Source organism: Cibotium barometz, chromosome 3, assembly GCF_041138505.1.
Source record: "Cibotium barometz isolate CiBa-2024 chromosome 3, ASM4113850v1, whole genome shotgun sequence".
Classification (NCBI taxonomy): Eukaryota; Viridiplantae; Streptophyta; class Polypodiopsida; order Cyatheales; family Cibotiaceae; genus Cibotium; species Cibotium barometz.
In genome coordinates, this window is record NC_141048.1 from 12438316 (window position 1) to 12582494 (window position 144179).

At 39.3% G+C, this 144179-nt stretch overlaps 1 protein-coding gene across 1 annotated transcript; it reads right to left on the minus strand.

Annotated features, from left to right (window-relative positions):
• Positions 1-23047: 23047 nt before the first annotated feature.
• On the minus strand, positions 23048-23711 carry LOC147639724 (uncharacterized). Its single transcript, XM_086822464.1, has 2 exons — positions 23558-23711; positions 23048-23475 (listed from the first exon to the last, which is right to left on the minus strand). The coding sequence occupies exons 1-2, from the start codon at positions 23616-23618 to the stop codon at positions 23108-23110; spliced, it is 429 nt and encodes a 142-aa protein (XP_086678590.1). The 5' UTR covers positions 23619-23711; the 3' UTR covers positions 23048-23107.
• Between the last annotated feature and the right edge of the window lie 120468 nt (positions 23712-144179).

The window sequence follows — 144179 nt, forward strand, 5'->3', positions numbered from 1 at the left end:
AATTCTTCTTCTTGTCGACTCTTTGGTCTTTGCTTGTGCACACCTACGCTTGCATACTCATTTGATTGCAACATTTTTACAAAGGATTTACTCTTCATTTTCACATACACTAGCGTGCTCATTTGGTCGTTTTTACATCTTGTTTTTGACTCATAGTCGAACATGAAAGATTTAGTGAATTATTTTTTGTTTGATGGAAGAATTTTGTCGATGATGATCTAATCATTATATTGATGCCCATTGGTGTGGATTTGAAAGCACATGTTGATGTAAAGCTCATTTTCTTGCGTGAACAACCTCTTATAGATAGATAGATATATATATATATAAAATAACTCAACGTTATTTTCTTAGTTGGAGCTGATGGGGATGGCATTCGGCACAACCGATTCCTGGCAATGGGGCGCTGCGTGGAGCTTGGTGAGACGATTTTACCTTCTACGCTGGCTTCCTTAGACTGCTGCTTTTGATCTTTGCTAATTTGTTTTAGAGCTGGTGTCCCCTTCTTGCATGTTCATGTCCCGACCCAACGAGCTATGATCAACCTCTCTTACTACACTTGTATCACCTGCTATGATCTCTTCCCTTCACAGCACTGCCTATGGATCTTTCTAATTTCTGATGCTGCCTCTGTTTTGCATGGCTACTATGGCCTGGTTGTTATATGATTCTTACTATTGTTGCATATAAGCTCTAGTATGTTCTATAGAGCTATGCGCTTGTTTATTATGCAGGTTGTTGTTATTTTGTTACTGCTTGTTATTAGTGATGGCGGTTGCCTAACAGTGACGAAAGGGGCTTCAATAGCGGCGTTGTTTGTCGCTGGCCTCTATGCCACATTTTTGCTCCTCACTAGCTATTGAGGGCCTTCCTTTATGAGACGAGTCCATGACTACTAATACTCCTTGCACTAAACCTTGCACACTTTGCTGCAAATGGTTAACTTGTTGTATAGCAGTGGATGACGGCGAAGGCAAACTCTCATTGTCCTTCAATCCCAAAAGCGGGTAAGAGTAGAGTGTGTAGTGAAGCAAAACACAGTAGATTTGCACCACAAAGCGAGGGAAAATAAGCTATAAGCGATTCACTAATGATAGACTAATAGGCACTTAATGCATCCTTATGAAAAATGCTACAAAACCACAAGAGATTAAGGGTTGCTAATTCACTAATGATAGACTAATAGGCACTTAATGCATCCTTATGAAAAATGCTAAAAAACTAGGAGCTAGACCTAGGCTCTGATACCATGTTGAAACTATGGATCAAGCTCTCTTAATGATATGACATTGACCTAATCGTTAACTAATCTTACACTAATGACATGGCTAATCTAAGGTGGATAAAAATGAAGGAGACTCATTGTGATGAGTGTGTGCTAATTAAGTTTAGACTCAAGTTCAGTTAGGTTATAAGATGGAAACTTGTACTCATAAAAAGACTTGAGATATTGTGCTTGTATTCCATTGCTTGAAATTTCATCCTTTTATATGAGAAGGAGAGTACAACTTACCTTTTCTCTTGCATGTGGGATGATTCTCACTTGGTAATGTGTCTTCTCACACTCACTCCATACTTTTCTTATGCTCTATGGCACCATATGTCTCAACACAAGCTCATGTCTAGCTTCCCCAACCAAAAACAAGCTAGAAAGAAGAGGGAAACTCTGCACATACCTGAAAAAACCAGAGAATTAGTGAAGAAGAGAGCAAATAGTGAGCTTAAATCATCCTTTTGAGTCAACTTTGATTGAATGGAGTGTGTGGTTGATGTAGATGATGCATTTGGAGCTAATGTACTAAAGAATTAATGAATTAAGAGCTGAATCAAAGTTAATTAAGTAGAATTTGCATAGAAATAGGGCATTCATAAGTGGTTTTTGGATTGCATTGGTAAAAAAGGCTATTTTGGATAAGGTTGACTTTGAGTCAACCCTATTAACTTCACTAGTGACTTTGTCAAAGGCTTGTGTGAGCCAAGGGTTCTCGCAGTTAATGCAACCCCAACACAACTAATAGCACATAGGAATTGGATAGAAAGAACATTCATGGTGTTGCATTATTTCTCGATTTGTGTGACAGATGAAATGTTATGCCATATCTAGGATGTAGACAACCCTAAGGTTGCATGGGATACATTGGTGAAGTTGTATGACACAAATACTCAACCAAAGAAGATGCAATTGAAACAAAAGATACATACTGTAACATGGAACAACAGGAATATAAATGATTATATGCAGTAGATTAAAGGATGTGTGGATACACTTGCATCTATTAGTACACCTATGGAAGATGATGATTTGGTTACTATTACGTTGAATGGTTTGGGAAAATATTACAAGGCATTTGAAACCTCTATTAGGGTTAGAGGTGGTGACCCCCTAGATTTTGATGAGTTGGTCACCTTTCCTATTGTGGAGGAAATGAAGCTTAGATAAGGTACATCATCTAGTACTAGTGGACATGCAAGGGACCAGGAATTTTACACTCTGAGAGGTGTTAGAGGTAGGGGGAGATCTAGTTTGAGAGGATGTACAAGTGGATGTGGTTTTCATGATAGGCCATCACAATAAAAATAAGATTCATAGCCATTATTTAGTGCACGTGGAAGTAGAGGCTTTTACCTTCATGCTTGAGGGAGATCTAGATCTCAAGGTATGATAGGCCATTGCAACAAAAATAAGATTCATGGCCATTATTTGGTGCACATAATAGTGGAGGATTTTACCTTCATGCTTGAGGGAGATCTAGATCTCAAGGTAGAGGTCATTAGCAACCACAACATCAGAATATGCATGGCATTGAGTGTTACTATTGTGGTAAACTTGGATATATAGCTAGAGATTGTTATACCAAGTAGAATGATCTTCGTGGTGGTAGAGTGCAACATGGTATGTATGCATCATCTAACAATGAGGGACATATAGATCATTTGTTTTCTATGAAGCATGTGATGGGCACTATGATGTCACACAAAGAGAGTGATGAAACATGGTAAATGGATTCAGGAGCATCAAACCACATGACATGTCATGGAGAGTGGTTTGATAACATGATGCCTACACAAACTCTAGGATATGTTACTACTAGTGATGATACACAACATCCTATTACTCATGTTGGTAGTGTACCATTGAAGACGCATGATGGTAGAGTTAAAACCATGTCTGAAGTGTTATGTGTGCCATCTATTACAAAGAGTTTGGCATCAGTTGGACAAATGGTAGAACAAAGGACTACAATTGAGATTAACTGAGTAAGTACAGATGCTTTGTTGAGGACTTTAAGCATGGTTACAAATTGATTTGCCAAAGGTTAAAAAGAAGGGATATTGTTTAAGCTAGATGCAAGCATCCTTGAGTTGAAGTCAGTCACGTTTTCTCACAGTCATGGGATTGTGCGGCCAGATATTGATATTTGGCACAAGAGGATTGGACATATGTGACTTTACGAAAGCTAAAATTTATGTAGGGATAAAGGGCATTGTTGGTGGTTTAGGATTCAAATATAATGGGAATACACATGTATGTAATGCATGTTATTTTGGGACACAAGTAGGCAAGGTTGCCATTTCCCAAAGATGGTCAAATGAGTAGGAGACCACTGGAGATTGTGCGCAGTGATATTTGGGTCCTACTGAAACACAATTAATAAATGGGAGCAGGTACTACATTACATTTATTGAGGATTTCAGCATGATGACATTGATTTACTTCTTGAAAGAGAAGAGTAAATCATTCATCAAGTTTTAAGAGTTCAAAGCACTTGTGGAAAACATGCATTTGATGAGTTCGTAAGAGAACATGGTATTAGATGACAACTCACATGTAGGTATATCCGTCAACAAAATGGGGTTGTTGAGAGAAAGAATAGAGTCATAGGTGAAGTGGCAAGAGCATCGATGAATGAAAGAATATACCATTGTACTATTGGGCAAAGGCATGTGTTACAGCGGTGTACATCTTGAAAGAGTATACCATTGTACTATTGGAAAAAGGCATGTGTTACAACGCTATACATCCTGAATAAGACACCTACAGTTGCCTTGTATGAGAGTACTCCTAAGATGAGGATGATAGGTTTTAGGCCCAACATTGGAGATCTGAAAGTTTTTAGATGTATTGTTTATGTGCATGTACCATATGAGAAGAGAAGGAAGTTGGATCCAAAAGCTGAAAAATGTGTGTTCATTGGGGTATGCACAAGATATGAAAGCATACAAATATTACAGCCCATTGACAAAGCAGGTTCTTATTAGTAGAGATGTCATATTTGATGAGATGACTAGTTGGTATATGCAAAATGAGATGACTAGTTGGTATATGCAAAATGAGATAGTATAAGCAAAATGAGAGTGTCATGATTGATGACATTGATGCCGATGTGGATGTGCACTTACCCCATTGGTGGAGGGGTCTACTAATATGTATGGGCCACATGGGATATCTAGTAGTGATAATGTGAGTCCATAGTTAGGGAGATTAAGACGACATAAGGTGAGAATTGAGAGTAGTGCATTGAATAAAGGCAAGAAGAAAGTTAAAGGCATTGGCATTGAGAATTGAGAGTAGTGCATTGGATAAAGGCAAGAAGAAAGTTAAAGGCATTGGCATTGAGAATGCAAGTTATGACTCATCTAGTTTAGAGAGTCTTGATGTCGAGTTGGGAATCCTAGTGGTAAGAACTCCAAGTGTAAGGAATAATAGGTATGTACTGCTACATGCTAGAGCTTAGGGAGCTCATAGTGAACGAGTTAGGAATCCTAGGTGTAAGGAATGATAGGTATATATCGCCACATGTTAGAGCTCAAGGAGCTCTTAATTGTAGTGACCCACAGCCATTGAAGAGGTCACAAAGGGTGAGATATTAAGTATAGAGATTCACATATAGTGGGCATGCTATGCATTATGCATAAATGACATCTATGGTTAAGCATGCTATGCATTATGCATAAATGACATCTATGGTTAGCATGTGGAGCCTTCTTGTTTTGATGAGGCTACTGGCAAAGAAGCATGGGATAAAGCCATGGATGAAGAGATGGATACTTTGGTACATAATGATACATGAGATTCATATACAATGGGCATGCATTATGCATATATGACATCTATGGTTAAGCATGTGAAGCCTTCTTGTTTTGACGAGGCTATTGGCAAAGAAGCATGGAACAAAGCTATGGATGAAGAGATGGATGCTTTGGTATAGAATGATATATGAGATTTGGTTGAGTTACCAAAAGAAAAAATGTGATTGGATGTAAATGGGTTTACAAAGTCAAATGCAAGTCATATGGATCCGTGGAAAGGTATAAGGTAAGGTTGGTTGCCAAAGGTTATGCACAAACACATGGACTTGATTATAATGAGACATATAGCCCAATAGCTAAAATGGCTCCAGTAAGATTAGTAATTTCATTGGCTACATTAAAAGATTGGTAATTGCATCAAATGGATGTCAAGAATGCATTCTTGAATGGAGAGTTAGAAGAAGAAGTGTTTATGGAATAGCCAAAGGGTTATATTCACCCAAACTTTCCCACATATATATGCAGATTGAAGAAAGCATTATATGGGTTGAAGTAAGCACCATGGGCATGAAGTGATAGGATTAGCAGGTATCTCATTAGCATTGGATTTCATGCGGGAAATTTAGATTCTTCTTTATATGTGAAAAAGACACAGAATGGTTTGGTGGCGATTTTCATTTATGTGGATGACTTGATAGTCACAAGTGATCACCATGGGAATGACATTGCCAATGTGAAGGTATCATTAAGTAGCCAGTTTCACATAAAAGATTTGAGAGAGCTGAGATTTTTTCTTGGCATTGAGGTTATTAGGACATCACATGGTATTTGATTGCTGAAAAGGCAATATGCCTCGGATATGTTGGTAGAGTATGGCATGACTGTGGATGCAAATCTATGGTGACACCATTTGAATAGAACATAAAGCTATAAGGGATGAACTTGGTGATGAGTTGGATGATGTTACTATATGTAGTATCATTCAACTCATGTTACTATGTTACTATGTACATGAAGATGATCGGCAGCTTGCTTTACTTCACACCATTACTAGACTGTATTTATGATGTGCAGTAGTGGGACTAGTTAGTCAGTTTTTGTAGAGTCCCACGAAGCCACATTTAGATGTTGTCCAGAGAATCATGAGATATGTGAAGATCACTACCTATTATGATTTATTTTGTGAGCATGGAAAGGATGTGATGGTGTATAGCTACATAAATGTAGATTGGGTAGGTAGTGCTTATAATAGGAGATCTACTAGTGGATATGCATTTAGCATGGGAAGTGTTGCAATGAGTTGGAGCAACAAGAAGCAACCCACAATTGCTTTATCTAGCATAGAGGTAGAGTATAGAGGAGCATCTATGGCTGCCTGTGAGAGAGGTGGTGTGGCTGAAAAAGTTACTTGGTAATTTGAAACAACGTTATGATATATCATGTGAGGACAAAACACATAGAGATTCATTATCATTTCATCAAGTAGAAAGTGTTGGTGGGATAGATAGATTTGACATATGTGAAGACTAAAGAACAGGTTGTTCACATCTTTACAAAATCTCTTGGGAAAGAAAAGTATGAGTACTTCAGAGGCAGACTTGGAGTATATGAGATGAACATGGTGCTTGAGGGGGAGTGTTAAGACTGAAAGCTCAATTGGAGGGACAACAGTAGTGTGTGGACACTAGACTAGTAGCACGTGTGTAGATAATAATAGCCGTGCCCAATTGGTTAAGTGTGTGGACATTAGCATTAGGTTTATTTTCAATGTGAACTTATCATTATGTAGGTGTGCTATTTTGTGGACGAGAATGGAGGAAAGCTATGGTGCTTCTCTACTTAGTGTAAGATGATGAAATGAGACCTATTAGGGTTTGGTGTGTCTACTATCTCCTCTATCTTTTTTTAAGCAGATGGTAAAAAGCAATGGAAAAGTGGGATCATATCGTTTCGTCAACAATGACTGTGAGCAAAATGATCCAGCTATGAGAAAATGAATCGATTTGTTGTTGGTGAATTGCTAGGTGAGAATGAGTTGAATCCCTTGTGCAAATTAGTGGTATTGGAGCTGTTGCTTGAAGTAGAGAGTCGATTCAAGATGAGGAGGCCTCCTTCACTATTCATAGAGAAAGAACGCTTCAATGAAAAGCTTCAAGCTGAGCTACAAACACTTAATGAAAACCAAGTAGATCAAGTTGTGGAAAAAAGCTTGAACACAAGCTATGGAAAGCTTGAACACAATGTATAGAAAAAAACACCAGAATGCAAGCTATGGAAAAGCTTTACTCTGATACCACTGTTGGCTCACACAGAATGGAGAGCCAGACTCACACACACAATGCTTAAAGACATGGGATTCCCAACTCATCATGAAGAATGTCTGAACTAGATGAGTCATAACCTCTTCTTACCTTTGTCCATTACTCTCATTGCTCACCTCATGTCTCAATCTCCTTGACCATGGAATCAGATTTCACTACTAGATGTCTCATGTGGTCCAGACATACTAAGAATCCTCCAATGGTAAGTGTACATCTACATTGGCGTCAATGTCATCAATCATGACACTCTCACTTTGTTTATACCTACTAGACATCTCATTAAATATCACATCTCTACTAATGAGAACCTGTTTTGTCATTGGATTGTAACATTTGTGTGCTTTCCTATCTTGTTCATACCAAATGAACGCATATTTTTAAGCTTTTGGATCCAACTTCCTCCTCTTCTTGTTTGGCACATGCACATAAGTAATACATCCAAAAACTTTTAGAATGTCAAGCCTAAAATCTATCATCCTCATATTAGGAGTACTCTCATGTATGGTAGCTATAGGTGTCTTAGTTAAGATATACATTGTTGCCTAATAGTATATTGGCATACTCTTCTCATTCATCAATGTTCTTGCCACTACATTTATCACTCTAATTCTTTCTCTCAGCAACCCCATTTTGCTGAGGGGTATACCTGCATGTGAGCTGTCATTTAATGCCATGTTCTCTTAAGAACCCATTAAATGCATGTGAGGTATACTCACCACCACCATCTGTCCTCAAAACATTTAATCTAGTGACCATATTGTTTTTCCATAAGTGCTTTGAACTCTTTAAACTTTCCCAATGCTTCACTCTTCTGTTTTAAGAAGTAAATCCATGTCATCCTACTATAGTCATCAATAAATGCAATGTAGTACCTGCTCCCATTTATTGATTGTAATTGAGTAGGACCCCAAATATTGCTATGCACAATCTCAAGTGGGATTCTACTCATTTGACCATCTCTGGAAAATGGCAGCCTTGCTTTTTTCCCAAACTGACATGCATCACATACATGTGTGTTCCCATCATACTTGAATCTTGGCAAATCACCAATAATGCCCCTTATCTGCATAGATTCTAGCTTTTATATATTCACATGTCCAATCCTCTTGTGCCAAATATCAATGCCTGGCACTATTCCATGACTGTGAGAAAACATGGCTAACTTAAACTCAAGTATGCTTGCATCTAGCTTAAGGAATCTCCCCTATTTTTGACCTTTGGAAATTAATTTATAGGCATGCTTAAAGTCTGCAACAAACAAACAAAGCATCCATACTCATTGAATCACTTTTAGTCCTTGTTCTACCATTTTTCCAAACAACGCCAAACTATAATAGATGACACATACAACACCTCAGACATGGCACATACAACACCTCAGACATGGGCTTCAGTCTACCATCATGCATCCTTAATGGTACACTACCAACATGAGTAATATGATGTTGAGTATCATCCTCACTAGTAGCAACATATCCCTAAGTTTGTGTAGGCATCATGTTATCAAACCACTCTCCATGGCATGTCATGTGGTTTTGATGCATCTGAATCCATATACCATGCTTCATCACTCTCTTTATGTGACATCATAGTGTCCATCACATGTTTCATACCAAACAAATGATTTGTATGTCCCCCATGATGCATAATTACCATGTTGCACTCTACCACCACCACGAAGATCATTCTACTTCTTGTAAATAACAATCTCTAGCCATATGTCCAAGTTTACCATAATAGTGACACTCAATGCCGTACATATTCTACTGTTGTGGTTGCCAATGTCCTCTACCTCAAGATCTAGATCTCCCTCTAGCATGAGGATAAAAACCTCTACCACCACGTGCACCAAATGATGGCTATGAATCTTGTTGTTATTATGGTGGCCTATCATGCCAACCATGTCCACCTGTACATTCTCTCAAACTAGATCTCCCCACTGCCTCCAGGACTAAACAATCTTATCTAGACCATCACTCATCTTGCTATGCACAAAGTTCATTGAGTACACCAACCAATCAACTCAAACAATCATTTTATGGGCGGTAAAATTTGAGACTCAAAACCACTCTTTGTTCAAGCTAAAACACACTTGGTGCCACTCAATTTTTTTGAAAAATACATCTAAAACAATCCTCAACTTTCCAAAACACCTTAAAAATGCATACATATACAACACTTGTATTAATCTATAAGTCAACAGCTTAATGAGATTGTTTGTGCTTCACAAATCTTGCTTTACACATCATTTACAGACATAATTAGGGCTCACTCTGGCTGTAGAGCAAATCCCAAATGCACCAATGCATCTCCAAAAATATCCAAGTTTGACCAATGAAGTCTAAACATGCTATTTTTGATGACTATTTGGCTAGTCTCAACTAGTTAGCTTTAACCTTGCTCTGCCATAAAATCAAAGATTGGTCCAAATTAGGTTGTTTTTGATTCCTGTGAGAGTAGATTAGATCTCCAACACGTAGTTTGTGTAGCCCATGATGATTAACAACCATGATACAAGCATATTATCAAGCTAAAAACCGTGCTTCCATGCTATTTGTGCTAATTTTTTAGTATCCGCCTACTGCTGTGTATACCTTTGAACAGCTGTTGTGTGAGCTCCATTGGTTCATATGCTACCTTGGCTAGCTTCTAATAACAAGTGTATTAAGCCTTAACCTAGTTTTTTATCACCTTACATAAGATCACTTGCTTGTATTTATTTGCTTCATACAATCCCTACATATAGTTAGCGTTGAATTGAAGGCTGCTCTGCTGTTGTGTTTTTGTTGATGTAGCTCTACCAATGCTCACTAGCTTCAATAGGGAATAATTAATGCATCCAAAATATTCTTACAATGACACCAATTTGCTACAGATACTCCACTTCCTTGCATATAAGGCTACGGTGTTTTACCGTCTTAATAAGCTTCTATTCCATTTGTTGCTTCAAGCTCAAATATGAGTGTCAAAACAATTGCTAAGTTGACATACATCAATACGTCAAGCCCCACAATGCTCCACAGTACCATACATTTACATATGCCTCTTCATAACTTTCATGGAGAGCTTCAAAACCAAAATTTTCTATTGCTTGGGGCAGCCACACTTTGCCTCAAATTTGTTCCAAATCACCTACAATCCACATAGAATAGATAGTATCTCACCAATAAGGCCAAGCTCTCAGATTTATTGAGTTTGGTGTGCTCCACAGCTCCAAAAGGCTCTTCACAACTTTAATTGATTTCTTCATAGCTTTTTCCCTCTTTCTCAGAAATCCTAGAATGAGAGCAACCTATGCTCTAATGCCATGAAAAGAGATAGAAAGAGGAGACATTGGACACATCAAACCCTCCTTAAAAAGATACACATGAAGCTCAATGCTATCCAAATATCATATGGAAAAAATAGGATCTGTGCACCAAAGTGATATACATATACATGTGCATATGCACCATCATGTGGAGAGGGTAGGTAGTGCTAAGCTATGGAGTGTACAAAAAGGTCCCCCCCCACCTCTAATACACATCCAGTTCCACGGATGTGGTTGGTGTGTACGAAATGGAGGGGGGAAGGACAAAAAAGGGATAGAATCCCAAAAGAAGGAAGGAGGGGCAAGGACAAAAAAGGGATAGGGTCGATGCCGAGATGAAGCCCAAAATAAGGAAGGATCAAGCCAAAGACGTGTTAATGTAAAGCATAATCTTAGACCAAGGATCTGTAAGATGTGTAGATGATGAAGACTATTCTCCAATGCATAAAAAATGAAGTGAAGGAAACTCCCCTACCTTAAGAGTGTAGACCATGGTTGAAAAAGTGAGGCCCCCACCTCAAAAGTTGATCCCATCTGCTAGGATCCCAAATAAAAATAGGAAACTTGAGGTGTATGACGTGACACTCTTATGTATGATACTAGAGTAGGTACTCTAGAGAATGCTAAGAAAAGGTATGTCGATGGGAGACGGTGGTGGCAATGAGGCCCATGGAAAGTTAATGTAGACTAATTAAGGATCCCACACAAAGTGGCTCAAGGTAGGTGCCCTAGCAAAAGCCATGATGAAAAGGAATTGTACAAAGTGGAGCCTATGGAATAAGGTGCAGCTAAGGTCTCCGAATGTGACATTGAATGGAAGGGATAAAGAGGCTTCCCCTTAAAAGATATAACAAGGGTGGAGTTGGGGACCTCCTCGCAAAGTTGATGGGGCGAGGTAAGAGTATCTCCACATGAGGATCCTTGATCCCAAGTGTAAGTGCTAAGAGCGGGTGCTCTCGCAAATGCAAGTGATGAGTGAGAACCATGTAGGATGAGGGCGGTGGATGATGATGGAAGTGGTGCATGCACCTTGAATGTGCACCTTGAATGGTGCAGGTAATCACATGGGTGAATGGGTGTCTCCAGATATATAAGTGGTAGGGGAAAGATCCTCTTTAATAAGCGAAAGAGGGCACTTGGATACAATGCTAAGATGGCAAGGATATATGAGGTACATTGGCTCCTCCAAAGGTGCAAGATGTGGTGATGTAAAACTTGATGGCAAGGCCATAGGGGACATGTGGAGCTCCTTGTGATGCGCCATGATGTGGTCCAAGTGATGACATTGATAAAACTCATGTGATCTCGAGTGAGGGGGCAATGCAAGGGTTAAAACAAAGTAAATCGAGGTGACAATGTGTGTGGACAAAATCCACATGACCCTCGAGCAATAGAGAAATATGGGGAAGCTATGGAATGCCATAAAATGCAAGGAATGTCGGTATACAATCTCGTAATGAGATGACCATGGCTCACCCGCCGTCACAACATGAGCAAAATCCTCCCTAGAGTCTTTGAGAATAGAAAAACACCCCACCAATCCACGTATCACCCAAGAATGTGCATGAAGCTCATGGCATGAGAATGCTCACATGGTGGTGGGATGGTGTTGAGAATATGTGCTAACTGATGCACCATGATTTGAAAAGAAGTGTGTGGAGTAAATCAAGACACAAATACACGTAAAAATGGGATGTGTGTGCGTGAAAAATAAAACTCCCCTTATTCTTCTTTTTGGAGTTTATTCTTTTTTATTCTTTTTTATTTTTTTATTTTCCTTTTTTTTGGGGTGAAAAATAAAACAAAAAAATGTGAGGGGGGTTAGCAATAAAAGGGAGGAGAATAAACACTAAAAAAATGTTTAGAGAAAAAGGAAAAAGTGAGAGGGGAAAGGAGCAAGGGAGGTTAGTTGAAAATAAATAAAAAATGGTCTTTTTTTGGATATAGTTTTTTTTAAAAGAAAAATAAATACATGAGGGTTAGGTAGAAGAATAAAAAATTATATATATATATATATGATATTTTAAAAAAAAAGAGAGGGAGGTTAGTTTAATTAAGAACTTACACACACACACACACACACACACACACACACACACACACACACACACACACACACACACACACACATATATATATAATAATAAAAAGGGGGATCAATTTAAAAAATAGAAAAGGAGTAGGCAATTTCGTAAAAAAGAAAAAGAAAAGGAATGTTTTTTTAAATTTGAAAAAAAAGGGATACGGACGGTTTGATAGAAAGATGGGATAGATTTTTTGCTGCAAAAAAGGAGAGAGAGAAAAATCTTCCTCTTTTCCACGTGACCCCTTCTCTGTAGAGTATGGTGTTGTGCCACTTCTGCCAGGCTAGTGATCCCCCTCCTCATGATCTAGCTAAGCCAACGTCACTTTCTCCCTTGTCGCCTCTTTGCTGCTGAGCCAACACAACCAACTACTCTTGCTAAGATGGTCACTGTTTTGTTCTGTGCTATCACACTCCTCCATGATGCTTGCTTGCTTGCTACCGACACACCGACATGCCTTTCCTCCTCTTTGCTCTACTCAAGGGGTTCACTATAAGTAAACCCTATGTATCACATGCGTTCAAGGCCTATTTTAAAAATCCCTTATCTATGAATTTTTCATGAATAAAACATACACTTTTTCTATTCAACCTATGAATACCCCCGTTAAATGGTACCCTTCTATATGTAAAAAATGTTTAAAAAAGGGATTTTAAAAATCCCTTCTGTTGAACCAACGGTCTACACTTACATATTTATGAGTGAGTCCCCCCCTGAGTTGCTCTAATAAGCCATGAAAAAAAGAGCCGTGTCATCTCCTTGCTCTATAGAACCTATTGCTTTTCTTACGCTATGTGCGATAGAGGACTTTCTCTTGGTTGCTACAATGTTATACAACTGTGCTAGTGCTACCTCATGACACAACCCAATCTTCACTTCCCAGTTACTTCCTAGATGCTTTGCTACGATGGTAGCTGCCTATTGAAGATCTATGCTACAACACAATCGTCACTTGTTTTTTCCACTTGTTTTTTCTTTGCCCTCCACTTGTTGCTGTGCACCATGTATTTTGGTTTGTGCATGTTTTTTTTATCTCGTAGCCCAATTGACTAGATACCCATATGGCTTGACGGTTGTTGAGTTACAGTGTTTTGGCCAAGGCCACTAGATGAGCCAAGATCATTTTGGCATCTAAGTGAATGTCCACTTGAGTCCCATCTTTTACGATGATCTTGCCTACCATAGTGGAGGGGTTTTATGTAGAGACATTCCACACACCTGATTTGTTCCCTTTGTCATAAACCGAGTTCAATCCAAGTCAAAGATCTTGGAAACCAAGAGTTGCCACACCACCCATGATGTGTCATGGTTCTCATCACACCAAGTTTGGTTAGTGGTGGTTAGCCAACCTTTGTGTCCAACATGCTTTTTAGAGCCGCTAGCACCATGATGTGTCATGGTTCTCATCACACCAAGTTTGGTTAGTGGTGGTTAGCCAACCTTTGTGTCCAACATGCTTTTTAGAGTCGCTAGCACCCCTAGAGGCACACACATTTGCATGGGCTAGCATGCTAAGGCAAGTCCCCACCTTACCTAACTAGCCCTCCTTTCTTCCACAATAGACAAGCTTGGGGGAGTTAAAGATAGGTGGGGTCCCTTTGGACTTATCTACCCCTTCATCTTCCACAACACCTTTGCATGTGGGATTACTTGGCCTCCCTATTTCCATCTTGCAATCCCCACTACCCATGCAAGATTTGCACCTCTCCAGCAGCCCCCTCTAATCTAGCAGGGAGGGAAGTGGTCTGGGACTATGAACCAAGGATTTGATACCATCTTGGAAACCAAGAGTTGCTCCACCATCCATGATGTGTCATAGTTCATCCAGCTAACATTTGTACTGCATGTTCTAGGACCATGAACTAGGGATTTGATACCATCTTAGAAACCAAGAGTTGCTGCTAGCACCCATGGTGGAGGCACAAACATCTACATGGGCTTGTGAGACGACAGCTCTGGCATGCTAAGGTAAGTCCCCACCCAGCCTAACCAACCCTCTAGTCTTCTACAAAAGACAAGCTTGTGGGAGTTGAAGATAGGAGGGTTCTCTTTGGACTTATATACCCTTTCATCTTCCACACACCCTTGCATGTGGGATTACTTGGTCTTTCTTTTTCCATCTTGCAATCCCCACTATCCATGTGAGATTTGCACCTCCAACAAAAGAGGCTTTGACTTGCAGTCTTTTGAAGATATGTAGGAACTTTGGTGTGTGGTGGGCCATATGAGCCGTGTCGGCCCACGACTTTAGTGTCTCTTTTGAAAGTTTCTTCTTCCTTGCACCTCTTCAAGAAGACAAGAAATTAACCACAATGGAAATGCAAAGAAAAATCCAAAACTTACAAATAAACTTGGCCTCAAATGGTCTTTCCATTGTTCATGTAGCCAAGTTGCTTATTGATGATGATTTCATCTTTGATGAAGATGCCTCCTTGCAAACTTACCCAGTAATGGAACCATTGTTAATCCATTGGCTAGTTTGAACATTTATGTCACATTATTGGCCCTCTATGGTCTATTGGGGATGCCCATCCGATCAGTGTGCCATGCTTGTAATTAGTATCGTGAGTGATGAGTGATGTCATATTAAATACTACATTGTAAGTGTGATTGGCATATGCTTTACGGGTCTATGCTATGTATGCTGTGATTGGGTGATGCCATGTGTACGCATGCTAGTGTTGTTAATATTGTTGTTTGATTGCCTCACCTAACATGTTGATTTGTTGAGTATAGGTGATGAGTACGAGGATGCCGAATGAGGCGTACTACTTGTGCGAGGGTCACCGAATGAGGTGTCGCATAGGCATGAGTGTGCAAGGGTCACCGAACGAGGTGTGGCGCAGATTTTGTCATGTGCATGGCGTTTACATCACCTCGACATTTATGAGTTATACTTCATTATTGTTGGTTGGCCGTGTGCCATTTATTTGTACTCGTATATTTATGCACCCCGATGTGCACGGGTGTAGTGCATGTGAACTAGAGGTTCATTATTGTTTTTGGTACACACTAGATGTGTGTGAACATCCTCTAGAAGGATTGATTATTTTTGTAAAAAGAGCCCTATTTTTGGCAAAAGCTTCACAATTGGCTCAAGGGCTATTTTGAGGAATACATGAAAAAATACTCATGTCGTGCAAGGAGATTTAACCCAATCCTTGTTGATTGATGGTGGTGATGTTTATTTTGCGCAGAGTTTTCAAGTCTATGGTTTATCCTCCATGTTTATTTCCATGTCTATGTTTAATATGTCTGAATCTATTATTTGTTTGGAGTTGAATATTTATTCGTCATTATTGTGTGCAATTTTGGTACTTTGATTCTCTTTTGTGTGGTAAGTTCCTGACAGTGGTATCAAAGCCAACCACACTCAAAGAGAAGGTATCTCGTGGAGAAATTGGGCAAAAGCATTACGTGAAGGTCAAAGGCTTTGTATATGGCAAAACCACTTGCAGGGAGCCTAAAAACCACACCTCTTTGATAAAAAGCGGTTTTCTTTAGCAGTGCATCTCACACCGATCCAACCGTATAGATCTGATCAGCACCAAGCAAAACCCAAGCTCCTGTTCTCAAAAATTGAAGAGCTCCAGCATCAGATAAACGCATAATCAAGGGCCGACTGTTTTTCTCCATCCTCACGGCTACGCTGCGCTATTTTCGTGAAGGAAAAATTAGCTAAAATCTAATCACACTTAAGGTTTAATCACCTCAAGTCTTTTCACACCATTCAAATCTCAAGGTTTTCAAATATTTCCAATTTCAACCCTTTCAAAGCTTTCCAAGCCAAACCAAGGGAGCACATGCACATGGAGGCTCCAGGCTAATTTTTGAAGGTTTGTAGAAAATTACAGATTTGCTGAAAATTATTATTTTTTTCTTGCCAAGGCTCTGCGCAATGCCTTGAGGAAAAAATAATAATTTAATTGTCAAAGCTTTCAAAAATTCATTTGGCAATTTTGGATGAATCAAAGGCTTCAACAAATTCTGGGCCAAGCAAGTGTGTGTCGTTTCTGATATCTCTCGACGGTATTGTCTGGGAGAATACGAGTATCAGTGCGCTTGAATCTCGAATCGACTCGACTCTTTGCAAATTTCGGGTTCAACGATAAGTATTATCATCATTTATCATCTTTGTTGATAAATGATGATAAGTATTATCATCTTTGCTGAATTATTTCTATCATAAATTAATCAATTTCTCTATCTCTCGACTTCATTACCCTTGTTACAATGAATCCGCAACCCCCAACTGTGGAGGAACAGTTGCTAGCTCTTCAAGCTCAGATTTTAGAGGAGAGGGAAAAGAGGAAGAAGTTGGAGAGGAAGTTGAGAAAGAGGAGTAGAGGGGAGGAGTCTGATTCAGTTGATGAAATCCGGCGTATGGTGGAGGCTACCCTTAGAGCCCAAGATTCTAGAAAGGAGAAGAAGATTAGTCGGAAGGCCTTTTCCTTCCACAATTATGATGAGAAGAAGGACACCAAGTTAGTTCTCTCTTGGCTTAGTCAATTAGATGACTACTTTTTCGGGGAAGACTTCTCTGAAAAAGATAAAGTCAAATGTGCTGCTAATCATCTTATAGAAGGAGCTGCATTGTTGTGGAATGCTACCAAGACAGGCCATCATAAGCCTCGTACTTGGAAAGAATTTCAGAAGGCAATTAAGAAAAACTTTTTGCCACCACAATACAAGGCCAGGAGTAGACAGCAGTGGGATGGCTTACATCAGTTGGAGAAAGAGACCGTGCAAATGTATGTAGACAAGTTTTGGCAGGTTCTCCTACAACTTAAAGCCATTGAGAAACTGCATGAGAAGGACCAGAAGAGGAAGTTTATAGTAGGATTGAAACCTCACATTAGGGCCGAAGTGAACATGTTCCATCCGCATTCTCTCAGTTCCACAATCTTTTTAGCCATTAATTGTGAGAGAAAGAATAATGTTCCGAAGGAGAATCATGTTACCTAGGAGTCCTGTCCTTTTAAATATCAAAAGCAAGTTTCTTCATCTAAATCTTTTGACAGGACTCAAGGATGGCGTTGCAACTTTGGTCGATTCAAGAACAAAGAAAGCAACGAATCGGAAAGTAAGAAGACCGATAATCTTCCAAAGACAAATAAAGAGGAGCCCAAGCGTCGAATCTGGTGTTTCAAATGCAACAAGGAAGGCCATGTGGCATTTGATCGACGAGGAGAGGACAACGACTATCTCCTCGAGCAAGAGGGTAACTCTGAAGACGAAGAGCTCTCAGATCCAAGAGGTAAGCCTAAATCTTTACGGGTTAAGTCTAAATCTTCACGACCTAAGTCCACACCACATATGTTGTTGAAAATGAAAGGAAAGATTAAGAATGAATCTATTACAGTCTTGCATGATGATGGGAGCACACATGATTTCATTTCTGAAAAGATGGTAAAGGCACTAAATCTTGAAATCACTCCATCTCGTTATAAGGTTAAGTTTGCTTTTCACAATAAAAAATATAATTGCACCAAAGAAGTAAGGAATTTAACAAGCCAAGTTAGTGGCCGAATGCATTACTTGCCCCAGAAGATTAAAAGCTATAAGGGGAAAACTCAAAGATTACTTGTCACTCCTAATTCCCAATGAACCATGGGAGCAGATTTCAACGGACTTTATAACTAGTTTTTCGCTTACTGCTAATCATGATTTGGACAGTAGTTGATAGATTTAGCAAACATGCTCATTTCATTACATCAAAAAAGAAACTGACTGCTCATCAAGCATATATTTGTGCATCATGGTTTGCCTAAAGTCATTGTGTTAGATAGAGATTCTAAATTTTGTAGCGATTTTTGGAGAACATTGTTTGATAATTTAGGCACAAAATTAGATTTCTCTATTGCTGTTCACCCTAAATCCAATGGCTAGACTGAAGTGACCAATATCATTATCCTAGACCTTCTTAGAACCTATGTTTCATCACAGCCTAGGCAATGGGATAAATATTTACATATTCTCCAATTTGCCTACAATAACACTCCTCACTTTGCTACTAAAAAGGCACCGTTTTGAGATAGTGTATGGAAATACCCTGCCCACTCCAATGACTCGTCTTTCCCGCACTATAGAAGCTGCCGATGAATTTATTAGAGACTTTAGCTCTATTCATGACCAAGTTAAAGAGGCTATTAGGAAGGCTCAGGAAAAGTATGTAAAACAGGCGAATAAGAAAAGGAAACCCATGATTTTTGAAAAAGGAGACCATGTACTTTTGAGGATAGAAAAGAGGAGACTTAAAAGTGTAGAAAAGAATCCTATTGTCAAACTAGCACCTTGATTCTATGGTCCTTTCAAGATAGTAGACAAAATCAATGACCTGGCTTAAAGACTAGATCTTCCATCCCATTGGAGGATTCATAACTCTTTTCATATTAGTCTATTGAGAACCTTTAAAGGACCAATCCCTACTCATCCTGTTTATGAAGAACCTCCAGAGCTAGTTGATGATGAAGAGAAATTAATACCTAATGAAATTATTGACCCCCATGAGCAGACTACTACTAGAACTGGCAATGTTTATAACAGATATCTTTTGACCTTCAAGAACCATCCGAGAGAAGATGCTCGTTGGATGCCCGAGCGATTTTTTCGCACATGCCCTAACTTAATACACTCCTATCAAATACGCAACTGAGGTCAGTTGCTAACTCGAGCAAGAGGGAGGTTACATTATTGGCCCTCTGTGGTCTATTGGGGACGCCCATCCGACCATTGTGCCATGCTTGCAATTAGTATTGTGAGTGATGTCATATTAAATACTACATTGCAAGTGTGATTGGCATATGCTTTGCGGGTCTATGCTATGTATGCTATGATTGGGTGATGCCATGTGTACGCATGCTAATGTTGTTGATATTGGTATTTGATTGTCTTATCTAACATGTTGACTTGTTGAGTATAGGTGATGAGTACGAGGATACCGAATGAGGTGTTGTACTTGTGCGAGGGTCACCGAACGAGGTGTCGCACAGGCATGAGTGTGCAAGGGTCACTGAACGAGGTGTCGCGTGGATTTTGTCATGTGCATGAGTGTTTACATCGCCTCGACATTTATGAGTTATACTTCATTATTGTTGGTTGGCCGTGTGCCATTTGTTTATACTTGTATATTTATGCACCCCGATGTGCACGGGTGTGGTGCGTGTGAACTAGAGGTTCACTATTGTTTTTGGTACACACTAGATGTGTGTAAACATCCTCTAGAAGGATTGATTATTTTTGTAAAAAGAGCTCTATTTTTGGCAAAAGCTTCACGACTGGCTCAAGGGCTATTTTGAGGAATACATGAAAAAAATACTCATGTCCTTGTTGATTGATGGTGATGTTTATTTTGCGCACAGTTTTCAAGTCTATGGTTTATCCTCCATGTTTATTTCCATGTTTATGTTTAATATGTCTGAATCTGTTATTTGTTTGGAGTTGAATATTTATTCGTGATTATTGTGTGCAATTTTGGTACTTTGATTCTCTTTTGTGTGACAAGTTCCTGACAATTTGCGGGTCGATGGAATACCCATGGTGGCAGGCACTCAAGAGCTTGTCTCTCACCCAAGCTCTTGAGCAAACAATAAAGAATGAAAGAATGTGCTAATCTCCAATTATAGTCTAGTTGAAAATAAGCTAATCTAAGGGGAATAAGAAGAAGATGGAAAGAGGGTAACAAGAGAAATGAACCTCACTAAAAGGAAAAGGAAAGCAACTCAACATATCATTCACACCACACACTCACTCCATATTGACCTTATACTCACAAGCCTAAGCTTAAACAAATGATAAGCATGCCGCAATGAGAAGATGGCAAAGCTCTCAACCACAAGCCTCTCATACATGGGAGTGCTCAAGAGTGAGCAAGCCATGCCCAAATAAACCACACCCTAAGCTTAACTCCTACGAGAACAAGGAGGAGATAAACTCAACTCACTAATCTAAGAAGGAATCCACAACTTTGGCTAGAGGGGAATGAGATATCCCTCACCTATGATCTCTATATATAGTAAAATATAGGTCCATTCCACATACATAAGTGCCATATGGAGAGCATAGGTGAGTTCTCAAAAAGATGCACATGAAGCTCAATGTTACCCAAATATCCTATGGTAAATATAGGATATGTGCACCAAAGTGATATGCATATAGATGTGCATGTGCACCATAATGTGGAGAGGGTAGGTAGTGCTAAGCTATGGTGTATGAAAATGGGTTAACATATTTGTTTGGACACGGAATGCATGAAAATTTAAAGAACCAGTTACACAGACTACTTCTAACTCAAGTGTTCCATAAGGGCAATCACCTAATGTGTCCTCAACCAGTCATGTGCATACCCCAAACCTTAGAGGCATGCATATGACCACCAATTCCATTGAAAACTACACATCCCAAGTCCATGGGGACTACTTCCTAGGTGTTCCATAATAAGGGTAATCACCTTATGCGTCCTCAAACCACGTCCACAACCTTAGAGCCAATTAGGCATACCATTGGAAACCGCACAACCCAACCCCATGGGGCATGGAACCACAACATCAGAGCTAAGCACACACAGGACCACCAGAGCCATTGAAAATTACACATCCCAATGCCATGGGGATTACTTCCTAGGTGTTCCTTAAGGGTAATCACCTAATGTGTCCTCAACCATGACCACAACCTTAGAGCCAATCACACATAGGACCAATACCATTGGAAACCACACAACCCAATCCCATGGGGCATGGAACTCCAAACCAAGAGACATAGGGTTTTGTTCAACCATCCGCTTAAATTCCACCACCTCGTGAATATGCAGGAAGACATCCTAAGGATGCTGTTTGAAATGGGAAGGAGAGTTGCCATGATTGTAGCACCTAGAGGCCCAGATTTGGGCAAGACCAAGCGAATCCACATTTCAAGGTTGATGACCAAATTTGATGGAATCTGAGCTCCTATTCAGTTTGATTAGGTTTATGAAGCCATGGGAAGAATTGATGATCCCAGCAAGATCTTCTTATTCAGTTCCAGATGGAGTCCCATAGCTCAACCTTGTTTATTTCCTTGAAGGGATATGGTCTGGTATGCAATTTGCCACCGCTGCTGGAATCATATAAGCATGGAGCGTCTGATGCTAAGACCTAGACACAACAATAGTTTTGTGCTCACTACCACCAGTGTCAAACCATGACAGAACCCTTTTTTAATACTAAGAAAACCCATCAGGGTGGACTCTAGCACCATGATAGGTGCTCCCAACGCTGAGGCAACCATTACCAACCCCAACCTGCCACTCTTTAATCACACAAGCTCTAGTCCCCCCACCACCTACTATAACCTATTACAATGAGAGGTATGTATAAACCACCACAACTGCCATACCCACCTCCAATATTTCCACCCCAACTAGCTCATCCAAAAATCACACCAATACAATAGTACTCGGTGACTCTACTTGCAAATGTAGAGAACCCTGAAGTCTTATGAGCAACATAAGAGCTATGAGTACTATGAGCAATAAGATGCATATGAGCAATATATGATCCCTATGGGTATTCAAAATAGGCTTTAGCCATTGATTACGCCTCCTTGTTTTCAAAAAGTCACAGTGCAACAACAAGAAAAAGACCTCAATAATATGGTACGTAGGCCATCGATGCATAATTCTTTTGATGCAAAGACCCACACTATATTGCAGAGCCTCACAAGGACCATGTACTAGTCCCTCGAGTGCTCCAAGCACTTTGAATCCCATACCTAATGACATTCCTTATGGTGGCACATGCTACAAGTGAAGATTCGAACATGGTTATAAGGATTGTCCCAATAGAGTGACAATTATAGTAGTGGTAGAAGCACCACCTCAACGAGCATTAACTTCTTGAGTGTAAGGGGGGGACTAATCCATATGGTTCCCCTTCATGCCATCACAAGGCTCCAAGCCAAGACAAGGGCTATGACCAAGAGAATATCTAAGGCTACAAATAAGTAGAAAGCTCAAGCATCAAACCTCAAAGTAAGACGCTAAAGATGTTTGGTATGCTCACTCTATAGAATTGCACCTCTTTTCTCTCTCTCTCTCTCTCTCTCTCTCTCTCTCTCTCTTCTTCCTTACTATTTAATAAAACATATAATAATAATTGGGACCTTTTGAAAAACAAAGCTCCCTTCAGCTTCACTCTCACAACACAACACAAAGGGGGGCCTCTGCCAAAACACCACACCAACACCACACAAGCACAAGCACAAGCACAAGCACCACAAAGAGGAATTAAAAAAAAAGCATGACAAGCACAAGCACCACAGAGGAATTAAAAAAAACAAGCATGACAGGAAACCAACCAGCTTGGTTTCCACATCAAATGCAACCTTTATTTATCAAGAAAGACGAAGAGCAATTGTTTTACATGTTCTTCTGGTCTGCGTCCTACTTCACCCGTGACGCCGCTAGGAGACCTTACAGCAGCTGGGGTGGGGCTTCCAGCGGCGGGCAGAAGGGAGCGCAGTTGGGCGTTTCTGCCACAAAGGCGGCGGCAGTCTGATCCATGGTGACCTCGTGGAGTAGGGCATGCTCCATCTCTCATCAGACTCGCCGAGAGGCCCCCCAACTCTGATACAACAACCTCTTGTATGTTGCCATCTGCTCCAGACCACGGCTGCTTTGCTACTGATGAATTGCCATCATCCTCCAAGCCGCCTCTTGTGAGTGTCTGCAACTCCAAGCCCCACCACATACTTCCTGCTTTCATCAAATCAAGCTATCCTTAGGATAACTCTTACAATACATTTTAGCATTTGGAGCTAGTTTCCATCTCCCCTACCTTGGAGTCTCGAAAGCCTGCACGCGTTCGACATGACCCATCCGTAGCCAAATGGATCCATATTAAATCTTGGGCGGAATAAAAAGCATCAAATAGATAATATCTCCCCCCCACTACAATATATTCTGCTACTTGACTCGATTGATTGATTGTTATCCGGATACACACCAATAATTATTTGCTCGATTGATTGTTATCATAATACACCATTTATTTCTCTAAAGTAATGCGAATGCTTTATTTGATTCCCTAAGGACACCTTTTCTCTATGCAAAAGGTCCACTACCTTCCCTAGAACGCCTTTTCTCTTCCATATGGAAAAGGTAGATTACCGGACTTTCCCAGTTGTCACCAAGGACCCTAGAATTTCAAGGTTGTGGTGCCCTTCCAACAAGAAGATTCCCCACTGGACTCACCCCCTAAGGGCTTGCTTTGAGTAACAATCCTCGCATTAAAAAACATAAAAAAGCTCCAAAAGATAATTTAACACAATTTTGAAAAAGTTGTAGTGTGCCCTTCTTAATCCATGAGTGGATCCTTATGTAGTCACATGGACGCGGCTTGGTTTTCCCACCCAAAGTTGTTACACCTTTGAGTGGATCCTTCTATAGTCACATAGGTACCCACCTAGAGGCAGCTTGGTTTTCAGGTGTTCCTCAAGTCACAAGCCCCCATTGCCAGGCTACATGCCCTTTGGCAATAGTAATATGCCCTTCCAATCCCTTCACAAAGGAACAGAGGTTTAATTTGAGCCCTTCAAACAAAATTTTGAGATTGCCCTTCTAATTCAGGGATTGGACGCGAGGATTGGTCTCAAAAGTGTTGATGCTTGATATTTAAGTAAATTGATCAAGAATAGTACCCCTATACTCTCTCTTAGGCTTGTAGATTTACCATATTAAAATGGTGTGAGTACAACGGCTAACAAACATCCAAAAAGTAGCCACAATGTAGAACTTTACCCATTTGTTGATTATGTCAAATACAAGCCCATATTAGGCTTGTAGATTAACCATATTAAAATGGTGTGAGTACAATGGCTAACAAACATCCAAAAGTAGCCCTAGTGTAAGACTTTACCCATTTGTTGATAATGTCAAATACTAGCCGAACCCATGATGAAAATGTTAGTTTAAATAGTTGATTATGTCAAACCATGACAAAATGGTTAGTTTAAACATCCAAAAAGTAGCCCAATGCTAGCCCAATTCAACGAAAATGTTAGTTTAAACATCCAAAAAGTAGCCCAATGTAAAACTTTACCCAGTGTTGATTATGTCAAATGCTAGCCCAATCCATGACAAAAATGCTAGTTTAAATATCCAAAAAGTAGCCCAATGTAAAAATTTACCCAGTGTTGATTATGTCAAATGCTAGCCCAATCCATGACAAAAATGTTAGTTTAAACATCCAAAAAGTAGCCCAATGTAAAACTTCACCCACCATTGTTGATTATGTCAAAAAGTAACCCAATGTAAAACTTCACCCATTGTTGATTATGTCAAAAACTAGTCCAATGCATGATGAAAATGCTAGTTTAAATGGTTGACATAGTATGGTGTCCTCATTTACATCATTGTAAAATGTAATATGAAGGTGATGTTTTCATAGCATAGTAGGTAGGCCAATTTAATTGATTGATACAAAAAAAAGACACATGATTGGGTGCGAAAAAGACATTAGACTAAGTAAAAAGATAATTTTTCTATTAGGAAAATTCTTTTTTTCTACTTTCAAAACTCCTTTTAGCATGAAAAAAATTGCCACACTTAGGTGTTGGAATGCTAATCTGATTACTGTACATGCCTTTTCTTGGGTATGGGGTCACTATTTCCATAGGTAATTATGTTGAGATATCGAGCTCAACTAGTGCTATGGCGGACATTGATGACCCGCCTAGGTGATAGCTTCCACATCTACACCAATGGTTGGTGAGATTATGGGTGATATGCGGCCAGTGGGATGATAGGCTGTGTGACAGCCATTTTGGATTACTAAAGATTGGCATAGTTATAGCGCCAACTCATTTAGTCAGGTTCACATTATGGACGACCCTTGTATGTTGTAGTTGTTGAGTATTAACCCATATAGTGCGTACTCTTATCTTTATGTTATGTTGGTTGAGTAGAGAACAAGAAGATAGAAGAAAATTTAGCTATCCATCTCTCTCTTGTGTCTTGCTCTTTCTTGTGTGTGTGTGTGTGTGTGTGTGTGTGTGTGTTTGCTTGCTAGGGTTTGAAGCTCTCCCTCTCCCCCACATTCTCTTTATGGTATCAGAGCCTGGTTCATGTGAGAGCTAAGAAGGCAAGCAAGAGGCAAGAACAAGCAAGGAAGGAAGAGGTACTACACTTTGTGCCTCGAAATCTGGTTATTGCAGTGCAACAGTGCATTTTGGAAGTGCAGACAAGGTTTGCACATGTATTGTTGATACTGGGTGTATGTACATGTACTCAGGTCACATTTGGTGACACATAGGCTGTGTTGAAGTACCGCTATACTGTAATACAGGAGATGCTGCTGTATTATAGGTTGTATACAAAGTTGTCTATTTGCAGGTTATTTGATTGCTGCAGGAAAACATGTCTGACGAAATTAATCAGATTGTTAGTGAGAAGCTGGATAAGAATAGCTTCCATGCTTGAAAGTTCAGAATGACCAATTTCCTAATGGGTAAAGGATTTTGTGATTATGTGGAAGGAGACAATGAGGAGCCTCTAGAGTTATCTGAGGAGAATGCCACTCCTGTAGATATAAAGGCATTCAAGGATTGGAATCAGGGTGCAAGAAAAGTCATGTACTAGCTTTCAATTAGTGTTAGAGACACTATTATAGGACACATACAGGATGCAAACACTCCAGCAGTTGCATGGTAGAATCTGGTTCAGATGTTCCAAACTAACACAAAGGCAAGGAAGTTGTAGTTAAAGCAAGAGTTTCATACTGAGGAAAAGAAAAACATGTCCATCAATGAATATGCCTTAAAGATCAAGGGCATTGTTGAATCCCTTGGGTCTATCAATGTATCAGTGGAGGATGATGGTTTGTTGAGTGTTTGTCTGAATGGGCTTGTTGGCAAAGAGTACAAGCCATTCAAGACCTCCATTGCAGTTAGGGAGAATATTCCCAACTTTTGGAACTTGATATCTATGTTGATCATAGAAGAAAAGGCTTTAGGTGAGAATTCTTCTTCACAAAGCAAGAACACATCGGAACATGCCTTACTGTGGCAAACCAGGACACATGGCAAAGGATTGCTACAAGAATGACATTAAAAGTGGGAAGTTGCAGAGCAAGGCAACTATGCATCATCTAGCAAACATGGAGGTGATGATAGAAGTGAGCAGCTGTTTGTGATGCAGCAGCACATGCTTAGTTCCATAACAGGGGATGTGTCAGGATCTCAAGATATATGGTAGGTGGATTATGGCGCCTCTAACCACATGACCAGTCATGCTGAGTGGTTTAGAGATATGCAAAAATGGAAAAACCAAGTTATGTAGAAACATGTGATGATACTACGTATCCCATTGCGCATGCTGGTAAGTGCCATTGTCTATGCAGGATGGCAAAATTAAGTACTTGGTTGATGTACTTCATGTTCCGAATATTACAAAGTACCTAGTTTCTGTTGGACATATGGCTGAGTAGGGTCTGCAACAACAAGTGAGGTTTAATCCTCAAGGATGTTTTGTGGAAGACTTCAAAAACAAGTGTCGCTTGGTTGTGCAAAGGGTAACAGAAATGGCAGGATGTTTACTTTGGATGTGAACATGCCTGAGAGATAAAGGCAGCGATGTTTGCGCATGGAACAAGTGTCATTGTAGATATTGACATATGGCACAAGCGCATTGGGCATGTGAATGTACAGCGACTGAAGTCTACGCAGGCCCAAAATATTGTTGCAGGTTTGCCAAAGTTTAAGGTTGACGGCATGTATAAGGTATGTGAAGCATGCTAACTTGGCAAGCAGGCCAAACATGCTTTCCCACATGAAAAGCATGTCAGTGCAAGGATATTGGATGTCATACATTCAGATGTATGGGGACCGACCAAGACCGCAACAATTGCAGGTTGCAGGTACTATGTTATATTCATTGATGACCACACTAGGAAAGTGTGGGTTTATTTCATGAAGGAGAAAAGTGAGGTGTTTGCTCACTTTCAGAGATTTAAAGCTGTGGTTGACAAGGAAAAAGGCATGCAAATAAAATTCCTAAGATCAGATGGTGGGGGAGAATATTTCTCCAATGAGTTCAACGATTTCCTAAGAAAGCAAGGAATCAAGAGGCAGTTTACGGCGGGTAAGTGCCCTCCGCCAACAGAATGGTGTTGTAGAAAGGAAAAACATGCATATTGCAGAAGTGGCACGTGCCTTGATGGGGCCGAAAAGAATATGCCACATTACTTTTGGGTAAAAGCAATAGCAACTGCTGTGTACATTATGAATAGGACACTCATTGCAGCTGTTCATGGTATGACTCCTGAACAGAAGTTTACAGGCATAAGACCGGATGTGTCTCACTTGAAAGTGTTTGGGTGTATTGCATATGTACATGTTCCTGATGAAGTGAGAACAAAGTTGGATCCAAAGGCAGAGAAATGCATCTTCATTGGTTATGCTATGGAGCAAAACGGTTAAATAGATGCTATAACCCTACCACTCATGAGATACGAGTAAGCAGAGATGTCTTCCATCAGATGAGTAGTTGGTATACACCAGTAGTGAAGCTAAGAGAAGATGCACATGTAAGAAGTGTTGATGTTGCACCACATGTAGAACAACAATCACAGGTGCTGAGTGGACATGGGGAGTCCTTGAGCAGTGAATCCAATGTTAGCGTATGGTTAGGCAGGTTGAGAAATGATGCAGGTACACATGTATCACGGAAAGGGAAGGAAAAGGTAGATCAACCTTTTGTGCCTGATCTGTCAGTAGGTCACTCATATGTGGATGGTGGCTCTAGTGGCTCTGAGCAGAGCCTTGATGAGGAGCTTGGCATTACGGCTGTGGTTACTCCTAGTGTAAGGGGAACCATGGCTGTTTTGAGGACACCTGGCAGTGATCCAAGTGTACACAGGTCTACGAGGGTTAGATACCCTGTTGACAAGTTGAGATATGATGGATATACAGCCCATCATTATGATTACATGGTAAAAGCAATACAGGAGGTTGAGCCCACTTGGTTACATATACATACATACATACATACATATATATATATGTACACACACACACACACACACACACACACACATATCGTTCTCTTCTCTATTAAAGATTTGAGGTATGTGTAGGTAGGAGAAGCTTACATTGATTTCTCTTAAGTGAAGGAGCAAACTTTGGCTAGAAATCACAAGATTAGGGTGGAGAGAAGCATGGGCATGGGAAGGGAACAGAACGAGGGAGCTAGGCAGATGAGAGGGAGATGCAATAGGATATAAAGAGTAGACAAAACGATGAGATAGGAAGAGGAAATAGAAAGAGGAAGTGTGGGCCTAAAGAGTTGACATGTGGAAGATTTATGAGAGTCCAATGGTAGAGAAATACCTATTGCATCTTTCCTTCTATTTCTTTGGAGGAGTAGGCACAAGGAGGCATAGCCCTTGAGAGAGAATGAAGAAGGAGTAGAGAAGAATGGGATCCTCAAGCTTGGATGAGCAAACACATCATTCATTACACACATGATGTAAAAGATTCCAAGAGAATGGATTAGTCGTCGTTAGTTAGTGTTGTAATTTAGTGCAACAGGATCAAGAGTGAGAAGGAGAATAGCAGGTGTGGGTGTAGGTAAGCCCGGGGTGTTTTCACAACCCCAGTCAATCTGGTGTTACCTCTTCTAGGTGACAACTAGAAGAGGGAGGAATGAAAAGATTCAAACCTTGCCTAACCCACCTCAACAGAGTAATTTAAAGAGAATGTGGGGGAGAGGGAGAGATTTAAACCCTAGCAAGCAAACACACACACACAAGAGAGAGCAAGACACAAGAGAGAGAGATAGATAGCTGAATTCTCTTCTATCTTCTTGTTCTCTACTCAACCAACATAACATAAAGATACGAGTACATACTATATGGGTTAGTACTCACAACTACTATAACATACAAGGGTCGGTCCATAAAGTGAACCCAACTAAATGAGTTGGCGCTATAACTATGCCAGTCTCTAGTAATCCAAAATGGCTATCACATAGCCTATCATCCCACTGGCCACATATCACCCATAATCTCACCAACCATGCCACATATCATCCCACTGGCCACATATCATCCCACTGGCCACATATCACCCATAATCTCACCAACCATGCCAATGGTGTAGATGCGGAAGCTATCACCCAGACGAGTCATTAATGTCCGCACATAGCACTAGTTGAGCTTGATATCTCAACACTCACCCTCGAGCTCAACTCCACACACTACACTCCAAGTAAGCTCCTAAACTTGTGGAGCTTCTCTGTGCCCAATGCCTTTGTGAAGATGTCAGCCACCTGATCCTCTGTGCTGACATATACCAGATCTACATCTCCTGCTAGAACCTTCTCCCTCACAAAGTGATAATGCACCTCAATGTGCTTCATTCTAGCATGATATACTCGGTTACTAGCCAATTGTACCATGTTGTCACAATATATGACAACTGCCCTATCCACGGGCTCTCCAATGTCACCAAGTAGCTTCTGAAACCAAGCTACCTCACAAGATGCCATAGCAGCACCCCTGTACTCTGCCTCTGTACTCGACAAAGAAACTGTTGGCTGCTTCTTACTGCTCCAACTCACAACAGCACTCCCAAATGAGTACATAAAACCATTGGTAGATCTCATGTCTGTAATACTACCAGCCCAATCAGCATCTGTGTACCCATGCAACTATATCTCTGTACCAGCCTCATAGAAAAGTCCATAATAAATTGTGGACTTTATGTACCTGAGGATCCATCTAGCCACATCTAAGTGTGGCTTCCTAGGGGCCTGCATAAACTGACTCACATATCCAATAGCATAGCTCAAGTCTGGCCTTGTAATGGTCATGTAGATCAAACTACCCACTGTGCGCTTGTATATATAGTGGGGTCCTCCAAAAGCTCACATGTATTTGCGCAGAAAGCTTTGTGTTCTACTCCAATGGCACTGAAACAGGCTTACAGCATGTCATACCATACTTGGACATGTCCAAGCCATACTGCCTCTACAAAATGCCATGAGGTGATCTCACCACCTCTATGCCCAAGAAATACCGCAACTCACCCAAATCCTTCATCTCAAACTTCTGCATCAAAAGCATCATGACATCATGTATGTTTGCATCACTATCACGAGTGATAATCCAGTCATCTACATAGATGACTAATATCATGATCCCTCTATCTGTCTTTTTCACATATAGTGAAAGATCTACATTGGATATCTGAAATGCAATGATAACAAGATACTCCCCGATCTTGTTTGACCATGCTCTGGGTACCTGCTTCAAGCCATACAAGGCTTTGCGTAACTTGCACACAAAATCTGGATGTGCATCACTCTCATAACATGGTGGCTGCATCATGTACACTTCTTCTTGCAAATCACCATGCAAGAAAGCATTCTTTACCTCCATTTGATGTAAAGACCAACCCTTTGCTGGCTGTAGCCATAGCAATGACAGCTCTCACGGTTGCCATTCTTGCAACCAGGCTAAATGTGTCCTCATAGTCTATGCCATAGGTCTGCGCATAGCCCTTGGCAACCAATCTTGCCTTGTACCTGCTCACTGAACCATCAGCATTGTTCTTGACTTTATACACCCACTTACATCCAACTGCCTTCTTTTCCTTAAGCAAAGGCACTAACTCCCATGTTGCATTTGCATCCAATGTTGCCATCTCCTCATCCATGGCATCTTCCCATTTCTTATTTCCAATTGCCCTTGGGTTTGATGGAGAACTAAGCTCTTACCTCTTGTGTTCTTGCTCTCTCTATCTCTATGCTCTCTTGCCTCTTGGTAGTTCAATGCTTGTGTGTGTGGGTGTGAGTGTGTGTCATTTCTTTCATGGGTTGGATGTAGAACTAAGCTCTTGCCTCTTGTGATCTTGCTCTATGCTCTCTTTCCTCTCGGTAGTTTAATGCTTGTGTGTGTGTGTGTCATTTATTCTCTCCTATATGCCTTGCCATTGATCCTAGTGAGAGTGTGACGATGTATGTAAGGAGAGGGCTTGAAGCTACCTTGGAGCTATACCTTGTAGCTCTTCAAATCCATGGGAGTTCCAAGCTCAACATAGACAACTCACATGGGAGGAGGTACTTTTCTCAAGTGCTAGCTTGCTATAATGCAGTTCCAAGACAGTGAGACGATGGGCAAGCATCCAAGTTTCCCAACGACATGAGAAAGGTAAGTGCACTTCACTTGATTAGTTTTGTGCTAGTGAAGTGTGGTGTGTTTGGGCTTTCCATTAGCGCCACTACTGGGGAGCACGGTTGCTTTGCCTTAGGATTTGATTCAACTCTTATATAGGGCTTGTTTGTGGAGTCTTGTCCACTAGTTGATGAACAATGTCAAATAACAAGAAACTGAGTCTATATGGGAGTACATTCAACATATAAGATACTACTATTCGCGTTGCTTAGTCGATGAGAAACAAACCAAACTTGTTTGATCCCATTGTTTCTCAAGGGTTTACACGACCAAACTCTGCATAACTATCTTTACTTATAGAGGCAAACAACCTTTAATGAGTGTTGTATAGATGCCATTGATTTTGAATATGTCTGGCACTAAAGGGTATGAGAGATTAAATTCCCTATTTGAAGCCTCTCTTACCACATCTTCAAGCAGTAAGAAATTAGATAAGGCTAGTGTCGAGGACATGGCCATTGCTATGTTTAAAAATATGGAGAAAATTTGAAAAAAGTGCTCCCTAGGGATCCTTAAACACTTACCCTAGGAGAGAGGGTACTTGATGCCTCTATTATTGAGGCAATCACACTAGAAATGAGTGTCCGTAAAGTAGAGAATAGACATGGTTGTGGTGTGGCTATTGCAAAAGATATACTAATCATGATACCCAAATTGTCAATACAATCTAGAAAATTATGGTACTCCTTGCTCCACTTGGAGTGGGTAGTGAAGACGCTACCCCTTGCTACCAATCCCTACTACTGCTCCTTATCCCCTACCAATCCCTACTACTGCTCCTTATCCCCTACCAAGAGGAATCCTTAAATTTTCTGACACACCTCTTCCCATTTTGGGACCTCAACCTATCGCCCTTGGTGTGGCACCTATGAGGCATATGGAAGCTAGACATCTCATTGAAGATGCCATTGACACTTTTGTGCCAAAGTCTAAACCTCTCGAAATACCATGTGAATATCATTTCTATTATGTACTATTTCTAGAACCTGATGCAGAATCTGTGAGGATATTGGACAACACTTTAGCTCCCATTTACAAAATATGACATCTACTTAGAGCTTATGGATGTGGGCAACCAATGAGCTATAGGGATCGAGAGATGAATTCTACAACTCCTGGCTAACCCTTAGTTTGTTACACTTTTAGAGGAGCAAACCTCAAAAGGGAGTGCCCCTATTGAAGAAGCTACCAAAAACATCTTTGCTTTATCAAGGTGGTTTTTGATCTATGGGATTACTCACATTATCCAAGAATGCCCCAATAAACCCCCAAGAGGGAGAGATCAGGGACACCATGCAATGGAGAGGGCTCAAAAGGCTATAGCTAGAAGACCCAAGTGGACAAAATTTGAACTTTTTTTAAGTGACTGTTTTATGTCAAGAGTAATGGAGAAGCATTTTGACCGTCTTGTGAATGAGGTCGTGGAGACCTAATTTGATAAAGTTGCAATAGCTCTGACAGAGAGTCAATGGAGGACGTCTCGCGAGCTTCCGGTAGTACGGTGGATGAGAGACCAAGGAAGCGGCCTATGAGTGAAGTGCTAGGTCACCTGTTGTTGTGAAGGATCCTAGAGGGTGCTGACCATACGGTGCTCGGGCTTTGGGTCGCCAAGGAAACCCACATGCGTTGAAGATATTTGGAACAAGGAGCAAGAGTTGTTTTCTGAATTCGGGCATGGATCTGGTTGATTGACCTTGCTGGTCCTTAACGGATGAGTCCATGATGGCTCTTTTATATGGATCCGTTGGTTGATCTTGCCGATCTTCAACGAAGATTCCATTTTTGATATGTGAATATATTGCCGATTACTATGAGCTAGGAACTATCGAAAAGGCCCCTGAGTGGACAGGTGGTGAGCGTTCTGGTTGCCAATGATGCCATAGGTACACCGATGAAGGAATGATTGAAAATAAGGATTCAACTGGAGATTTTGAGGATTATGATCAGTGACACAATGGTTTCATTAAAAGATTGTTTTTAGAAGATGCTGATTTTGTGAAAAAGGCAATTTTATATTGGGTGTTTAAGTGGTGTGACTAGTTTTAAGTTTGCATGAATATCCGGCTAGGGGACCTGGGAACTCTTTTCCCTAGTACCCGGGACAAAACCTAACCAAATTCTTAATTGGATCCCATCACTTCAGTGGTTGGGTGGTTGGCTAACCCATGGGACTGGATGGGGTTAGGCTGGACTGATGGATCCCTAAAATGAGACTCAATTCTGTTATGGTACGATAGATGAAGTAAATCCCAGATAAAAATAGTTCTATGGAAAAGAATCAACGGGTGTGCCTCTCAATGAGGAAAAAAGCGTTGGTCTCTATATGCAATCTTTTCCTTGATCTGACTTTGATACTACGGGTTCAGTCAGATCAGTTCAGTCAATTAAGGCTTTTGACTACGTTAGAGAAAAATTTATCCTGGAGGAATCGCCCGTGCTTTTTGGGCAAGGGAAGTTTTTTCGGGTTCGGTTTTGGAAGAACCGATGGATTAGTCTCTTGTTCGGATATCCGTGGGCGAGGACCCTACCGTGGGGGAGGACCCTACCGTGCGTAAGAAGTGCTACTTCCGCTACTAGCACCCCTGAATTCGTTGCGTGGTGGGGACATGGATCTCACAAGCACGAGCGGCCATTACATAAGTGTACGAACATAGTTGTCATAGAATTGTGCTAATTAATATGTGGTTAACGTCATAGGTTGTCTCTTCTGTTGTAAAAAAATCCTTGTATATTAACAATCAACATTAATGCTAATCGTGAACACATTAATAAATGAACATTAGTGCTAACCCTAAACACATGAAAAAAATACCCTTATTATCTCTCCTATTAAAAATGTTCATCAACATTATTACTAACCCTAACCACATCTTATCTCCTATGAAACCCTAAAAAGATAGAACACTTCTATAAGCATAAGCAACAACAATGTATTAAGCATCACCAAACAACCTAAGAAAATCCTGAACCAGTGAAGTATAAAGAGAGCCTAAAACCAATGAAATGTGATAGAAATGATCATTACTCAGAGAGACTTTTTGAAAACCAGATGTAGCTTGGGACCACGATAGATCTCATGTACATTAATCTATCTATAAATAAAAGAAAACAACAAGTTAGCTATGGTGCAAAAAAATAAAAAACATAGCGACAAAACACTAAAATTGGACTCCTGAGTTAGAACAATACTAAATAAAGATTGTACAACTTGAAGAGAAAAATCGTAGCAAAGGAGCGGTGCACAGAAGAGAAAGCTCACGTGAGAAAATGGACACAACTCAGTGAGGTTTTTTCCAAATGAGGAGAAATTTTAGGAGAAGGTAGCTATGGCAAAGAGGAAGCTACCTGTAAAATTTTGTGAAGAAAGCAACAGAGATGTAGAGGATATCACAAGATTGAATTTCGTCAAAAACCGAGGGGGGGGGGGAATGAAAAGGTAGACAATTGAAAAAGGAGAGAGAGTAGAAAGTTGAACATTAAAAATGTAAAAAATGAAAGACATTTTTCAAACTTCCATGTGCTAACCACAATGTACATCGGACATGAAAGAATAGTTGATGGTGGTGAACACCACAAGGACATCTGACATTTTTCTATTTTTTAAAGGTATGGGCTCTATTTTTTTTATTGTACTAAGATATTTGGGCAAAGATATGACAAAAAGATCCATGTTACATGGATGTGGAATCCCAGCTCTCTCATTGGTTAGACCATTCTTTTTTTATTAACTCCTTAAGGGGCAAAATGGAGAGTCCATATTTATCCTAATGTTACTCTTGTCATCTTTTGATTGTAAGTCTTGATGGCATTTCTCCTTGCATTATTTGTTTCCCGGATGAGCTCTTATTTGGCTAAATTGGTAGGTATCCTATTACAAGAAAATTCAAAATCCTTCTTCCACTTTCCCTACAATCCAAAGAAACACATAAAGACACATGCTTATGAAAAACTAAGGTCTACAAAGTTTACCCCATACACCAAACGGCCAAGGATTGGCTAAGAGGATACCAAACCCTCTTGCCAATGCTAGCCTCTTGCGCTCTTGCCTTTGTAATAGACTTCTTCTCAATATCATTGAACACCTCTGTGATTTGAGACTCATCGCATGCACATAGCGTACTTGTATATGGAACAAGTAATCCTTCAGTTTGTTTTCACTATTGCCTCCTCATTCGTTCTTGAAAAACAAACAAAAGTAAACACATAAGAAAAATTCAATAAAAGTAAATATTTTTCACATGCAAGACTTTTCAACATATCATTTTAAGAGTTGAATAACTTACATGTCAATCGTTGCAAAGTAGCAACCAGTTTTAGTTTCTCCTATTGAGTGGGAACTATGAATTGAGCTTGGACCATTATGTGCATCTTCCTGTTAATTTTGAAATATCTCTCGTATGCATTCCATCCAAAGCTTCAGCATCATACGTGGAGGCCTCTCTTCATGGCTATGGGAGCTTGTTGTAGAACACAAAAGAAGAAATAAAATTTGCCAACACCTACAAAGGGTGTGAACCCAACACCTATAATCATGTAGTAAAATGAGTCAATTGTGTTTGTAGAGGGAAAGAGATGAAGGGGAAAAAATATGGAGGGAAAGCAAGGGATTGGGCTCCACAAGACGGTTTTTCTAGAGAAATCATCCAGGATTGGAGAAACCGTTGCAAGGGGTGGTAAGAATGTAGCTACAATGTCCTCCATAAAGCACTTCAACAGGAGGTTGCAGGCAACTGTAAGGCCGGACCTGACCTTCTAAAAAAATGTCATCCGACAATCACAAGGATGTCCTTCTCAGACGGACTCCACTAATCCCTCCTCACCATGAAATGGCAACACACACATTTGCGCAAAGCCAAAATGCTAAAGCCTTGTAACCCAGCCATGTGAAAGCTCCATCTGGATATCTCCTTATGTCCAACATATATGTACATGCAGCCATGTGAAAGCTCCATCTGGATATCTCCTTATGTCCAACATATATGTATATGTGGGGAAGCAGCATAAAAGCTCAAAAATCTAGTTGAGAGGACGCTTGCGGGCTCCTCCTCAGACGGTTTCACCGGTGAAACCGTCCATCACACTCAAGTAGAGAAGGTGCAAAAGATAGCAAGCGAGATGATTTCTACTTTGAGCCAGTGAGAGCACCTTCTAAATCTATTGACAAAACAAGATAAGCTGCTATGAAGACGACCACGTTAAGGTAGAGAAACTGTCTATCACACTCAAGTAGAGAAGGTGCAGAAGATAGCGAGATAGATGATTTCTACTTTAAGCCATTGGAGCACCTTCTAAATCTATTGATAACAAGATAAGCTGCTATGAAGACGACCAGGTTAAGGTAGAGAAAAATGCAGGGATCAGGCACGGATCAATGCTAAATCTAGCCACAGTACTTCCAAGATCAAGGTCACCATGATACATGAGAATGCGGATGGTACCACTATGACGTGTGCTAGATTCTTGGTAGAAAATACTCGTCAAAGGCGCTACCAATTCTAGTAGCTAGGAACCCATCAAGATGCAAGGGGCCGCGCCTACTAACTCCTTTCAATTGTAGTCCCCTTAGAGGCCAAGCGCATCAGGAAAGCCTCGGCAGTGCATTTGGTCCTTGGCCTCTCCCAATGGATTTTAGGTAGATTTCAGGGTGCCTCAATACGTGGCACTCCATTGACCGGCGGACCCACAGCCGGTAGGCGGCCCCCGTCGTGGGTGCAAGTGCCTGTGTATAGACATCGGGCTATATACACGTGCAAAAATGGGTTTGTCACGGTTGTGCCATAGTGGAGTTGGTAAGGGACATGCTTGAGATGAGGGAGATACTGGTTTCAAATCCTACCTCCCACATGTCTAGACATGTGTCTATACATATGTTTGCATCATTTTGCACGGACCAATATTTGGACATGGCACTGGGACTTAGAAAAATTTCTAAATCTCAAAGCCGGATGACTGGCTACCGGGGTCAATGGGGTGCCACGTATTGAGGCACCCCGAAATATACCTAAAGCCCTCCCAATGCCTTCTTCATCTTTGGTGGAGCAGCTAACAAACGCAACAAAGCTATAAGTCGTCAGCTGCACATGGAACTACGCCATTCACACAAGCTACTGACCTCCAACATGCAAGAAGCAAAACCGTCTTCTCGCGTACACGCAAGCCTACACTCTCTTGACGATTTTGACCGACGAAACCATCAAGGGAGAGGACCCTCTTTTTCAAACATGTTGAAGAAAATCCTCTTTTGCAAACATTTTGAAGAAAATGCAAATGACCAAACCTAGAAAAAAATGTAGAGGACCATACCTGAAGAAAACGCAACAGGGACTCGAGATGAAGGAGTAGACGGTTTTGTCGGTAAAATGGTTTGGGAGAGTAGGGAGATCAATGGAGGAAGAACTAACAGTGTGTATGAAGAGATAAACTTTGGGTTCAAAACATAAAAAAAAACTAAACCCTTATGTAGTGGCTTGGTTAAATAAACCTTAGTTTCAAATAGTTTACAAATAATTAATATTAGTTGATCTACTTCCGTTTCATTGAATGGCTCTCTAAGTACTCATGTCCATGCATGGCTCATTAGTTGAGGATCATTACAAATGCAATTTTCAAGGAGTGAGGTGAGTTTAATGCTAATAGGACTGTCATAACTTTTTAAATCCAAAATTCTCTCCAAATTGAATTATGTCAAGATCTCTAATCCGACTTTAAAACTTCAAGGTACAAAAGCCTGTAGATTTTGGAAGGTTGTAGAACAAATTTTGAGATATACTTTAACAAATTATTTCCCAAATTTTAAATGAAGTTTTTCAAACACTAATCTCAAAATGTATAACTTTTCATATTTTAGCCAAAGCACTGCTTGAACTCCATGCTCAAAAGGATTGATTAGCTTTTAAGTTTAGAGTGAGCAAGATGAATACTGTGGTGATAAAAGCTCAAAGAGGCACTAATCAAATAGAGCTTGCAACTGCAGAGGGAATTCTTGAGGTTTCTAGAGAGGAGTAGGAAGCATTGTTTGGATTTACAGAAGATAGTATTCGATTGCATCAACTTGTATGTGCAAAATCAGATGGCCTATCATTTGAGATGCCAATAATAAAGAGGGGAGATAAATTAATGTTTCACCTTTGGATATAATATTTGGAAGATCCTTTGTGGTGCATGGAGAAATACCAAGTAGCCAAATAACCACCATCACTATTAAAGGAGGAGTCATAACAAAAACTTTTGGTGAGGAGTCTTCCAGTATCACCATTGTAAACATATTGAGAAACCTTCCAGAAAAAAACTCCCTAAAAACAAGTTTCTCTTTGGTAAGAGAGATCTGCCAAGTAGAAGAGCTTCTGGCCAGGTATGATGGAAATATTCTATTTGAGCTACCCTGTCTTCACCCAAAAAAACAATTGGTAACATTGATAGCATATTTGATGAACATGCCTGGACTGATGCTATCACAAGTAATGTGACAGGTTTCCAGGGATTGTACGATACAAAAAGTGTGGTGGTCATTTGTAATGCATGAATGAATTATGCACTAGATTATTAAGATCAAGCCAAAGAAATGAGCTGCATTGGGTGGATCGTTTGGCCAAAGTATGTCCCTCTGGTAGCAAAACTAATAAATTTGGGTCTCTGAAATGATTTTAGTGCTCTTGTCCACCCACTTGTATTGTTGAGTTCTCATGGAAGCTTATTTTTGTTCTCCAAATGAGATTACTTGTAAAGGAGTCAATAGGGGGATTATACATTTAGGATATCACATGCACCCTATTGCTGAAGGAGTGACTAGACAAGCTTTGGTTGAGGTTTAGAGTAGAGTGAAAGAGATGGTGTCAAAAGATTTTAGTGGCAGACCAAGATTAATGCAGTAAAAGTTTGCTAAGGAGATTGTGATGCAGTCAACACTATTTGGGAAGCATGAGGATTATGCCAAACCTTCAAATAAAGAAATCAGTGACTTGCTAGTAAAGTTGGCACCTATATTATACAAGGGATGACTATCAAGGTGGAGAAAGGAAGCCCAAGTTGAGGAAGGTCAGTCAGTGAGATTATGATGCTATTTTCAAGCTCAAGAAGAATTTACTATTTGATTATTTCCAAAGCATGGTGTTTCTTGTACAATTGGAATTCTCAGGGTTTGATAGGTGCCATGTGTTTAAGATGTCCATTCAAGGCCCTGGAAATGGTGTTGAGCTTGTTAACAAAATGAGACTAAGAGGTGAGCTAGGTAGTTGCTAGATTTGTTTTGATTTAGTGAAGAGGATGCATGACTGGACTATAATGGCTTGCCATGTCTACAATCCATATATTCAAGAAATGCAAACCATACTATCGGTGATTTTAAGGTCGAGGATACAGAAGCTCAAACCATGTTTTGGAACCTTTTAATAGTGTGATGAAGAAAGAGGGATACAAGAAGCCAAAATTTAGAGGATTCATGGGGCTGATGAGGCCCAGACACAATGGCGTGCAATGAGGATGGTCTATATAGAAATTTTAAAAAAGAGGAGCCTCAATGTCTTCAATGCCACTTGGACCAAGTAGCTGCTAAAACCAAGCTACCTCACAAGCTGCCATAATAGCACCCATGTACTCTACCTATGTACTCGACAAGGCAAGTGTTGGCTGCTTCTTACTACTCCAACTCATAGCAACACTCCCAAATGAGAACATATGTAAGATTCCTCTCTCTAGCTTTTGAGGTGTGCAGGTATAAGAACCTCCCCTTCTGATCCTATAATTATTCCCCTTTCTGAAATAAAAAAAGATCCTGTTTTACCCTGTTTTGACCTAGAGAGAGAAAATGTCTAGAGGGAGGTAATTTAAGATATTTTTGGATATAAAAATCCTCCTAGTGTTGTCTAAAATGGTTTCTCCTGAAACAGAAATTCAAAAAGAACTTTCCAATGTGCAATTGGAATTAATTAAAAATAGGTATAAAGGACCTTAGCCTAAGGGTCCAGATTGTCAGAAATTTTTGGATTATGGTCTAATTAAGGCTCCTATGGACCAATAAGATTAATCCAAATGTAGGGAGGAGATAAATTGAAGAATAAAAGAAAAACCCCCCAAAAATGAGTAAATGCTCACATAAGATGAAGAGTTGACTGAGTACAAGGTTTATTAGTTAAAAATTAAGAGAAAATGATGCATTTTTGACACCTCAGTGTGAACATCTCCCCTCATGAAGGAGGCACCTATTTCACATGTGTGGAGGAGTTTTAAACTAAAAAATAATGAGATATTTTCATCTCTCCTCTCTCCTGTTTCAACTAGATCCAAAAAGTAAGCTGAACTAACCCAAAAATGGTCAAAAATTGACCAAAGTGATTTGAAAAATTCTAGAATTAGTTTGCTTGGTTAGAAGCTCGCTTTTTCCTAGAAGCCTCCCCCTTTGTAAAAGCTTAATGGTGTTTATGCACTGTTACTTTGCTCCTGTCTGAGCTTTTTACATTGAATTTTTTTAATAATTCAATTGTTTGTGGCCTAATCCTCTCCAAAGTGAAGTGAATTGGTGGCCACTCTTGCTTCAAACAAGAGTAGAACCCTCAATCCCTCAAGCCAAAGGAGGGCTTACAAGCTCTATGTAAGTTAATTTTCTTACTTTTTTAATTTTAAATCTATGGTTTTCTTGATTTTCATGTTTTACAAATGATTGAATTAAATTCAAATGCTATGCCTTGATGAAAAGGCCATCCCCTTCTCTTCTTTACATTCCAGGCTTTCTTAATCCTAGAAAGATTAATTAATGGATTAATCAAACTCTTCTTATTATTTACTCTCTTGAATTCAAAAAATTGTGTAGATTAGAGTTCTATGAATCTAATTTGGGTTAATTTAAGTCAATTAAAGAATGATAAAAATGAGAAATGGTTAGCCATACAAAGGAGGTTATGGCAAAAGTTTCCAGAAATTTGTGGAAAAGAAAGTTTGTTTTATATTATTCAAAAAGAGTAATTCCCACCATTTTTGCATCTAAAAGAAATATTCTGATTAACCCATGCACATATTCACCTATGAATATGCATGGATATCATTGTTATTAATTATTGCATAGAAAGATGCATAAAGGATTTTTTTTAATTTCAAAAGTGTTATTCTCATTAAAATTGATTTTTATGCATAGAAAGATGCACAAAGGAATTATTTTTATTTCAAAAGTGTTATTCTCATTAAAATTGATTTTTATGCATAGAAAGATGCATAAAGGAATTAAATTTATTTCAAAAGTGTTATTCTCATTAAAATTGATTTTATGCATAGAAAGATGCATAAAAGAATTATTTTTATTTCAAAAGTGTTATTCTCATTAAAATTGATTTTAATACATAGAAAGATGCATAAAGGAAATTTTTTTCAAAAGTGTTATTTCTATTAAATTTGATTTTATGCATAAATAGATCCATAAAATGATTATATATATATATATATATATATATATATATATATATATATATGAAAGTGTTATTCCCATTGAAGTTGATTTTTATGCATAAATAGATGCATAAAGAATTTTTATATCAAAATTAGAATTCTCTCAAATTCTATGTTTAAATTCTATGAGTATTTGATAAGTGAATAATTAAATACTCTATGAGTATTTGATAATTAAATACTCTAAGAGAGAAATTTATATTGTTTTATATTCACACGGATTGTAAAAAGAGAATAGAGAAAATTTATAGAGATCCAAATATTCAGATAGATGTGAATGAAGGGATGGATGTAATGTGATGTGAATAGATGTGATGAAATGCGATGTGAATCAGATAGATGTGAATGAATGGATGGATGTAATGTGATATGAATATATGTGATGAGATGCGATGTGAATCAGATAAATGTGAATGAATGGATGGATATAATGTGATGTGAATAGATGTGATGTGATGTGAATAGATGTGATGAGATGCGATGTGAATGAATGGATAGATGCGATGTGATGTGAATAGATGTGATGAGATGTGATGTGAATCATATAGATGTGAATGAATGGATGGATGTAATGTGATGTGAATAGATGCGATGTGAATCAAATAGATGTGAATGAATGGATGGATGTAATGTGATGTGAATAGATGTGATGAGATGTGATGTGAATGAATGGATGGATGTAATGAGATGCGATGTGAATAGATGTGATGAGATGCGATGTGAATCAGATAGATGTGAATGAATGGATGGATGTAATGTGATGTGAATAGATGTGATGAGAATGGATGAGAATGGATGTGAATAGATGTGAATAGATGTGATGAGAATGGATGTGAATGTGTATGTGATGAGAATGGATGTGAATGTGTATGTGATGAAAAAGGATGTGAATGTGTATGTGAAAGAATGGATGTGAATGGGTATGTGAAGAATGGATGTGAATGAGTATGTGAAAGAATGGATGTGAAGAATTGTGAGATCCCACTGCTCCCTTCGCGCACTGGATTCCCGATTTTGCTGGCAGCAGAAGCAGCTCCCTCTTGCGCGGGGCAGGGTTTCTCACTCGGGGCCTCGCCCTTGAATGTCCGGGCACGAGACTAAGCTGGTGGTCATTCCGAAAACTGAAACCATGAAAATTTTCCATGCCCGAAAAGCGGGGACGATTCCACCATTTTGCATTTCTTTTGAATACAATGAGTATATCTTGATTCCGTATCCTAAGACTTCTAGATCACAGGTCTGGATTCCCAAGCACAATTCCTCGAATTCTGAATTCTTGATCCTCAGATCAAAATCAAAGGTCTCAACTTAGTTTCAAATTGGGTGGGTGATTTGAGTGTAGATTACTGAATTGGTCACATCGTCATTTCTTGAACTGACGAAGGAGTCACGTCTTGGTCATAGTCTGATTCAGGGTTTGAGTATGGAAATGTTCTCCTTGAACTATCTTTCTCAAAGGTAACAATTCAATTACTACTTTACCAAATTCAAAACTAAACACGAATTCCTATGAGGAATAAATTAGTCATTTATCTAAAATTCCGACTTCGATAGTTTTTCTGAATTTTCTCATTACCATCCTAGAGAAATAAAACCGTATAATTTTCCTTCACTGAGTATTTACTTATTCATTTTTCCAATATTCATGGGATTTAAACATAGGATTAAAGTGAACTCTTATTTTGATAAAAAAATTCTTTTATGCATCATTTTATGTATAAAAATTAATATTGGGGAAAGCAACATTTTTGTAATAAAAAAAATCTTTTATGCATCATTTTATGCATAAAAATCAATATAAGTGAAAGTAACACTTTTACAATAAAAAAATTTCTTTTATGCATCATTTTATGCATAAAAATTCATTTTAATAAAATTAATACTTTTATAATAAAAATATTCATTTATGCATCTATCTATGCATAAAAATCCGTTTTGATAAAAGTAACACTTTTATAATAAAAAAATATTCTTTTATGCATCTATTTATGCATAAAATCCATTTTGATGAAAGTAACACTTTTATAATAATAAAAATATTCTTTTATGCATCTATTTATGCATAAAATCCATTTTGATGAAAGTAACACTTTTATAATAAAAAAATATTCTTTTATGTATCTATTTATGCATAAAATTTATTTTGATGAAAGTAACACTTTTATAATAAAAAAGTATTCTTTTATGCATCTATTTATGCATAAAATACATTTTGATGAAAGTAACACTTTTATAATAAAAAAATATTCTTTTATGCATCTATTTATGCATAAAATCCATTTTGATGAAAGTAACACTTTTATAATCAAAAAAATATTCTTTTATACATCTATTTATGCATAAAATCTATTTTAATGAAAGTAACACTTTTATAATAAAAAAATATTCTTTTATGCATCTATTTATGCAAAAAATCCATTTTGATGAAAGTAACACTTTTATAATTAAAAAAATATTCTTAGATGCATCTATTTATGCATAAAAACCATTTTGATGAAAGTAACACTTTTATAATAAAAAAATATATTCTTTTATGCATTTATTTATGCATAAAATCCATTTTGATGAAAGTAACAATTTTGTAATAAAAAAATATAATCAATAAGCATATATCTATGCATAGAATTTAATTCTATTGAAAATCACTCTTTTATAATATAAAAAATAATCAATATGCATCTTTCCATGCATAGAATTTAATTCTAATAAAAATCACTCTTTTATAATAAAAAATAATCAATATGCATCTTTCTATGCATAGAATTTAATTCTATTAAAAATCACTCTTTTTTTAATAAAAAAATTATCAATATGCATCTTTCTATGCATAGAATTTAATTCTATTGAAAATCACTCTTTTATAATAAAACATAATCAATATGCAACTTTCTATGCATGAATGAAAATGACACTTTTAGAATACACAAACAATGGGGATCACTCTTTTTGATTAATAAAAGATGAAATTTATTTCACAAATCTTTAGAAAATTTTGCCATAACCTCCTTTGTATGGCTAACCATTTTTCAATTTTTCTAACCTTAATCTACTTAGGAATTATCCCTAATTGGTTTAAAGCATTCTAAACTAATCAATTTTCACTTTTAAGAGAGAAACAATATGAAAAGTTTAATTCCAGCAGTTAGATCACTTAACTAGGATAAAGAAGAGCTGATTTTAAGAATGAGAGAGGGAGAAAGCCTTTCCTGGAAGGCATAGCATCAGTTTATCATTTTAAGATAACAAATAATTTAGAAAACCATTAAAAGAATAAAGAAAAATATAAGATTTCTAACTTACATGAAATTCTGGGAGCTTTCCTTTGGCTTGATGGTTTGAGGGTTCTACTCTTGTTTGCAACAAGAGTGGCCACCAATTCTTTAGAAGAGGGAATGGTCAAAAACTAGTGAATTATTAAGAAATTCACAGTTCTTGGCTCTTGGGAGGAGTAGAGTAACAGTGCATAAAACACTATTAAGCTTCAACAAAGGGAGAGGCTTCTATTTAAAGAAAAAAGTGAGCTTCTAGCCAAGCAAACTGATTCTAGAATTTTCAAGACCAGTTTGGTCAATTTTTGACACATCAGTGTCCATCGCCTCACTACTAGTAGATGAGCTCGATATCTCAACATGAGTGACCCTGCCCCGCAGAAGAAGTGCTACTTCCGCTGCTAGCACCCCAAAATTCATTGCGCGGTGGGGACATGAATCTTTCAGCTGGTATTAGAGAAAATTGGCTAAAGTGGATCAACCTAGAAGCCAAAAAATGTAAAAAAATTTATGAAGTAACAGTAAAAAGTTAAAAATATGTGATGAAATTCATACAAATTGATATTCAGACTAAAATTCATAAATTAGTAATTGGGTCTTCAGATGGAAGTACCGCAATTGCATGGAATCCCTGACTTGCTTGAGGCCTAGACATGATGGTATTTACCTTATAATTCCAAGGACCGTGACTACCCGTATATACCGAGGGTATAACTGCAGCTCTTTATTGGTAGTATATACGAGTAAATCTAAGACCTTGAAATTATTAGTAAAAATGCTATCCAGATGACGAATTTGATTGTGGTTGATATTATTTTAAAACTCTGGTTGAGAACTGATGAGTTGATTTTGATTCTCATTAAAAAATGATGACTCCTGAATTTTGGTTGAAAAGCGATAAGCTGAGCAGAAACTCAATGAGGATGAACGGGACGAGTCTCTGTGATGATGTTCGTAACTGGTATAATGATAATGACTTCAGTGAATCACTATGAGATTAGTGGATCATGTTGACAGATTGCTACTGTTAACACTTGACCGAGTGGAGCAAGTTAAAGGATGACAAATTAAAAATCTGTATAATTGAAATTCCGATGGAGGAATGTTCAGATGAAAATTTCAGTCTAATGGACCATTATTGTGTTAAGGATATGAATGATATGATCTGAAATAATTCTTATCTGATGATGAGTTCTATATAAGGGATCTTTATCCCAGGATTCTGTTGGGTTCACCAGACTATAAGAAACCCCAAAATCATTTGGTTCTCAAGGGAAAGAGTTATCCTCTAAGTTGCGAGATGAGGACATCTCACGTTTTTTAAGTGGGGTAGGATGTAAGACTCCTCTCTCCAGCTTTTGAGGTGTGTAGATATAAGAACCTCCCCTTCTGATCTCTTTCTGAAATAAAAGAAAGATCTTGTTTTGGCCTAGAGAGAGAAAATGTCTAGAGGGAGGTAATTCAAAATTAAGATATTTTTGGATACAATTTCCCTTGAAATAGAAATTCAAAAAGAACTTTCCAATGTGCAATTGGAATTAATTCAAAATAGGTATAAAGGACCTTAGCCTAAGGGTCCATATTTTCATAAATTTTTGGATTATGGGTCAATTAAGGTTCCTATGGACCAATAAGATTAATCCAAATGTAGGGAGGGGAGAAAAAAGCGTTGGTCTTTATGATCCAAGTGCAATCTTTTCCTTGATCTGACTATGGGACTTATGGGTTTGGTCAGATCAGTTCAATTAGTTAAGGCATTTTGACTACGTTAGAGTAAAAATATCCTAGAGGAATTGCCCATGTTTTCTGGGTGAGGGAAGTTTTTCTGGGTTCGATTTTGGAAGAACCGAGGGATTAGTCTCTTGTTTGGATATACGTGGGTGAGGCCTCGAGTGAGGGACCGTGCCCCACACAAGAAGTGCTACTTCCACTACTAGCTCCCAAGAATTCATTGCGTGGTGGAGACATGAATCTTTCAGCTAGTATCAGAGCAAATTGGCTAAAGTGGATCAACCAAGAAGCCCAAAATGTAAAAAATTTATGAAGTAACAGTAAAAAGTTGAAAATATGTGATGAAATTCATACAAATTGATATTCAAACTGAAATTCATAAATTAGTAATTGGGTCTTCAGATGGAAGTACCACAATTTCCTGGAATCCCTAACTTGCTTGAGGCCTAGACATGATGGTATTTACCTTATAATTCCAAGGACCATGACTCCCCGTATATACCGAGGATATAACTGCAGCTCTTTACTGGTGGCAGTATATACGAGTAAATCTAAGACCTTAAAATTATAAGCAAAAATGCTATTCAGATGACGAATTTGATTGTGGTTGATATTATTTTAAAACTTTGGTTGAGAACTGATGAGTTGATTTGGATTCTGATTGAAAAATGATGATTCCTGAATTTTGGTTGAAAAGTGATAAGCTGAGCAGAAACTCAACGAGGATGAATGGGACGAGTCCCTGTGATGATGTTGGTATGATGATAATGCCTTCAGCAAATCACTATGAGATTAGTGGATCGTGCTGACAGATTGCTACTATTAACACTTGACCCTGTGGATCAAGTTAAAGGATGACAAATTAAAAATCTGTATAATTGAAATTCCCATGGAGGAATGTTCAGATGAAAATTTCGGTCTAATGGACCATTATTGTGTTAAGGATATGAATGATATGATCTGAAAGACTTGTTATCTAATGATGAGTTCTATATAAGGTATCTTTATCCCAGGATTCTGTTAGGTTCACCAGACTATAAGGAACCCCAGAATCAGTTGGATCTTAAGGGAAAGAGTTGTCCTCTAAATTGCGAGATGAGGACATCTCGTGTTTTTTCAGTGGGGTAGGATGTAAGATTCCTCCCTCTAGCTTTTGAGGTGTGCAGGTATAAGAACCTCCCCTTCTAATCTTATAATTATTCCCCTTTTTGAAATAAAAGAAAGATCCTATTTTGACCTAGAGAGAGAAAATGTCTAGAGAGAGGTAATTCAAAATTAAGATATTTTTGGATATAAAAATACTCCTAGTGTCTAAAATGGTTTCCCTTGAAACAGAAATTCAAAAAGAGCTTTCCAATGTGCAATTGGAATTAATTAAAAATAGGTATAAAGGACCTTAGCCTAAGGGTCCGGATTTTCAGAAATTTTTGGATTATGGTCCAATTAAGGTTCCTATGGACCAATAAGATTAATCCAAATGTAGGGAGGGGATAAATTGAAGAATAAAAGAAAAACCCCCAAAAATGAGTAAATGCTTACATAAGATGAAGAGTTGACTGAGTACAAGGTTTATTAGTTAAAAATTAAGAGATATTTAGAGGAAATGATGCATTTTTGACACCTCAATGTGGGGATCTCCCCTAATGAAGGAGGCACCTATTTCACATGTGTGGAGGAGTTTTAAACTAAAAAATAATGAGATATTTTCATCTCTCCTCTCTCTTGATTCAACTAGATCCAAAAAGTAAGCTGAAGTGACCCAAAAATGGTCAAAAATTGACCAAACTCGTCTAGAAAATTTTAGAATTAGTTTGCTTGGTTAGAGGCTCACTTTTTCCTATAAATAGAAGCCTCCCCCTTTGTAAAAGCTTAAGGGTGTTTATGCACCGCTACTCTGCTCCTATCCTGAGCCTAATCCTCTCCAAAGTGAATTGGTGGCCACTCTTGCTTCAACAAGAGTAGAACCCTCAATCCCTCAAGCCAAAGGAGAGCTTTACAAGCTCTATGTAAGTTAATTTTCTTACTTGTTTAATTTTAAATCTATGCATTTCTTGATTTTCATGTTTTGCAGATGATTGAATTAAATTCAAATGCTATGCCTTGATGAAAAGGCCACCCCCTTCTCTTCTTTACATTCGAGCCTTTCTTAATCCTATAAAGATTAACTAATGGATTACTCTCTTGAATTTAGAAAATTGTGTAGATTAGAGTTCTATGAATCTAATTTGGGTTAATTTGAGTCAATTAAAGAATGATAAAAATGAGAAATGGTTAGCCATACAAAGGAGGTTATGGCAAAACTTTCCAGAAATTTGTGGTGGAAAAGAAAGTTTGTTTTTATATTATTCAAAAAGAGTAAATCCCACCATTTTTGCATGAAAAAGAAATATTCTAATTACTCCATGTACATATTCACCTATGAATATGCATGGATATCACTGATATTAATTATTAAAATTGATTTTTTTGCATAGAAAGATGCATAAAGGAATTATTTTTATTTCAAAAGTGTTATTCTCATTAAAATTGATTTTTATGCATAGAAAGATGCATAAAGGAATTATTTTGAGCTTGAGCTTGAGCTCAAGCACACACACACACACACACACTCACAAAACCCTAAAAGAGAACACACAAGGTGAGGTTGAAAATCTTCTTCTTCTTCACACAACACGCAACACACCATATACAAAGATACGAGTACACACCATATGAAAAGGTACTCAACCAAATACATACTAGGGTTCTCTATAGTGTGAACCTAACTAAATGAGCTGGCGCTATAACTATGCCAGTGGTGTAAGTGTGGGACCTATTCCCTAGGCGGGTCATCAGTGTCCACCACCTCACTAGATGAGCTCGATATCTCAACACTCCCCCTCGAGCTCAACTCCATCTCATGTACACCAAGTGAAGCCCTAAATCTGCAGAGCTTCTCTGTACCCAATGCTTTGGTGAACATGTCAGCGACCTGATCCTATGTGCTGACATAAACAAGGTCAACGTCTCGTGCCAAAACCTTCTCTCTAACAAAATGGTAGTGGACCTCTATATGCTTCGTGCAAGCATGAAAAACTGGGTTCCTAGCCAACTGTATACTGCTAATGTTGTCACAGAAAATGACAACTTGTCTATCCACTGATAGACCCAAATCTGCAAGTAGCTTTCTCAACCAAGCTACCTCACATGCTACCATAGCAGCACCTCTGTACTCGGCCTCTGTACTGGATAGAGCAACCGTAGGCCTGCTCCAAGTCACAGCAGCACTCCCCAAAGAAAACATGAAGCCACTAGTAGATCTTCTATCTAAGATACTACCAGCCCAATCAGCATCTGTGTACCCATGTACACATATCTTTGTCCCTGTTTCATAAAATAGTCCACAATGCAAAGTAGACCTCACATACCTCAGTATGCATCTCAATGCATCCAAATGCGACTTCCGAGAAACCTGCATAAACTGACTGGCCAACCCAACAGCATAGCTCAAATCTGGCCTGGTGATCATCATGTAGATCAAGCTTCCTACTATGCGCCTATACATAGTAGGATCCTCCAAAATCTCTCCTGAATCTGCACTCAGCTTGCCATTCTGATCCAATGGCACTGAGATAGCTTACAGCGCTTGTCATACCATACTTGGACAACATGTCCAAACCATACAGTCTCTGCAATAATCCAATACCATGTGGTGACCTAATCACCTCAATGCCCAAGAAATATCTGAGCTCCCCCAGATCCTTCATCTCAAACTTCTGTCTAAGCAAGATCTTTACATCAAAGATCTTTGCATCATGGTCTCCCATAATGATCAGGTCATCTACATAGATGACAACAAGCACAACCCCTCTATCACTGTGTCTCACATATAGTGAGAAATCTACATTGGCTACATGTGAAAGCCAATAGTGACAAGATATTCAGAAATCTTGTCAGACCATGCTCTTGGTGCTTGTTTTAAGCCATACAAGGCTTTCTTCAACCTACACACATGCTCGGGGTGACTCACATCCTCATAACCAGGTGGCTGCAACATATACACCTCTTCCTGCAAATCCCCATGCAAGAATGCATTCTTTACATCCATCTGATGTAAAGACCATTGCTTTGATATAGCCATTGCTATCATAACTCTTATTGTTGCCATCTTGGCAATTGGGTTGAAAGTTTCCTCATAATCAATGCCATATGTCTGCACATATCCTTTGGCTACCAATCTAGCCTTGTACCTGCTTATGCTTCCATCACTGTTATGTTTTACTTTGTACACCCACTTGCATCCAATGGCTTTCTTGCATTAAAGAAATTGCACTAAATCCCAAGTCTCATTTCCATATAGTGCATCCATCTCCTCATCCATAACTTTCTCCCAACACACATTTCCAACAGCCTCATCAATGCATGTGGACTCTACAACCTGTACAACTTTTGCCATGTATGCATAGTGATGTGCCACATAACCATCATAGGTAAACCTCTGCATAGGATTCTTTACTCTCCCAGATCTTCGCAGCTTTGCATTCATGGCTTCCATAGCCTTCTTTACACCAGGTGCTTAACCACTTTCTCTTTGCCTTTATGTGATGTACTAATCTCATTTGCAGGAGTGGTATTATGATGCAGCCTGCCACTCCATGGTCTATGAACTGAACCACTAGATGAGGACACTCTTGGTCCACTCAAAGACTGTAATTGCTGTGACTTGCATTCTGTGCAACCACATTTCCACTCACATCAGCCCCAACAGCTTCTTTTTCAGTAGCATACTAGCTGCTCATCTCATCAAAAACAACATCCCTACTTACCCTCAACTCACGTGTAGCAGGGTTACAACACCTGTATCCCTTTTGCTAAAGGGGATACCCAATAAACACACATTTTTCAGCTTTTGTATCCCTCAAGGAAATCTTGAGATTGCATGGCCTACCCAGAAGAATAGTAAGGGATTGAGATCCCAAATTCACGTCAAGATTCTAGACTTCATTTTTTGAAGCAGTAGGAACTTTCTTGGATCTCAGCATAGCTTACCACCACCCTGAGACCGATGGTCAAACAGAAAGGGTAAACCAAGTAATCAAAGATATACTTCGGTCATGTTGTGGCAGGGAACCCAAGAAATGGCTAAGCTATCTGCACCTAGTCGAGTTTGCTTACAATGCTTCTTATCATAGAAGTATTGGGATGAGCTCTTTCAAAGTTTTATATGGACAAGATTACTTAATTCCATTAACTTGGTCCAACCCATTGATTAGGGTTGAGATGTCCAGACAGATGACGACATGGAGCAATAAATGCAGTCAATTCCCAAAGATATAAAAGCTACCCACCAGGATAGATAGAAGCCATATACAGATAAGAAGAGGACAGACAGAAAATTCAAAGAAGCAGATATAGTCTTCATTCGAGTACGCCCCAAAAGAAGCTCTCTATCTCTGGGAAGTATAAGAAGTTATCCTCTAGATATTGTGGACCATATCTGATTACAAAGAAAGTAGGCGACTTAGCCTACGAGCTTCTTCTGCCTCCTCATCTCAAAGTACATAATGTATTTCATGTCAGCCTTCTTAAAAAGTATATCCCAAGCCCGAATCATGTGCTTGATGTGATAAAATCTTGACTTCTTCAACCCAAGGGCAGATGGAACTCCAACCTGAAGAAATCCTTGATGTTCGAGAAAAGGTTCTCAGGAACAGAATTCTGAGAGAATTATTGGTCAAATGGAAGTTCTATCCTTTTGAAGATGCCACCTGGGAGAAAGAAGTTAAACTGTTATTTACAGGATTACCCCCAGTTTGCGAGATGAGAACATCTCGCGTTTTTCAAGTGGGAGAGAATGTAAGATTCCTCCCCAACCCCTCAAGATGTCCAGTATCTTCCCCTGTAATCAAATCCCTCTTCAGAAATATAAAAGATCTTGTTTCTACCTATATTTTTGGCTTAGAGAGAGAAAATGCTCTAGAGAGAGGTTATTCAGATTTTAGATATTTTTGAATGGAAAAATATCTCTTCTTATTAAAATAAATTCCCCCAAAACAGAAGTTCAAAAAGATTTTCAGAAGTTGCATTAGAAATCAATTATCATCTGTTCAAAAGGCCTTATCCTAGGGGTCCAGATTTTCTGAAATTTTTAAGTTAAGGTTCTCAGGGGCCAATCAAATTCATCCAAATGTGTGGAGGAGATAATCCCCCCAAAAATGAGTAAATACTCACATAAGATGAAGAGTGGACTAAGGACCACCACCCATTGGAGACACAGAGACACTGCCTATGGGACTGTCCACATGCGCAACAGATTTGGCTGGTTGAGGATGGTGCACATTTTGGCCCCCCTCTCTCTAGAGGGCATGTATACGTGGGGTGCTGTTGCTTGGTCGACATCATCAGGGTCTGCTTTGGGATACGAGACGGAGCAGGACAGCTGGCCATCAGATTCATTAGGGGCCAGCCTCGCCTTGTTCCTTCACCGGATTTCTCGTCTGCCATCTTGACACAGGAGAGGGATTTACGATGGGAGCTCCTCAGCAGCCTCACCATCTGGTTCACCTAGAGAGCCCGGTGTTTCAGGACCTTTGAGGGGAGACTGGAGCCACCAGCAGAGACTATTCGGGGGATTTGGCAGGAGCTGATCCACACCCTGCGCAGACAGTATGACCGCATCCACCGGGGAGACTCGGATGCGGCGATATTGTGGCGCCAGGCCTTCCACACCACTTGGCACAGCGGCCCCTTCTATACACTACACGCGGGCACCCCTCGCGCTGGCATTACAGGCCACCTTTTTGGCTTTTCTCCCCTCCTATTGTATGATATAGCTCTCAGTTATTTGTACTGATCTTTATACCTTTTTGCACCTAGGGAGAGTCTCCCTAGCTGCCTTGATTGGATCTTTGCTCTGCCTTCTTATGGAGCAGGAGAGTTTTTGTAGCCTAGTGGGCGTTTTTTTAACTAATGAAAGGATCTTTTCTCAGAAAAAAAAAGAAAAAAAAATGGACTAAGGACCAAAGGAAATACTAAAAAAAAGAATTTTTCACACCTCAGATGTGGGGATTCCCCCTAATGAAGGAGGCGCCTATTTCACATGTGTGGTGGAGTTTTAAATTCCAAAAAATTGAGATATTTCATCTCTCCTCTCTAATTCAAGTCTAGTTCCAAAAAGTAAGCTAAACTGACCCAAAAATGGTCAAAAATTGACCAAACTGATCTGGAAAATTTTAGAATCAGTTTACTTGGTTAGAAGCTCACTTTTTCCTATAAATAGAAGCCTCCCCCTTTGTTGAAGCTTAATAGTGTTTTATGCAGTGTTACTCTACTCCTCCCTAGAGCCAAAAACTATGAATTTCTTAATAATTCATTAGTTTTTGACCTTTCCCTCTTCTAAAGAATTGGTGGCCAATCTTGTTGCAAACAAGAGTATATCCCTCAAACCATCAAGCCAAAGGAAAGCTCGTATAATTTCATGTAAGTTAGAAATCCTACTTTTTCTTATTCTTTTAATGGTTTTCTAATTTTTGTTATCTTTAAAATGATAATATGATGCTATGCCTTGCTAGAAAGGCTTTCCCCCTCTCTCATTCTTAAATTCAGTCCTTCTTTATCCTAGTTAAGTAATCAAATTGTTTGAATTAAACTTTTCATATTGTTTCTCTTTTAAAAGTGGAATTTGATTAGCTTAGGATGCTTTAAACCAATTGGGGATAATTTTTAAGTAAATTAAGAATAAGAAAAATTAAAAAATGGTCAACCATACAAAGGATCTTATGGCAAAATTTTCTTAAATTTTGTGAAATAAGTATTACCTTTTATTATTCAAAAAGAGTAATCCCCATCGTTTGTGTACTCTAAAAGGGTTTCTATGCATAGTAGAAATATTTTTATTATACAAGTGTTATTTCTATTAGATTTAAATTCTATGCATAGAAGGATGCATATTGGTTATTTTTTTATTATAAAAGAGTGATTTTCATTAGATTTAAATTCTATGCATAGAGGGATGCATATTGGTTATTTTTTAATTATAAAAGAGTGATTTTTGTTAGATTTAAATTCTATGCATGGAAAGATGCACATTGGATAATTTTTTATTATAAAACTATTACTTTCATCAATAATGAATTTTTATGCATAAAATGATGCATAAAAGAATGTTTTTATTATAAAAGTTTTACTTTTATCATTATTGATTTTTATGCATAAAATGATACACAAAAGAATTTTTATTATTATAAAAGTGTTACTTTTATCATTATTGATTTTTTTGCATAAAATGATGCATAAAAGAATGTTTTTATTATAAAAGTGTTACTTTCATTATTATTGATTTTATGCATAAATAGATGCATAGAAGAATTTTTATTATAAAAGTGTTACTTTCATCAAAATGGATTTTTATGCATAAAGAGATGCATAAAAGGATTTTCTTTTATATAAAAGTATTATTTCCATAGAAGTTGGATTTTATGCATAAATAGATCCATACATAATTTTTTTTAATATCAAAATAAGAGTTCTCTTTAATCCTATGTTCAAATCGCATGAATATTGGTAAATGAATAAGTAAATACTCTATGAGAGGAAATTCTACCATTTCATATTCTCTAGGATGATAATGAGAAAATTAAGAGAAACTATCGAAGTTAAAATTTTAGATAAATGATTAATTTATTCCTCATAGGAACACGTGTTTAATTTCTTATTCAAAAAGAGTAATCCCCATCGTTTGTGTATTCTAAAAGTGTTATTTTCATTTTATGCATAGAAAAATGCATAGTAGAAATATTTTTATTATAAAAGTGTTATTTCTATTAACATTAAATTCTATGCATAGAAAGATGCATATTGAAATTTTTTTATTATAAAAGTGTTACTATTAAAATTAAATTTTATGCATAGAAAGATGCATAAAGAAATTATTTTTATTTCAAAAGAGTTATTCTCATCAATTTTGATTTTATCTATAGAAAGATACATAAAGAATTTATTTTTATTTCAAAATAGTTATTCTCATCAATTTTGATTTTATGCATAGAAAGATGCATAAAGAAATTATTTTATTTCAAAAGAGTTATTCTCATCAATTTTTATTTTATGCATAGAAAGATGCATAAAGAATTTATTTTTATTTCAAAAGAGTTATTCTCATCAATTTTGATTTTATGCATAGAAAGATGCATAAAGAATTTATTTTTATTTCAAAAGAGTTATTCTCATCAATCTTGATTTTAAGCATAGAAAGATGCATAAAGGAATTTATTTTTATTTTATTTCAAAAGAGTTATTTTCCTTAAAATTGAATTTATGCATAAATAGATGTATAAAGGGATTTTTATAAAAGTGTTATTCCCACTGAAGTTGATTTTTATAAAAGAATGAATGGATGGATAGATGTGATGTGAATCAGATAAATGTGAATGAATGGATGGATAGATGTGATGTGAATCAGATAAATGTGAATGAATGGATGGATGGATGTGGATGTATGTGAAGAATAGAAGTGGATATATGTGAAAGAATGGATAAGGATGTGTGTATGTGAAAGGATGGATGTGGATAAAGAGTAGAAGTGGATGTATGTGAATGAATGATATAGGATGTGAATGAATGTGTTAGCATGTGGATTGAGATGTGAATGAATGATATAGGATGTGAATGAATGTGTTAGTATGTGAATGAATGATAAGGGATGTGAATGGATGTGATGTGATGTGAATCGGGATGTGAATGAACGATAAGTGGTGAAGTGATGAGATGTATGGGTAGATGCAAGTGGATGAGACTTGATGAGAATAAATGAGGAAGTTAGTGATAAGATAGAAAAAGATGTGATTAGATGTGATTAGATGCGAATGGGAATACTTATGAAATGAATGTGGATTGATGTATGGATAATGTGGATTGATGTGGGTGAATGCATGGAAGATGTGGATGGATGTGTGGATAATGTGGATTGATGTATGGATGATGTGGATTGATGTGGATGGATGTGTGGATGATGTGGATTGATGTATGGGGTTAGGCTGGACTGATGGATCCGTAAAACGAGACTCAATTTCTGTATAGTATGATAGATGAGGTAAATCCTGGATAAAAATTGTTCTATGGAAAAGAATCAACGGTTGTGCCTCTCAATGAGGAAAAAAGCATTGGTCTCTATGATCCAAGTACAATCTTTTCCCTGATTTGACTATGGGACTTACGGGTTCGGTCAGATCAGTTCAGTTAGTTTAGGCTTTTGACTACGTTAGAGAAAAGTTATCCTGGAGGAATTGCCCGTGCTTTCCGGGCAAGGGATGTTTTTTCGAGTTCGGTTTTGGAAGAACCGATGGATTAGTCTCTTGTTTGGATATTCATTGCGTAGTGGGGTCAGGGATCTTACAGTTGATGAAAATCACTCTTTTATAATTAACAAAATTTCTACTATGCATAGAAAGATGCATATTGATTATTATTATTATTATTATAAAAGAGTGATTTTCATTATATTTAAATTCTATGCGTAGAAAGATGCATATTGGTTATTTTTTTATTATAAAAGAGTGATTTTCATTAGATTTAAATTCTATGCATAGAAAGATGCATATTGATTTTTTATTATTATAAAAGAGTGATTTACATTAGATTTAAATTCTATACATAGAAAGATGTATATTGGATAAATTGTTTTTATTATCAAAGTGTTACTTTCCATCAATATTGATTTTTATGCATAAAAAGATGCATAAAAGAATTTTTTTAATTGCAAAAGTGTTACTTTCACCAATATTGATTTGTATGCATAAATAGATGCATAAAAGAATTTTTTTATTATAAAAGTGTTACTTTCATCAATATTGATTTTTATGCATAAAATGATGCATAAAAGATTTTTTTTATTGCAAAAGTGTTACTTTCACCAATATTGATTTTTATGCATAAATAGATGCATAAAAGAATTTTTTATTATAAAAGTGTTACTTTCATCACTATTGATGTTTATGCATAAATAGATGCATAAAAGAATTTTTTTTATATAAAAGTGTTACTTTCATCAATATTGATTTTTATGCATAAAAGGATGCATAAAAGAAATCTTTTTAATTGCAAAAGTGTTACTTTCACCAATATTGATTTTTATGCATAAATAGATGCATAAAAGAATTTTTTTAATTATAAAAGTGTTACTTTCATCAATATTGATTTTTATGCATAAAATGATGCATAAAAGAATTTGTTTTTAATTGCAAAAGTGTTACTTTCACCAATATTGATTTTTATGCATAAAATGATGCATAAAAGAATTTTTTTATTATAAAAGTGTTACTTTCATCAAAATTGATTTTTTTATACATAAATAGATGCATAAAAGGATTTTTCTTTTATATAAAAGTGTTATTTCCATAGAAATTGGATTTTATGCATAAATAGATGCATACAAAATTTTTATATCAAAATAAGAGTTCTCTTTAATCCTATGTTTAAATCCCATGAATATTGGAAAATGAATAAGTAAATACTCTATGAAGGAAAATTCTACCATTTCATATTCTCTAGGATGGTAATGAGAAAATTGAGAAAAACTATCGAAGTCGGAATTTCAGATAAATGATTAATTTATTCCTCATAGGAATTCGATTAGTTTTGAATTTAGTTAAGCAAAATACTCAACGAATGAAATTCGGTAAAGTAGTAATTGAAATATTACCCTTCAAGAAAGATAGTTCAGGGAGAACCTTTCCAGACTCAAACCCTAAATCAGACTATGACCAAGACGTAACTCCTTTGTCACTTTAAGAAAAGATGATGTCACCAGTTCAGTAATCTACACTCAAATCACCCACCGAATCTGAATCTAAGTTGAGACCCTTGATTCTGATCTGAGGATCAAGGTTACAGAATTCAGGAAATTCTGTTGGAATTTTAGACATGTGATCTAGAAGTATTGGGATACGGATTTAAGATATACCCATTGTGTTCAAAAGAAACTCAAAACTGAAAACTTGCATAGAAACCATGTTTTCTTAAAGGATTGTCTTACGTCAGAATGCTGGAGGGAGCATTTGGTATATGTGTTTTTCTAAGGGAAGTTCGGTTGCAAGGGGAGTGTTCAAAGGACAGCTCATGGGGCAAAAACCTACCCAGGTCTTGACCAGCATGGGTATGGTGTAAAATGGTGTGCTTCCGGTACGATGGGCGAGGGGCGACAAAGCGGTCCCTGAGTGAAGTACCAGGACACCTAAGGAGGATCCTGGAGGGTTCTGACCAGGCGATGCACGGAAGATATATATATATGTATGATGATGAGAGAATTATTGTAATCTGTTACTGGATCTCGTTGTTGTTGCTGACCTGCTGGTCTCAACGAAGAGTCTAGAGTGATACTGTTTTGTGAGAAACAAGGATTGAATGGAAATTTTGAGTTATGACATCTGTAACCAATAATTGTTTGTCAATGGATTGTTTTATAAATTAAAGTTTAAAGAGAAGTGTGTGTGTATCTGTATTCTAAAGCAAAAGTTAAGAAAGGCATTCAATTATGGGTGGGTGGGTGAGTACTTGTCTGTGGTTCTACCAATTCCAGTGGTTGGGGTGGTGGCTAACCCATGGGCCGGCTGGGGTAGGCTGGAATCAGTAGAGTTTTAATAATAAAATTGATTAATAGGAATACGCTTAGAACTCGAATAGTCAAATAATAACCTGAAGACTTCTCAAATGAATAGATCCACGGCTGTGCCTGATTGAATTAGGAAAAAAGCATTGATTCCTTCAAGATAAGTCTGTAATAGTTTTCCTCCTATCTGGTTTAAGGTTAGTTCAGTATCTTGACCTCGTTAGAAAAATTCGTTAAGAAATTCAAAATGGTGGAATTGTCCCCGTTTTCTGGGCATAGGAAATTTTCCCGATTTCGATTTTCGGAATGACCACCAGCTTAGTCTCGTGTGCCTAGACATTCGAGGGCGAGGCCCCGAGTGGGAAACCCTGCCCCGCGCATGAGGGAGCTGCTTCCGCTGCCAGCTATCGAGAATCTGATGCGCAGAGGGAGCAATGGAATCCCACAGTTGGTATCAAACTGTGAGATCCCACTGCCCCCTCTGTGCACCGAATTCCCAGATGGACGCAGCGGAAGTGTGGTGGGCCCATTACCCATAGGTCCGAGGATCAAAACCTGCTCTGATACCAACTGTGCGATCCCACTGCCCCTTTGCGCACCGGATTCTTGGATGGTAGCAGCGGAAGTAGCTTTCTCTTGCGCAGGGCACGGTTTCCCACTCGGGGCCTCGCCCTCGAATGTCCGGGCACGAGACTAAGCTGGTGGTCATTCCGAAAACCGAAACTGGGAAAATTGCCCATGCCCGAAAAATGGGGACGATTCCACCATTTTGAATTTTTTAACGAATTTTTCTAACGAGGTCAAGATACTGAACTAACCTTCATCTGAATAATCCAGATAGAAGGGAAACTATTACAAACTTAACTTGAAGGAATCAACGCTTTTTTCCTAATTGAATCAGGCACAACCGTTGATCTATTCATTTGAGAAGTCTTCAGGTTATTATTTAACTATTCGAGTTCTAAGTGTATTCCTATTGATCAATTTTATTATTAAAACTCTACTAATTCCAGCCACCCCATCCGGCCCATGGGTTAGCCACCACCCAACCACTGGAATTGGTAGAACAAGACAAGTACTCACCCACCCATAATTGAATGCCTTTCTTAACTTTTGCTTTAGAATACAGATACGCACACACTCCTCTTTTAACTTTAATTTATAAAACAATCCATTGACAAACAATTATTGGATATAGATGTCATAACTCAAAATTTCCATTCAATCCTTGTTTCTCACAAAACAGTATCACTCTGGACTCTCCGTTGAGACCAGCAGGAGTTTAGCAACGAGATCCAGTAACAGATTACAATAACTTTCTCGTCATCATACATATATCTATATATATCTTCCACAACATACACATGGGTGTCCTAAGCACTGCGAGCCCGTGCATCGCCTGGTCAGAACCCTCCAGGATCCTCCTTAGGTATCCTGGCACTTCACTCAGGGACCACTTCGTTGGCCCTTGCCCATCGTACCAGAAGCACACCATTTTACACAATACCTAGGCTACTGGTCAAGACCTGAGCAGGTTTTTGCCACGTGAGCCATCCTTTGAACACTCCCCGCTAGCTCTTGCAACCGAACTTCCCTTAGAAAACACATATACCAAATGCTCCCTCCAGCATTCTGGCATAAGACAGTCCTTTAAGAAAACAGGGTTTCTATGCAAGTTTTCAAATTTGATTTTATTTTGAATATAATGAGTATATCTGAATTCTGTATCCCAAGACTTCTAGATCACATGTTTGGATTCCCAAGCAGAATTCCTCGAATTCTAAATTCTTGATCCTTAGATCAATATCAAGGTCTCAACTTAGTTTCAGATTCGGTGGGTGATTTGAGTGTAGATTACTGAACTGGTGACATGGTCTTTTCTTGAAACTGACAAAGGAGTTACGTCTTGGTCATAGTCTGATTCAAGGTTTGAGTCTCGAAAGGTTCTCCCTGAACTATCTTTCTCGAAGGGTAATATTTCAATTACTACTTTACCGAATTTCATTCATTGAGTATTTTGCTTAGCTGAATTCAAAACTAATCACAAATTCCTATGAGGAATGAATTAATCATTTATCTAAAATTCTGACTTCGATAGAATTTTCTCATTACTATCCTAGAGAATATGAAACGGTAGAATTTTCTTTCACAAAGTATTTACTTATTCATTTTTCAATATTCATGGGATTTAAACATAGGATTAAAGAGAACTCTTATTTTGATATAAAAATTATGTATGCATCTATTTATGCATAAAATTCAACTTCTATAGAAATAACACTTTTATATAAAAGAAAAATCCTTTTATGCATCTATTTATGCATAAAAAATTCAATTTTGATGAAAGTAACACTTTTATAATAAAAAAATTCTTTTATGCATAAAAATCAATATTGGTGAAAGTAACACTTCTGTAAATAAATAAAAAATCTTTTATGTATAAAAATTAATATTGATGAAAGTAACACTTTTATAATAAAAACAATACTTTTACGCATCTATTTATGCATAAAAATCAATATTCGTGAAAGTAACACTTTTGCAATAAAAAATTTTTATTTTATGCATAAAAATCAATATTGATGAAAGTAACACTTTTATAATAAAAAAATTCTTTTATGCATCTATTTATGCATAAAAATCAATATTGATGAAAGTAACACTTTTATAATAAAAAACAATTATCCAATATACATCCTTCTATGTATAGAATTTAAATCTAATGTAAATCACTCTTTAATAATAAAAAATAACCAATATGCATCTTTTTATGTATAGAATTTAAATCTATTGAAAATCACTCTTTTATAATAATAATAAAATAATAATCAATATGCATCTTTCTATGCATAGAATTTAAATCTAATGAAAATCACTCTTTTATAATAATAAAATAACCAATATGCAGCTTTCTATGCATAGAATTTAAATCTAATAAAAATCACTCTTTTATAATAATAATAATAAATAATCAATATGCATCTTTCTTTGCATAGAATTTAAATCTAATGAAAATAACTCTTTTATAATAAAAAAATAACCAATATGCATCTTTCTATGCATAGAATTTAAATCTAATGAAAATCACTCTTTTATAATAATAATAAAATAATAATCAATATGCATCTTTCTATGCATAGAATTTAAATCTAATGAAAATCACTCTTTTATAATAAAAAAATAACCAATTTGCATCTTTCTATGCAGATAATTTAAATCTAATGAAAATCACTCTTTTATAATAAGAAATATTTCTACTATGCATTTTTCTATGCGTAGAATGAAAATAACACTTTTAGAATACACAAACAATGGGGATTACTCTTTTTGAATAATAAAAGATAAAACTTTTTGAATAATAAAAGATAAAACTTATTTCACAAAATTTAAGAAAATTTTACCATAACTTCCTTTGTATGGCTGACCATTTTTCAATTTTTTCGAACCTTAAATTACTTAAAAATTAACCCCAAATGGTTTAAAGCATTCTAAACTAATTTGCCATTCTTACTGCTTCGACCATTGAGACAGGTTTGGCATTCTTTACTAAGGTGTCCAATGGCTCGTTCATTCCTTGAATGAACCTGGCCATCAGCTGCTCTTCATCCAATTGAGGAGAATATTTGAAGAGAAGGGCAAAAGCTTGATGGTACTCTTCAAATGTCCAGATATCCTACTTTAGTTCCAAGAACTCATTCATTTTAGTTTCAAGGAAGCCCGGAGGAGAAAACCTCTTTCAGAGGTAAGCTTTAAGATCAGTCTCCAGGTTTGTGTATTTCGATCAAGACGGTTAGTCTCGCAGTGATTCCTCCAAGCAACCTGGCCGTTTCCACAATCTTTAACTTGGCGAGAGCCATCTTGCTTCTCTCATTGTAAGACTTGGGCATGTTTTTGCCACGTGAGCCATCCTTTGAACACTCCCCACCAGCTCTTGCAACCGAACTTCCCTTAGAAAACACATATACCAAATGCTCCCTCCACCAGCATTCTGGCGTAAGACAGTCCTTTAAGAAAACAGGGTTTCTATGCAAGTTTTCAGTTTTGATTTTCTTTTGAATATAATGAGTATATCTTAATTCTGTATCCCAAGACTTCTAGATCATAGGTCTAGATTCCCAAGCAGAATTCCTCGAATTCTGAATTCTTGATCCTCAGATCAAAATCAAAGGTCTCAACTTAGTTTCAGATTCGGTGGGTGATTTGAGTGTAGATTATTGAACTGGTGACATCGTCTTTCCTTGAAACTGACAAAGGAGTTATGTCTTGGTCATAGTCTGATTCAGGGTTTGAGTCTGGAAAGGTTCTCCCTGAACTATCTTTCTCGAAGGGTAATATTTCAATTACTACTTTACCGAATTTCATTCATTGAGTATTTTGCTTAACTGAATTCAAAACTAATCATCACGCATTCCTATGAGGAATAAATTAATCGTTTATCTAAAATTCCGACTTCGATAGTTTTTTGAATTTTCTCATTACCATCCCCTAGAGAATATGAAATAGTAGAATTTTTCTAGAGAATATGAAACAGTAGAATTTTCCTTCACAGAGTATTTACTTATTCATTTTCCAATATTCATGGGATTTAAACATAGGATTAAAGAGAACTCTTATTTTGATATAAAAATTTTGTATGTAATATAATGTAAATCACTCTTTTAAAACAAAAAAATAATCAATATGCATCTTTCTATGTATAGAATTTAAATCTAATGAAAATCACTCTTTTATAATAAAAAAATAATCAATATGCATCTTTCTATGTATAGAATTTAAATCTAATGAAAATCACTCTTTTATTAAAAAAAATAATAATCAATATGCATCTTTCTATGCATAGAATTTAAATCTAATGAAAATCACTCTTTTATAATAAAAAAATAACCAATATGCATCTTTCTATGCATAGAATTTAAATCTAATGAAAATTACTCTTTTATAATAATAAAAAAATAATCAATATGCATCTTTCTTTGCATAGAATTTAAATCTAATGAAAATCACTCTTTTATAATAAAAAATAACCAATATGCATCTTTCTATGCATAGAATTTAAATCTAATGAAAATCACTCTTTTATAATAATAATAAAAATAATAATCAATATGCATATTTCTATGCATAGAATTTAAATCTAATGAAAATCACTCTTTTACAATAAAAAAATAACCAATATGCATCTTTCTATGCATAGAATTTAAATCTAATGAAAATCACTCGTTTATAATAAGAAATATTTCTACTATGCAATTTTCTATGCCTAGAATGAAAATAACACTTTTAGAATACACAAACGATGGGGATTACTCTTTTTCAATAATAAAAGATAAAACTTATTTCACAAAATTTAAGAAAATTTTGCCAGAACCTCCTTTGTATGGTTGACTATTTTTCAAATTTTCCTAACCTTAAATTACTTAAAAATTAACCCCAAATGGTTTAAAGCATTCTAAACTAATCAAATTCCACTTTTAAAAGAGAAACAATATGAAAACTTTAATTCTAACAATTTGATTACTTGACTAGGATAAAGAAAGGCTGAATTTAAGAATGAAGAGAGGGGGAAAGCCTTTCCAACAAGGCATAGCATTAATTTACATTTTAAAGATAACAAAAATTAGAAAATCATTAAAAGAATAAAGAAAAAGTAGGATTTCTAACTTACATGAATTTTTGGGAGCTTTCCTTTGGCTTGATGGTTTGAGGGATCTACTCTTGTTTGCAACAAGAGTGGCCAATTCTTTAGAAGAGGGAATGGTCAAAAACTAATGAATTATTAATAAATTCACAGTTTTTGGCTCTGGGGAGGAGTAGAGTAATAGTGCATAAAACACTATTAAGCTTCAACAAAGAGGGAGGCTTCTATTTATAGGAAAAAGTGAGCTTCTAACCAAGCAAACTGATTCTAAAATTTTTCAGATCAGTTTAGTCAATTTTTGACCATTTTTGGGTCGGTTTAGCTTACTTTTTGAAACTAGACTTGAATTAGGAGAGATGAAATATCTCAATTAGACTTGAATTAGGAGAGAGGAGAGATGAAATATCTCAATTTTTAAGAATTTAAAACTCCACCACACATGTGAAATAGGCGTCTCCTTCATGAGGGGGAATCCCCACTCTGAGGTGTCAAAAATGCATTTTTTTAGTATTTCCTTTGGTCCTTAGTCCACTCTTCATCTTATGTGAGTATTTACTCATTTGTGGGGGGATTTTCTTTATTTCTTCTATTTATCTCCTCCACACATTTGGATGAATTTGAATGGCCCCTCAAAACCTTAATTTAAAATTTTCAGAAAATCTGGACCCCTAAGATAAGGCCTTTTGAACAGATTATAATTGATTTCTAATGCACCTTTTGAAAATCTTTTTGAACTTCTGTTTGGAGGGAATTGATTTTAATAAGAAGAGATATTTTTCCATCCAAAAATATCTAAAATTTGAATAACCTCTCTCTAGAATATTTTCTCTCTCTAGCCAAAATAGGTAGAAACAAAATCTTTTATATTTCTGAAGAGGGATTTGATTATAGGGGAAGATACTGGACATCTTGAGAGGCTAGGGAGGAATCTTACAATATTGGGCTACAGACATGCCGCGATACAATTGTTCTCTTATCTCTAAAGGTGCTACAATCTTACTTCTTAGGATAAAACAACTGAGAAGTCTATAAATATGGCAGGAAAGCCTAAAATCTCGAGGTGTGGGGTGATACAGGATAACAGCATGAACCACCTTTAGCCTCAATAGGACCATGGCTAAAGAGATATTTTTCCTCAGCATCAGAGGTGGACATATTGCCCTGCATGCTACTTATGTTGTCGTCTCTAGGCCGGGTATGAAAAATATAACTCCTCGAAATGATTAGCGAGCCTTGCCCTGTGTTGAGATTCAAGCTCGATGTCAGCATGTGCCAGTTGCACTTTGTGCTGGCATGTTAGGTAGTAACATGTGTGAGACATAAATGACCGCATCTAGCTGGTCATAGTGTGTGGACATTAGCTAGGGTTAGCAGTGTGTGGACACAACACATGTAGTGTGTTGTAGATTATGGATTATGGCTTAATACATTGTGTGAGAAGGGACATGGCTTCCCTCTATGGTTAGGATTTGATTAATACGTGTGGGTGTGTCTTCTCTTCCTTTACCTATTTTTCATCATGGTATCAGAGCCTGGTGAGTGAGTGAGAGAATAGGGAGAAGAAGCTGTGAAACTTGCCATTGGAGCTGTGAAGAAAAGTTGTGAAGCTTGCCATTGGAGATGTGAAGCTTGGAGCACACCAATTTTCATCAAATATAAGAGCTTAGCCTAAAGGGTAAGGACTACTAGACATCTTGAGTGGATTGCAGATGCAAAAACACAAACAACACCAGATTTGAGTTGCCCAAAGTAAAGAAAAATTTCTATTTTGCAAGCTCTCCATTGAAGCTTGAGTGTGGTGAATGTATAAGGCAAATGGTTGCAAATCTGACAAAGAATCATGTATCTGGCAAATGGAAATGTATTGGCAACTCATGTGCAAGACCTACAATGAATTTGGAGCAAGTTTGATGCATTTAAATGGTTGGTTGGAAATTCATTGTTTTGAAGCCCTCACAAAAACAGAGAAGAGGGGTTCATTGTTGATGAAATTGGAGATGGTCTCTTACAAAAATCAAGCAATTGGTGGATTGTGTGCATGCCTAGGAGTGTTGGGTACCTAAATATATCCTCAATAACCACAACAAATCACTCAAATCACCCCTACAGCAGCAAGCGGTGCAGACAGAAGTGAAGAAACAGAGCAAATTTTTTAATATTTTGAAAAGTGGAGGTCAAATGCTAGTTTGGTGATTGATTAAATTCAAAATTTGCTTAGCAACTTTGTGGTACACACACCTGAGAAGGTTACTATGTGGTTGATTGGAGCAATTATGCATTTTTGTAAGATTCCTCCCCAGCCTCTCAAAATGTCCAGCATCTTTCCCTTGTAATCAATTCCCTCTTCAGAAATATAAGAGATCTCGTCTCTGCCTGTTTTATCATAGAGAGAGAATATTCAGATTATGAATATTTTTGGATAGAAAAATAACTCATCTTATTAAAATAAGTTCACATGAAACAGAAATTCAAAAAGAATTTTCCAATGTGCAATTGGAATTAATTGGAAACAGGTATAAAGGACCTAAGCCTAAGGGTCTAGATTTTCAGAATTTTTTTGGATTATGGTCCAATTAAGGTTCCTATGGACCAATAAGATCAATCCATGTGTGGGGAGGAGATAAATCCAATTTTTTAAAAGATGATACCCAAAAATGAGTAAATGCTCACATAAGATGAAGAGTTGAATATGTACAAGGTTTATTAGTAAGAAACTATGAGAAATATCAAAAATATGAGATATTTTGGGTATCCAAAAATGAGTAAATGCTCACATAAGATGAAGAGTTGAAAATGTACAAGGTGTCAAAAATGAATCATTATACCCAAAATATCTCATTTTTTTAGTAATACTCATAGTTTTTTTACTAATAAACCTTGTACTCAGTCAACTCTTCATCTTATGTGGGCAATTTTTGGGTATTTTTCTTTTATAAATTGGATTTATCTCCTCCCCACACTTGGATTGATCCTATTGACCCATAGGAACCTTAATTGGACGATAATCCAAACATTTCTGAAAAATTTGGACCCTTAGGCTAAGGTCCTTTATACCCATTTCTGAAAAATCTGGACCCTTAGGCTAAGGTCCTTTATACCCATTTCTAATTAGTTCTAATTGCACATTGGAAAGTTCTTTTTGAATTTCTGTTTCAAGGGAAACCATTTTAGACACTAGGAGGATTTTTATATCCAAAAATATCTCAATTTTGGACTACCTCCCTTTAGACATTTTCTCTCTCTAGGTCAAAACAGGATAAAACAGAATCTTTATTTTATTTTAGAGGGGGGAATAATTACAATATCAAAAGGGGAGGTTCTTACACCTGTACACCTCAAAAGCTTGGGGGATGAATCTTACAGCATGGACATACCATCAAGAGCAAGCTCCTACCTCTCCCACACATTCACAGAGAAGCCTTGCTTGGAGGCTCCACAATTTTATCATGGGAAACACACAGTCAGAAGAAGAAACGCAACCTTGGGTGAGAGGTATGGACCATCCACAAGAAAGCAAGCCCATGTCGCCTTTAGATCTTAGAGCAGAAGTAGGGTAGGGTGAAAGCAAAGAGACCTAGACTGAACCACCAGTTTGGAGAGCCGTGCTTTTTTCAAGAGTGGCTGATTCTTACAAGGACCAAAGACCTATACAAAACCTAGGGTCAGGTCCATCATCTCAAGGACCAAAAATGTCATACCAAATAGAAAGGGTTTACCTAGGCCCTTCACATATCAACCCAGTCCGCTTGTATAGCAGTAGTAACCACCACAAGGATTTTACCCTGGGTACCACATGGGACCACAAGAGGAACAATCTAACCCACCTATAAGGCAAGGGCCTCCAACGGTGGGTACTATCGCCTGTATAGCAGTAGTACCCACCACAAGGATTTTACCTTGGGTACCACATGGGACCACAAGGGGAACAATCTAACCCACTTATAAGGCAAGGGCCTTCAATGGTATATTATCCTCCTGGCCCCACTCCTCTTCCAATGTTTCCTCAACCTACACCCGCTCTAGCCATGGCAGGGCTAACCCCAGAAATGTTAAGATTAGCCATGGAAAGAGGGAGGGGTGTGGCTATTGGGTATCATTCCCCTAGCAACACGATTCCATCTTGCACCAAGATTAGAGCGAAAAAAACCCGCCAACATCTCAAAGCTTATCACTAAGTCTGATGGGACTGGAGATCCCATCCCTCATTCAGAGATGTTTAATCAAATTTGTGAAGCCTTTGGCCATGCAGAAGATCAGGTTAAGGTGAGTGCCTTCAGCCTCACCCTCGATGGTAAAGCTAGCTAATGGTTTAGGTCCTTGAAAGTTGAGGATAATGCCACCTTTGAAGCTTTGAAAGAGGCTTTCAAGGTAGGATATTCTCAGGAGCATACACCCATTCCCTTCAACTTTTGAAAGCGTACACCCATACCATTCCAAAGTGTATGGCCGTACCATTTCCAAAAAAAAAGGACTTTTCATAGGGGGAGTTCTGCACAGTAGTTCCACATTTCCATGCACCTATGCTCAGATATATTGGTGCAAAAATAACCCCTTTTTTAATGAAGTGAACTCTGTTGAAGCTCTCTTGCTTATAAGGCTAGACCCATTGGTCAATCGTGTTGATTCAAACGGTGCTTGTCTTTGATAGCACCAACAAAAGCCAAGACCACCCCAATATGGGACGAGGAACTCTTAACTTTGAGATAGGAGAGCCTAAACCTCAATGCATGGACAGACCATCTATCCAAAAGCAAGCTCCTACCTCTCCCACACATTCATAGAGAAGACTTTCTTCGAGGCTCTGTAATTATATCCTGGGAAAAACACAACTAAAAGAACCACAACTCGGGGTGAGAGGCATGGACCATCCACAAGAAAGCAAGCCCATGCCGCCTCTAGATCCTAGAGCGAAAGTAGGGCGAAAGCCAACAGACCCAGATTGAACCACCAGTATGGAGAGTCGTGCTTGTTTTAGGCATGGCTACTTCTTGTAGAGGGACCAAAGACCTGTCGTCCGTCCTTTGGTTCTTGGGCGGCCATCGTACGGGCACCCTAGTAAGTGTGTACGGTCCAAATTTTAGGGTGGGATACCCAAATTTTAGGGTGGAGTATCCAAATTTGTAGCGCCCACCTCGATTTGCGTGTCGAACCGCCGGGTGGGGGGGAAATTTTTTTTAAAAAATCCGGGAGGTTCTCCTGGTCATTGGGGTTCAGACCGTTCATCAATCGGACGCCCGGTCATGCATTTATTAAGGTTTAAAGATCGTCGCTTTTTAACTAAAATGACTGAAATTTGCGTATAAGCTTGATCCGGTGTCCGTTTTAGATGCTATAAAATCCTATATTAGGATAAAATTATGCGCAAATTCCAAATTTGGGCTCAAAATTTGAAGATTCTAAGTAGAAATGACTCAAATAATAAAATTATTGATTTTTATACCACGAAAACTCATAAATTTATCTATTACATGGACATTTCTTTATTAGTGAAGATGGGTATGTTACATCCTTCCCCCCTTAAAGAAATCGAGATGTCCTCATCTCGTCATGAATTGGGGATAATCTCTTAAGAGTGTATCTTCATCTTCCCAAGTTGCAACTTCTTCAGGGTAATCTTTTCCACTGTACTAGATGTTCTACAAGAGTTCTATTTTAGAGTTGCCTTTCCCTAGAATCTATGATGCTATTGGGCTGTAATTCAAGGACTCCTTGAGTAGGGATTACAACTTGTTCATCATCAAGAATATGATCGAGACTGGGTACATATGGTTTTAATAAACTTACATGAAATACATTGTGGACTTTGATATGGGCTGGGAGTTGGAGTATATAGGCACTTTTACCTAGACACTTGATAACTGTATAGGGACCACAATACCTAGGGCTGAGTTTCTTATATTTCCCAAGTGATAGAGAACTTCGTTTGGGTCGCACTCGTAAAAGAACTCTGTCTCCTTCCTTGAAGATCCTTTCAGACCTCTTGGTGTCAGCATAATGCTTTTGTCGATCTTGGGCAACTTTAATATCCTTTTGGATTGCCTTGGTTTGTTCCTCCATCTCTTCGAGCATTCTCCTGGATGAGGAGACAAGCATTCTTGCCCATAGAGTGCTTTGAACGGTGACATTCCTATGCTTTGATGATAAGATGCATTGTAGGCAAATTCTACCAGAGGAAGGTATTGAATCCACCTTCTTGGTTCCCGTCCACAGTATGCTCTGAGAATATCTTCAATTACTTGATTGACTCTCAGTCTGGCCATCGGTCTCTGGATGATAAGCTGTGCTAAAGCAAAGTTGAGTTCCCAGGGCTTGAAATAAGGACTGCCAGAACTTTGAAGTGAAGTCAGAATCTCGATCACTTACTATCCTTTTTGGGAGACCATGAAGTTTGAGGACTTCCTTGATGAATATTCGAGTAACATCAGAAGCTTTGAAGGTCTTCTTTGCTGGTATATGGTGACCTACTTTGGTAAGAAAGTCCACTTCTACCAGAATGGAGTCATATCCTCCTTGAACAGTGGGGAGACTTTTGACAAAAACCATACTAATGCACTCCCACTTCATTTGGGGAATATCCAAGGGTTGAAGTTTTCTAGGCATCTTGACCCTTTCAGCTTTGATCCTTTGGCATGAGAGACATTGCTTCAAGTATCGAAGCACATCATTTTTCAAGCCGGCCCAATGAAAGCTCCTTCTTACGGCATTTAATGTTTTTGCATAACCTTGGTGTCCTGTAGAGCAGGCCTATCATGAGCTTCATGGAGGATTAGTTTCTTTAGGGATACATAGCCTGTGATTGAAGTAGAGGCTTCCTTCATGAGTGGAGTATCCCTTGATTAGATTCTTCTCTTTCTCTGAATTTTCTCCTTCTTCTACTAACTTCATCAACCTCTGATAATCTGGGTCATGGGATGAGATTTCTTCCACCTTGACCAAAATGGGATTATTTGGCATTGAAATTGCACTCAAGAAAGATTTGCAGCTAAGTGCATCTACTACCACATTATCTTTCCCAGGGCAAAATTTGATGTCGAAGTCATATTCTTGTAGAATTTCAATCCATCTCCTTTGCCGCATGTTGAGGTTAGGCTGGGTGAAGATCCACTTTAGACTTTTGTGGTCAGTTACAAGCTGGAATTTGCCTCCCAAGAGGTAATGTCTCCATAATTTGAGGCAATGAACAACTGCCAAGAGCTCCAAATCATGGGTGGCATAATTTGCTTCATATTGCTTCAGCTTGCGCAGGAAGTATAAGAGACTGGTCTTCCTTCTTGGCCTAAGACACCACCAAGTGCTAAACTACTAGCATTAGTAACCACTTCAAATTCCTTGCGAAATCAAGAAGTTTCAGAACTGGGGCAGAAGTAATAATGACCTTGAGCTGATCAAAACTGTTTTGATAGATTGGCAGAGCCACACTATTTTGCAATCTTTCTTAAAGGTACAGCTACCAAGGCATAATCTTTGATAAAAATTCTATACCATCCCGTGATTCCCAAAAATCCACGAACTTCACGAATTGATTTAGGGGGTGGCCACTCCAGAATATCTTTGACCTTGGCGGGGTCTACTGAAATGCCATCTTTGGAGATGATGAATCCAAGATACTCAATTTGATGAGTAAAGAAGGTACATTTGCTCTTCTTGGCATAGAGTTTGTGTTTCTGCCTCAATTGCAGAACTCTACGCACATGCTCCTCATGCTCTTCCGTTGATTTGGAGTAGATTAAGATGTCATCAAAGAAAACAAGCACAAATTCATCCAAGTAAGGACGGAATATATCTTGCATTAGGCGGTTGAAGGTTGCAGGAGCATTGGTTAACCTGAATGACATTACATTAAACTCATAGTGGCCATAACGGGTATTGAAGGCTGTCTTGGGTATATCTGGTTCTTCCTTGACTTTGATCTGATAGTAACCAGACCTCAAATCTATTTTTGAGAAGACTTTGGCCCCATGAAGCCTGTCAAGAAGTTCATCGATGTGAGGGATAGGGTACTTATTCTTGACAGTGACTTGATTTAGTCCTCGATAATCTATGCAGGGGCGGAGAGTTTTGTCCTTTTTTTGGAAAAGAATAGGTGCCCCCCAAGGAGAGCTACTGGGGCGTACGGATCCTTGCTCAATGAGTTGGGAAAGTTGCTCTTTAAGTTTGATGGCTTCAGGAAGGGACATTTTATAGGGCATTTTTGAGACGGGTTGAGCTCCAAGGATCACCTCGATTTCATGATCGACTTCTCGAGAGGAGGCGATAGCCCTGTAAGCTCGTAAGGGAAGATGTCAAAGAATTCTTAGAGCCAAGAGGGTTCTGTCTCCATACTAGGTTCAATGGCTTTGTTAAGCTTGACTAAGAAAACTTACTGACCCTTACATATTCCCTTGAGAAGATATTTTGCCTTGACTACCCTAGATTTAGGTTTTCCTATTATCCCTTGAATAGATATTACTTGGCCATGCTCATTTTCAAAAGTGGTACTCCCCTGGTTACAATGAATGCTAGCTTTGTTTGCAATTAACCAATCCATCCCAAGGATTCCATCAGAAATTCCTAATGGCAAGACTCTAAAGTGGCCATGAGTTTGCTCATTACCGAGCTCAAAATCAAGGTTCCCTATAGAGTGGTGAGATACTACTTCTTTCCCACTTGCTAACTCTACAGTCATTCTTCTAGCTGTTTTTTGACTCAAGTTTAATTTTTGCAAGCACCTAGGAGAAAGAAATGAATGGGTACTACCACAATCAATCAAAAGCTAAAATGGCTTACCGTGATGAGTGGCTGGGGTTTAGATTACACCAAATTGTTTATTCAGACCTTGGTGTTCTACTGTTGCATGGACAGTGGCACGCTCTTGTTCAGCCATTTCCAAGGTCGGTTCTTCACTTATAATACAGGTGATCCTAGCAAACTACTCCTCCACGGCCTCTGTCACGCCCACCGCCTCTTGCACCTTGGTTGATAGGGGTTCCACAGCCTTGATTTTCTCTGCTACCTTGGGGAAATGATGTTGCCATCTTGGGACAGTTGGCTCTAAAGTGTCCTAGCTCATTGCATTCAAAACATAGAGGGCCTTCTCTGGAAGAAGCAGCATACGAGCGGGGGACAAAAGAGTTGCCTTGTCGCCCTCTATTGTAGTAGGGGAAATTCTGTTGGGGTTTCTTGTAGGGTTGATCTTTAGGATTTGCCTCAGGGTAAGATCTCTTTTGATGCTTAGGTTTATCAGTCTTCACAAGGGGCTTTGCTCGTATGAGAGCATCCTGTAATGTGCTTGGCCTCATTGCTTCAAGGCGGGAATCTAAGGGTTCATTTAGCCCTTGGTAGAAACGAGCCGCTTACTGGGAAGTAGTCATAGCTGGGGCATACTTCCGAAGAGTGATAAATTTGGAATAGTAGTCCTCAAGAGTTAAGTTGCACTGCCTAAGACTAAAAAACTCATTCATCTTTATGGATTCATGGGATGGGGGAAGATATCTTTCCTTCACTGCTTGCTTGATGTTTTCCCACGTTTGAGAATGCTCGGTGACTTCCTTGTCACGGCACCACTGTTTCCACCAGAGTTTAGCATCTCTGATGAGGCGAAACCGTGTAAGCATAGACTGATTTGCTACTCCAGTACCGGCGAGACGGAGAAATAATCGTCCATCGCCTCAATCCAGACTTCAGCATCCTTCTCAACCTTTGAACCTTCTCCTTTAAAGGAGGGAGGTTGCATTTGCTTGAGCATGAGCTTCTTCTCCTGGGTATCAGTGTGAAATGCATTGGGAAGTGGAGGGTGATCGTCCTGGCCATCATTGTAAAAACAATTTTAAGATTACAAGATTCATATTTGCACAACGCTTATTTTTGGAAAGTAAAACATTGAAATTATTTTATTTCCAAATATTTACAAGGACAAGTTTTATTACAAAGATCTGAGACTAATATAATTAGTCTTATTTGCTATCAAGGGAAATTCCTAAGCTTGACTATGACATAAGGGTAGAGCAGTCCACATAGGTGAAATGTGGGGGTTCCGCTGTAGTTTCTAAGACTCTAAAAACTGATGGTAAGGGTGGTAGACTTTGGATTGGGGTAGATCCCAACATAGCTACTCTATTAGCAGGTAAGATCTGCATCACTTTGTCATACACCCAGCGATCCTAAGGTATGCAAATCCCATCTATAGTCACAGAGGTGTCAGCCCTAGGGGTACCGAGACGAGCCAAAATAAATGGATCATCTTCAACTTTTCAATCCAATGAATCCGCTTAAGGTCGGTGGTGAGGTTCCCAATTTGATGTGCTCGGATGAAGAAATATCTCGGCCCAGGACTCCAAAAATCTCTATCCCATCCTCTTTCAATACGAGATAAATGAGGGAGGGACATCTTCTCTAGTATCTGCACCATGGTGTCACGGAACTCAAAATTTGAGGAGTGACAGCAGTCTCGAAGATGCATTGGAAAACTAGAAACTTTGAGTAGGCATCTTCCTCTTCCTACAATCATTCAAACATCAATTCAACTTGTTTGTTCTAGTAAGATGTTTTTATTAATTAGCATTATGTTAGGTAAAACATTAATTACAAAATAGTCCTTAAATGACAATTCCTAGGAGCTAAACTTGGCTTTGATACCAATTGTAAGGTTTCCCCTTCTAAAATAGGAGAAACACTTAAGATAGTCCACTAAGTCTTAACTTGGAGAAAATTTCCTATTTATCAACACCTTGACCATGTAGAGATTCAAGGATACGATTCATAGGTAAGACCTAGTCCTATCCCCATAGGGGAAGCGTGATCTTCTAAAAGTCAAATCACCCATAGGGTAATTTATCATAAATTGGGCAACTATTAGACTTGATTTCTAGAGGCAACACTTTTTTCCTCATCCATGCAAGGCACAGCCGCCGCTGACCTAGTCTTTTAGAATAGAGTTGCCCAAGGACCTAATTATCTAGCATAGGGATTTCACTTAATCTGTTGGAAAGCTACCCGACTAATCGGGTCCACTCGTCCGTAGGATGGTGCCATCGAGGCATTCCATCCTCCCACTTTCCACCCTACTCACGCATTAATTTGTTTTCTAATTAATCCTACCACACTGTTTGACATAAATAAACATGTTCCTTAATTACGGCTCTTTTCACAAGGTTTGTTAAAACAGCTTTTTTACACAATGCAATCATGCCAAAGATAAGATATATATATAAAAGTTGATACATGAATCAATTCTATACAAGCTAAACTGGCTTTCTTATTCTTTTCCTTTATTCTGCTGTCGATGATCTAGAATTCGGCCTTCCAGCCTCTACATGCTGGGAAAAACCCTATGGGACCATACACCTCATCGTCGGCCCCAGCTGGCGAGGACTCAAGCCGGCTTGTCGCCCTCTTAGGCTCCATCGCTCGATCCTCCCGCCCCTCAGAGGGATGTCTGCACACTAGGGTGGGCTTATTTACCGCACTAGCCAGGGCCCTCAGAACTAGGCAGTATCATAACCTCTCGCCTCAATCGGTGAACCTTATTCTCCTAATGATATGAGGGATACCTTGGGCCATTCTTGGGCTTTGCTAACGACACCGCCCGGCTACACAAGCACGGAACGGAGTTAGCATTGAAGCCCGAAAAACTTGCACTCTTTAAAGAACAATTTCAATGCAATTTATTGAATATAGTATCACACAATTTGTAACTTCATACAATTTTATGTCATTATTTCAAAAAGAAAAAGATACACATTTATTAGCAATATATATATATATATAAATTTTCTTTAAAATGTAACCAAGCTAACCTGGCCACCATTTCCTTGAGGAGCTTGAAGAGGGAGGTTTGGAGCCGCATCGGGAGCATCTTCCCTAATTTTGTTGTTGCGTGCTCCTCTCGGGGCAATATTCTGACATTTTCAGGATGGGGCCATCTTGGACGTCGACTTGTAGGGCTCGTTGCCACGGTCAAAACGCTTCAGTCGGATCTCAATTCTGAGATCATTTGCTCACCGTATGAGCAAAAGACTATAGCGTATGAACCCTTTCTAAAGGCAAAAATCCCTTTGGCACTACTACATATTAGCCTAATATCGGGGCTTGTGCCGGCGCTATTTAATGGGGTCTAAAAAAGCCTCGTCATCGGTATAAGCGCCGAAACCGTAGCGTCGGTATAAGTGTCGGGTGTTAATACCGGCGCATATAACAGCGCCTATACCGACGCTCACCGGGGGCAATATCGACGCTTAAACCGGCATCTATACCGGTTCATATACCGACGGATAAACCGGCGTCTATACCGGATTTTATACCGAGGTGCAAACCGGCGTCTATACCAATGTATATACCGACTCTGGTACCGGGGCATATACCGACGCTGTAGCAGAAATTTTTTTTTGGGCAGAATAGTGCTGCCTGGCTGTTGCCTAGCTGCCTGCAATGAGCAGGATCAACAACAGCAGACAGACAGCACCATTCTGTCTACAATAGAGCACAAAAACAACCGTGCTCGTTTGCATATTTTCCTGATCGACAAACAAGAAATTAAATTAAACATTAATACTCAAGAATGTTTTGATCATATTTCATTAGTTTGAAGGTCATCTTACATCATGGTAATGCCTCCCAATTGACGGTCTCTCCTTCTTCTTCAAGCATCTCAAACAAGGCCACAAGGCCATGTTTGTGAGCGTACTTCTCCTCTCGCCTACTTGGTGGGCGATTCATGGCCAACTCCTGCACACACGATTAACAATTATAACTTTTAGAAATCAACATTTAGCCCACATACATACATTTAAATAAATAAAATTGCTACAAACACTTACGAATTCATGGCTCATGGTTTCGTAACCACCACTCCCGAGATGAGAAGCCCCTACTGTTTGGAGTCTTGCCCTTGCCGCCTCTCTTTGTTGTTGAAACCTGTCTGGTGTCTCGGTGAGCTCCTGAGCAATGGCTGCCCACTCCCTGTCATCTAGCCAAACAGGTTTCTCCTTCCCCTCTCTGAATGCGTCCCTCGCCTCTGACCTACGATGCCCCATCAAAATGCGAGCTGTATACTGTATCCACTCATTAGAGACGACATTCATAGGGTCGGCTGGAACTCTTGCTTTATCTTTGTGTTTATATAATTTTTCTTCCCCTTGTCTTGCTGATCCCATTTAGTCATGACAGAGTCATGAAACTGTATAGTGCACAATTGTCGAATGCGTGTCTTCATTGCCTTCCCTGCACTATCCATTATTGGTGCCCCATCCCTAATTGTGTAAATCTTGCTGTTGTCATGGTCATGTGCACCCCAGGGAGTGGAAGGTGACCCTATGGGTGTGCTATCAACAGATGAGAGCGAAGGACGACGCTCACGTGGTGGTGGTGTCACAGCATCTGGCACTACCACCACAACAACCTCCCCCTGAAGACCTACTACGTGAGCGCCGTCTATGTGAAGAGGTGGTAGATCGAGCTGTAAGAGGAGTGGAAGGCTGTGTGGTATGAGGTGTGGGCGCTGCTGTCGTACCCACGGGTGTGGGAACTGGTGTCGGGAAGCCAGATGGCGAGGCAGATGTCCCTGCTCCAGAACCCCAATAACTCTGAGCCATGGCTCTCTGCTCTGGAGTCATGGACGAAAGAAAACCATATAACTGCTGGGGACTCATGCCCTGCGGTGTAGGATTAAATGAGAAATCTGGACTGTAGTCGTAGGGCGGTGAGTCACCCATGGCCTGTTGGACAAAAAACCATATGCATATGACAAACTTGTACGGAATGAAAATTACACGGTAAACAATGAATGAAAGAACCATAAGATAAACATTAACAATGATAAACAACATTGGTAAAACTATATCAACTTGCTCCTACAGTAGTGATTATGATGGTAAACATTAACAATGGTAAACAATGAATGGACCTTCGATGTCATAAAACCATTACAAATATGTCATAACTATTTGCATAATCATTAAGATACATCATTTTAAAAATCATTATCTATTCTATCATCCTCATTAAGATCAGTAGCGCCAAAGAGATCTATGTCTATGTACATTTCAGCATCCTCATCATTAAAAGTCCCTTGATGAAGGATGTCTTCATCATCTATGTCTTCTTCCTCAACTTGTTTTTCAGCTTCCTTGGTTTGCACCTCTTCATTTGGATCTTGCTCTAGTTGCTCCTCTTCATTTGCTTGCTCCTCTTCATTGTTGATATCGGCTTGTTCTTGCTGCTCTCCATTACCCTGTGCATCCACATCACCTTGTTGTAGCTCAAATTCTTCAAAAATTTGCTTACTGCGGGGGGCGACTTGAACCACAAATAGCCAGCGTGGATCTTTTGGATCCGCTTTAAAGACAACCTGCTCACAATGCTCTGGGCGCACAAAAGTATCTTGCTGATCGGTCCATACCTTTGTGGAGTCCACTTGGATGAGGCCACTCTTGTCTCTACGTACAGTTGCATGTGGCCCATTCATGATTACCTTGAACCACTTCACATCAAAGATAAACAACTCAAAACTTTTGAAGCCAACCTTTAATATATCTTGAATGGTTCCAAAGTAATCAAGCATTCCAGTAATTGTGTTATCATCACTTGCACTTGCACGACTTTCTTGAACAAACTGTGCTGTGACACCACAATCAAAGGTTGCTCTTCTTTGGTCTATTCGTTCTACTCGAAAATGACGTCCATGTGACCAAAACGCCCCATATTTGTGATACTACAAATAGCACAAAAAGTTTGTTGATGGAGAATCAAACACAGAGACATGTAGAGAAAAAAATGAGAGACATGTAGAACTTAAACACTTACATGCCAATCGCATCCTTTTGTAAGCTCCTCCTCCTCCTCTATTATAGGTAAACCAGCACGTTTGGCTTCTAAAATTGTAGCTTCTAGCCATCTACCTGTGGGAAAGTCCGGAAGAGCTTGCATACCTTCTGGATATGGGAGATTTCTTGTAGTGCGATTCCTTCTGAAACTTAAACGATCTTGTACTCGCTGTCGCTTGAGAGCTTCATATGTCTCAATCCACTTCTCCATTACATGAGAGTTCAAGATGCAAAATTTGTTAATTTTTTCTCTCAAAGTGTTATCCATCTTTCTCTTAATGCCTTGGCCTTGAGGTTCCTCACCAATGACTCGCCTGTTGGACTCTTGAGACCATAGTCGAGGTATCTTTGGATCTGAGGAACTTAAATATTCAGTGATGTAAACAAGGGACTCTTGTATCAGCCACCCTTCTGACATACTACCCTCTGGGCGAGCCATTTGGCGAACAAATCTCTTTAATGTCTTCATAAACCTCTCCAAAAAGAACATCCATCTTGAATGGACTGTTCCAGCAACTGCAACCTCATCTACAACATGAACTAGCAGATGCATCTGGATTGTTAATAAACTTGTAGGGAAAAACTTCTCTACTATGCAGACTGCCTCTATGGAGTTTAAACGCGCTGTCTCCAAAGTGTCTCTCTTTATCTCTTTTGAAGAAATCCAGCGCACCAATGTGCCAATCTTATAGATAGTAGCTCTAATGTCTTCAGTGAGGCAATCTTTTATTGCTATGGGTAGCACAAATTATAGAAACTTGTGCCAATCATGACTCTTGAGACTACTAAGATCATCATCCTTTGTAAATGCACTTTTCAAGCAATGCATACAACCTGTAGGAGTCCGAAACTCTGAAATTGTCCTCTTGACTTGTTGTTCCTCCATCTTGCTAAAAACCCATGGGGCTCTTGGAAGTAGCACCTTTCCATTGGGTCTAGTGCGAGCCCACAACTCTTGCATACAACCAATCTCTTCCAAGTCATCCCTTTGGCCTTTAGTATCCTTTTTTCCTGTCATGGTCTTCCACAGAATGTCAGCTACATTCTTGAAAATATGCATCGGGTCAAGCAAATGGTTTATAAGGAGATCACCCCAATAGGGGAGTTGGTGAAAGATAGAGAGCCTCTTCATCCCAGGACATGCCAAGTTGCCACATTCCTCCCATTTGATCTTCCAATCGCTTGCCTTCAATGCACTTGGAGGAGGTCTTCCTAGATTACCATCCCGCAATTCATGATTTTCTGGAAGATACCTAACATGTCCTTGGTAGACATTCTTTCGTAATGCTTTTGAGTATCTTGAATCAAGTCGAGGACCACATACAGGACATGCATTGTAACCCGATATAGACAAACCTGAGCATTCTCCATAGCCAGGCCAATCATGCATTGTCCACATGAGAATACCTTGCACAGTTGTAAGTCTTTGGCCACTCTGCTGCTTTGACATATCCTTCACTTCAATTCCATTCCACAAGGTGCGTAACTCATCAATAAGTGGTGCCAAATATACATCCATGTTCTTCACCTTGTACTTTCCTGGAACTATTAATGAGAGCAACAGATTACCTTTCTTTATTGCTAACCATGGCGGAAGATTATAATTCACAAGGCAAACAGGCCATGTGCTCCATGAAGAGCTCCTTAAACCAAAAGGGTTTACACCATCCATTGCTAGGCCAAGACGGAGGTTTCTAGGGTCTTCCTTAAAAGCCGGCCATTTCTCTTCAATGTGTCTCCATGCGGGTGAGTCAGCAGGCACACGCATCACTTCATCTGTGGATCGAGTTGTGGCATGCCATGTCATCAAGCTTGCTATTGATTTGCACCTGAACATGCTTTTTATCCTTGGGATGATTGGAAAGTGCCTGAGAACCTTTACCGGGACAGCTTCCCCCTGGACATCTTCTCTATATCTGTTAGAGCCACAATGGGGACATTCTTGCAAATGCTCATATTCATGGCGGAAGAGGCAACAATCATTGCGACAAGCATGAATATTATTGTAATCCATGCCTATGGATTTCAATAACTTCTTCGCATCTGCACGAGATGGAGGCATCTCGTTGCCAGGGGGCAATATTTGATCTTTCAAAAGCCTGCAAGTATGGCAATATCTGATCGTTACTATTAAGATTTTCTCAAATACAAGTTGATAATTTAACATTTCAACAGTAGGTGTAATCTCCAAAAAAAGACCTTACTTGAATAGTTCAGTGACACTTGTATTAGACCATCCAAAAACTGACTGCAAATTTAGCATCGTAAGAGATGCACGCAATACAGATACGTTGGCACCATTGTATAATGGAAGGCGTGCAAGTTTACGCATGGCCTCTTCCTCTGGTTCATAATTTGACCGTTGAGAATGTCGTGGTTGATGATCTTCATGTTCATGCTCCTCGAAGAGAGCTTCTTGTTGCTCGATGAAGGCATCCAACATTTCTTCCATTGGACCTTCTTCCATTTCCTGACCTTCTTCCATTCCCTCGGGTGCTGTTAATTGAGCTCCATCTGTCACTCCCTCCTGCGATATCCTCATCCTTTGTTGGGGACGAGAATTCACAGGCGCAATGTTATCAAGATGCGGCTGCACACTTGCTTGGTTGTACGATTGAAACCGTAAATTTTGCAAGCGCTCCATTGGAAATATGCCAGCGTCATGAACATGCTCGTTGCAAATCCTTCGTTTTCGAAAGATTTGGTACTTACATCGCATGCATGGACACGCTATTCTCTCTTCAAGATTGAGAGGCTCCATCTAGCAGGATAACATGTATATGCAGCTCATTAAACACAAATCAGCTTATCTCCTCTCCATACAAAATTAAATAGAATTTGAACAAGGATGGAGAGAGAAGCTATCTCTATTCATAAATAGCTGTTTATAAAGGCCTTATGCAATAATCTAAATGCATATTATAAGTATAAGCTTGCATAATAAGGCTGCAAGACTTATGCATAAGCTCTATGCATAAGCCTTATGCATAAGTCTTATGCATAAGCTCTATGCATAAGCCATATGCATAAGTCTTATGCACACGCTCTATGCATAAGTCTTATGCATAAGCCATATGCACACGCTCTATGCACAAGTCTTATGCATAAGCCATAAGCTCGGACCTAATCCCAAAAACCCTAGGACTAAATTACGGTTTTGTAAATTCCGCCAGAGTCTCCTTTGTAATTGGAACCAAATCTCAAATGAAAATGCAACTTCTTAAAACTTGTACGCAATACTCTTTGTATCCCACAATGTCATGAAAGATCATATGCATTTGCAATATCCACACAATATGACGGAAAAGGGGCCCCATTGCCCAAATGCATCCACAAAGTCGATGGTGAGGATTGTTGAGGACGCGCGTTGAAGCTTGCCGATCTCCCGGCCAAGCTCTTCTCACCCCTTCACCGAGTTTTCCTCCAAGGTGAAGGTTGAGGCCATTTCTTCACACCGGTGTACCTAATCCCCCTTCGTACCGCTTTACCAAGCAATCACGGCACAAAGAGTTCAAGCCATTCTCCCCTTGGCCTCTCCAACCAATGCCAAGGTACCCTCACACATTGCTAGATTCTATAGAAACTTGAAGTGGTTGCAATGGTAAGTGTAGGTACAAAATGATGTGGATAATATCAAATGATAGAACAAGTTTGTTGGCTTACAAGTATTGAGCATGACTCATGCCCTTTTACAATTTAGAACTCATCAATAAAGCATGGACTCATGCCTCAATCCATCATCCAAAAGCTCCAACACAAACCAACAATTCACAATGCCCTCACCATGGCATTTGCATAAGCATTTGTTAACCACAATCAAGGCATTTGCAATTGCATTTCAACAATCCCTTTCACATAAGCCTTATGCACATGCTCTATGCAATTACGCTCTATGCAATTACGCTCTATGCATAAGCCTTATGCACACGCTCTATGCATAAGCCTTATGCATAAGCTCTATGCATAAGCCATATGCATAAGTCTTATGCGTACGCTCTATGCATAAGCCATATGCATAAGTCATATGCATAAGTCTTATGCATACGCTCTATGCATAAGTCTTATGCATACGCTCTATGCAAGACTTATGCATAAGCTCTATGCTATATGCCTTATGCACTATGCTAACCCTTAATCCCTTTCACATAAGCCTTATGCACACGCTCTATGCAATTACGCTCTATGCAATTACGCTCTATGCATAAGCCTTATGCACACGCTCTATGCATAAGCCTTATGCATAAGCTCTATGCATAAGCCATATGCATAAGCCATATGCATAAGTCTACCTGCGTACGCCATATGCATAAACTCTATGCATAAGTCATATGCATAAGTCTTATGCATACGCTCTATGCATAAGTCTCTTGCATACGCTCTATGCAAGACTTATGCATAAGCTCTATGCATAAGCTCTATGCTATATGCCTTATGCACTATTATGCTAACCCTTAATCCCTTTCACATAAGCCTTATGCACACGCTCTATGCAATTACGCTCTATGCAATTACGCTCTATGCATAAGCCTTATGCACACGCTCTATGCATAAGCTCTATGCATAAGCCATATGCATAAGCCTTATGCGTACGCTCTATGCATAAGCCATATGCATAAACTCTATGCATAAGTCATATGCATAAGTCTTATGCATACGCTCTATGCATAAGTCTCTTGCATACGCTCTATGCAAGACTTATGCATAAGCTCTATGCATAAGCTCTATGCTATATGCCTTATGCACTATGCTAACCCTTAATCCCATCACCCAATGGTGTAATAAACATGATCTTGTTTTACGTACATGGATAATAGAGATTGCAAGCTTATTATAGGTTTTATGCATAGATATTAAATTAATCCTATGTGTAAGCTTACAAGAACCCAAAACTAACCCTAAACCATAAAACAGGGATGCAAAAATTCATAGAAAATAGCAAAAACAAGAAAAATCGAAAGAGGATCTACCTCTTTTTTGCAAAGCTGAAGGAGAGGATTGGTGAAAGATTGGTGAGGTGAAAGAGCTGCAAAACAAAATATTAAACAAACTAATTAGTAAATTAAACACAAGAAAAAGAACTAATACAAAACCCTAAAATCTCTATGCATGCATTAGGAGATCTATGCATACATAGAGAGCTCTCAACATGCATAGAGAGCCAAAAAAACACAAAACCCTAAACGTCCTAATTCTTAAATTAAAAACTAAAAGCAATTGCAATAACATGTTAGGAGAAGGAGAAGAGGAGAAAAGAAGAAAGAAGGAGAAAAGAGGAGAGAGGAAAAAAGAGGAGAGAGAGAGAAAGAGAAGAGGGAGAGAAAGCACCTTCAACGCTTGTACTTGCGCTTCTTCTGCGAAAAAACCAGAAAATAGGCTCTCGGCTGTGAAAAACTTACGAGCGTCGGTATATGCTACGGAATATGCGTCGGAATATACGTCGGTATATGCTACAGAATATGCGTCGGTATAGTCGTCGGAATAAGCGTCGGTATACGCGACGGGACACGAAAATTTAAAAAAACCCCGCCATGCTTGTCTCCTCCAACATGACGAACGGACATACCGACGTTCGACATTTGCGTCGGTATTTTAGCGTCGGTATGTCCTCAAGCTCTTGTAGTGTGGGGGGAGGGGATTGTGAGATGTCCTTAAGACCAAAAACGTGGAGGAGGGCTGTGAGGGCTGCTGTAAGTCTATTCACACGGGAGGGGAGAAGAGTTAAGGACACTGCCTCCTAGCAAGAGGGGGATGGAGGAAAATTAGCTTATCTGAAAAGAGGCAAATGAGGGGGTGTGAGAGGGGCGGCTGTACTGCAGTAAGTACACTATGGCGGTACGGACGACGGTACAATGGGGCATACGCCACGCAGAAATGCGTGTTGCCTGTGGAGCACCCCGCGGGTTTATATAGCTGTGGATATAGGTACGAGCGCTGCGCAAAGCAAAGACAAAAGAACGGTGTACCATCAAAGGCTATGGATCAGTGGCCTGCATGGGTCTAGGGGAAAGGTACAATGTCAGTTGCCAGGGAAAGGAGTGGTACGCATGTACCTTATCTGGTCTGGGGTAGCATGGGTATCCACGTAGGGATACATGTGGACCACACAGTGGCCGGCCGTCCTTTGGTTCTTGGGCAGCCATCGTACGGGCACCCTAGTAAGTGTGTATGGTCCAAATTTTGGGGCGGGATGCCCAAATTTGCAGCACCCGCCTCGATTTGCGTGCCAGACCGCCTCGAGGGATGAAATTTTTTTTTGGTCTCCTGGTCGTTGGGGTTCAGACCGTTTGTCAATCGAATGCCCGGTCGTGCATTTATTAAGGTTTGAAGGTCATCGCTTTTTAACTAAAATGACTAAAATTTGCATATAAGCTTGATCCGGTGTCCGTTTTGGATGCTGTAAAATCTGGTAAAATCATGCGTAAATTCCAAATTTGGGCTCAAAATTTGAAGATTCTAAGTAGAAATGACTCAAATAATAAAATCATTGATTTTTATACCATAAAAACTCATAAATTTATCTATTACATGGACATTTCTTTATTAGTGAAGATGGGTATGTTACACATTGTGTGTGCTGCAAGGAGGTCAAATAGTTGCCATTGGGTGTATGTATGCACATTGCGGCCACTGGTTGTGACATTTGAGTGTAGTACAATATCACTACAGAAAATACAACAGTTTGTATAGAACAAACTAGAGTGCTATTTCTGGTAAATCTATGTGTATGGCAAGATGTCAAATAATGGCATAAACCAGATTGTTGCTGAGAAGCTTGACAAGAACAACTTCCATGCTTGGAGGTTTAGGTTGATAAATTTCTTGATGGTGGGAAAGGGTTACTGGGACTACATAGAATGTGAGCATGAAGAGGCACCAGAGATATCGGAGATCAATCCGACTGCTGTAGATGTGAAAGAGTTCAAGGATTGGAACCAAGGAGCCAGAAAAGTTATGTATTGGCTCTCTATCAATATACAAGACACCATGATTAGGCACATACAGGATGCCAAGTCTCCCAAGGAGGCGTGGGACACCTTGGTAAAACTCTATGAAACGAATACCAAGGCACGAAAGATACAGGATGCCAAGTCTCCCAAGGAGGCGTGGGACACCTTGGTAAAACTCTATGAAACGAATACCAAGGCACGAAAGATACAGTTAAAGAATGAACTTCATGTTGTGGAAAAAAAGAGTATGTTTGTGAATGACTATGCATTGAAGATCAAGGGTATTGTGGAATCCCTTGCATCTATTGGTGTTTCAGTAGATGATGATAATAAGGTGGAAGTCTATCTACGTGGTCTCGGACCACAATACAAGGCATTCAAGACGTCTATTCAGACTCGGGAAACATTCCCAATTTCACAGATTTGCATCTATGTTGATTATAGAAGAGAAGAGCTTGGGTGAAGACCAACAGTCTTCACAAAACAAAACCAGTTCAGAGCAACTGGCCTTCTACATAAGTTTAGGAAGAGGACGAGGTAGAGGAGGCCATGGACGCGGCCAAGGAGGTGGCCAAACAGGTGTAATCAGAATTATGGCCCAGTAGTAGCAATAACAATAGTCCCAGAATTCATAATAACAACAACAACACGCAGGTGGAAGAGGCCAATTCAGAGGCAGGGGGAGTCAAAGAGGTCGTGGAAATTGGCAAAGGCAGTATAATGATACACGTGGATGCTTTTATTGTGGTAAGCCTGGACATGAGTAGAGGAAGATTGTTATAAGAAGCAGGCTGACATGCAAAATGGAAAATTGCACCAAAACAACTATGCATCCTCGAGCAGAAACAATGAGGATAATGAAAGGTTGTTTGTTATGAAGCATGTCGTTAATGCCATGTCTGAAAATGTTGAAGCAGCACATAAAGATGATGTATGGTGCGTTGATTCAAGTGCTTTGAACCACATGACAAGTCATGGGGAGTGGTTCAAGGAGATGAAAAACCTTGAAAGACCAGGTTTTGTGGAAACAGGGGATGACAATGCTCATCCAATTGCCCATGTTGGAGATGTGCTATTGTCTATGCAGGATGGCAAAGTGAAGTACCTTGTAGATATACTTCATGTTTCGAACATAACAAGGAATCTTGTTTCAGTTGGCCAAATGATTGAGCAGGGTTTGCAGGTTCGGTTTTACCTTGATGGTTGTTATGTTGAAGACTTTAAAGACAAGTGCAGGTTGGTTGCAAAAAGCAACAGAGTGGCAAAATGTTTACATTGAATGTAAACATGCCTGAAGTGCGTGCTGCAATGTTTGCAATGGTTCAGGAATTGTTGCAAACACAGACATTTGGCATAAAAGAATTGGACATGTGAATGTGTAGAGAATGAAGTCTATGCAAAATAAAGGAATTGTGACAGGGCTGCCAAAGTTTAAACTTGAAGGTATGCAGAAAATATGTGAAGCATGCCAATTTGGAAAGCAAACAAAGCATGTATTTCCACGTGACAAAAATGTGAGCAGAAATGCATTAGATGTTGTGCATTCAGATGTATGGGGCCCTACAAAGACCATGTGTATGGGAGGCTGCAGGTGTATTATGTGACATTTATTGATGACCACACAAGGAAAGTGTGGGTATACTTCATGAAGGAGAAGAGTGAGGTGTTCACTCATTTTCAGAATTTTGGAGTTATGGTTGAAAAGCAAACAGGGAAACATGTAAAGTGCCTAAGGTCAGATGGAGGGGGAGAGTACTTCTCCAATGAGTTCTCTGAATTTTTGCAGAAGAATGGTATTCAGAGACAGTTTACATGATGCAGATACATTGCGCAGCAAAATGGAGTTGCTGTTGAGAGATGTAATCGTGGTGTTGTGTGTATGTGTGGGAAAGCACCATAGAGGTGCAAGATATTGTGGTGAGATAGGAATGCCACATGTAATATTGCATGGTGTGTGAGAGTTGACCAAAAGAGTGGAAAAGGAGTTGCCACATGGATGATGATGTGTAAAGTGGGATAAGGCTAGAGAGCCTATATCATTGTATGGTTCATTGTTGTGATATGAAATACAAGGGAATAGTGTTGAGTGTGCAATCTCTCTCTCTCTCTCTCTCTCTCTCTCATGGAGTTTTTAGTGTGGTTTAATCCACCTTAATTATGTTGCTTAATCATTGTCCTTCACCATGATCAATCCCATTTCTAGAATCTTAACATGGTATCGGAGCTTTGGTGGGCTCTTGGTTGTTGGAATTAGGGTTGCAGGAATGCACACACAACTTCAAGAAGATGAGAAAGCTTGAGCACAACACTGTAGTGTATTATGAGTGCCAAAAATGAAAGATAACCAGCCCTAGAAGATAATGGGCGTATATACAATGCACGGGGGAAAAAACCTCCTAGTGAGGGAAAAAGTGCCCCGGCGGTCCTAAGTGTGTTCACACACATCACTACTATAATATGGTAACAAATCCCCCCTGGAGTGATGCGGTGAACAAGAGCTAGCACTCATGTATAGGGAAGTGTCTAGCTATGTGGACGAATCCACAAAAGGGAGTAAGCCCAAAGCTTTGCGAAAAGCTTCGAACTTTTCACGAGGCAGAGCCTTTGTGAAAAGGTCTGCAAGGTTATCCTGTGTTGGCACATAAGCCAAACTGATCTCTCCTGCAGAGAGTCTCTCCCTGACATAATGGTAGTGCACCTCAATGTGCTTCGTACGAGCATGGAACACTGGGTTCCGCGCAACTGCCAATGCGCTCTGACTGTCAGTGAAGATGGTGGTGGCAGATGGCTGCCCAACACCCAAATCAGCCATAAGGCGTCTGAGCCACACACACTCAACCGTAGCTGTGAAAGCTGCCCTGTACTCAGCTTCACAACTAGAAGTGGCCACAGTAGGCTGCTTCTTGCTCAACCATGATATGCATGAGCTTCCAAGCATGAAGCAAAAACCACTCGTGGACACGCGTGTGTCATAACAACCAGCCCAGTCAGAATCTGAAAAAGCATGTAAATCTGGCGACAATGATCCCCCCTTGGGATAAAACAACCCAAGATGCCGAGTACCACTCAAATAGCGAAAGATACGCTTCACTGCCTGCCAATGCTTAATGCCTGGGCTATGCATAAATCTGCTCACCTGTGAGACTGCAAACTGAATGTCTGGCCTCGTAATGCATACGTAAATGAGGCAACCAACAGCTGTCTGATAGAGTGTGACATCAAAGTGATCTCCAGCATCATGAAGACTCAACTTCAAACCTGTCTCCATTGGAGTAGCAATAGGCTTGCAGTCTTCAAGGCCAAATCTCCGCAACAATGTTTCAATATACTTTGTCTGACACAAAGCAATACCTCCATCACACTGCTTAAATTGTATCCCCAAATAATGATGCAAATGCCCCAAATCTGACATCTCAAAAGAGGCATTCAAATCAGCCTTAAAATCAGCAATATGACTCTCATTTGGTCCTGTGAGCAGCATGTCATCGACATAGAGAGCAATGATTAGATGTACACCATCCACACGTTTAACATACAAAGTGCTTTCTGTTGGACTATTCTGAAACCCATGTGCAGTCAAATATGCATGTATTTTTTCATACCAAGCTCGTGGAGCTTGCTTTAAACCATATAAAGCCTTTTTTAACCTGCACACTTTGTTTTCCTGCCCTCTTTGAACAAAACCACGAGGCTGCGATACATACACCTCCTCATGCAAATCTCCATTTAAGAACGCAGTCTTTATGTCCAGCTGATGTACATTCCAACCATTATGAGCTGCTAATGCACAGATGCTACGAACAGTGGTCATACGACATGTGGGAGCAAAAGTCTCATCAAAATCAATGCCCTTCTCTTGAGCATAACCTTTTGCAACAAGCCTAGCCTTATGGCGATCCACTGTGCCATCAGGCTTACGCTTCAATTTGTATACCCACTTAGTGCCAATGGCCTTCTTGCCAGGGGGCAAGTCACATAAAGACCATGTACCATTCTTCATAATAGCATCGTATTCTGCTTGCATAGCAGCCATCCAATTTTCTGAACTTTGTGCCTCATCAAATGAAACAGGCTCACTTTCATCGCACATACTAGAAACAGCCAATGCATAACAATCTGACGCATAAGAGGCACCATGAGAGCCAGAACGAGTGCGACTAGACAAAGGGGCATCCAACTTGCTGTCACGCAAAGTCTGCACTAGCCATCTAGGCATATTCCTAGAGCCCTCAATCTCTTGTCTCTCATCCTCAAGTGCATCATGCACATCTGCATCAGATATAGGCTGATCTGTGCCATCATTTAAAACCTGCATAGGCTGAAAAACTGCCTCATGAGGTATTGCACTTGACTGTGCACCACTGAAAAGAGGCAACAATGTATCATAGACATCACGTGAGCTGATATCTGTCTCCTTAGTACATGAAACCAAGGGCTGAACTGCATCTTCCACAAATACAACATCACGGCTAACCAAAATGCGCTTTGTCTGTGGATGATACAAACGATAGCCTTTGCTCTCAGCACTATATCCAACAAAAATACATTTGACAGCTTTGTCATCCAATTTTCTGCGATGTTGCACAGGCACTAATGCATATGCCAGGCAACCAAAAACACGTAAATGGCCAACAGATGGCTTGCGGCTATGCCAAGCCTCATATGGAGTGACAACCTGTAATGCTTTGGTGGGACACCTGTTTAGTACATAAGTGGCACACATGACAGCCTCAAGCCAAAAACCATGTGGTAGACTTTGACTCTTAACCATACATCTTGCCATTTCCATGAGAGACCTGTTTTTTCTCTCAGCCACACCATTTTGCTGTGGTGTATACGGCACTGTACATTGGTGTTTTATCCCACGCTCAGCCAGAAATGCATTAAATTTTGAAGACATATACTCCCCCCCTCGATCTGAACGGAGGGTGCCCATCTTACTTTCTGACACATTTTCAGCCATAACCAAAAACTGTTTGAAGCACAAAAACACTTCGGACTTTGCCTTCAAAGGATATACCCATGCATGCCTGGTAAAATCATCAATGAAAGTCACGAAGTAAAGGTAGTTTCCAAATGATGGAGTTTGCATGGGACCACAAACATCACTGTGAACAAGCTGCAATCTGCGTTCAGCTCTCACTGATCCATCTTTGGGAAAGGAAGCACGCTGCATTTTACCCAATATGCAGCCCTCACAAACATGCTTGACAGGTGCCTCAAGCTTAGGCAAAGAAGACACCATTTCAGATTTCTGCAGGCGCAGCAAACTTGCAAAATTCAGATGACCAAAACGTGCATGCCACAGTTTTGCATCTGAAATAGCCTGCGTATCCATAATAGCACATGCTGAATCCTCTACACATTTGCCATCCATATTGAGCTTATACAGCCCTCGACATAGTGAACCAGATGCTACAATGATGTCACCACAAGAGAGATCATGAACAGTACATCTGTCATCCACAAATTTTACAACCAAACCTGTTTTGGCAAATGCGGAGACTGACAGCAGATTCTTTTTGATCCCTGGCACATACAATGCATCAAAAAGTGTAAAGGTGTTGCCATTTGCAACATTCAGCACAATCTGTCCAACTCCTTCAATGGGATAAGAGGAGTTATTGGCACAAGTGACAGTATTCCCTATGGGAGCAGACTCAAGGAAAGTGAATAAACTGCGCTGCGAGGTGATATGCTTAGTGGCACCACTGTCAAAGTACCATACATCTGAATCTACTGCAGACATACATGTGTCATGCAAAGATGGGTCATAACTGCACTGCGCATTGAATGCCCATTCTGTATCTAGCACAACATTAGCAGATTCATTGTTAGAAGGAGAGGCATCTGCAACAGCCATACCAGCCTCTTTCTTCTTAGCCTCTTTCGCAGCCAGCTTAGGACACGCTTTGATGACATGATCATTTCCCTTACAGTACTTGCAAAATGTCTTCTGTTTGTCACCCTTCTTCTCATCTTTGTCTTCCTTCTTTGGTTGCGCAGCATTTGCAGATTTCTGCTTACTAGAAGAAAAGCCAGCTTTACCTTTCCCGCTTCTCTGACTAGCAACGAAAGCTTGATCTGCGACACGCATAATATTCCTGTTTTGCCTTGACTGGTCTTCTTGCAGCAAAACAGAAACTAACTCCTCAAATGATAAGGCATTGGGATTGCCTTTCATCATCAAGCGAAGAGTGGAAGCAAAACCCTGATAAGAATCTGGTAGACCATTCAAAACAGTCTGCACAAGTGAACTGTCTGACAGGATTTCATCTGCAAAAATGAGCTGCTCTTTGAAATCCTTGATCTTTGTCAAAAAGCTATCCATAGAATCACCTTCGTTCATATGCTCACTCTCCAACTGTTTTCGGAGATAAGCAACACGAGCCTCATTTCTTGCCTGATACAATGTGGCAAGTACATCCCAAGCATCCTTAGAAGTCTTGCAGGAGCGAATATGTGGGATAATGGTACGTTTGACAGACAGCGCAATCAAGGCATGAGCCTGCGCATCTCTACCATCCCAACAAATCTGCTCTGCTGAAAGTGGTGGTTCTCGAAAAGCTGCTACAGCACTTGTGCCTGCACCATCATCAACAGTACCTGTTTCTGATGTGTTTGCAGCATTCCCAGCCACAATAGGACGTGCATCAATACCCTGCACAATGTTCCATAACCCCTTTGCTACCAATACATGTCGCATCATATATGCCCACAATGGATAGTTGGTGCCATCCAACTTATCCTCAGCAGCCAACATGCGGAATACATCATTGTTGTCAGCCATGGCCAATGACTGTACTACTAGATGTAAATGCTGTCTGTAAGAGGTAAACCTGTATAAAATCGACCTGTGCTATGTAGCACAGCCCAAAACAGACGAATGGGCACCTGTCCTGCAGATTTTAATCTTGACAGAAAATCTGCACAGTAGGACGATTTTGCCTGCGCAGTACTTGGAATGCAAAAACGGAGGGCGAAATGACTTCAGATCAAAATTCTGAAACGAACCGGCCCTACGGGCTTTCCCACGGCATATACTAACCTGCAGACGCTCGTGAAACCTCGTCGCAATCGGAGGAGATGAAGCGGCAGGTGCCGGTGATGCTGCCCGGGAGGAGGAAGCCTGCTCTGATACCAATTGTTGGAATTAGGGTTGCAGGAATGCACACACAACTTCAAGAAGATGAGAAAGCTTGAGCACAACACTGTAGTGTATTATGAGTGCCAAAAATGAAAGATAACCAGCCCTAGAAGATAATGGGCGTATATACAATGCACGGGGGAAAAAACCTCCTAGTGAAGGAAAAAGTGCCCCGGCGGTCCTAAGTGTGTTCACACACATCACTACTATAATATGGTAACATTGGTCATGGTGTTTATTATGTATATTAGCTTGGTTGTGAGTTTCTTTGATTAAGCGAAAAACCCCCTTAATGTTTTGCATGCAAAGAAAAGGAGCATGTAGACTTTGATAAGCTCATTGGTGAGCTTGCTACAACATCCATTGAATGGTATGAAATCCTCATGAGGGAGGTTTTACTAAGGCAAAAAAGTTTTGGAGCTCAAGGGAGAGCTAGTTGCAATCATTGTAGCCAGGTTAATGGCTGTGTGAAGAACCTCAAGAAAAAGGTTGTTAAGGTATGAAAGAGAAAAGCTCAATTGAGAGCTAATGAAGGTTGTATAGCAGCTATATAGCAAAGTTTACAAGGAGGAAGCCCAAGGTAGAGGCTTGCACATAGGAATTAAAAGCGAGTAGAGCTTCCCAAGAAGAGTACAGAGGACCACCACCGGATAGAGATCAGTCGGAGAGAAAAACACAGTCTAGATGAGAGGAAGGCGGCAATTGCAACAGCATCGATGATCAAGAAATAGTACCAAGTATGAGTCCGTTTTATTGCAAGAACATGGGCTGATTTGGATAGCTTAGAAACGGCTATTGGAGCAGATATGGTGGTGAGAAACTGCAGTAGCAAACAAACGACAGGTAGACTTCATAGCACAGAGCATCATCGTAACCAGAAGCTGGTGTTGCTACTCATCAAGAAGAATGGTTTCCACTGGGCTATGGTGTAGTAAAGAGCGCACAGTGAAGGGAAGCAGCCGGTGAAGAGAGTGAGGTAATAGACGGTTGGGTGCTGAGTACGTGTGCGAAGATGCGCATGGCAAAATTGCAGGAATTCGGTCAACTGGGCGATTTGGAGGAGGCTGAAGCTGAGTTTGTAAAGAAGATGAAGACCTATGATGCGTGTGGGTCCACCCTGTGCATAAAGGAAGATGGCACACTGGCATAGGCTGCAGGCCATGTGCAGTGTCGGGCGGGGGCTAGAAGATAAGGTTAAAGATAACCTATTTTGGTTAGCCCCTATTCAAATGCTACATAGTTGAAAGAAACCTCACCACACATTTTGGTGATGAAATTAAAATGATGATAGGGTCCAAATTTAAAAGGGTCACTTCACATAGGTTATGTGATTTTGATGCTCTCACACATTTATTCTTGGGAATTTTGATGGTTATTGCATTGTATTTTTTCACCCAAATATGATGATGGGCAATCGTCCACTGCGTGCTCAAAACAAAAAATTTGTAATCACCCTGGTATGAGGTTTGCCCTGCCCGAGCTCACCTAGAAGCTCGAAATGGTTGTTGCGTGATGTGTGCATGAGCGATGCACGTGTGAGGTGCATGCGCATGGGTTGGTTCCCACCCGAACTTCCATGTTCAAATCGGACTCAGTGGTTCCGCTGTGAGCGATCGGCTCAAAATGGACTAGGTGTCTAAGATGGTAGACACGGGCACACATGTTTGGTTGATGGACACTCCAATGTATCATTGAGGGGGAGTGTTGAGAGGTAGCGATTGCAGTTGTGCAATGCTACATTGATATGGGTGATGGATGATGGGTGAGTTGCCGAACACCTCGATTAAGAGGGGGTGTTGAGAGATGTAATCATGGTGTTGTGTGTATGTGGGAAAGCACCCTAGAGGTGCAAGATATTGTGGTGAGATAGGAATGCCACATGTAATATTGTGGTGAGATAGGAATGCCACATGTAATATTGCATGGTGTGTGAGTTGACCAAAAGAGTGGAAAAGGAGTTGCCATATGGATGATGATGTGTAAAGTGGGATAAGGCTAGAGAGCCTATATCATTGTATGGTTCATTGTGATATGAAATACAAGGGAATAGTGTTGAGTGTGCAATCTCTTTCTCTCTCTCTCATGGAGTTTTTAGTGTGGTTTAATCCACCTTAATTATGTTGCTTAATCATTGTCCTTCACCATGATCAATCCCATTTCTAGAATCTTAACAGTTGCTGGCAAAAAAATAGGCACATTACGTGAGCATTGATGGGAGAGAAGAATATGCCACATAGCTATTGGGCTGAGGCTGTTTCTACAGCAGTTTACATCATGAACATGACTCAAACTGCAGCCATACATGATGTAGCTCCCGAGGAGAGGTTTACTGGCAGAAAACCTAATTTGTCTCATCTGAAAGTCTTTGGATGCATTGCATATGTGTGTGTGCCAGATGAGCTGAGAACTAAGCTGGATCCAAAAGCTGAAAAATGTGTGTTTATTGGGTATTCCCTTGAGCAAAAGGGATACAGGTGTTATAACCCTGCTAGATGTGCATTGAGGGGGGTAAGCAAGGATGTTGTTTTTGATGAGATGATCAGCTGGTATGCTACTGAAAAAGAAGCTGTTGGGGCTGATGTGAGTGGAAATGTGGTTGCAGAGAATGCAAGTCAACAATCACAGTCTTTGAGTGGACCAAGAGAGTCCTCATCTATTGGTCCAGTTGATAGACCATGGAGTGACAGGCTGCATAAAAATACCAGTCCTGCAAATGTGATTAGTATATCACATAAAAGCAAAGAGAAAGTGGTTGAGCCCCTTAGTATGCCTGACATTTCTATAGGGCATTCTCATGTTGATGGAGAGTCTAGTGGCTTAGAGATGAGCCTTGATGAGAACACCTGGTGTAAAGAAGGCTATGGAAGCCATGAATGCAAAGCTGCAAAGATCTAGGAGAGTGAAGAATCTTGTACAGAGGTTTACCTATGATGGTTATTTGGCACATCACTATGCATACATGGCAAAAGTTGTACAGGTTGTAGAGCCCACATGCATTGATGAGGCTATTGGAAATGTGTGTTGGGAGAAAGCTATGGATGAGGAGATGGATGCACTATATGGAAATGAGACTTGGGATTTAGTGCAATTGCTTGAAGGCAAGAAAGCCATTGGATGCAAGTGGGTGTATAAAGTAAAACATAACAGTGATGGAAGCATAAGCAGGTACAAGGCTAGATTAGTAGCCAAAGGATATGCACAGACATATGGCATTGATTATGAGGAAACTTTCAGCCCTGTTGTTGCCAAAATGAAAACAGTGAGAGTTGTGATAGCAGTGGCTACATCAAAGCAATGGTCTTTACATCAGATGGATGTAAAGAATGCATTCTTACATGGGGATTTGCAGGAAGAGGTGTATATGTTGCAGCCACCTGGTTATGAAGATGTGAGTCACCCCGAGCATGTTTATGTTGAAATATACAAGTGAATAGGGTGTGTGTGGGAACAAGCTCTTGGATAGAGGCTGTAAAAGAGGAGATGTAATTGTGAAAGAACCTGTGAAAAGGTGAGAAGAATCTACTGGGAGAGAATAAAGGGTAGCATGAGGGAATTCAGGAGTGTGGAGATATTCTGGGAGATAATCAGGGAAAAGAGAAGAGGTGGAGAGAATCAGGCAAAAGGTGGAGATATTCTGGGAGTGAATCATAGAGAAATCAATGGAATTTGATGCTTGATGTAAACTCTATAAATTGAGGCATAGCCCTAATGAGAATTTGCTGGTTTTTGAGTATCCATGCCTACATTAATCTATCTGCTAATTATTCACTAATTACGTCTTAATCATTTCTTAATCACTTTGTTAATCATGTTGATTCTAGTGTATGATCCACCATAGCTGATCATTATGCTCAAATTTCAACATGGTATCAGAGCCATGCCTAGAATCAACCAGATTTATGAGCCCATTAGTGAATTAATTAGGATTAGTAGGTAATTAGTAAAAAAATCAGTTTTTAGTGAGTTTTTCATCTTCCCCTTCACCCCCAGCCAGTGGAGGACTCTATTCTCCATGCACAATCAACATTAGGCCTTGCCCTCTTAACACAAGCTAGCCAACACATCTAGCTACAAGCACATCAAACGGCGCAACAAAACGCGAAAGCGTTGAGGAGAAATCGGCGTTTCTTTCAGCGCTGTTTTTTCTGAGTAAATTGTAGATCTACACTTCATCAGTTCAAATTGATTCAATTCCTTCTAGCCCAAGGGGTAATCAAGCATGCTCTACAAGCTGGTGAAGTCAGAATTGAGTTTCATCAAGTCTACAGTGAGATCCCAGCTCTTCATCAAATCTGCAAGTGACTTTGGTAAAACAGAGATTAAGCTTTCATTATTTGGTCAAATCTTGTGTTTCTTGGCTTAATCCTCTACTAGACTCATTGCTATTGATGCCTTTGAAAGCATTTGAGCTCATTTGAAGTGGAAGGCACTAGATCTGGACTCCCCGCATACTCTGTTTTTTGCACACAAAACAGAGCATTAATTTGCTAATCAGTGATTAATCAGTGCTAATCACTGTACTTTGGTGCAATTGAGGGTTCAAATTAACCATTAGGTATCTGATACAAATCCCTATAACTTCATATTTCAAATCGGAGTTGGTTTGATACTCCAACCATCCCGTACAAATTGGTTACCCTTAATTTAATGTAATTTCTGGAAAAATTGTGCTGATAAAATTGTGAAAATCATCATTTTGCATTTAACCCTTGGTTAATGCCTGTAAATCTCACTCAAATTCAAGATTATTCACAGCCAGAGCTGCATTTGGAATGTGCATGAGAATGAATGCTATACGCATTATGTATTGGGCACATTTTATCAGTGTAAAAATGGGAACAGACACTGCCCTTGTCCAGATTAAGGCAAGAGGTAAGACCTCCCGCATAAATTTGGGTTTGCATTGCATAATGATACAAAATAAACATAAAAAGCCCAAAGGAACTGTCAGCAAAACATTGAAACATGTTGCTCACATGGAGCAAAATGACCTGATGACGGACGAGCTCATGGCCCCAGCCATGAAAGAAGAAGAATATCTCTTCACAAGAAGAGGATCCACACCGAGAAGAAGACCTGAAGGAAGACATGGACACGAGAAGAGAAGCTACCACAAGAAGAGAAGCTGCCCCGAGACGACTGGAAGAAGAGACGGACGCGTGGAGAGATGCTGCCACGAGAAGAAGACTGAAGAAAAGAGAAGATGTGAGGCTCCAAAGAGTGAGGAGCCATGTGAAAATCTCTGAGAGAGAGAGCCCACAACCCAATGTAACCTGCCCCAATAAAGTAAAACCACCTCTGAGCCACCGATGATGTAGGCCACGTGGTAGATGTATGTGTGAGCACTTTAGTCAAGGTCGCGGGCACTTATAGTAGCCTTGGACACATAGAAAGAGAGAGTGTCAAGGACTATGGAGTTTAGGGACTTGAGGCACTGGTCGCGGACTGTCAAGTAAGAAAGAAACTTGATACAGGGTCTAGGTGTGCTGAGATAACTTGAGGGGAGGAGTAGACACTGGTCGTGGACTACCAAGTAAAGGGAGGAAAACTTGGTATAGGGTCTAGGTGTACTAGGATTATTCACTTGAGGGGAGGTGTTGAAATATACAAGTGAATAGGGTGTGTGTGGGAACAAGCTCTTGGATAGAGGCTGTAAAAGAGGAGATGTAATTGTGAAAGAACCTGTGAAAAGGTGAGAAGAATCTACTGGGAGAGAATAAAGGGTAGCATGAGGGAATTTAGGAGTGTGGAGATATTCTGGGAGATAATCAGGGAAAAGAGAAGAGGTGGAGAGAATCAGGCAAAAGGTGGAGATATTCTGGGAGTGAATCATGGAGAAATCAATGGAATTTGATGCTTGATGTAAACTCTATAAATTGAGGCATAGCCCTAATGAGAATTTGCTGGTTTTTGAGTATCCATGCCTACATTAATCTATCTGCTAAATATTCACTAATTACATCTTAATCATTTCTTAATCACTTTGTTAATCATGTTGATTCTAGTGTATGATCCACCATAGCTCATCATTATGCTCAAATTTCAACAGTTTACAGGTTGAAGAAATCCTTGTATGGCTTAAAACAAGCACCAAGAGCATAGTCTGACAAGATTTTTGAATATCTTGTCACTATTGGCTTTCATGTAGCAAATGCAGATGTGAGACAGAGTGATAGAGGGATTGTGCTTGTTTTCATCTATGTAGATGACCTGATCATTACTGGAGACCATGATGCAGAGATCTTTGATGTAAAGATCTTGCTTAGACAAGAGTTTGAGATGAAATTCCCTTACCACCCCTGGTTCTCCCTCCTCAACCCCCATTGCCAAGAATCACACCAGTTTGTCAACTAACCCTGACAAAATTCTTTGAAGAAGGGGACGAGGGGGAAATTCTTGAAGTTCCTACCTATGAAACCCTAGAGCCGATAAGCCTGCCCCTTCACAAATTCTAAGTCACTACGCTATGGAGGGAGACCAAATGTACCTAGTGTACTTAGCAGTCCCAATGCCGTGGGCTAGAGACATGAATATGATGGCAAAACGACCACCTATACAGTGCTATAATTGCACAGGACATCACCGAGTGGCTAAATGTCCTAACAAAAAAGGGATGGAGAGTACCCTTGTAGGTGCTCCCGCATTAACTCCCTTGTGTGTAGGGTGTGGAATTGACCATATATAAATATTTTCTGCTAAGACCTCGAGCAACAGGGAAGGCTCATGAAGCTAATCCAATCACCAACATTAGCCCGCTGAGTGTGGGAGATGGCTTCATCCACACAGTTCCTCTTGATGCCGTGACCCAACCATAAAACCAACAACGAGCCATAGCTCATGCTGCAGTAGCAGAAGCATCTACCTCACGAGACCAAAAATAAGCTAATATCATACACTCAAAGAATGTCTCTAAACAATCACGAGTGACTAGACGCTCAAAGAAGAAAACCACAAAGATCAATAAGTGAGATTGCCATGGAAGATGGCATGACAACACAAGCATCAACCTCTTCATAAGAAGAGGAAGATCTGATACACATATCTTCCCAAGCCCGAGAGCCGATTCACACTACCTAGCTCCCGAAGAAGCTTGTTGAATATCCTAATCCCATCCGAGGAGAAGGGAAGATTATAGGCAACCAAAGCATTGGTCAGGGATTGCTAGGCACAAATGGAAGACGAGCCTCCTACAACCTACCTTGAGCCTTTTTCATTGTTTTCCAATGTAAGATCTACGAAAGATGCTCAAGTGTATTCTAGAGAGCTCCTAGACATGTCACCCCCACAGAAGCCAACAGCTACCCCCTACCAGGGAAACTGGGTAGCTGAATATCTCAAAGATCTAGGGGATGGCCAACTTAAACGAACAAATACAGAAACCCCTATCCAAATTCTGTACAACCAAAAGATCTTAACATTAAGCCAAACCAACCTTCCTCACAAAATAGCCTCTACCCCCTAGTGATATTGCTGGTCTCTCTTCCTTCCTTTCCTCTCAAATCCAAATCCCTATCGGTACCTTGCTTCAAGGTAGCCCAAGTTTATGGAAAGTTCTAAAGGAATAGATGGAAGGACACCTAGGGGCAGACATGCACAAACCCATGGAGCCAGACAACTCTAATAACTCGAGGAGGGTGAACTTGTTATACCCCCATGAGATAACTCGCACCCCCACGGTTCGAGTGAATAATCTTGGACAATACTAGATGGAAGGACACCTAGGGGCAGACATGCACAAACCCATGGAGCCAGACAACTCTAATAACTCGAGGAGGGTGAACTTGTTATACCCCCATGAGATAACTCGCACCCCCACGGTTCGAGTGAATAATCTTGGACAATACTTTGAAGGTGACAAACTCAATGCATATTTGCCAATAACCTTTGATGGCCTCCAAGTCACAGCAATCTTGGATGGGGCAGTAGGAGTGAGCATTGTTACCAAACAATGATGGGAAAAATGGGGGAGAACCTACCATGGATCACACCACATTTGTTGAGAGATGTAATCGGAGTGATGTGTGTATGTGGGAAAGCACCCTAGAGGTGCAAGATATTGTGGCAAGATAAGAATGCCACATGTGATATTGAATGGTGTGTGAGTGTTGACCAAAAGAGTGGAAAAGGGAGTGCCACATGGATGATGACATGTAAAGTGGGATAAGGCTAGAAAGCCTATATCATTGTATGATTCATTTGTGTTATGCAATAGAATAGAGAACTTGTGTTGAGTGTGCAATCTCTCTCTCTCTCTCTCTCTCATGGATTTTTTAGTGTGGTATAATCCACCTTAATTATGTTGCTTAATCTATGTCTATCACCATGATCAATCCCATTTTAGGGTTGTTAACATGGTATCAGAGCTTGGGTGGGCTCTTGGTGACTATTTATGCATAGATTTCTTGGTTATGTGTTCATTTGATTAAGCATTATTTTCATTTTATTATGGAAAAAATTAGCACACTCATATTATCTTTTGGATTTGCATTTGTGAGGATTTGAGAGAGATTAGGAGATGCCATTCTCAGGTTTGAGAGGAGATTTGCAACAAGGAGGTTGCATAGAAGCTGCCCAAGAGTTGCAAATGGGATTTTTTACAACATGTGAAAGCATGCTCATCATCATGGAAGCTGAAAATGGAGACTTCAGCAAGTGTGAAGACTATGGAGTCTTCGGTGTCAACAACAAGGAAGCTTCCAAGGAGACAAAGGTGTCTCAAGAAGGTTGGTTTTGTGAAGTTTTGTCTCAAAGTTTTGGTTTTGAGCATGGAAAAATGCTTAATGTTAAAGGGTTGCTAGTTGTTGGAATATGTGGATCCCATGGCTCTTGCATTTGGGCAAAGAGCATGTTTTAAGGTGCATGTTTTGCTTGGCTGAAGCAAGCAAGGTTTGAGACTCAAGATGGAGTCCATGTATGTGCATCAAGAGGAGGATGCACATGTGTTCGCTCATAGAAAATGAGTGAGTGGTGGAAGTAGTGGAAACTTTCACATGTGAATGCACCTATGGTTTCTCAAGGGAGAAACTCAGAGAAAGAACCCTTGAAGAAGGCATGCAAGGTGGAGAGCTCAATGTGGAGCTCATGCAAGCCATGAAGATGGCTGAGATCCATGACAAGGAAGTCATGGAGTGGAAGCTCATTTGGGAGCTCATGATGGCCATATTATTGGCCGAAAAATTAATTACAATGGCTGGATAAAGAGAGAGAGAGAAAAGGCACTCATAGTAGCCTTTGTGACTTGTGCTTGGAGGAGAGGTAACAGAAAAGCTTGAGGAGAAGAAAGTAATGGGTAGCTAACATCAACAAATAGAAGCTCAAGTCAGCAACACCACGATTATCTAGCAAGCAAGCAACGAACATTCAGCAAATAGTAGAACACAACCATGGTTAGTGTAACCAAGAGCTCAACAACTCGCTGTAGCCTGGTTGGGAACTGCAAGCAGGCCTGTCAAGAGCTGATGCACTCCCTATGGCAAGGCAAGGGCAGAATGCAGCACATTAGGTGCCAAGTGTGTGGACACTCTGGCAGAGGCTATCAAGAAGAAGCTTGCGGTAGTGTTATGCTACCTATACATGGAGAAGGCACCTGCTACATAGAAGAAAGGAGCATGTGGAGCTATTGAGGAAGGAGATGACAGCCAATGGTGGACCTGAGAGAAGACCTGCGAGGTAGACGAAGACACTATTTTTGAAAGTGCGCTCGTGTGAGGCCTCCTCGGATCTAGAATGTTTTCTCCTCTCCAGTTGTTGGGTCCAATCCTTTCTTCTCTTTGACCTTGTTCTCTTGATCTAGTAGAGCTCCTTCTATCTCATATAGCTTCAAATCTGGCACATTCTTTAAGGTTGCCGTAATGTTCTCATACTCTCCCTTATCCATGTACTCTTTAGAAGCAGTGCTAGTGTCTCATCATGTTCTACTTTCTTCTCAATGGGTGCAAGTTGTTGTTTGATGCTTCTGTATTTATTTAGGTGTGTGGTTAGAGGTTCATTTTTCTTCATGTCAAGTTTGTAGAATTACATTAGCAGGTTTATCTTTGAATTCTTTGCTTGAGTGCCAAATAATTTGTTAAGTTCATCACATGCATCTTTAGCTTGTTGTATTCCTGCAATGTGGTAAATGATTTCATCATTTAAGCTAAGTGAAATGAGTCCTAATGATTTCTCATTTCTGTTCTTCCACTCATTCTCCCCATTCTCCATTGGACATTCATCTCTTCCCTCAACTAGCCTCCATAGATTCTTCCTCATGAGCAAATACATGGTTTTTGTTTCCATGTATGGAATTGCTCCCCGTTGAATTTAGCTACTTCTTGTGCAATGCTCATGATGATGTACCTCTTGATCCAAGTTCAAGAGTCAAGGGAATTGTCTACCCTTTTACAACTCCAATCTGATGTTTAATGATGATTACAACAAGTTTACAAGCATGAATACACCAAAAATTGCATAAAGCCAAAGATAGTTGGTTTGTACTAGATGGTTGGAATATCAAACCGACTTCAAATTGCAATCTAAAGTGATATAAATCTCTATCAGATACCCAATTATAATTTTGAACCATCAATTGTACCAAAATGTAGTGATTAGTGTGTTAATTAATCACTAATTAGTGAGATTAATCTCTTGTTTTGTGTGCAAAAAATAGAGTGTACGAGGAGGCCAGATCTGGTGCCTTAGAGTTCAAATGAGCTCAAATCCTTTCAAGTGCATCAATAGCAATTAGTATAGTAGAGGAGCAAGCCCAAAAACATAAGATTTGACCAAATATTGAATGCTTAATGTCTTAGTTTTACACCAAAGTCACTTTGTAAATTTGATGCAGAGCTTGATGTAGCTTCTCGTTGATGAATTTCAAAATTATGATCCACCAGCGTGTTCAAAACACCCAAAAACCCTTTGGGATAGCTCCATTGCTCCCAATTCCAAGGCATGATGATAAATTTGTAAAGGCACCAGCATTTTTGCAAATTTCGGTCGCTTCCGACGGCGATCTGGAGAATTGACTTGATAGGGTGATGTGTGGGGAAGCTAGCTAGGTGTGGCTAAGAGGATTTTAGATAATTTAAGGGCTGGAGGGAGATCAAGCCCCTCCACCAGCTGGGGGTGCAGAGGATTAGTTGAAAAAAGACTAAAAAGAGGATTATTTTCTAATCATGATTAGCAAGGTGATTAGGCTTACAAATTAGCTGAATTCTAAGCTAATTTGCAGCAATGTGATGAGCTATGGTGTATCAAATCAAGAATCAACATGATTAGTAATTAAAGGACGATTAAGGTAAGATTAGTGCACAATTAATCTAATAGTATAATGTAATTAAGGTAAGTAATTAAAGGATGATTAATTAAAGATTAGTGCATAATTAATCTAATAATAGCAAGTAATTAAAGGATGATTAAGGTAAGATTAGTGCACAATTAATCTAATAGTATAATGTAGGCATGGATACTCAAAAACCAAAAATTTCTCATTAGGCCAATGCCTAAATTTATAGCTTTTACATCCACAAGGTGCCAAGCATCTAATCCCACTGATTTCTCCTTGATTTGTGCCACCTCCCCTACATCTAGAGGCATGTTTTCCTAGAATCTTTCCACACCCCTATATTCACTCGTGCTACCCTTGATTCTCTCATTCAAAAGATTCTTCTCAACTTTTCACTACTACCCACTAAATTACAGACTCCCTTTTCAGTCTCTAGCTAAGGGCTTGTTCCCGCACACACCCATTCACTTGCTGCATATTTCAACCACAACAACGAATGGGATACCGACCACATTTACATTCAGAGAACGGATCAAACATTCAAGATCAATCGACGCACATGGAAGGTACACCGAATGAGTGGCCAACCATTTGCAGAGAGGACTTGGCTACAACAACCCAATCTACTGCAATCCATCTGTGTGGGTGAGATGTGCCACAAGAAACTCATAGATGAAAAGGATAGTGAGGAGTGTACACCTCTTCCAGAGCCAAAAGACTCTGAGAACTGGATGCATATCCTTGCCACCCTGGACATTTTTGCTAGATGCATCGACACGAGGTTTGCTACTACGGCAGATGGGCAAGAGATTACATCTTTATATATGCTTAGCCTAGCATACCTGCCTAATGTCACCACCCAAGAACTTGAATACGCCATTAATGCGAAGCCATCAAGGGACACAAGCTCCCATAGGACTCATATGCCTTATGGATTCCCTAGGCCGAAATGATGTCTTCCCAAACGATTCTAACACCCACTGGCTGAAGTATGTTGGGGATGTGGAAGCAGATGACCACTTCAATGAAATATGGCAAAAGGAGTTCGCATCCATAGCTCCCTTCTGGTCCATGTGACCAGCCCCCAGACCCAGCAGAACCCGTTGATTCCAAACCAAAACCAAAAAGCTATGCTACTAGCAGAAAAAGAAGCCAAATGGCTAGTAGAAGAAGATAGTGCTAAAGCCGAAGAGACTAGAAAGGTGCCTAAACATTTCAAGACCTTGTAGATGGCTGACAGATTTGTCCAAGATGAGGCCCAAAGGTCTCACAATGGACAACCAAGGACCTCATATGATGGTCCAGCCAAGGTCAAAGAGATAAACCTGGCAATCCTGGGTGAAGGCTGGTATATATTGGAGAAGACCACTCTATAGAGGAAGAGACTGAGCTCATCGCTCTACTCATAGAATTCCAAGATTGCTTTTCCTAGAAGTACATGAACATGAAAGGTGTACCTTCGAAAGTAGTCCAGCACACTATTCCAATGGTTGATGCTGGTCAAACAATAGGCTTATCCGATGAGCCCAAAATATTCCAAGATGGTCCGAGAAGAGATTATAGGACTCATTGATGCTAGAATCATCTATGAAATAGAGCATACGGAATGGGTATCACCCATTGTGATAGTGCCTAAAAGAACGGGGAAGTCAGAGTAGTGTGCGTAGACCTCAAAAAGGTCAATGCCACTACCATCAGGGATCATTATCCCTTACCTTTCATAGAACATGTGCTAGAATGAGTAGCAAGAAAGGAAGCCTATGGCTTCCCTGACGGATTCTCTGGATATAATTAGGTGTTGATCGATTCCAAGGATTAGCACAAAATAGCATTCACCCAGGTATATATGCATACCGTGTCCCTTTGGGTTGACCAATGCCCCTAGTACCTTCCAACGTCTCATGTGCATGGATTACAAGAAAAATCTTCAAAAATTCCTTGAGGTCTTTATGGATGACCTTTGTGTCAACTCCTCTTGGAAGGCGCACCTTGACTATTTGTGCAAAGTGTTAGAAAGGTGCATGGTATATCGCATATCATTGAACCCACTTAAATGTCAATTTTGGGTTAGACACGGAGTGATCTTGGGACACATTGTCTCTAGGCAGGGAATCTCTATAGATGATAGCAAGGGGTGTCTCATCCTTGAGCTGCCCCCACTCCCACTAACTTTAAGGGAGTCCATTGCTTCATGGGACACGTCGGCTACTATCCAAGATTCATTTTTTATGTATGCTAATATCATTTGACCTCTTTATGGACTCTTAATCATCTTCAAGTGGACTGAGGAATGCCAACGGGCTTACACAACGCTCAAAAAAGCCTTGGCCAGTGCTCCAATTCTCAGGTCCCCCAATTGGACCATTATCTTCCATGTCCACATCGATGCCTCAGCTTTTGCTATTGCTGGCCCCAACTGGGAGAACACAAGATGGATTTCCCCATCAGCTTTGCTAGCCCACCAACGCAATAAAGCTAAGAGGAACTACACCACAACCGAGAGAGAAGGATTATCCATGGTCTACACCATCAAGAAGTTTTGACATTATCTTTTGGTTAAGTTTGTTCTCTTCATAGACCACATCAAGCTCTTTTGTACCTGGTAAACAAGCCTTGTATGACAGGCATAATTACCAAGTGGCTTCTTATATTGCTTGATTTTGACTTCCCCGTCAAGGTAAGGAAAGGCTCTTACATGTTCTAGCAGACCACATGTCAAGGATTCCCAAAACAATGAACCACCAGTGGGAGTAGATGATGATTTTGACTTCCCTGTCAAGGTAAGGAAAGGCTCTTACATGTTCTAGCAGACCACATGTCAAGGATTCCCAAAACAATGAACCACCAGTGGGAGTAGATGATGATTTACTAGATGCTACCCTATTCCAACTATTCTTGATTTCTGAACGAGGCAAGGAGGTAGCACACTTTTTAGTCAATGGCTTACTAGTAGTGGACCCCCTCCTCAACAAAGACCGCGCCTGTTGCCTAATTAAATAGGCAACCCCCTACCAACGGCGGCTTACTAGTAGTGGACCCCCTCCTCAACAAAGACCGCACCTGTTACCTAATTAAATAGGCAACCCCCTACCAACTCATTGCAGGCCAACTTTATAGTAGGAAGGGGAAAGATAAAACTCTACGATGCTGTGTCCAAGAAGATGAGTATGTCTTCCTTCTTGAACATGCTCACTTTGCCTATGCTGGGGGGAACTTTGCAGTAGATATCACTGTGTGTAAGGTCCTCATGGATGGGTTATGGTGACCCACTCTAATGGCAGATGCAGTAGTATATGTCAACCAGTGTGATGAGTAACGTGTAATAGTTCTTTGCTTCAAGGACACCCAGTTGTATATTTGCAACCATTTGAGAAATGGGGCATAGATTTCATTGGACCCATCAGTCCAACAACCAAATACACTCGGTTCTTGATATATAATAGCTACCACACGAACTATTGCACTAAGTGGGTTGAAGCTCGGGCTACCCGCCACAAAGCTGATGCACGCGATCAACTTCCAAATTCCTTTACGAATCAGTCATCACATGCTTCGATTGCCCCCTTGAGCTTTTGAGCAACAATGGGACACATTTCATTAATGAGGTAATCCAATTCCTCTTGCAAGAGTTCCTTGTCACTCTCACAGAAAGTCCTCCCCCTATTACCCACAAGTGAATGGCAAAGAAGAAAGCACGAACAAAATCTTGTGTGCCATTCTGACCAAAATTGTGGAGGCTAGACACAACGATTGGGAACAAAAGTTGTTGGCAGCACTTTGGGTTTATAGAATGTCCTACAAGAAGGGAGCAGCTACAAATGTCATCCCCTTCAGTTTAACTTATGGTACTAAAGTGGCTATGCCTATGGAGTTCTTGGTCCCCAACTTATGCATCTTCGTACAAGAGAAACTCACTAGAAATATCTTAGGGCTGTCATCTTTTTGAGATTGAAAAGCTCGATGAAACATGCCTTTTAGTAGTATACATCATGATCGTTGATGAGAAGCTAAGGCACAAACAATGGTTTGACGACCAGATTAAAGACAAACAAATGAACGAGGGTGACATGGTCCTCTTCTTTAGTACAAAGACACACAAAAAGAAGCTCAAGCTTAGAGGCTTAGGACCCTTCCTCGTCACTCAGATTACCCCACAAGGCATGGTGTGCATTGATACACTTGCTGGTTTCTTTAAGTAAATCCCTCTCTCTAAACAAATAGCCATCTTTATGGCTAAATCCCTTGAAAAAGAATGCTTCTCAATTATAGTCTCTTAATTCAAAGCTAAACTCTAGGCTTGATAAGCTAGAGATTAAGAAAATGGTATTTTTATAATTTTGTGTTAACAAAATAATGGTTATTTCTTTTAGATTATTTGTAAGTAGTTAATAACTACTTTGATTGATTCTAAATGAGAATAAGATTATCCTATCAATTTGGGAAAAGAGAAATAATGGAATTAGCTTAATCTAGTGGGATAATCATAATTAAGTTTATGATTATGATTAAAATTATGATTTAAATTCATAGTTTGATTTTAAGCATAAAAGGGGAACTACTATCATATTTTCATTACAAGCTTTTATTCTTTAGAAAAAAATTGAGAATTATCAATAATAGCAACGAAGCTATGGTAAATTTTTTTAAAAATAATACATATCTTATTTTTATGCATAATGCTAAAAGAGGATTTCCTATCATATTCTAGGATTGGGCATCCTATGCAAAAAGAATGATTTTCATCATATTCATGAGAAATACTTTTTTCATAATTATGCATAATTAATTGATTATGAGAAAATAGTAAATTTTGGTAAATTTATTTTTATACAAAAAGAGGAATTCCCATGATATTTGAGATCCAAGTAATTAAATGGTAAAAGAGGAATTTTTTGTAAATTTATTTTTATGCAAAAAGAGGATGTAAGGTTCCCCCCTTCCAAAAATAGGGGAAACACTTAAGATAGTCCACTAAGTCTTATCTTAGAGAAAATTTCCTACTCATCGACACCTTGACCATACAGAGATTCAAGGATACGATTCATAGGTAAGACCTAGTTCTATCCCGCAGGGGGAGCGTGGTCTTCTAAAAATCAAATCACCCATAGGGTAATTGATCATAATTTGGGCAACTACTAGTCTTGATTCCTAGCGACAACGCTTTTTTCCTCATCCATGTAAGGCACAGCTGCTGGCCTAGTCTTCTAGAATAGAATTGCTCGAAAACCTATTTATCTAATTTAGGGCTTTCACTTACCCAACTAATCGAGTCCACCCGTCCGTAGGATGGTGCCGTCGGGGCATTCCATCCTCCCACTTTCCACCCTACTCATCACGCGTCAATTTATTTTCTAATTAATCCTACCACACTGTTTGACATAAATAAACATGTTCCTTAATTAAGGCCCTTTTCACAAGGTTGTTTAAAACAGCCTTTTTCCACAGTACAATAATGCCAAGACAAGATTTAAAAGAAAAGTTTACACATGAATCAATTTCATACAAGCCAAATCGTCTTTCTTATTCTTTTTCTTTATATCGTCTCGATGATCTAGAATTCGGTCTTCCAGCCTCTACATAATGGGCAAAACCCTACGAGACCATACACCTCATCGTCGGCTTCTGCTGTGGCGAGGACTCAAGCCGGCCTATCGCCCTCTCAGGCTCCATCGCTCGATCCTCCCGCCCCTCAAAGGGATGTCTACGCACTAGGGTGGGCTAATTCACTGCACTAGCCTGGGCCCTCAGAACTAGGCAGCATCACAATCACTCGCCTCAATCAGCGAACCTCATTCTCCCAATGGTATGAGGGATACCATGGGTCAACTCTGGGCCTTACTAACGTCTCCACCGTCTGGCTACACAAGCACAAGAACGGGGCAGCGTCAAGGCAGGGAGAGTTGTACTTGTACCTTAATTTAACCAAGATAGCAATCCATTTACTCAACTAAACCATAGGACTAGAATCCATGTTACCTTCTTAAGAAAACAATCCTTTTCACAAAGATTTTAGCATTTCAACTTGAGATTGCGATAAGACATTCTTTATTAAGGCATATGCTGTTGTTTTTAAAAGAATACAAACTTTAAATAGTAAATCAATCAAATAGATCACTATTAACAACTAATAGAGAAGCCGGGCCATACCTCAATCCCTAAGAATGATATATAATTGAAAAACAAAATATGTATATACCTTATAGAAATTTATCGTTTATCGTTGCCTTTGCTCGTTAACAAGAGCTTTAGAACTTGACATATGAGAATAGAGTCTTCTAATACCTTCTCTTATGATTGAAATCATCCAATAATCTCCAAGCTTTATCTCCTCTTGCTTGTACTGTGACTCTCCTCTCTTTCTAAGGTCTATGGCAAAATAGCCTTCTTCTCTTACAGGGCTACGACATACTATACTATTCTTTCTCTAAAAGAAAAGCTATGGAGTTTTGGTCTCTTCCTTCGAAAGACCATAGCAATCTAACCTTCTTTTCTAAGGTATTAGATAAGAATGAAGGGATATATACATCTCAAACTCTAGGATTACCTTGAGGCTACTTGCTGCCTTCTCACAGTTTTCTCTACGTAGAGACCCTGACAGAAACAGCAAATTGTTTCAACCATAACTCTCAGATAAAAACTCAGAATATAGTCATATAACCAGTCAAAAGAATGGGAAGGCATTTGGTCTACAAGCTAGCATGAACAAAATAGGAAAAAACGTCTGTATATAGCCACAAACGCGCCATCTTTAGAAACGAATTGTTTTTTCACATTTTTAGCATGCATGGACTCTAAATGTGTAAAAGTACTCTAAATATGACCTCTTATCACCTAACTTTGAAATTCTATTTTTGGGGATACTTATCTCTTAATAGAACTATTCTTATGTTCTTATATCTTTTAAGATTTTTGGAGCTAATATTTTTATTCTAACACTTTCCTAGTGTTTCTAGCCTTGTTGTCTCACTCTTCTCTAATTACACTCTCTTTTCTTATTGAAATCTATATTAAAAGAGACACATACATACATGGCTTGGGAGGGACCTTATAGAGGAATTCCCATGATAATTGAGATCCAAGAAATTAAATGGTAAAAGAAGAATTTTTGGTAAATTTATTTCTAAGTAAAAAGAGGAATTCTCATGATATTTGAGATCCAAGTAATTAAATGGTAAAAGAGGAATCTTTGGCATAATTCAAATTATGAGTATTTATCAAAAGTAAAAATTTGAGTATTATTATTTTTATTGGAAAATATGGGTAGAATTGATTTTTGTAAATCCCATGAATCTTTTACTGGAAAAGAAGAATATTGAATATAATTTAATTAAGAAATTTGAGAAAGATTATGAAAATATCCATCGAGAAGACTTGGATAATTCTTATTCAGAAAAGGGAATCTAGAATCCCTGGGAGGATCGAGGATCCAATGAGTAAACGAAAGTTTAGAATTAGTTCTCATTAATGGAGCTTAAGGAATGAAAATACAATATGTAAATGAATGTGATGGGATGTAAATGGATGCGATGTGATTAGATGTGAGATGTGAATGTGATAAGAGGAGATGTGAATGTGATGTGATAAGAAGTGAATGTGATGTGAGGACGAGCTCGATATCTCACAACACTCCCCCTCGAGCTCAACTCCATCTCATGTACACCAAGCGAAGCTCTGAATCTGCAGAGCTTCTCTGTACCCAATGCTTTGGTGAAGATGTCAGCTACCTGATCCTTTGTGCTAACATAAACAAGCTCAAGGTCTCTTGCTAAGACCTTCTCTCTGACGAAGTGGTAGTGAACCTCTATGTGCTTCGTATACGAGCATGAAAGATTGGGTTCCTGGCCAACTGTATACTACTAATGTTGTCACAGAAAATGACAACTTGTCTATCCACTGATAGACCCAAATTTGCAAGTAGCTTTCTCAACCAAGCTACCTCACATGCTGCCATAGCAGCTCCTCTGTACTCGGCCTCTATACTGGATAGAGCAACCGTAGGCTGCTTCTTGCTGCTCCAAGTCACAGCAGCACTCCCCAAAGAAAACATGAATCCACTAGTAGATCTTCTATCTGAGATACTACCAGCCCAATCAGCATCTGTGTACCCATGTACACATATCTCTGTCGTCCCAGTCTCATAGAATAGTCCACAATGCAAAGTAGACCTCACATACCTCAGTATGCGTCTCACTACATCCAAATGCGGTTTTCATGGAACCTGCATAAACTGACTCACCAACCCAACAGCATAGCTCAAATCTGGTCTGGTGATCGTCATGTAGATCAAACTTTCTACTGTGCGCCTGTACATAGTAGGATCCTCCAAGATCTCTCCTGAATCTGCACTCAACTTGCCATTCTGATCCAATGGCACAGAAATAAGCTTACAGCCTGTCATACCATACTTGGACAACATGTCCAAGCCATACTGTCTCTACAGTAATCCAATACCATGTGGTGACCTAATCACCTCAATGCCCAAGAAATATCTGAGCTCCCCTAGATCCTTCATCTCGAACTTCTATCTAAGCAGGATCTTTACATCAAGGATCTCTGCATCATGGTTCCCCGTAATGATCAAGTCATCTACATAGATGACAACAAGCACAACCCCTTTATCACCATGTCTCGCATACAATGAGAAATCTGCATTGGCTACATGAAAGCCAATAGTGACAAGATATTCAAAAATCTTGTCAGACCATGCGCTTGGTGCTTATTTTAAGTCATACAAGGCTTTCTTCAACTTGCAAACATGCTCGGGGTGACTCACATCCTCCTAACCAGGTGGCTGCAACATATACACCTCTTCTTGCAAATCCCCATCAAGAATGCATTCTTTACATCCATTTGATGTAAAGACCATTGCTTTGACGCAGCCACTACTATCACAACTCTCACCGTTGCCATCTTGACAACTGGGCTGAAAGTTTCCTCATTATCAATGCCATATGTCTGCGCATATCCTTTGGCTACCAATCTAGCCTTGTACTTGTTTATGCTTCCATCACTGTTATGTTTTACTTTGTACACCCACTTGCATCCAATGGCTTTCTGGCCTTCAGGCAATTGCACTAAATCCCAAGTCTCATTTCCATATAGTGCATCCATCTCCTCATCCATAGCTTTCTTCCAACACACATTTCCAACAGCCTCATCAATGCATGTGGGCTCAACAACCTACACAACCTTTGCCATATATGCATAGTGATGTGCCACATAACCATCATAAGTAAACCTCTGCAGCACAGGGTTCTTCACTCTCCCAGATCTTCGCAGCTTTTCATTCATGGCTTCCATAGCCTTCTTTACACCAGGTGTTCTCATAGCTGGGATCCCAAGCTCCCCATCAAGGCTCATATCTAAGCCACTAGACTCTCCATCAACATGAGAATGCCCTGCAGAAATGTCAGGCATACCAAGGGGCTCAACCACTTTCTCTTTTCCTTTACGTGATGTAGTAATCACATTTGCAGGGCTGGTATTATGACGCAGAGCCTACCACTCCATGGTCTATCAACAGACCCACTAGGTGAGGACTCTCCTGGTCCACTCAAAGACTGTGATTGCTGACCTGCATTCTGTGCAATCACACTTCCACTCACATCAGCCCCAACAGCTTCTTTTTCAGTAGCATACCAGCTGCTCATCTCATCAAAAACAATATCCCTCCTTACCCTCAACTCACGTGTAGCAGGGTTATAACACCTGTATCCCTTTTGCTCAAGGGAGCATCCAATAAACACACATTTTTCAGCTTTCGGATCTAGCTTAGTTCTTAGCTCATTTGGCACATGCACATATGCAATGCATCCAAAGATTTTTAGATGAGACAAATCTGGTTTTCTGCCAGTAAACCTCTCCTCTGGAGTTACATCATGTATGGCTACAGTCGGAGTCCCATGATGTATACTGCTGTAGAAATAGCCTCAGCCCAATAGCTGTGCGGCATATTTTTCTCTTCCATCAATGCCCGTGCAATCTCACTAATGTGCCTGTTTTTTTGCTCAGCAACTCCATTTTGCTGCGGAGTGTATCTGCATGTAAACTATCTCCGAATACCATTCTTCTTCAAAAATTCAGAGAACTCATTGGAGAAGTATTCTCCCCCTCCATCTGACCTTAGGCACTTTACATATTTCCCTGTTTGCTTTTCAACCAAAACTCTGAAATTCTAAAAGTGAGTGAACACCTCACTCTTCTCCTTCATGAAATATACCCACACTTTCCTTGTGTGGTCATCAATGAAAGTCACATAATACCTGCAGCCTCCCATAGATATGGTCTTTGTAGGACCCCATACATCTGAATGCACAACATCTAGTGCATTTCTGCACACATATCTGTTACGTGGAAACACATGCTTTGTTTGCTTCCCAAATTGGCATGCTTCACATATTTTCTGCATACCTTCCACTTTAAATTTTGGCAGCCCTGTCACAATTCCTTTTATCTGCATAGACTTCAATCTCTGCACATTTACATGTCCAATCCTTTTATGCCAAATGTCTGTGTTTGCAACAATTCCTGAACCATTTGCAAACATTGTAGCACTCATTTCAGGCATGTCTACATTCAACGTAAACATTCTGCCCACTCTGTTGCCTTTTGCAACCAACCTGCACTTGTCTTTGAAATCTTCAACATAACACCCATCAGGGTTAAACCGGACTTGCAAACCCTGCTCAATCATCTGGCCAACTGAAACCAGATTCTTTGTTATGTTCGGTACATGAAGTACATCTGCAAGGCACTTCACTTTGCCATCCTGCATAGACAATGGCACATCTCCAACGTGGGCAATTGGATGAGCAGTGTCATCCCCTGTTTCCACAAAACCTAGTCTTTCTGGGTTTTTTATCTCCTTGAACCACTCCCCATGACTCGTCATGTGGTTCGAAGCGCATGAATCCACATACCATACATTATCTTTTTGTGCTGCATCAACATTTTCAGACATGGCATTCACGACATGCTGCATAACAAACAACCTTTCATTATCCTCATTATTTCTGCTTGAGGATGCATAGTTGTTTTGCTGTACTTTCCCATTTTGCATGTCAGCCTGCTTCCTATAACATTCTGCCTGCACATGTCCAGGCTTACCACCACAATAATAGCATTCACGTGCATCATTATATTGCCTTTGCCAATTTCCACGGCCTCTTTGACTCCCCCTGCCTCTGAATTTGCCTCTTCCACCTGTGTGTTGTTGTTGTTGTTGATTCTGGGACTGTTGTTGTTGCTACTGCTCTGCTGGCCATAATTCTGATTACCTGTTCGGCCACCTCCTAGACAACATCCACGGCCTCCTCTACCTCGTCCTCTTCCTGAACTTGTGTAGAAGGCCTGTTGCTCTGAACTGTTTTTGCTTTGTGAAGACTGTTGGTCTTCACCCAAGCTCTTCTCTTCGATAATCAGCATAGACACTAAATCTGTAAAGCTGGGAATGTTTTCCCGAGTCTGAATGGATGTCTTGAACGCCTTGTATTCTGGCCCGAGACCACGTAGACAGCAGACTTCCACCTTGTCATCATCATCTACTGACACACCAATAGATGCAAGGGATTCCACAATACCCTTTATCTTCAGTGCATAGTCATTCACAGACATGCTCTTTTTCTCCACAGTATGAAGTTCATTCTTCAACTGTATCTTACGTGCCTTGGTATTTGTTTCATAGAGCTTTACCAAGGTGTCCCACACCTCCTTGGGGGACTTGGCATCCTGAATGTGCCCAATCATGGTGTCCTGTATACTAATGGATAGCCAATACATAACCTTCCTGGCTCCTTGGTTCCAGTCTTTAAACTCTTTCACATCTGCAGCAGTCGGATTTATATCCGGTATCTCCGGTGCCTCTTCATGCTCACCTTCTATGTAGTCCCAATAGCCTTTTTCCATCAGGAAATTCGTCAACCTGAACCTCCAAGCATGGAAGTTATTCTTATCAAGCTTCTCACCCACAATCTGAGTTATCCCATCATTTGACATCTTGCCAAACACACAATTTTACCAGAAACTGCACTCTGGTTTTTCTGCAGAAACTGTTGTATTTTCTGCAGCATAGCGGTACTATAGTACTCTCAAATGTCACAACCAGTGACTTCAATGTGCATACATACACCCAATGGCAATTGTAGACCTCTTTGCAGCACCCACGGTGTCTCCACAGTCAATCTATCTTCCTGTAGTTCTTAAAACAGAGTTCTGCAGAGAATCGATGACTTACCCGCAGTGCTCTAATGGCAACTGTTGCAGCACCCACAGTGTCTACACAGTCAATATGTCTTCCTACAGTTCTTAAAACAGAGTTCTGCAGAGAATCGATGACTTACTCGCAGTGCTCGAAATCGCCTGCTTTCTGAAAAACGGAGGTCCAGACACACCCGAAACGCGTTTTCGGCCCAGAAATTTTGGTCCGATAGGACAATGTAGTTGTCCTATAGCTTTACTCTCGCGAAGAAAGCTCCTCAATCAGAGATCGTTGCCGGTGCCTCCCGTAGAGCTCCCGACAAGGATGTAGTCACCAACACAAATAGGGAAGAGTAGTTGAAGCTCTTACCCTCGTACCGCTTCCTGTGGTTCTCTTGCTTATAGCTCAGCCCTTAGCACGAACCAGGCTCTGATACCATGAAATATGCAGGGGGGAAGAGAGCTTGAGCTCTTGCAAGCACACACACACACTCACAAAACCCTAATAGAGAACACACAAGGTGAGAGGCTGAAAATCTTCTTCTTCTCTACTCAACACTCAACACACCATATACAAGAATAAGAGTACACACAATATGAAAGGTACTCAATGTAAGATTCCTCTCCCACCCCCTTTTTGATGTCTAGTATCTTTCCCTGTAATCAATCCCTCTTCAGAAATATAAAAACCTTGTTTCTATCTGTTTTAGCCTAGAGAGAGAAAAATATTCTAGAGAGAGAATATTCAGATTTTGAATATTTTTGGATAGAAAAATATCTCTTCTAATTCAGATGAGTTCCCCTGAAACAGAAATTCAAAAAGAATTTTCCAATGTGCAATTGGAATTAATTGAAAATAGCTACAAAGAACCTTAGCCTAAGGGTCTAGATTTTCACAAATCTTTAGACTATGGTCCAATTAAGGTTCCTATGGACCAATAGCATCAATCCATGTGTAGGGAGGAGATAAATCCAACTTGTAAAAAGAAAATACCCAAAAATGAGTAAATGCTCACATGAGGTGAAGAGTTGAAAATGTACAAGGTTTATTAGTAAAAAACTATGTGCAATATTAAAAATATGAGATATTTTGGGTATAATGATTTTATTATGACACATATGTAAGGAAGGGGAGTCTCTTAAATGCTCACATAAGATGAAGAGTTGAAAATGTACAAGGTTTATTAGTAAAAAACTATGAGCAATATTAAAAATATGACATATGTAAGGAAGGGGAATTCTTTAAAGGAGGTGCATATTTCACATAAGATGAAGAGTTGAAAATGTACAAGGATTATTAGTAAAAAACTATGAGCAATATTAAAAATATGACATATGTAAGGAAAGGGAATTCTTTAAAGGAGGTGCATATTTCACATAAGATGAAGAGTTGAAAATGTACAAGGATTATTAGTAAAAAAAAACTATGAGCAATATTAAAATGATTCCATTATGACACATATGTAAGGAAGAGGAGTTCTTTAAAGGAGGTGCATATTTCACATGCTTGAATGAGTTTTAAACTCATAAAAATTGAGATATTTCATCTCTCCTCTCTCCTCATTCAAGTCTAGTTCCAAAAAGTTAGCTTAACTGACCTAAAAATGGTCAAATATTGACCAAACTGATTTAGAAAATTCTAGAATCAGTTTGTTTGGTTAGGAGCTTAATTTTTCCTATAAATAGAAGCCTCACCCTTGTTGAAAAATATATAGTGTTTATGCATCGTTACTCTACTCCACCTAAGCCAAGAACTGTGAATTCATTTAATAATTCACTAGTTTTTAGAGCTTCCCTCTTTCTTCAATCCCCATTAGTGGCTCCATCAACATACTTAACCAATTGATTGGTTGGGGGCCTCTACCGTGAACAAAGAATCAAGCAAGTTGTAAGGTAATTAGTGAATATTCATCTTTCTATAATTTCTCAATGTTTCTCTCTTCTCAACCCCTCTCAAGCTTGAGAAGTTTAATTGGTATGGTTTTTTTTAATGCTATTGAAGTTTGAATAGTAGTGAAGAGTTACATAATTTAATAAATGCTATTGAAGTTAATTTTCATTTATGTTTAAATTCTAATGATTCTTATGTAAATTCTCTCTCTCACTCAAGAAATGGTCATACTCATGACCCATTCTCAATCCAAATCAAGCTTTTCATAAAGCTTTTCCTTAACCCAAGATTAAGCTATGCTTGAGGCCAAATTAATGGCTTTTTCTTATGCTTTTAGTTTATGTATATTGATGATTCAATCCATTATGGATTAAGGATCCAATTAGAGAATCATTTTAATTATTTCCTTAATGATAAGCTTTATCCCTTAGAAAAATTGAGATTTATCAGTCATAGCAGCGGAGCTATGGCAAAATTTTTATAAAAATTATGCATAAAAATTTTTCATTCAAACCATAAAAAGAGGACTTCCTACCATATTCTAGGAATCATCATCCTAGATTAATTGAAAGAATTTCATTATAATCATGGAGAAATTGAATTTTAATATTATGCATAAAGGATAAATTTTTATATCAAAAGTGTTATTTTTACCATTTTTATTTTCATGCATAGAAGTATGCATAATGGATAAATTTTTATATCAAAAGTGTTACTTTTATCATATTGGATTTCATGCATATAGGTATGCATAAAAGATATTCTTTTTATACTAAAAGTATGATTTTCCTCATAATTGGATTTTATGCTTAACTTAGATGCATAAGAGAAATTCTTTTATTCTAAAAGTATAATTTCCTACCAAATTGAAATCATGCATATTCGAAAGTGTTAGTCTCCTTAAATGGAATTTATGTATAAATAAATGTGTAGAGAAATCTTATATCAAATAAAAGAATTCTCTTTAAAAAAAAAAAAAAGATATGAAATGTGATAAGATGTGATAAGAGGTGTATGAGATGTGATAAGAATTGATAAGATGCGTATGGAAAGTGTTAGGATGTGATAAGATGAATTAAGATGTGTATGGGGGGATGAGGTAAGAAGTGTATGTGATAGGATAAGATGTATATGGGTTGTGATAGGGCGAGAATGGATGTGATCTAAAAGATTAGATGTGAAGGTATATGGGGTTATATAAATGGGAATGTGAAAATGGATGTATGTATGTGGATGTGTGGATATGGAGATGGGAGTGTGGATGTATGAACATGAAAATGGATATATGCATGAAGATGTATATACATAGATGTAAATGTGGATGTAGATGTGGATGTATAGATGTGAATGGATGTGGATGTATAGATGTGAATGGAAATGTGGATCTGGATGTATGTGAATGTGGATGTAGATGTGGATGTATAGATGTGAATGTGGAATGTGGATGTGGATGTATGTATGTATGTGGATGTAGATGTGGATGTATAGATGTGGATGTATGGGAATGTGGATGCATGTATGTGAATGTGAATGTAGATGTGAATGTGGAATGTGGATGTATAGATGTGGATGTATGTGAATGTGAATGTAGATGTGGATGTATAGATGTGAATGTGGAATGTGGATGTGGATGTATGTATGTATGTGGATGTAGATGTGGATGTATGGATGTGTATGTATGAATGTGGATATGGGATGTGGATGTATAAATGAGGATGTGAAAATGGAGGTAAGCATGTAGATGTGGATGCATGTATGTGAATGTGAATGTAGATGTGAATGTGGAATGTGGATGTATAGATGTGGATGTATGTGAATGTGAATGTAGATGTGGATGTATAGATGTGAATGTGGAATGTGGATGTGGATGTATGTATGTATGTGGATGTAGATGTGGATGTATGGATGTGTATGTATGAATGTAGATATGGGATGTGGATGTATAAATGAGGATGTGAAAATGGAGGTAAGCATGTAGATGTGGATGCATGTATGTGAATGTGAATGTAGATGTGAATGTGGAATGTGGATGTATAGATGTGGATGTATGGGAATGTGGATGTGGATGTATGTGAATGTGAATGTAGATGTGGATGTATAGATGTGAATGTGGAATGTGGATGTGGATGTATGTATGTATGTGGATGTAGATGTGGATGTATGGATGTGTATGTATGAATGTGGATATGGGATGTGGATGTATAAATGAGGATGTGAAAATGGAGGTTAGCATGTAGATGTGGATGCGTGGATGTGAATGTGGATGTGGATGTGGATGTGGATATGGATGTGTATGTATGAATGTGGATATGGGATGTGGATGTATAAATGAGGATGTGAAAATGGAGATAAGCATGTAGATGTGAATGTATGGATGTGAATGTGGATGTGGATGTGGATGTATGGATGTGGATATGGATGTGAATATATGATATGTGATGTGAAGGAATCTGAAGTGAAGAGATGGAAAAGGAGGTGATTGGATGAGTACACATATACATGGAATGTGGAATAAGTAATGTGGATTAATGAGGGATAATGTGGAAAAATGAGAGTTAATATAGAAACTGTATTTGTAAACTGTTTGTAAATGCTGTTTGTAAATGGCTGTTTTATGTCAAGAATGCTGGGGAAGCATTTTGACCGTCTTGTGATTAAGGTCGTGGAGACCTAACTGATAAAGTTGCAACTGCTGACGGAGAGTCAATGGAGGACGTCTCGCGTAGCAAGGTCGACCGAGGTCTTGACCAGCCTCGGTTCGATTAAAATGGTGAGCTTCCGGTACGGTGGATGAGGGACCAAGGAAGCGGCCTATGAGTGAAGCGCTAGGTCACCTGCGAAGGATCCTAGAGGGTGCTGACCATACGGTGCTCGGGCTCTGGGTCGCCTAGGATACCCACGCGTGCGTCGAGGAAGATATTGGAACAAGGAGTAAGAGTTGTTTTGTGAAACCGGGCATGGATCTGGTTGACTGACCTTGCTGGTCCTCAACGGATGAGTCCATGGCTCTTTTATATGGATCTGTTGGTTGATCTTGCTGATCTTCAACGAGAGTCCATCTTGATAAGTGATTATATTGCCGAGTATTATGGGCTAGGAACTATGGAAACGGCCTCTGTGTGGACAGGTGGTGAGCGTTCTAGTTGCTAATGATGCCATAGATACTCTGATGAAGGAATGATGGGAAATTATGAATCAACTGGATAAATTGGGAGATTGTGATCAGTGGTACTATGGTTTCATTAAAGGATTGTTTTAAAGTTAGCTGATGCTAAGAAAAAGGCAATTTTCATATTGGGTGTGTAAGTGGTGTGGCTAGTTTTATGTTTGCATGAAATTCCGGCTAGGGGGCCTTGGAACTCTTTTCCTTGGTACCCGGGACAAAACCTAACCAAATTCCAAATTGGATCCCATCACTACAGTGGTTGGGCGGTTGGCTAACCCATGGGATCGGTCGGATGGGGTTAGGCTGGACTGATGGATCCGTAAACCGAGACTCAATTTCTGTTATTACGATAGATGAAGTAAGTCCCGGATAGTAATTGTTCTATGGATAGGAATCAACGGCTGTGCCTCTTGATGGGGAAAAAAGCGTTGATCCCAATGATCCAAGTGCAAGTTTCTTCCTTGATCCGACCGAGTATCTTTATAGGTGCAGTTGGATCAGCGTGATCAGTAATGATCTTGACTACGTTAGAGTAAAAAAATTATCCTGGTGGAATCGCCCGTGCTTTCCGGGTAAGGGAAGTTTTTCCGGGTTCGGTTTTGGAAAAACCGACGGATTAGTCTCTTGTCCGGATATCCGTGGACGAGGCCCCGAATGTGGGACCCCTGTCCCGTGCGAGAAGTACTACTTCCGCTGCTAGTACCCGAATCCGTTGCTCGGTGGGAACAGGGGGATCTCACAGTTGGTATCAGAGCATTTGGTTAATAAAGATCAATTGAGAAGACAAATAGGTCAGAAATTTATCAAGAAACACAAAAAGGTTGTAATTGTGTGATATAATTCATACAATTTGATATTCAAATTGAAATTCGTAATTTGGTAATTGGGTCTTCAGATGGAAGTACCGCAATTATATAGAATCCTTGGCTTGCTTGAGGCCTAGACATGATGGTATTTACCTTATAATTCCAAGGGCCGTGACTATCCGTATATACCGAGAGTATAACTGCAGCTCTTTACTGACAGTATATACGAGTAAATCTAAGACTTGAAATTATAAGCATTAATGCTATCCAGTTGATGAATTCAAATGTGGTTGATATGATTTTTAATTCTGTTTGGGAACTGATGAATTGATTGGGATTCTGATTGAAAAATGATGATTTTCGAAATTTAGTTGAAATGTAATAAGCTGAGCGAAACCACAATGAGGATGAATGGGACGAGTCCCTGTGATGATATTCATAACTAGAATGATGATAATGATTTCAACAAATCACTATGAGATTAGTGGATTGTGCTGTCAAAGTACTACTGTTAACACTTGACTCGGTATATCAAGTTAAGGGATGACAAATTGAAAACTTGCTTGACTGAAATTCCCGTGGAGGAATGTTCAGAAAGAAAAAATTTCGATCTGATGGACCATTATCGTGTTAAAGATATGAATGATATGATCTGAAATGAATTTATTTAATGATGAGTTCTATATAAGGGATATTTATCCCCGTATTCTGTTGGGTTGACCAGAATATAAGGAACCCTAGAATAAATTGGATCTTAAGAAAAAGAGTTGTCCTCTACTTGGCGAGATGAAGACATCTCACACTTTTTTAAGTGGGGTAGAATGTAAGATTCCTCCCCAGCCTTCGAGGCATACAGGAGTAAGAATCTCCCTTTTTGATCTTAAAATTATTCCCTCTCAAAAATAAAAGAAAGATTCTGTTTAAAAAAAGGAAGACCCTTTCCCTAGAATACTTCTCAGGAGTCACGCTGTTTTAAGGATTTAGAACAATGAGTTCAGAAGTGAAAATCGGTGTTTTGGATACCAAGGTTTTGGTCTTCATTCGAGTACGGCACAAAAGAAGTTCTTTATCTATTGGGGAGTTTAAGAAGTTATCCCCCAGATATTGTGAGCCTTATCTGACTTCAAAGAAAGTAAGTGACTTAGCTTACGAGCTTCTTTTATCTCCTCATCTCAAAGTTCTTAATGCCATCTATAGAAAATTGTGCCAAACCCAAATCATGGAAAGACGTTAAAACTTCAGTGGAAAGCTACCGTTGGCTTCTAAGTTACGCTAGCTCCTTCCTTTATATAAGTCGTAACTTTTACTTGTCGCTCACAGTAATCTTACTCCCATCGATATCCTTTCTTCCTAATCTCCTTCATGGCTTGGCAACAAGAACTAGTTTTATCCATAATGATTCCTCACCTTCAAGACGCAAGTGAATCTGTGAAGAAGGATTTTATAGAGCAGTATGAGCGCTCACTTTTCCCTCACTTGGGAACTTCTGTAGCGCAAACCAAATGGCGGACCTATCAAAACATAACTAGGGTAACACCCTGGGGTCAGCAGCACTTTCGTAACAATGTCCGCTTGGCCATGGTTATTGAAGCTTTGGGTTTGGGTCCCCGATATTACTGTGTCATGAGATCAAGGCATCTTGGGTTTTCTGAGCGGGTCTTCTTACTGGCATGTTTTCTTCCTCATGAGAAGATATGCCTTTATCCCGTTTTTGGCTTGCCTCTCAGAGGTCCTTTTGTTAGAACACCTCATACCACTGAGATAGGCGCAACAATAACCCACAGAATTATTCCCATAGATGAGTTACCTTATACTTGTGCAGCTTGTGAGGACTGCTTTTGTGATCATATGATGGACGGGCTTATGGAAGTGTAAAGAGTTCTTCTATCTTTACTGTATAAGTTCCGAGAATGAATAAAGTTTAAGTCTTGTTCTTATTTTGAATCTTGCTCTCTTTAAGACGTTTCTTGATGGTTAATCTTGATTAAAATTCTTCTCTAAGTCTCATATTCGTGCATCTTGCGAAATTATCCCAGTTTGCGAGATGAGGACATCTCGCATTTTTTAAGTGGGGTAGAATGTAAGATTCCTCTCCCACCCCCTTTTTGATGTCTAGTATCTTTCCCTGTAATCAATCCCTCTTCAGAAATATAAAGACCTTGTTTCTATCTGTTTTAGCCTAGAGAGAGAAAAATATTCTAGAGAGAGAATATTCAGATTTTGAATATTTTTGGATAGAAAAATATCTCTTCTAATTCAAATGAGTTCCCCTGAAACAGAAATTCAAAAAGAATTTTCCAATGTGCAATTGGAATTAATTGAAAATAGCTATAAAGAACCTTAGCCTAAGGGTCTAGATTTTCACAAATCTTTAGACTATGGTCCAATTAAGGTTCCTATGGACCAATAGCATCAATCCATGTGTAGGGAGGAGATAAATCCAACTTGTAAAAAGAAAATACCCAAAAATGAGTAAATGCTCACATGAGGTGAAGAGTTGAAAATGTACAAGGTTTATTAGTAAAAAACTATGTGCAATATTAAAAATATGAGATATTTTGGGTATAATGATTTTATTATGACACATATGTAAGGAAGGGGAGTCCCTTAAATGCTCACATAAGATGAAGAGTTGAAAATGTACAAGGTTTATTAGTAAAAAACTATGAGCAATATTAAAAATATGACATATGTAAGGAAGGGGAATTCTTTAAAGGAGGTGCATATTTCACATAAGATGAAGAGTTGAAAATGTACAAGGATTATTAGTAAAAAACTATGAGCAATATTAAAAATATGACATATGTAAGGAAAGGGAATTCTTTAAAGGAGGTGCATATTTCACATAAGATGAAGAGTTGAAAATGTACAAGGATTATTAGTAAAAAAAAACTATGAGCAATATTAAAATGATTCCATTATGACACATATGTAAGGAAGAGGAGTTCTTTAAAGGAGGTGCATATTTCACATGCTTGAATGAGTTTTAAACTCATAAAAATTGAGATATTTCATCTCTCCTCTCTCCTCATTCAAGTCTAGTTCCAAAAAGTTAGCTTAACTGACCTAAAAATGGTCAAATATTGACCAAACTGATTTAGAAAATTCTAGAATCAGTTTGTTTGGTTAGGAGCTTAATTTTTCCTATAAATAGAAGCCTCACCCTTGTTGAAAAATATATAGTGTTTATGCATCGTTACTCTACTCCACCTAAGCCAAGAACTGTGAATTCATTTAATAATTCACTAGTTTTTAGAGCTTCCCTCTTTCTTCAATCCCCATTAGTGGCTCCATCAACATACTTAACCAATTGATTGGTTGGGGGCCTCTACCGTGAACAAAGAATCAAGCAAGTTGTAAGGTAATTAGTGAATATTCATCTTTCTATAATTTCTCAATGTTTCTCTCTTCTCAACCCCTCTCAAGCTTGAGAAGTTTAATTGGTATGGTTTTTTTTAATGCTATTGAAGTTTGAATAGTAGTGAAGAGTTACATAATTTAATAAATGCTATTGAAGTTAATTTTCATTTATGTTTAAATTCTAATGATTCTTATGTAAATTCTCTCTCTCACTCAAGAAATGGTCATACTCATGACCCATTCTCAATCCAAATCAAGCTTTTCATAAAGCTTTTCCTTAACCCAAGATTAAGCTATGCTTGAGGCCAAATTAATGGCTTTTTCTTATGCTTTTAGTTTATGTATATTGATGATTCAATCCATTATGGATTAAGGATCCAATTAGAGAATCATTTTAATTATTTCCTTAATGATAAGCTTTATCCCTTAGAAAAATTGAGATTTATCAGTCATAGCAGCGGAGCTATGGCAAAATTTTTATAAAAATTATGCATAAAAATTTTTCATTCAAACCATAAAAAGAGGACTTCCTACCATATTCTAGGAATCATCATCCTAGATTAATTGAAAGAATTTCATTATAATCATGGAGAAATTGAATTTTAATATTATGCATAAAGGATAAATTTTTATATCAAAAGTGTTATTTTTACCATTTTTATTTTCATGCATAGAAGTATGCATAATGGATAAATTTTTATATCAAAAGTGTTACTTTTATCATATTGGATTTCATGCATATAGGTATGCATAAAAGATATTCTTTTTATACTAAAAGTATGATTTTCCTCATAATTGGATTTTATGCTTAACTTAGATGCATAAGAGAAATTCTTTTATTCTAAAAGTATAATTCCCTACCAAATTGAAATCATGCATAAGAAGATGCATAAAAGATTGATTTTAATTTCGAAAGTGTTAGTCTCCTTAAATGGAATTTATGTATAAATAAATGTGTAGAGAAATCTTATATCAAATAAAAGAATTCTCTTTTTTTTAAAAAAAAAAAGATATGAAATGTGATAAGATGTGATAAGAGGTGTATGAGATGTGATAAGAATTGATAAGATGCGTATGGAAAGTGTTAGGATGTGATAAGATGAATTAAGATGTGTATGGGGGGATGAGGTAAGAAGTGTATGTGATAGGATAAGATGTATATGGGTTGTGATAGGGCGAGAATGGATGTGATCTAAAAGATTAGATGTGAAGGTATATGGGGTTATATAAATGGGAATGTGAAAATGGATGTATGTATGTGGATGTGTGGATATGGAGATGGGAGTGTGGATGTATGAACATGAAAATGGATATATGCATGAAGATGTATATACATAGATGTAAATGTGGATGTAGATGTGGATGTATAGATGTGAATGGATGTGGATGTATAGATGTGAATGGAAATGTGGATGTGGATGTATGTGAATGTGGATGTAGATGTGGATGTATAGATGTGAATGTGGAATGTGGATGTGGATGTATGTATGTATGTGGATGTAGATGTGGATGTATGGGAATGTGGATGCATGTATGTGAATGTGAATGTAGATGTGAATGTGGAATGTGGATGTATAGATGTGGATGTATGTGAATGTGAATGTAGATGTGGATGTATAGATGTGAATGTGGAATGTGGATGTGGATGTATGTATGTATGTGGATGTAGATGTGGATGTATGGATGTGTATGTATGAATGTGGATATGGGATGTGGATGTATAAATGAGGATGTGAAAATGGAGGTAAGCATGTAGATGTGGATGCATGTATGTGAATGTGAATGTAGATGTGAATGTGGAATGTGGATGTATAGATGTGGATGTATGTGAATGTGAATGTAGATGTGGATGTATAGATGTGAATGTGGAATGTGGATGTGGATGTATGTATGTATGTGGATGTAGATGTGGATGTATGGATGTGTATGTATGAATGTGGATATGGGATGTGGATGTATAAATGAGGATGTGAAAATGGAGGTAAGCATGTAGATGTGGATGCATGTATGTGAATGTGAATGTAGATGTGAATGTGGAATGTGGATGTATAGATGTGGATGTATGGGAATGTGGATGTGGATGTATGTGAATGTGAATGTAGATGTGGATGTATAGATGTGAATGTGGAATGTGGATGTGGATGTATGTATGTATGTGGATGTAGATGTGGATGTATGGATGTGTATGTATGAATGTGGATATGGGATGTGGATGTATAAATGAGGATGTGAAAATGGAGGTAAGCATGTAGATGTGGATGCGTGGATGTGAATGTGGATGTGGATGTGGATGTGGATATGGATGTGTATGTATGAATGTGGATATGGGATGTGGATGTATAAATGAGGATGTGAAAATGGAGATAAGCATGTAGATGTGGATGTATGGATGTGAATGTGGATGTGGATGTGGATGTATGGATGTGGATATGGATGTGAATATATGATATGTGATGTGAAGGAATCTGAAGTGAAGAGATGGAAAAGGAGGTGATTGGATGAGTACACATATACATGGAATGTGGAATAAGTAATGTGGATTAATGAGGGATAATGTGGAAAAATGAGAGTTAATATAGAAACTGTATTTGTAAACTGTTTGTAAATGCTGTTTGTAAATGGCTGTTTTATGTCAAGAATGCTGGGGAAGCATTTTGACCGTCTTGTGATTAAGGTCGTGGAGACCTAACTGATAAAGTTGCAACTGCTGACGGAGAGTCAATGGAGGACGTCTCGCGTAGCAAGGTCGACCGAGGTCTTGACCAGCCTCGGTTCGATTAAAATGGTGAGCTTCCGGTACGGTGGATGAGGGACCAAGGAAGCGGCCTATGAGTGAAGCGCTAGGTCACCTGCGAAGGATCCTAGAGGGTGCTGACCATACGGTGCTCGGGCTCTGGGTCGCCTAGGATACCCACGCGTGCGTCGAGGAAGATATTGGAACAAGGAGTAAGAGTTGTTTTGTGAAACCGGGCATGGATCTGGTTGACTGACCTTGCTGGTCCTCAACGGATGAGTCCATGGCTCTTTTATATGGATCTGTTGGTTGATCTTGCTGATCTTCAACGAGAGTCCATCTTGATAAGTGATTATATTGCCGAGTATTATGGGCTAGGAACTATGGAAACGGCCTCTGTGTGGACAGGTGGTGAGCGTTCTAGTTGCCAATGATGCCATAGATACTCTGATGAAGGAATGATGGGAAATTATGAATCAACTGGATAAATTGGGAGATTGTGATCAGTGGTACTATGGTTTCATTAAAGGATTGTTTTAAAGTTAGCTGATGCTAAGAAAAAGGCAATTTTCATATTGGGTGTGTAAGTGGTGTGGCTAGTTTTATGTTTGCATGAAATTCCGGCTAGGGGGCCTTGGAACTCTTTTCCTTGGTACCCGGGACAAAACCTAACCAAATTCCAAATTGGATCCCATCACTACAGTGGTTGGGCGGTTGGCTAACCCATGGGATCGGATGGGGTTAGGCTGGACTGATGGATCCGTAAACCGAGACTCAATTTCTGTTATTACGATAGATGAAGTAAGTCCCGGATAGTAATTGTTCTATGGATAGGAATCAACGGCGGCTGTGCCTCTTGATGGGGAAAAAAGCGTTGATCCCAATGATCCAAGTGCAAGTTTCTTCCTTGATCCGATCGAGTATCTTTATAGGTGCAGTTGGATCAGCGTGATCAGTAATGATCTTGACTACGTTAGAGTAAAAAAATTATCCTGGTGGAATCGCCCGTGCTTTCTGGGTAAGGGAAGTTTTTCCGGGTTCGGTTTTGGAAAAACCGACGGATTAGTCTCTTGTCCGGATATCCGTGGACGAGGCCCCGAATGTGGGACCCCTGTCCCGTGCGAGAAGTACTACTTCCGCTGCTAGTACCCGAATCCGTTGCTCGGTGGGAACAGGGGGATCTCACACTCAACCAATACATACACGGGTTCTCTATAGTGTGAACCCAACTAAATGAGCTGGCGCTATAACTATGCCAGTCTCTAGAATGGCTGTTACACAGCCTGCCATCCCACTGGCCGCATATCACCCAAGATCTCACCAACCATGCCAGTGGTGTAAGTGTGGGGCCTATCCCCCAAGCGGGTCATCAGTGTCCACCGCCTCACTAGACGAGCTCGATATCTCAACAATCTGGGTGGTGCCTCTTAGTTGGTGGTGTGGGGAGTGGGGAGAGGACTGTGGTGAGGGTAGAGATGTTGACACCACATTAGGGCCACTCAGCTGGATGGCATGGGGTAGCTCCTCTTGCTGGCCACATGATAAAGTACTTTTGTCAATAAGGTGGCTGCTCCCATCTTCCTCTGCAGGTTAGAGTAGAATACATGAAGCTCTTTGTACAAATACTCTGCTTAGTTGACCATATGTCCCTGGTGCACCTGGGCCAAGATAGTCATACTACACCTATTGAATCTGTCTATCTGTCTAGCATGTAGTGAGTAGAAACTGTAGGGCACATGCTGGCATAATCAAATCTTCTTGGGTAATGTTCGCTCACTCCACCCTGTCTTTGTTCGCTCACTCCACCCTGTCTTTGTTCGGGTTGCCCCCTATATACACCCCTGGCCAGCTTGGGGACATTGGTGAGACTAATATAGGGCTGGTCTAGGTGGGGGAACTATAAGGCATCTCTAATGAGCTTCATGCTGAGTTGTACCCTGTGTGGATGGCCTTCATTGTCCAAGACTTCTCCGGTGTGCATGTTGGCATCATGAGTTTTTGTAAAATATAGACTATCGTATAGTTCTGGCCCCCATGGCTCCAGAGTAAGCAAACCTCCGAAGCCCAATTTCTCTAGCTTAGATACGACCGTAGGGTTTGCTGCAAACTGCCCTATAGCACGGCTCAGTGAAATAGAGTAGCTTGTGTTCCACCTTGTGGTTGTTCTTCATCAAAGAGTGAACAATGTGGCCATTCACCTATTTCATAACGGCTTCCCTCAGATGTGACAGCTATGTGGGGTGACTGGCATACTCCTCTCAGTGAAATAGAGTAGCTTGTGTTCCACCTTGTGGTTGTTCTTCATCAAAGAGTGAACAATGTGGCCATTCACCTATTTCATAACGGCTTCCCTCAGATGTGATAGCTATGTGGAGTGACTGGCATACTCCTCAAATCTTCCCCCTGTAAAGCACTTTGTCCTAATGGAAGTGTGGTGTTGGACCTCCAGGGAGGAGTCGAAGGTGTTAGCCACACCATTGCAAAGAGAGTGTGTGAGAACTGAGGAGTTTGTGAGAAAAAACTACAATAGTTTGTCTACACGGTGACTGCTCTGAGTGTCACGAGGTGGGAGTTGGAGCTAGGGTGGTTTGGGGATCTAAATGTGTCGGATGCCCTCATAGAAGTGTTAGGTATTCCCTCAAGATTTGTGAAATACTTAGCTCCTTGCAACCTCTCAATAAGATCGTTTGATCTAGGGAATGGGTATTCGTTTTTTATTGTAACTTTGTTAAGACGTTTGTAATCAATACACATCCACTAGGTACCTTGATCTTTTATCTTAATCAAGAGAACTAGTGCACTCCAAGGAGACTTACTTGGTCTAATTTGACCCATCCTCAAGTATTGAGCTAGTTGCTTTGCTACCTCATCTTCCTCAGTCTAGCTAAGCCTATATGGAGGAATACTAATAGGTTCTCCACCCGATACTAGCTCAATTTTATGGCCCACCTCTCATTTAGGAGGTAATCCATGAGGTAACTCATCAGGAAATACATCTTGAAATTTGCTCTTAATGGAATCTAACACTTTACTTTCCCAAACATCCAAAGAAACTATGTTTACATCAAAATGAACACATGAAAACACTGGATCCATAACCAATTGGAAAAGCTCATAGTTAAAAAGATTTTCCATTAACTCAAGCTCATTAATAAAAGTTTCCTTGGGTACAACAATGTTTCCCTTAAGAGTAACAAGGTTTCCATTGTGATAGAAAGGCATCAAATGCTTGATCCAATCAATAGAAAAATCCTTATTTTTTTATGAAACCATTCCATCCCTAGAATGATGTCTACATGACCCAAGCTCATGACACTATCTGAGTACAACTAGATGTCTAACGGTACTTTTAACACCTTCTTGTCCTCCTAGCATTGGACTTGTCCTCCAGTCATCTTGACCTTGTACATGTGATCATTCTGTGTGGTTTCTAGCTTCATCCTCTGTACCACAATGTTGTCAATAAAATTGTGAGTACTACCAGGATCAAACAAAATATGAACCTGATGTCCATTTATTGATCTATTAACACGAAATAATTCGTTCGGACCAAAATAGTCTTTACTAAAAGTACAATCTGAACATTGGCTTCCTTCAAGATGTGTAATATTGACTTCAGAAAATTTACCTTGAAGTTCTATAATGTGTACAGATTTCTTTGGTATGAACTTCTTCGGTGCCGCCTTTTGTCCAGGCACGCACTGAAGGTACTGTAGCTCCATTCAAAGGATAGAATTTCTTCGTGTGTCCCTTTTCCTTGCATTTGAAACATGTGATTTTATCCTTGCTCACAAATTTCTACTTCTTGCAGGTGTTGTTAAATTTTTTTTGGTTTTGGTATGAAAACCAACTTTCTTTTTTGTCCACTATTTGAAAAAGTGAACGTGGATTTCTTTTCATTAGACGATGGTTTTGAAGTGTTGGTGTCGACCATAGTCTTATGAAAAACTTGAGTTGCCTAAATAACATCCTCAGCCATTTGACCTTGCATTTCTTTACCTCGTACTAATAGTCACGAGCTAGACCATTGATGAAAATCCCACACAAGGTATAATCATCAGACTTGGCTTTGGCAGCCAATTGTCTGAATTTCTGCACATAATGTTAAAAGATTGATTTCCCATGCTATTTTTAACAAGTTTGGCAATTATTTCAAATTCATCCTCTGGTTGGACAAACTCTTTTTTAAAAGCTTCCTTGAATCTTTTTCAAAGTGGTAGGAATGGAATCATCTTTGAGATCCTTCCACCAAGTTAATGCCTTCCCCTTTAATAATCCCTGCGCCATTTGCAGCTTTTGTGCATCAGTGAATTGATGAAAGGCAAAATGTGTAGTCTACCTATTGAGCCGCATCTACACATTCCTGAGTCTTCTCCTTTTTCTCACCACCGTACACTTTTGGTGCAAACGCTGGAGCAATTGCTTTGGTAGGAGCAGGAGGTGCCACCAAAAGAGCTTTTTGCAAAGTCAAAATCTACATCTTTAGTGACTCCATCTCGTCATGGCATTTGGCAATAGTTGCCTCTAGACACTCTGTCACTTCCAAAAATTCACTCATTCCAACAGTCTCCTCTTCTTCAACTTGGAATTTTAGATCTTTCCTACCCAAGTTGGGATGATCACTCATCTCATCGACATTATCATTAACTAAGAAGTCAATATAAGCCACGATAATAAAGTTCTTCAAAAAATCAAGATTCACTCAAATTCAACTTCACTTGTCGTCTTTTGACCAAAATGATCTAGCAAATCAATTCACTCGAACTCACTACACATAAGAAAAAATGCTTTAATTAGCATTTGGTGGCTAAACAACGATAAAAAATCATGAAAACACTGTCTAGAAGTAAACAACTACAAATATGAGGCACACTCACATTAATTATATGCGAATAATCCACATATATCTAATTTCAGCATGTAAAAAACATACTTCAACACTAAATAACCCCTGAAAAGAGTAAATTCTTGAGAAATAATAATTATCATGATTTTTTTCTAATTTTCTCTATTTTTCTAGGCCTTAAAATTTACTAATTTTGAAATCCACCAAATTGGCACTCCAAATCTAAAATTTTCTAGAAGATTTTAGCAATAAAATTTACCAAAATACAATTGATATTTCAAAATACCAATTTTTAGGATTTCTAAAATAATTTCTTGAATTTTTCTAATTTTTGGTAATTATTAAAATTTTTTCCCTAAAAATCCCATCGATCACAAAAGTTTTCAATTCCACCCGACAATTCTCAAATCTAATTGAAATTTGTAATCTTAATGGATTTACTAGTTTTCTGGGAAAAAAATATTTTGAAAGGAATTTGAACGGTCATCACGGGCACCCAAACGGACACAACACATGCCGGTCACCAAACTTGGATATTCCATAAATTTTAAATAACCTTTGTCTAATTTTCCATGAAATTTTAAAAATTTTTAATGAACCCAAACATATTAGAATATGAACCATCAAAAAAATTTCGAAACCCGAAAGGTCATCCCGAAATACGGAAAGTCAAGGGTCGCAGGAAAACAAAGAGACAAAGAAACCCGAAATTCAAAAGGTCAAAAGAATTTTAGAATTCAAAAAGTGAAAAGTCTCAAGAGAATTTTTCTTTTGGAAAAGTAAAATTTTCATTCTCTTTTTTTAAAAGCTTTAATCAAAGCATTGTAAAGCCCCCTTAAAAAAAAAACTAATAAAGCTTTAATCAAAAGCTTTTATAAGCTTTTTTTTAAACATTTTATGAAATCGGCGGGAGGGGGGAGGGGGGGCGTAGATAGCCGTGATGGAAAAAAGTCCCCCCCCCTTGCGTTGTGTGGGAGAGGGGGGGAGAGAGTCAAGCTCCTCCACCTCCTTCCTCTTCTCCATCTTCTCCTTCTTCCACTTCTACAAATATTTTCTTCTCTCTCTCTCGTTCTCTGTGTTTTCTTTTTATTATAATAAATAATAATAATAAATTTCCTCATAAGAGAATGTTCCCACGACCACATGTTGAAGATTGTGCCTCTCTCACTACTTTGAATCCAAGACTACGCGATAGGAGATCTAAATGTGTCAGATGCCCTCATAGTAGTGTTAGGTCTCATGATTCTTTGTCTTAACCTACAAACATACAAGTAGCATAAGTAGATTGTCAATAGTGGTCCTAATACAAATGACATAAGTAGATATACGTTTCAAAAATTTACTTACCTCAAATGATCCTAATCACCATATATTTTTCTTTGATTGCACTCTTTGATTGCACATTGAAATACTTTGGGCTATCTTGTGATGGATGGATCAAGTGTCCTATTCACCAATGCGACTATCACGCATTCCATTTTCTTTTCCTTTACTATCGTAATATCGTAGAATTTGATCATTCTTTTTTGAAGTTGTAAGTCTTGGAAAATATTATTCCATGCATTGTATATTGTACTGCCTTTTATACCTTCAAAAGAACCTTCAATATGGAAACATTTTCCAATATACTTATCCACATGTTAATTTACGAGTCTTTTGTTAATTTACGAGTCTTTTGTTGGTCGTGGGCTGGACAGTTGCGCATCGCACGGATAGCCACCTAGCCGTGAGCTAGAGTGGCACCATTAGAATGTCAGAGCTAGCGCACTTTAACAGTAGTTAATAGGTCATTATGTCTATAAATTAGTTGTGCTAAGAGCACGAGAGTATCTCTGTACTGCACTATGACTACTAGTGAGCAGTATAAAAGGATGTACTCAAAATGTTGTTGCTTCTGTATTATCTCTTTGGAATAAAGAAGATCATTTTGTATCATGTCTGTGCATTCACCGAGTCTGTCTAGCTTTTTGTATAATCGTCTTGTCTATTATTATTTTCGATGAATCTATCTATTTGGGCTTCGGCATTTCATGTAATAATCAAGATCATCCGCATGAGTCGATCAGTCTTAGTAGTCGATTTTATTATGTAGTTGCTTGTAGCCGATAGGCTATGTTTGTCATTTCATGCTTGATCTGTATCCGACTGGTGTATGCTGCACGCATAACCAAAGTCACTCAGCAGGTTGATTAGGATAGCCTTGGTCAATCTCTGACAACACTTTGGCAACCACGATGTGTCTTGCTGCCTCTTTATTGTGCTAATTTGCTTGCTTCTTGATTGCTTTTGTGTTAGAATCAATTTCCCTTGTGTTTGAGTCAATCTTGCATGTCAGCACATGAGCTATGCTACTTGGCGCAGCTCGAAGCTCGAGAACTCTTGTTCACTAGACGTCTCACATTGTCCTTAACATACATGCAAGACCTTGATTTTCTATTCTTTTTTCTTTAAGTTTGCATCTTAGTTTAATCAACAAATTAATCTCAAATTATTAGTTTTAATTATACATTGTAGGAACCAAGAGATAGCTAGAGACTATAGCCACTACAACTTCGGAGCGGTTGTTATCATTTTGAATCTCCATTTGCTGAAATAAAAAATTAATATCTTAAGGCTCTACAAATATCTCTATGTATCTTTACCAACATATAACTAACCCTAGTAACCTACATATATACCAACGCTATATACATGAAAATGTATCCGTGACAAAAAAAGGTACACAGTGATACATATAATTATCTATGGATGATTCTTCCAATGAAGAAGGAGCTTTGTCTACCCCACTTGAGTTGATGAATGTTCAGGCTGCAAAACACCTTGCCCGGTCAAGGTCTCCATCTGGACAAACAAGCTTTAAATGTCTACAAATTATTGCAGATACATGGAGAAAAATTAGGTTTCTTTTGCAAGGAGTACTTAGATGCCCTTTGGGATGAGATCCATGGAAGTGGCAGCCAAAGGGGAGATACGTTAAGAGATGAATTGACTCATCATCTCCATCACATCCTTGATAGTAGTGGTTGCATGGAGGCAAACCAACTAGACATGATTTCTTTCATGGACAACATGCATGTTGAAATTGGGGAACATCTAGGTGGATATAATGGGCAATGTAAAGAACAAGTCAATTATCTAAAAGAGCAAGTGCATACATTAGGCTTGGAGGTATTGAGTCTAAAGATATCTATTAATCAACTCAATGCAATTATGAAGAAGATGAGTTGTGTGTTAGAAACTAGGGTAGTTGCCTAGAGATTTTATGAGAGCAATGATGTTTTTTGCTCAAGGGACAAATTGTATTGCAATTTCTAGATTTGGCTCTCCATTTTGGAGATATATATGAAATTTTTATTTTCTCAAATTCAATACTTCTCTCTTCTATTTTGTTCTCTCACTCCTTGTGCGCTTTTGCCGCACAGGTCGTAGCTGGGGACTTGCCGAACACCGTATGCGAGCCACGAATGGCTACAAGCATACAACTAGGAAAGCAAGCTCAAACAGAATGCAAAGGTGTGTCATTCACCGCTCAAACCGCCGCCATGAAGGATTCCCGCATCGTAGTCGGAGGAGCCGCCATCGTCGCTCTACCGCCTCGCCGCCGTCGTGCCGCTACACAGTGCTCGATCACTCTCTCACTCTCTCTCTCTCTCTCACACACACACGCAGGAGAAGGAAACGGCAAGAGCACTCTTGTATTCAACCCATGAGTCACACACACGCAGGAGAAGGAAACGGCAAGAGCACTCTTGTATTCAACCCATGAGAATAATGGTTTTAGGGTTACATTTGACTCTTATAGGTGACTTGGCCGTTCACACATGGGCGCCCATACATGGCCGATCGATCCTAACCCTTACCTTGCTGATATTCAAGGTGCACCTCTCATCGACGATCACCCAATCCCTTTATCCTTAACATATGGTGTCGACAAGCCTGGCCCATGACTCAGAATAGTTAAACTAATTACATGACGTAAAACATAGTACGTCTCAATGTCCATCATAGGTTAACATGCCCCCCTTCCTGATGTAGATTCTGTCCTCGAAAGCTATGGTATGGTAAGCTCGATAGGGTTGTTGTGGTAGACCATCTGCAAAATAGGGAAGTAGAGTGAAAGTACACTGGAATTCAAAAGATATAAAGAGTATAAATTCAAGCATGTTAGACCACAATGGATGTTGCTATGAGACTTAGTTTAAGGGGTCACATGAATGAGCTAGTGTAGCAAATTAATAGGAGTTTAAAATTATTGAAAGTAAATCAAGAGTTAGCAAGGTGTCAAAGGTTAATCAAGGTTTATATGGTTAAAATTATGATTTAAAGTCATATTTTGATTTTAAGCATAAAAGAGGAACTACTATCATATTTTCATTACAAGCTTTTATTCTTTAGAAGAAAAAAGATTGAGAATTATCAGTAATAGCAGCGAAGCTATGGAAAAATTTCTAAAAAATTATACATATCTTATTTTTATGCATAATGCTAAAAGAGGACTTCCTGCCATATTCTAGGATTGGACATCCTATGCAAAAAGAATGATTTTCATCATATTCATGAGAAATATTTTTTTTTCTAATTATACATAATTAATTGATTATGAGAAAAGAGTAAATTATGGTAAATTTATTTTTATATAAAAAGAGGATTCCCATGATAATTGAGATCCAAGTAATTAAATGGTAAAAGAGGGATTTTTGGCATAATTCAAATTATGAGTATTTATCATCAAAAGTGGAATTTTGAGCATTATTAATTTTATTGGGGAATATGGGTAGAATGGATTTTTATAAATCCCATGAATCTTTTACTCAAAAGAATAATATTGAATATATTTCACTTGAGAAATTTGAGAAAGAATATGAAAATATACATCGAGAAAAAGTACCTTTAACTAGGTCAAGCAGAAACTTAGAAAGTCCCATCGGTATCGAAAGTAGAAAACGACACTAATAAATGTGAATGCGATGTGAATAAACGTGAATGTGATAAGATGTGAATGCGATGTGATAAGATGTGAATGTGATGTGATAAGATGTGAGTGGTTGTGATGAGATGTGGATGAGATGTGATGTGATGTAAATGGATGTGGATGTGGATGTGATGAGATGTGATGTAAATGGATGTGGATGTGAATGTGATGAGATGTGAATAAGATGTGATGATATGTGAATAAGATGTGATGATATGTGAAAGGATGTGAATAAGATGTGATGATATGTGAAAGGATGTGAGGTGATGTAAATGGATGAGAATGAGATGTGATGATATGTGAAAGGATGTGATGTAATGTAAATGGATGAGAATGAGATGTGATGATATGTGAAAGGATGTGATGTGATGTAAATGGATGAGAATGAGATGTGATGATATGTGAAAGGATGTGATGTGATGAAAATGGATGAGAATGAGATGTGATGTGATGTGATAGATATGCATGTGAATGAATGAATGGATGCGGATAGATGTGAATGTAAATGAACGAATGGATGTGGATAAATGTGATGAGCTATGAATGGATGTGGTGTGATATAGATCTGGTTGATTGACCTTGCTGGTCCTCAACGAATGAGTCCATGGATCTTTTATATGGATCTGTTGGTTGATCTTGCTGATCTTCAATGGAGAGTCCATCTGGATTTTCTTATGTGATCATATTGTCGGGTACTATGAGCTAGGAACTATTGAAAAGGCCCCTGAGTGAACAGGTGGTGAGCGTTCTGGTTGCCAATGATGCCATAGGTACACCGATGAAGGAATGATTGGAAATTAGAATCCAAGCTAGATATTTTGGAGGATTATGATCATTGATACTATGGTTTCATTAAAAGATTGTTTAAAGACAGCTGAATCTATAAATCTAGATATTTTGGAGGATTATGATCAATGATACTATGGCTTCATTAAAAGATTGTTTCATAGCTGAATCTGTGAAACAAGCAATTTCATATTGGGGGTGTTGAAAAGATGCAGGGGGGAAGAGAGCTTGAGCTCTTGCAAGCACACACACACACTCACAAAACCCTAATAGAGAACACACAAGGTGAGAGGCTGAAAATCTTCTTCTTCTCTACTCAACACTCAACACACCATATACAAGATAAGAGTACACAATAATATGAAAGGTACTCAACCAATACATACACGGGTTCTCTATAGTGTGAACCCGACTAAATGAGCTGGCGCTATAACTATGCCAGTCTCTAGAATGGCTGTCACCCAGCCTGTCATCCCACTGGCCGCATATCTCCGAGGATCTCACCAACCATGCCAGTGGTGTAAGTGTGGGGCCTATCCCCCAGGCGGGTCATCAGTGGCCACCGCCTCACTAGACGAGCTCGATATCTCAACACTCCCCCTCGAGCTCAACTCCATCTCATGTACACCAAGCGAAGCTCTGAATCTGCGGAGCTTCTCTGTACCCAATGCTTTGGTGAAGATGTCAGCTACCTGATCCTCTGTGCTGACATAAACAAGGTCAAGGTCTCCTGCCAAGACCTTCTCTCTGACGAAGTGGTAGTGGACCTCTATGTGCTTCGTACGAGCATGAAAGACTGGGTTCCTGGCCAACTGTATACTGCTAATGTTGTCACAAAAAATGACAACTTGTCTATCCACAGATAGACCCAAATCTGCAAGTAGCTTTCTCAACCAAGCTACCTCACATGCTGCCATAGCAGCTCCTCTATACTCGGCCTCTGTACTCGATAGAGCAACCGTAGGCTGCTTCTTGCTGCTCCAAGTCACAGCAGCACTCCCCAAAGAAAACATGAATCCACTGGTAGATCTTCTGTCTGAGATACTACCAGCCCAATCAGCATCTGTGTACCCATGTACACATATCTCTGTCCCAGTCTCATAGAATAGTCCACAATGCAGAGTAGACCTCAGATACCTCAATATGCGTCTCACTGCATCCAAATGCGGTTTCCGTGGAACCTGCATAAACTGACTCACCAACCCAACAGCATAGCTCAAATCTGGTCTGGTGATCGTCATGTAGATCAAACTTCCTACTATGCTCCTGTACATAGTAGGATCCTCCAAGATCTCTCCTGAATCTGCACTCAACTTGCCATTCTGATCCAATGGCACAGAAATAGGCTTACAGCCTGTCATACCATACTTGGACAACATGTCCAAGCCATACTGTCTCTGCAGTAATCCAATACCATGTGGTGACCTAATCACCTCAATGCCCAAGAAATATCTGAGCTCCCCCAGATCCTTCATCTCAAACTTTTGTCTTAGCAAGATCTTTACATCAAAGATCTCTGCATCATGGTCCCCTGTAATGATCAAGTCATCTACATAGATGACAACAAGCACAACTCCTCTATCACCATGTCTCACATACAATGAGAAATCTGCATTGGCTACATGAAAGCCAATAGTGACAAGATATTCAGAAATCTTGTCAGACCATGCTCTTGGTGCTTGTTTTAAGCCATACAAGGCTTTCTTCAACCTGCAAACATGCTCGGGGTGACCCACATCCTCATAACCAGGTGGCTGCAACATATACACCTCTTCTTGCAAATCCCCATGCAAGAATGCATTCTTTACATCCATCTGATGTAAAGACCATTGCTTTGACGTAGCCACTGCTATCACAACTCTCACCGTTGCCATCTTGGCAACTGGGCTGAAAGTTTCCTCATAATCAATCCCATATGTCTGCGCATATCCTTTGGCTACCAATCTAGCCTTGTACCTGTTTATGCTCCCATCACTGTTATGTTTAACTTTGTACACCCACTTGCATCCAATGGCTTTCTTGCCTTCAGGCAATTGCACTAAATCCCAAGTTTCATTTCCATATAGTGCATCCATCTCCTCATCCATGGCTTTCTCCCAATTCACATTTCCAACAGCCTCATCAATGCATGTGGGTTCAACAACCTGCACAACCTTTGCCATATATGCATAGTGATGTGCCACATAACCATCATATGTAAATCTCTGCACAGGGTTCTTCACTCTCCCTGATCTTCGCAGCTTTTCATTCATGGCTTCCATAGCCTTCTTTACACCAGGTGTTCTCATAGCTGGGATCCCAAGCTCCTCATCAAGGCTCATATCTGAGCCACTAGACTCTCCATCAACATGAGAATGCCCTGCAGAAATGTCAGGCATACCAAGGGGCTCAACCACTTTCTCTTTTCCTTTACGTGATGTACTAATCACATTTGCAGGGCTGGTATTATGACGCAGCCCGCCACTCCATGGTCTATCAACAGACCCACTAGATGAGGACTCTCCTGGTCCACTCAAAGACTGTGATTGCTAACCTGCATTCTGTGCAACCACACTTCCACTCACATCAGCCCCAACAGCTTCTTTTTCAGCTGCATACCAGCTGCTCATCTCATCAAAGACAACATCCCTGCTTACCCTCAACTCACGTGTAGCAGGGTTATAACACCTGTACCCCTTTTGCTCAAGGGAGTATCCAATAAACACACATTTTTTAGCTTTCGGATCCAGCTTAGTTCTCAGCTCATCTGGCACATGCACATATGCAATGCATCCAAAGACTTTCAGATGAGACAAATCTGGTTTTCTGCCAGTAAACCTCTCCTCTGGAGTTACATCATGTATGGCTGTAGTTGGAGTCCTGTTCATGATGTATACTGCTGTAGAAACAGCCTCAGCCCAATAGCAATGCGGCATATTCTTCTCTTCCATCAATGCTCGCGCAATCTCAGCAATGTGCCTATTTTTCCGCTCAGCAACTCCATTTTGCTACGGAGTGTATCTACATGTATACTGTCTCCGAATACCATTCTTCTTCAAATATTCAGAGAACTCATTGGAGAAGTACTCTCCCCCTCCATCTGACCTTAGGCACTTTACATATTTCCCTGTTTGCTTTTCAACCAAAACTCTGAAATTCTGAAAGTGAGTGAACACCTCACTCTTCTCCTTCATGAAATATACCCACACTTTCCTTGTGTGGTCATCAATAAAAGTGACATAGTACCTGCAGCCTCCCATAGACACGGTCTTCGTAGGACCCCATACATATGAATACACAACATCTAGTGCATTTCTGCTCACATATCTGTTACGTGGAAACACATGCTTTGTTTGCTTCCCAAATTGGCATGCTTCACATATTTTCTGCATACCTTCCACTTTAAATTTTGGCAGCCCTGTCACAATTCCTTTTGTCTGCATAGACTTCAATCTCTGCACATTCACATGACCAATCCTTTTATGCCATATGTCTGTGTCTGCAACAACTCCTGAACCATTTGCAAACATTGCAGCACTCATCTCAGGCATGTCTACATCCAACGTAAACATTCTGCCCACTCTGTTGCCTTTTGCAACCAACCTGCACTTGTCTTTGAAATCTTCAACATAACACCCATCAGGGTTAAACCGAACCTGCAAACCCTGCTCAATCATCTGGCC

Excerpts from the sequence above, each read along its gene's own strand:
- LOC147639724 (XM_086822464.1), bottom strand. The coding sequence starts at position 23,618 with ATGGATCCATTTGGCTACGGATGGGTCATGTCGAACGCGTGCAGGCTT. Across the intron at positions 23,476-23,557 it reads CAGGCTTTCGAGACTCCAAG|GAAGTATGTGGTGGGGCTTG; the intron begins GTAGGGGAGATG and ends TGATGAAAGCAG.